Source organism: Lonchura striata, chromosome 1 (assembly GCF_046129695.1).
Source record: "Lonchura striata isolate bLonStr1 chromosome 1, bLonStr1.mat, whole genome shotgun sequence".
Taxonomy (NCBI): domain Eukaryota; kingdom Metazoa; phylum Chordata; class Aves; order Passeriformes; family Estrildidae; genus Lonchura; species Lonchura striata.
Window position 1 is genome coordinate 20,790,696 of NC_134603.1, and position 128,718 is coordinate 20,919,413.

Genomic DNA, 128,718 nt, shown 5'->3' on the forward strand with positions numbered 1-128,718 from the left:
AAGGAAAATTAAGATAATCCTCTTTTAGAAAAGTTAGTTATTCTCCTGTGGTAAGCCACTACCTCAGCCTTGTGGAAGCACCTGGTGATGATGGTAAATAACTAAATGCATTCCTATTTATTTGAGGAATTCTATTAAATTATGAATTTCATGGTTCTCTGCTCTGGCATGGTTTGTGTCCCAACATGAGTGACAACATTTAAGTGTCATTGAAGTGCAAACCTTAAGTGTCATTAATTTGCAAACCTGAATATACTCAGAAATTGGGAAGTTTAGCTCTCTGCCTCACCTGCAAAAAGGGAATATTCTAGCCCTTGTTTGCTGGCACAATAAATACACACATTGTATGGGATACTGTGCCAGTACACCAACTAGGACATAAGTATAAAAGCTAGGATATATATAAAAGCAAAGAGGTCTCTCAGGAAGATCTATCTTGAGGAGTATCCCAGCTGCTTTTGAGGAGGCATGGGCTCTCAGGCTGAGAACATTCTCTGAATATTTGATTCACCCAGCTGCTCTTTTCAGAAGGAGCAGTTCTGTCGATCACAACACCACTAGAGGGTATCATCTCTTTGTCCATTCGCTCTACCCATGACATCATTCAGCTTCACTCTGCCCCTGCTGTGTGCTGTGGCTGCACTGTGCTACACTTGTGCAAGCAGAGCAGCCTGACTCAGCTGGCTCCAGAGGAGAGAGCAGCAGCTGGGAGGGCACCAAGTGTTTGCTCTTTGTACACCTGATGGTTGAGACCAAGACATGAGCCTGAAGCTGCTGTGTCTGACCACAGCTGGATCACTCATACAATCCCAGTGCACCCACTGATTGGTTGGGTTCACATTTGGCAGCACCTTTGTTTCATGTTCTGTGTGTGATTCACCATAAAGATAGGGAAAAACCCCACAAATTTAAATAGCTTAGCAAAACAGTGATTTGCAGAGAGCTCCAGGTAAGAACTGCAGCTTGAGGAGGTTGGAGATGTCACAGTGTGGAAATGAAGCCCTTGGGATTCAGTTAGATGAAGACATGTAACCCTATCTATGGCCCACCACAGTCCATGGGGATCTAAGAACAGAGTTCAGCTGCTCAGCCAGAGGGGATTCAGGCAGACATGCAAAGCATTTAGTGATACAGGTAGGATCCAGATGGAAATGGGCCTCCCACTGGCCCCATGTCTTACCTATCATCCTATCTTTGATGATCTCAAAGGCCTTTTCTAACCTGAACAATTTTGTGATTCTACCTGCAGATCTCAGCTGCCTTGTGGAGTCTGCCATGGCACTGGCCACCCCTGCTCCCACAGCACTAACAAACTGCTGCTCAGGCTGTCTAGGGTGAGAGCTGAGCCAGCCAGCTTACAGGCACACAGCACCACTTTTGCTGTTTAGAGATGAATTTCACACTTTGGTGAAGCTGCCTTCTGTTTGCTAACCCTGCTCCTCCCATTCTTTTGCAGGAAATGCTCACATCCTGGTTTTCTTGCCATGCCATGCAAAAAGGTTGGCTACTTCAAAATGCATCGCTTTGAGATATTGTCCTTGGCCAATATTTGCTTAAGATAAGACAAGGTGTTCATAATTATATCAAAAAAAGGGTTCTGTATAGCAGCTGATTCACTTCCAGAGGTGGTTGTGAAATTCACAACTATCTTCTGAAACTTGAATTTCATTGTTGAGGAGGACCACTTGTGGGTATGTTGCTTTTGGTTTTTTCGGTTGTTCTTTGTGTGTTTCGGGGATTTTTTGGAGAGAGTTTTTCTGGGTTTAATTTTTGGTTAGTTTTATTTTTACCTTTTTTTTTTCATTTTAATTAGGAAATAATTCAAGAGGAACAATGTATCCACATAGTTATTTTTTAAAAAATGGATTTTGTATTATTATTCTTGTTTGACTATTACACTTCTTGGGGTCAGCTGCATGAGAGCCAATGAGAGATGCAAAGGCCAGAATTAGGACCCTGAACTGTCCTCCAGCAAAGCAGAACAAAAGGAAAATTATAGGTTTGATTTAGTATTGAGTGCAATCCAAGTCTGACAGAAACAAGTGGCACGAGATCATTAACTGAAATGGGGATGGTATATAACCTGCTCATTTTAGTTCCAAGTTTTGAAGCTCTGAAGTTTGAAGTGTTTGAATAAAAAAATGTACTTTTTTATTACAACAGCTTTTTTTCACAGAAATAAAAGAGAACGCTTATCTGTCTTAAGCAATACCTTTTAATAAAGCCAACTGCAATATTTTAAAAATTCAAACCTGATTTTTAAGAATTGGAAGTGGGGTTTTTTTAAAGAATGTAAAGTTATTTTTACCTAATCATTGTATTAATATATTTTCCACTAGAAAATATACTAAAATTATTTGATTTACAGCACTAACCACAGTAATTTTTAGAAAAATATTAAGATGCAGGTACCATAATCCATTCTGGTATCAGCTGGGACAATTCTTCCTAAATAGTTTAATTATCAATTTTCTACTGAGTTTGGTCCCACTCAAAAACACTGAGTATTAGGTTTGAAACCATTATTTGTAGTACTAATGACTGTCACAGCAGTCACAGTGTTGAACATGTGACAGCAAATACCTACTTAGCATCTACAAAAAATACACCCAATCCCTTGAGTGTGTTGGTGTTTCAAGACGGCTTTAGTGCTGCCCTCTCAGAGACACAATTCCACAATTTAGTTCTTTCATCCATCTTCATTCATCTACAGTGCCACTGGACCACCTCAAATCTTTAGAGGAGGAAAAAGTCCTTTGCAAAAGCGTCAGCCAAAGCTCTCTCTGCCAAAGCTGGGCAAAGAAGTTTTTCTAAACCACAGCATTTCCACAAGGTGACAATCCCAGGTGGAAACCAGAGGAAAACTGGATTAAAAGCACCTCTAGCTGGTAACAAAGTTGCTCATAGATATGTACTCACAAGCATTTTCTAAATTCTTATGAAAATTTAGCCACTACAGGTGTGTCACACATTTTTAGAAACTAACCATTTTGGACAGTTTAAGTGAAGAATTCTTATTACACCAGTTTGGTATTCGGGAAGAAACTTGCTATTTCTATTTTATTCTGATGAAGTAAAATTGATAGAAGCTTTATTCTTCAAAGTTATGTACCCCAGTTAAAAATATAATTGATTTACTATTTAGCACAAAATTGTTAATCATTATTCATTTCAGATTTTGTTGCCATCAGGAATTAAAATCTGCTGTTTTACAGTTTCTCTGCAAGTGCAGACAGAGACCCTTATAACACTCTGCTGACACAATAGCTTCACTGGTGCAGAGCCAGGATCCACCAGCACAGCAATGGTGTCAGAACTAATCCTTGTCAGATGGGGAAATACACTCAGCACGTGCTATAGTGGCATGTTAAGGCAGACCCTGCCACTTCACACCAGGCTCTGTGCAGGTAACAGCAGTAGCAGAGTAACAGCATCCCACTGTTCACTATTTTAAGTGGAAAATTATCTGCTGGGGAAAGAAAGAACCAAAAATACTTATTAGTTTACAGCAAATGACAGTAAGGAATTCCTACAGGCTGGGGCTCTGCATGGCAGACATTCCTCTCTGTGCACAGTAATCTGTGCATCATGGTCTGAAAAAGTACATTTAAATTCGTCCTTACAGTATCTCTAAAGGTGCTGAGCACTTCTAAGCCATCTGAATGCCCAGTGTTTCAGTGACAGGCTAACAAAGCCTCTGTGGTGCCATAGTGGCACCAACACCTCTCCCACACAGTCCCAGAAGCAATACAGGCCTGTCACCTGGGGATGAACTCTCTCTGCCTGCATATGATGTGTATTTCCTATTGCACTCATCTAAGCTCATGGTGCTTGTTTGGGTTTTTTTCTGACAGCTATTTAACTTTGAATTAAGTTGAAAGAGCACTGACATAGGTAATTGATCCACAGTTTCACAAGGGTTAATCGGAATTTTATGGATAGTTCGACTCCAGTAGCTGGTGAAAACAGTGTATTTTCATCTTGATTACTTGCTGTACCATTAGTAGCTGAAAATCCATATGTAATTTTGTATTTCCAGACCCTTAATCAGTGGAGCATAATGAGCAGATTGGCCAAATAATCAACCTATCCTTTGCTTCACAATACTTTGGGGCATTGATGATGGCTGCAGCATGATGGGCTTCAAATCACACACTCCAGAGCCTGGTCCAGGTTGGATAAGCCCTTATGAGCAGGTTGCAAATCTCTTGTAACAACACACAACACAGTCAACAAATACATTGTGAAATATAACCAATTCTGAAACAGTACTGACCAAGAAAACAGTTTTAGTAATGACTACAAGCTTTCACAAGGGTGAATGTGGCAAGGTAAGCTGTTGTTTAGCTATGGGAGATAAAGAGAAAAAACCATCTAAATTTAGGGAAACTAAGTGGGAACTGAAGGTACTAAACACTTCTAAGAAAACTAGGCTGTTGAGAAGAGAGGAAAAATATCACTTAGCAACATGGAAACATTCAAAAATGCAGCCTGTGGTACTGTAGCAGTTTATAAATACAAGAGGAACAAAAAAGGGAAGAGTAGAAGAGTGTAAAGAAGTAGGGAAAAAAGGGGAAATGGGAAAGTTGGGGTTGCAGAAGGACAGAGAATTGAGAGATTCTTAAGTAAGGAACATGCAATGACCTGCAACAGAGTAATGTAACCAAGGTGATGTGTCAGAGCAGGAATGGAAAGCTAGCAGGGCTGAGGCTCTGCTCATGGCTGCTCTGCTATGGGAAAGCAAGGCCTTACCAAATGAGATTGTCCCATGTAACCCAGAGTGACACTTCTTACAGCTGCTTTCTCCATCGTGTTTACAGGTGAAGTTTGGTTGAAAACAGTTTTTCTATTTCCTCTTAGCCAAAGGAGGTAACCAGGACATGGGAAAACAGGTGGGGTTCAGCTAGACCAGCTGGCAGATCTGCTTTGGACTGATGCTGTTGCTCACACAAGGCAGAGAATGGCAAAACAAATACGTGCAAGATAAAGTAACTGTGTCATGATTCCCACATGTCCTCAGACACCAGGAATTCCTCCTGAAGATTCTGAAAGGAAAAGGCAAACTTCTGCCAGGCTCTACTAGAAGTTATCAAAGCCCTGCATTCTGAGTATTCGATTTAAAAATTTAAGTTTGTTGTGGAAAGAAAACGTAGTAGCTCAGGAACTACAGGAATATTTTCACACATCAAAAAACTCACAAATCTATTTTAAAAAATATTTAAAGGCCTGTATTAAAGTTCTACAGCCATCAGCTGCAGGATCTCCCCTGTTGCCACAGGTGTGGAACAGGGCTGAACATTGCAAAAGGAGATGGTACAGAAGCTGAGGACTTTTTCTTTGATGGAAAATACATGTGATCCTTCAAATTCCTTCATTTAATACTTGGTAAAATAAACAGTACTAGTAAAATGTGTAGTTAAAGAATCTACTTTTAAAATATTGAAATCTCATAATGTACCTTAAATTAGACATATACCATTTTAAGCAGCAATTCTGAGTCCCTCAGAATTCTCTTTAATATTGGGACATGCTAATTGCTTCAGGCTCTTCAGCAAGAAGCTGGATATTTTCTTGGCACCACATAAACCTTTAGGGAGCATGGGGAAGCAAAACATAGTAATTATGGACAATATTAAAAGCTTCCTTGGTACTATGAGACCACAAGACTATTCAAAGACCAAACACTTCAGTTCAAACTCAAATAATTCAGCAAAGGTTTCGTGAGAGCTTTACCCCGCAGTTATTTGCGAGCAGCTCGAGGTTGCTCTCTAGAGGTGGAAAATACAGATTTCACTTCTGCAGAGGTTGCAACCAAAACAATTCGTCAAGGACACGTGACAGCACACACCTGGACAGAGTTAGACAGGAGAGATCCTTGGTGAGCATACAGGACAAAAGCTAAACTTATTACATTTTCAGAAAAGTGATAGTGAGGCCAAAACCAAGCGATCAGTCCTACGATGGTGTGCACACACAGTGCTCTTTGTAACTTTTTAGCATGACAATGTTGTCATCTGTTCAAAACTGGCTCTCCACCATCTCCTTTTGCCTAATGTAGTTTCCTCTGTAATTTTCTCATTGGCTCTGTCACTGTCCAAAAGCGTCCACACAGCCACAGTTCCCCAGGTCCCACCAACCACCATCTCACCCAGTGTCTCAGGGAAATACAGCATTGCAACAACCTACTTACAGACTTCCTAGAACCTCATGAAAACCACATTCTACTCAGTGAAGCTGCAGGAATACAAATATTGCACTCGTATTTCCCCAGAGCCTACAAAACATGAAGCACAAACCCCAGACGTCTGCAAGAGGAAACATTCATGATTTAGTCTATTCATGATTCTTGCCATTAATACCACAATAGTGAGTGACAGAGTTCATTCATTTATACTGAAGCAACATGAACCAATCCCAGGCAGGGATCCTATCCCCATGAAGTGAAGCGTGACACCTTTGCTTCTGACTCATCTCACCAATTGTGCTCTTAAAAGATATTTAAGTCAGTATAAGATAAACTATATCTAAACTATTATCTGCCTGGAAACAAATACTAAGCTGCTGGCAAATATTAGAGTCTTTCACTCTAAGAATCCAGTCCTGGTTGGGCGCAAGACAAACATTGCAATTGTTGACATAAGTGATGGAGCACAATTCAAACATCCCTTCTGCAGTGGGAATTCTGCTAGAAAACCACAATTAAAGTATAAAGATATCTGGGAAGAAGTTACTTTATACTTCTCAGAAACCAGTCACTGCCTGAACTATAGCTAATAGTTCAGCAGATCATAGATACATCTATCTTTCAGAAAGGTTTCAAAATCATCAACATCTTTATGAAAACTGAATTAATATAGAGGTTTAAATGCTAAGCATTTCAGACTCTTATATATTAAAAAGAAACCAAAACAAAAGATCCCACATCAGCTGGTCACTGTGCATTGCTATATCCAAGAGCTATATTCCTTACAACAAAAATAGCCCCCGAAAACAAGTGCTTGAACACTGCAGAGGACTCCAGAACCCTCTGCTCAAGAAAATAATTAGTCTCAAGAGCACCCTATCAATGTTTATGCATACTGATGGGAGGGTGTAAAGAGTGAGCCTGACTTCTCAGTGGTGCCCAGAGACACATCTTATCCTGTCTAAACAGAACAGTTTTACTACCTGGATGTTTGAACACCAAGGAAGATTGCACTGAGAGGGTTGTGGAGTATCCAGTCTTGAAGATTTTCAGCCTTTTACTGGACACAGTACTGAGCAATCTGTTCTTCCTGACCTTGCATGAGGAGGGAGGACTAGATGATGGTCTTCACTGCCAAGCTGTGGTGCATCTCCTTAGTGCTGAGGTGAAGGGACTAACCACCCTCCTCAACCCATTGGCAGTGCTCTTCCTCAGGTGTGCTTTGGCCTTCTCCACTGCAAGTGCACATTGCTGCCTCATGCTCAGCTTTTCCAAATGGAGCCCTGGGTCTTTTTGCTGCAAAAATGCTTCCCAGCCAGTTGGCTACCAGTGTGTACTGGTATGTGGCAATCTGGTATTCTTTCCAGATGTGGGACTTGACATTTCCCGCTGCTGAACTTCATAAAGTTCCAATGTTCTGCAGTATATTGAGTGCCTCTGAACATGGACCATTTGGCATATGAGCCTCCCAGTTTTGTGTCACCAGCAAGCCTGATGAAGGTGCACTGACCCATCATCCAGGTCACTAATAAAAATGTATAAAAATACTGGCCCCAGTATTGAACCCTGGGATTTACCAGAAGTAGCTAGTGGCTTCTGCATGGATTTTGTGTCACTGATTACAAACCTTTGGCCCCACAAATTCACCTACTTTTCAGTACACCTCACCATGCATTTAACCTACTCCAGTGTACTCCATCAGATTGCCATGATGCTACAGGAGACAGCATCAAGGGCCAAGATACACATCTACTGCTCTGCTCTCATCCACTGATCCAATCATCTCATTGCAGAAGTCCATCAGGTCAGTAAGGCACAAATCCAGGCTGACTACCCTTAATCACCTTCCTGTCTTTGACATAGTTTGCTCCTTCATCCTTCCCAGAGATCGAGGTCAAGCTGCCCAGACCTCATCAGTAGATCTGGGTCAGCAGCTCCCCAGATCTTCTTCCAGATCTTCTTGCCCTTCTTCAAGACAGAGTGATGCTTGTTTTCTTCCAACAACAAATTTGTCATGTTTCATTTTCCTTAGAGTTCACTGAAATCCTCTCCTGCTCTGACCTCAGCTACTGTGCTGCTCCCCCACATCCCTTCCTATTCAATAAGGAGTTAATAAGTCAGCTTAACTGCCCCTCCTACAAGCTCCTGGCTACCACATTCCTACTGCCTCTCCCCAGTTCTCTGCTCATTCTTCTTCCCAGTCCTGGTGGTCCTGGTGATCATTGCTTTGTCACAGTTTCATTATTAAGTGTTATTTCTGAGCTTTCAAATGGCATTCATCAGCATTTCAAGATCTATGTTAATTTTACTAAAAGACTAGTGTACTGCTATTTTAGATACTTCAGCTGCGCAGCAGCTATCTCCCCTACTCAGACTTTGATTACAGACATGTAAATTGCAACAATCCAGTTATGTCTACTTTGCCTATTAAGACATAAATCATCTGTTGTTACTTAATTATAAGAAAAATAACACTCACATACTCCTCACATTACAGAGTATACTATGTTTTTCATTTCTTCCACAAATTACTCTCTGACCTAATGACTTGCCATGCTTCTTGGAAACAAAATTAAAAATTTCCATTTCTACACAGTTTTAACTTTGTTTCAGTTGCCAGAAATCTTTGAAGAACAGAAATACAATAAATTGTAAAATTATTTGGGTTTAGTTCTAGCTTTTCCCTATAAATAAAATCTGACTAACTAATCTGACTCTCAGCTCCTGTATCCAAAGTATCTCTCTTCATCACTAGAAAGGCCCAACAATATACAGACATCAGTTATCCCAGGCTGGTTACTAATATTTAATACTGTGCAATTTTCCCTTATTTTAAACAGCAATTTTGAGTCTACTCAGCCACAGGTAATGTCAGACCAGATACATCACTGAAAGGAAATGCACTGCAGGTTATTTATTTCCCTATAGCCCACAGAGGGGACCACAGCGGAGCAGGAATTGTCCTGCAGCCTAATCAGAGGTCTGTACCAGAGCACTTTCCACACTGCAGCCTCTGGAGGACCCAAATCAGACCAGGGGGACAAGCCCTGAAGGAAATGTGACACACAGAGGATCGATGCTAGACTAGACTTACTCTGATGGATGACAACCTGTGGAAGAAGCCAAGCTGGAGCAGGGGAAACATGTTGGGGAGAAGCTAAAGCAGAGAGGAATTATTATGAACATATGATCATAACCTCTATTCTTCATCCCTCTAAGCTGCTGGACAGAAGGACAGAGGTTAAAAGTGAAGGAGTTAAGCTGAGCCTCAGGAAAAAAAAATGGGATAAGGTATTTCACTTTCTATCTGCTTCTCACAAACCAAATCTTCTTGAACTGGCAATAAACTTCTGCAACTCCAACTCTCCCATCTTACCCAAGCCTAGCCTGTTTTGTCTGTGACAGTAACTGGTAAGCAATCTCTACCTCTTTATCTCAACTCAGGAGCTTTAGCACCCTGTTTTCTCCCCTGTCCCATCAAGTAGGAGTAGTGAGAGAGCAGCTGGTGGGTAACTGGCCATCAGCTAAGGTCAACCCACCACAGCCTCCAACGAGCATTTCCCACATTCAAGCTTGCATCCTTTGCCTCTCCTTATTGCCATGTACCTCTGAGAAGTGCTCAGGCATATCAGAAGGCTCCATCTTCTGCGTATCCTCTGTTCAGGCAGTTGGAAATATCACTAAAATCTGCTCTTTGCTTTTCCCATCTCTTCTCCAACATGGAGAAACATGATTCTCCCAGTCAGTATCACATGTTCCACCTTCCTTACAAGCTTGGCTAGCTTCCACTGGACTTTCTCCATTGTGGTACTCCATTTTCTTGCATTATAGAGCCCAGACATGACTTTACACGTGCCAAATACTGGGGAAGGATGGCTACCCACCTGCTAGCAGCCATTCCAGGAGATGGCTGGCCACAAGCACAACTAGCTTCCCATGAGCAATCCCAGCTCCTTCTCTGCAGTGTCGCTTTCTGGCTAGTCCATGCCCAGCCCAGACTGGGGCAGAAGAGTTATTCATCTCCCACCACTGGACTTGGCAATTCTCTTTGCTGCAGTCCATGCAGGGCCTGTCAGCCCATTTCTCCAGCATTTCCACATCTCTCTGTCTTTCAGCATATTGACTGCTTCCCTCACCTTGGATGGTGCTGTCATTCTGTTGTCCACCTGCCCGTTGCTTCCATTCATTCCAGAAGGATCTAAGGCTGATTGAGCAGGGACCAGTATCTTGAAGAGGGTGAAATACACAGCAAAGCATTTCATACAGCACTTACTGGAAACCTAAGCCCTTACCTGCACTTGTTTGCAGAACAGCTTTGAAAACAAAATCAAAAGAGAACTAAGGTGAAGGACAAAGACAATAGTTCAGCCTGATTCCTCCTGTGATTAGAGAGGCAGGACAAAAAACCCTCTTTACCTTTAAGCAGTGTATGTGTTACAGTGGGCTCAGAGCCAAGATGACAACCTTTGTGAGAAGCAGTAACAAAAGCCAGTGTAAGAGGCAGAGCTGGGTGATAAAAGGGAAAACCTCTTCCACTTGGGTACACTTTTAACAACCTGGACAACACAACAAACAGCTGTTATCTTCTGTAAAGAAACAAGAAGTGGAAAAAGCAGAAATGTGACCACAACGGGACACCTATCTCACTATTTCCCTTTTTGGCTATAAAAATAGGAAAAAAGCAAATCTAAATTTACACAGCAAATATTTTCATAGATGTCAAACTCTCTCATAATTAGAGATAACAATGTAGGTTTACAAAGTTAGCCAATTCCTCTAAGGTCCTGCTGGGTTATGATTAGAAATCCCACAGCTGAAAGCTCTATAGTGCTTGGAGCTCTGGTATTTTCAGTTAGGGAGAGAAAAGAATACAGTGGTTACAGTACTTCAGATATTAATTTTGATAAATCAGAACTCCTCCAGTCTCACTCTTGATTCAAGTCAGTTTTAAACAATACTGCAGCTTTTACTTCATATTTAGCTACTCAGACAGGTAGAATACTTGTAATAGCTGCTACCAAAATAAACAGCTCCTCTCTACCCACATTAGAAGGAAGCCATCATATTCCCTGTGTGGTAGAACAGACTTTGCAAAAAAAAAAAAAATGAGCATCTAATAGTACAGTATTCAAAGCCACAAAATAGTCTCAAGCTTCAACTGACTGAAAAGAAAGAAGAATTATTAAAATCCCAGCTCAGCCTAGCTTGTTATTATCCCAGTTTGCCATCATCTTCCCAGTAATTGTCTCATATATTTTCCTTAGAGTCACAAAGATATAAATATGAAAAACATTCATACATATGTGTGGTGGCCAAACAACATACTTGAGAGTTTCTGCAAAAAGCAAAATCAGTTCCTGCATCTCTTAAAACTACTTGTGCTGAAGCCAATTGCATTTCTGTACCAGTGTGTGCAGGATGCAGCACTATTAAAGATAGACACGAGTATCTGCAATTTTATGTGGTACAAGAAAGTGACACATTTGCACAGGTATGTTTATTTTCCCTGTGTTTACAGTGCATCAATTGTAATTTTAAACCATTCAGAAAGCACGATTTCATACCAATTTTACATACTTTACATCACAGTTCAACAACGTTAACACAGTTGTATCTACTAAATCAAATGAACAAAATGGCCATTAACATTTACACTAGTCTTCTGTAAACAAGTTTTTTTATAAACAACAGTAAATGGAATTAACACAGACCACCTTAGGAAAGAGGGATAAGCTTTTCCTTAAATAAATCACTCTGTTTATAAATACTTCAATTCTCTCAATATACATTTACAGACATAGTTGATTAAAAGCTGGTTACCTACACTGCTCTTTAAAAAGAAAATGTCTAGAGATGGACCACGGTGTGTTCAATTCACCTAACATAAGAAGCAAGCATATGATTAGAATGTTAAAAGTATTACTATACTTCAACCTCACTTCTGCTTGTTTACACCAACACTGAGAAGATTGTCATGTTAGGGAACTTTTACTTGAATTCCAGCAAATTACAATCAATCTTGTAGTACACATATGGGTAGTACTCCTGCTGGCTGAGGTTTAAACCTGGAATATCCATAGTTGCCTGCAAATAAAGTTTGGAAACCAGTTATACTCTTACAATTCAGACTCCTATTAAGAAGTAGATGAAATATCCATATGTGTTAGAAGCAAATAGGCCAGGTAAGACTTCAAGCTTTAATTTTCACATTCAAGTGACTGTTTAAATAACAGGTAAAGTTAGAACTTTGACAAAGGATTAATGCATTTTTCAAAAGTAAATACAAAGTGCTTTTTCAAAAACTAAGTAGTTCTGTATCAGTATTTCACATCCATTGCTATAGTAAACACATCATGACTACTACATCTAAACACTGTCAGTTTCTGATGAGAATGTTATAGGGTGCTGAATGATCCAGGACGCTACAAAAGTTCAGCATCTTTAATTTTCACCTAAATTGTCTCACATCCTCTTTCCACAAAAAGGCCTGGAAATACATTACATTCAATATAACATTAAGAATCTTTTCTAATTCAGCTAAACTCATGGTATCTTCAGTTAACCTTTAACTATGAACATGACTGCTTTTCAATACAAAACAAATTAGTAGAATAAGCCTACCAATAAACCAGATTTTACACATGAAAATGAGACCTCTACAGATGAAAAGGCTGACTCCAATTTGACAATGATTCAGCCTTCTTCAAGAGAGGACTACTATGCTAACTTGCAGTCTATCTTTCCATCAGTAGTAGGAAAAAATGCAGAAACAAGAAATTACATGTGACTTTTAAACCAGACAGCTCTTCAAATATATTGGTTGCAACTTTAAATACCATCTGCCTTGCAAAAGTGTAAAACAGAAGCAGCATTTTTTTAAGGAGACAAAATTCTCTGTACTGTGAGAAAATGAATATGGAGAAATATAGCTTTTTAATTATGCCAACAGACCTTGTTTAAACATACTAGTAGCAGTTAAAAAGTACTTACATCAATGATAGCTGCTGCACTGCTGTCAAGATGTTTGTATAAGTCATACAGAACTTCCCTCAGTTTCTTCATTGTTTTCTTATTAGGCTGAAGCAGCATTGCCTGGAAGTTAACTGGCAAACCATACCTGAGGAAGTCAAGTAGAAAACCATGAAAATGCTGAAATAAACCTTCTTTCATAATTCAAAGCAGAATTTTATTTTGAGAAAGAATCCTATTGCTGAAGAGGAAATTCTGCTAACTTCCATTTTTGCAAAACCATTATTTGTCCACAATTCATAAGGCATCAAAAAAGTAGAACTTCCAAATTTAAAATAACAAAAGAGAAGCCTAAATATTTTTTAAATAATTTTAAATCTTGAGTATTTAGCATAATTCTCAATGTTACCTGAATACAGACAACATTTTGAACATTTCATTAGTTTACTTTGCTTATGACACTTGGTGAACAATGAACTTAATCCTCCTTTCTAGGAGTGTGGAAACAGCTGCCAACATTCCAGTCAGGTTCAGCTTTCTTCTTTACTCAAGTTTTGTCTTCACAACAAGGCCATAGCAGCAAGAATGCAAGTTCATGTGATTTGTTTTCTTTTTCTCCTCTGCTTTTCTCCATTATGACAACTGGAGAAAAAGGCTAAAGACACTTTGCCCTTTACTGACCAAAGTAGGTACGTATTCAACTACAAAAAATTAAGGTATTTTTTTGCAGATCAACTACAGCTGTTTTTGACTAGTAACAACACTTGTGGATAGTATGAACAAAAAAAGGCAGATGAATTTTCTAGTTAGAATATTGAATGGTTTAATACTGAAAAATTTAGAGTAAAAAGGCAAGTATTGAAGAAAAAGTATAGATTTCATGATGCCAAACTATGTTAAAGAAAGCCCAAATAGTTTTTATTCTGAACAATTCAAATTTGCCATTTAAATATAAGATGTAGTTGTTGTTACAAGCAGCTCATAAAGTAACCTAAAAATCAGCAAATATGTCTCCCTGCTACCTACCCAGTATCTGTAACTCCTAAAGCAATAGTGAAAAGACTATCCAAGGGGAAATACACAATTATCTTCCTCAAATATTTCACAACTGGCAACAAGAGCTATTGCCACCAGCTATTCAACTACCCTACTTTTTGCTTCCTACTTCCAAGAAGAGTAGAATTCACATGCTTCAGTTTGGTAAACACAAACTAGATGTAAATTCTTACCAAGTCTAGAAAGAAAATCACTATTCAAATCTGCCTCATTACCTTAAAACAGATTCAACAAAAACACGTAATGCTTTCACATGAATCCATGCGATGAAAGCTTCACTGAAATTAACTTTCAGCCACCGAACCAGAGGCCCCTGTGAAAGAAAAGAGGGAGAAAAAAAAGCTATTCAAACATCAGAAAAAGACTCAGCCGATTATGCATGTTTGAACAGCTACTCAATATCTGTATCATGATAATAAAAGACAAGTTAAAAGACAGAGTTCACTATAGACATAATGGTTTAAGAGTGTTTTGATACAAAGTAAAGAGATATTTAATGAGACTTCCCATTGTCCCTTCAAGTCCCCATCTCAGTTGTCATGATCTAACTATATTAAAGATCCTTTTAGTAATACCTGATTATGTAATTCAAACACTTGTCCATTTTCAAACTTCAAACATTATCAGCTGCAATACCAGCCCTTAGTTCAATGCAGCGAGGAGCATTTGTGCTGTAGGAAATTCAATTATCCCAGAGTAGATTAGCTGGGTGACAGGATGGCTACATCATGTCATCCTTACAATGCTTTCTCTGAATCACAACTTCATGAAATTTTTATGTAGCAATAACAAGTCTTAGATGTCTCACATTTCTGTAATGACCAGTTTATTAAGACTTACAAACTGTTTCTTCTTGTCAGTTGACAGTCTATTCATTTCTTCTTTATCAGCTTTCATCTCTTCTTCATTGTACTGGAAGTCACGGACCATAAATCTGCATTTGGAAGTGAATAAAATCAAGTGCCTGCCTAGAGATCCTTCAGAGCATGAGACAGAATGCACACAAAATAAACCTTACTTATATTCTCTGGCTTTGTGCTTGAAGTCATCCACTGCCTTCCTGAACAAGGTGACATTACAAAGGTAGCTGTCTTGGTCCTCAAAGAGTACACTAGACAGAAAGAAAACAAACCAAATATCAGAATTAACCAGGTTCAAGTCAGCATAGATCAGTCACACAGTACCACATGTTGTACTTTATTGCTACAAGGCAAGACATAAATGTAGAAAATTATACAAGATTTAGTTCCCAAATTAAGCACTTCATACAGAACGTAACTGACTGCTCTTAATTACTCCCTTCATAAATGATAGCAGCTTATAGTTCACATTCAGAGACTTCATCACGCAAAACCACTTCATACGATATTTGTTCAAATTAAAACTTAATTAACGAAAAAAGCAACTGAAGCTGGTTTAGTACTGAAACATCTGGACTACAGATTTATTAGAAATTTGTGTTATAAAGAAGAATGAAATGGATATAAAAAAGTACACAAATGAAAAAGATACAGGTTGGCAAAACAAAATATTTCTTAGGCTGCAAAGATGATCCCTAGATTTACTATTTTATAATTAAAAATAATATTGCTTATTTTGAGGCTTTACCTTAGGAAAAGCAAAAGCTTGAATGGATTTAGACTGCTCCTCAATGTCATACTATCTTCAACACAAGCATTATCCAACAGTTTAACAAATTAATTGCCTTTTCTTAAACTAGCCCTAGGCCATGGCTTCCCAATAATTAAATAAGAACTACTAGCAGGTCTTCTAAATGTGAAGCTATCCAGAGCAAGTTCAGATTTTTTAACTGGTACAGAACCAGTAATATCAGATTTGCCTGATCAAATCCTCAGTCTGTCAGTTAAAATTAACCAAAAATTGATGCTTTGTGCTACACATGGACTTTATCTTCAGTGTGGTTGCAAGGTTGTTAAAGTGGTTTAATCTCGCCCACCACCGCACCTAGCACCAGCTTGATACCAGGGACCCAAAGAGACAATCTACCTTTCTTTGTACACAACAGAAGCATTTCCACTTCCAGTTGTCCATTCCTTTGGAATTTTTTTAGGAGTTCATACAACTTGTTTCAAGTCCTATGAATACAGCCCTAAAGCTTACAGGCCAGCAGCCATCATTTTTGCTTATCTCCACAATACTCCAGCTAGAGGATGAATATATCTGACCAAAACTAGATTAATTTTTCAATCCTCTTACTCTTCTCACATAAGTTTGATAACTTCGTTAACCCTAGAGTTCATTTTAATATTTCCTCAATTATTGGATCAGATTTGATCAGATAAAGCTAGACAAGTTTTTCACCATTTTTTAAAATTCAAAGTCTTTCTAGATAAAGAACACTCCTGAAACACAGCACATGCAAATATAATACTTAGCATTTAACAACTTACTTGCTGGAACGTGGTACAACCATCTCTGCTAGTGTTTCATACTGCTTAACCCAGTCATTGTAATTTAGCCTAGAGAATACACAGGTTATTGTTAGACTTTAAATCAGAGATTAATGGATCAGGTTTTTTTTCAAAGGGGAAAACAATCATCACATTTTCCATCTCAGGTGTAGGTTGTCAGAAATACGCAAGACTCAAGAAACACCCAGTTCTCATGCTGTTTTTATAATTACTGATAAATAAACTACTGTGACTGCAAAAGTAACATCTTTTCAGTTTTCATATCAGTTTATAAGTGCAACATTTTTTAAATCAAAGAACTATGAAATTAAATCATCATTAAGTACAGCTCTCAGGACACCAAATGGAATTTACTGTCAAGGTTAATCAGAAACTCCTGATGCAACTCTGCTCTTTTGAGAAGAGGAATACTTCTTCCACAATTATAAACAGGTCCCCTAGAGTCCTACACTTGCCTGAAGGACTGAATTTTGGAAGCCTGCCTTTCTGTAGTTAGTTGTGAAGAGGTTCCATCCATTCAACAGCAAAAACAAGATAAAGAAAAATAACAACTGAGATATTCTAACCACCTGCTTTCTGCTAAAGCCACCACAAAACTGTTTTTCCTTCACCAGAATTTGACATGTGACAGAGTCTAATGGCTCCTGTGGTAAAGAGAGCCAGTGGGCTTTTAATAAATTAGAAGCTCTCTTTGCTTGTAGCTCTAGTCAAGGGCCATTTTTCCAGTTTTGAGGGCATCTGTATCACCACTTTCTTTGGCCAGGGGAAAACATAAGGTTTCTGTTATTCAAACATTTCAAATAAGAACAGCCTGTTCCCCCAGCAAGCCTTTGACAGGACATAAGCAGGGTTCCAACGGCACAGACTTAGTTAGGCAAAAAAAAAAAAAAAAAGGTCAGTGTTCAGGCAATCTAAAGACGTGCAGTGCAAAGCAGTAGAGTTCACTCACTTAGTGGTGAAAGTTGGCATAGTTGTAACCAGGATAATCTAATGATTAAGCTTTTTAATGTAAAATAAGTCATGTTTTTACTCAACACTTATTTTCCTAAGGACACCATCTGGAACATGACTAGTCATAGCAAACACTGGATAAGAGACATAAATCTAATTTTCAGTTTAAGAAATTCATGAGCAGTCCTTATAAGAAGTTTTTGTGAACAAAGGAACACAGGCACAGACACTCACTTATCTTTCCTGAGCATTAACAGTTCTGTTTGCTCATCCAGGAAAGCCCCAAGTAAATTCAGATGTCATTCTTACAGTATTATAGAGTTGTGAGATCTATTATTTGATTTATATTTCTTATTGTATTCTGCTCTTACAATGAATAAACTTACTTCGGCACAATCACTAATAATGTGACCAAATATTCTGAATCAAGTACAAAGTCCTCTTTCTTTACAATATCAGCAAGACTTCTGGTTAGCAAGCTTCCCCTGCAGAGAAACAAAGACAGCCAGAACAATTATGTGTTTAAGAATTGAATTCGTCTGGGTAACACTTTCCAGTGCTTGATAATATAGCAGTCTCAAAAATACATTTTACCTACACAATTGCTATTAGCAGAGCAAACAAAATGCCCTTGTATTCATTTTATATCTCACTGTCCAAAGCCACAAACATTTTTATCAGTAGCTCCACTGCTGTGCGTCATTTCCATATTCCAAATACGTCACACGCTTAAGTGGCCAACTTGTCTTTTAAAAAGTTATTTAAAATTGCAAGAACCATTAAAACCATTAAAACTGTGGATTGTAGCACACAGAGCCTCAGAGTTCTAACTAATGTAGTCCAGATCTACCTGCAGAACATTAGTAAAAACTTAAAGCAGTGTATTTCCTTGTATTCATAAAAGACCAAGAACGCACAGAGGTTTAATGGCGTTCAGCTGACAAACTGCCACAGCTCAGACCAGAACTTATGTCTCACTCCTTGAACAGCTTGTCACGTACTGTCATTGGCATGACCCATGGCTCTGAATTAGCCTGCAGGCTTGTGCCATTCACCGTAATGGCAGGGTTCAGGCACATTAATCAACCACATTTGCACAGAAGAACTACTGTACTGCAACCATACTTCATAGAATCATCACATGTACGTGACAAGACAACACACAGTCCTTGTTTAATTTATTATCTGTGTGTACACAACAGCTGTCTCTGCTGGTAAATTCTGAGGGAAGAAAACCAGGTAAGATGATGTGAAAGAAAGACTTTCTTATTTAGACAAGATACGTAAGTAGCAGCATTACCACTAACAGCAAGCTCCTCTCAGAAGTTCCAGAATTTTATGCTATTTGTACATGCTTTTGTGATGTCTTAATTGCTTTTCAGCCACAGGTAAGTTAACACCAACCAGACAGCTGGTAATAAATGCTCTTTTATAACAGTTGCTCTTCAAGACTGATAAAACACTTCAAAAATACATTAAGCTTAGAGCCTGTATCACTCCACATTTTCTTAAGTTTTCATTATTAAAAAACGTTCCTGCACTACATTAGCAAAAAATAATACAACTTACGCATTCTTTCTTTCCAAATTCTGAAGATTCCCTTTCAGATTATTGTATGCCGAGGCTCTTGCTTTTAGATCATTGTCAATCTGGTTTACTCCCTTAAAAACAAAAAGAAAAGGAACTGTGTCTAAAGAACTAGAATAGAACTTATGTTCAGCTTGCCACTGACGCTCAAGTAATCCTGGAGGATGGATTTGAGAAGGATGGCTTAATTAGCATGATTACCAAAAATGATTCATCCCAGCTAGACAACTTGGCAGCAAGTGGAAGAATACAAAACAAATGAAGCACTTTAGTACATGTTAAACTGCCAACCATACTCATATTGGTGTGTACCCTATCCAAGGAAGTGTTTTAAATCAGCCCACTCAGTAACAGCTGGGCAAGTGCAAGAACATGGCACTGTTGGTCTGGGATTATAATGCTGCCTACTGCCTCCTTCACTGCAGTAAGGAGGTACAAGCATGAAAAAATTCCCAGGGAAAAGTTTCTGAACACCGTCAAGGGACTCTCCCTTCATACAGACTTAGACCACTGACAAAACATTTTGTTTGCATAAAATACTTCAGCTTGGAGATCCAGATATGATTTTGTTTCCATAAAATAAATCTCTCTTAAAAGCAAGATCACTTAATTAAATTGTGACCTTGTTCATGATAACACCTAAATTGGCTTGTCTGTAGCAGGAAGTCATCAAAAGCCTGAATAATCTGTAAGTTTCATGTAGCAACACATTAACAGCTTGCACCTTTACAGATTAGAGAAATCCTTTAGACAAAGTACTCTGAAAATGACAAAATTAACCAGATGAGTACTTAAGGCTATTTAAATCCTTTGACTGATACAACCTTTAGCAAAGCAACATGCAGAACATTTCAGCAGGTGTCACACAAGGCATGTATCTTTATGAAAACTTTTTAATACTACAAGAAGTAACACCAGAACCGTTTTTTTTTCTACATCTAGAGGACAGCATAAGGGGAAAATGAATCAGAAGATATTAAACTAGTATCTTTGTGCATTTCAGCCCTTCCCCAGACTGACAACCTTTTCCAAGGATCAAAACTTTCAACAACAGTATAACTATGCATTAATGACAAAACCCAAAAACCTTCAATATCAAATACTGCCTTGACAAACAAGTTCCATTCAGCATTTTCTACTTAACAATACTCTAATTGCTCTCATTTGTAGAGTCAGTAGTGTTTTAAAAGATGACTGCTTAGACAAAAACCTGTTACTGCTGCGCTGAAGTTTATTGTAAAGACAACCAGCTTTGCTTCCTACTGAATGTTAGAGAATATAGAACCACAAACCTCAATGCCACAAAAGAGCTCTTGAAAATAAATTTTTGTAAAATCATCAAATTAAGCAATAATACAAGCTTCCTTTTGCAAATAGAATTGGTGAATAACTCAAAAAGGTCATTGCAAAAGGAGGCAGATTCACAGTATTGCTAAGGAAAGTGCCAGTCTAACATAGTGAGCCTATTTCTACACAGAAGAATCACAGATATTTAAACCACTTAGGTAGTCATTGGCAATACAAGAGTGTCTTGCAGCCACACAACTGAGCTGTTGCACTTCAACAACTGAGCCGTTGCACTTCAACAACTGAGCTGTTGTACTTCAATGCTGCTGAGAAGGTTGGACTAGGGTACTAAAAATATTGAAGTTGTCTCCTTGAATAAGTTTGATCACTAATTTCAAATTCAAAGAGTGACTCAATTAAGTGACAGCTCTCAAGCTCTCACATAGCACAGATGCCATCTCTAAAGTGTTCTGTATTGACACTGGGGCTCACAAAACTTCTGGAAGTTAAAAGCTGACAAAACCTGATGGATAGTTTCAGCAGATATTTTATTTTAAATGTTTCTGACACTGCTGTAATTTCCTCTCAACTGACAAACACCCCAGTGCGATTGCCATTACTCATTTTGACAGTCATCAAAACCTCCTGCCTGAGTGAGTGAGGATAATATAAAACTATACAGGAAAAGTAGTAATTCATTATTTGACAAACTTTTCAAATTATTTAACATCAACCTGTCAAGAGGCTTCGCAGATTTTAATTAATGTTGCTCTATCAATTTTCCTCTATCTTCACTTTGGCATGTGATTACATGAAGATTTCATCTTTGTCAGGCCTCTTTCTGCCTTGGGACAAAACTGTTTCAAGTCCTGTGATATGATCTCCTTGGGGTCATTTCTATAGGAACATAAGGCATCCTCAGTCATCTTCCTTCTCTACTTTATGGACACACATCTATGGCTCACAGTTGAAAATATTTTATAATCTATTTGAAATCAGATTTAGGACACAGGTGTCCTAAAGCTATGCCTATAGAATACAAGCACAGCTAAACATGAAGCAAAATGAAAACCCCCAACAGGATGTCTCAGATAAAGTAGATAAAGAATGTACGACAGTTAAAGTTCAGGTTCTAGAACTTTGCTGAAGCAAATTATTTATCTAGCAGTCTCTGGGACACAGAATAACATGCACTGAATATTTCAAAATTTTCCATAAAGGGCGTATCTCTTCATGTCCTATGTCTCTTTATCAACAAATTTATCTTCTGCAAAAACAAGTGCTGTACTATAACAGCTGTAAAAAGTTCAGTGCTTCATTTTGGTACCTTCTTCTGAAAAAGCAAATACTATGTGCTAGTGTCAGATATTAAGATTATTATTTTATATCTGTGAAATATTTTTAATGTGCAAATTTTCAGAGCCATAAGACAGCCAGTCATCCTTTAACAAAAGGCCACACTGCAGGTGTTTACCAATAACACTTACTAAATGTAATTTGTGAAATAAATTCAAGATGAAGCAATAGTCCTAAAGAAAATATCAAAAATGAAAGCACTAATTGCATTCCCAGTCAGCTTTGTAGCACATATTAAGATTATGTAATCTCTGCAAAAAAATTAATGTAATAGTTTCAGGAATCTGCAGCTACAGCAAAGCACAAGTCTGTCAGCATTTACCCCCATCCCAACCCCATTGTAGTCCCTACACATCCACCACCAAAGACTGTCTCTATAGGTACACAGAACAGCCTGTTCTTTTTGCAAAGTTATGTTTTCCAGTTAGTAACACAGGCAGTTCCAAGAGCCAGTCTGCAGATTACAGAGAACAGGGAGGGGAAAAAACAGCCTGAAGAGGCTGGGAAGATCTTAAAGCAAGGGTTGTCTACAGAGAACTCTCTTACTGTCTAAATCAGCCAGTCACTGCTGAGGACCCTGTATAGGCTCACAAGCAAGTAAAATGTAAATTAAACCCTCCATGTATTTCACTTTGCCAAAGTAAAGATGAGAAAAATGCATGACAACTCTCAAATGAGCTTTACATCTAACAATGAAGGCTTATTTCTCTCCTCACAACTGAGTGCCACAGCTTTCAGAATGTAAGTAAGTTTCCTGGTTCACTGCTAACAGCCCACAAAGTTTGAGAACATCAGACAAACAATATGCTAGTACAACAAAACTGAAATGTATACATAATTTCCTAGCTATTTGTTAGCTCAGTGATCCTAGGAAACAAAAATCAGCAAAGACATCATGACAGCCTTCAGGGAGCACTCTCCAAATTCTAGCCACATCCTAATGTATTTCTTTGGTTACTAACAGTATTGTTAGCTGACTAAAACAGACAAATTGCTTTGAGAGCAAGTTCTATGCATAAATATCTCAAGTTCAAATAGGGAAGTTTTATAAAACAAGTTACCTTACCTTTGCAATAATTTCTGAAATATTCTTCAAGGATTGCTTGATAGGGTATTTGGCCATATCCCATTGGAACCTTGTTATATAGGTGACCAAGTCAACTAGAATTTTAAAGAACTTTGTTAAGATAGACAATAAAAAAACTACTGCACTATATTCTATGTAGAACTGCTCTAACAGAAAAGAACTGTAACAGACTGGATCTTCCCATGTGTGGACCCTGTTGCTTAAGAAATTTGCAAATAAACAAGTTGTAAATTATCCATGAACTCTGCATTTGAATATTGCTTTCATCACCTCTGTAGACCGTAAATGACATTTACTACCAAGTCAATGTCAAGTGGAGAACTACAGACAAGAGCAACTACTTTTTCTTCTGTGTGATAAAGGGGTGGGAGAAGGGAAGGTTATGATGGCAAAAAAGGCAGTAATGACCATGTGGCTCCCCAAGTGACAGGTTTGTACAGCTATCTACAAAAGACACTACTCCAAGCCTTATCCACTCACACTGGCCTCTCTTGCATCAATTCAAGTTGTGATACTTCTATTAAACGCCTCTGAAAATAAAATATTTGTTCAGAGAAAAGTGCAGTTCTTTACAGAAAGAAGATGCACACTGGCACCCCAAGTCCTTCTCAGCAGGGCTGCTCTTGATCCGTTCACGTGCCACCTCTATTGACACTGAGGGTTGCCCTGACCCAGGTGCAGCCCCTTGCACTTGGCTTCCTTGTACCTCAGTAAGTTTCAGGACCATTGCCTTCCCTTCTACAGTTTTAGAATACATTAGGATATCATGGTTAACATGTTACCTCCATTGGCCAGAAGATTCTCCTGAACTTTATCTTTACTGTCTTCTAGCACATCAGCCATATATTGGGCCACCTTCTTTACAACACTGAAAATTGGAACATAAAGATAAAATTAAAAAAAAAAAAAAACCCCAACAATCAAAACCCCAAACTTGCCATTTGAGAAATACCATTCATAAAACTGATTTTAAATTGCCTGAGATTGGATCAAAAGTGACTGGATCAAACAAAGATGATGACTGCCCCATATCCATACTTTCTGAGAGCACAAGCTAGGCTCAATATCTGAAGGAGACCAAATTCTCAGTATTCTACAACTTTATTTAAAATCTCTACTGCTGCTACCAGTTCTCAACAAGGTAAAGTTAGCTCCCTCACATTGGTGTTGACTTCAAGAGTAATGTCACTATATTGCAAAATTTTTAAGTCTGTTGTACTTCCAAAATTCTAACCCCTTTCTAGAAACAGGTAGAGAGGTAGAAGTCAACAGTAATACAAACTAAACACTAGGTAACCCTGACAATGCAATCTGACTCTCAAGACCTGCCTCCATAAGTGAAAAGACATATATATTATTCCCGTGTGCCAAGCCAAATAGTTTCCTTTTCTATTTAAAAATGTCTGCTTAAGATTTCTCTCCTTGAAACAGAAGATGGCTCCATGAGTTCTGGTCTAAAATTTTGCTACTTTTGCTCAAAATAACTCTTAAAAAGTTGTTAGTTTCTTCAAAATGTATAGGTTTTGATTTTAATATTAATACTGCTAAGTATTTCTATAGATTAGGAAACTAGATGGTTACATTCTCAAAGTGTGTAAACAGTATTGCTACTGAAAGAACAAGCTTTTACTTAATTTCATCACCACTTCCTCTATCTGTCTGGGCCAATTCTTAACAATTCTCCAGGACCCAGCAGCACACAGCACTACTGTAGGGAGGACCATCATTCATCAATGCATAATGTTCCACTATTCCATAAGAAGTTCAGATTATTTTTCTTTTTTCAGGAAAAGATACTGTGAAAACCAGCATCTTAGCTTTCTTAAATCTGAGCTTGCTGACTGCCTGCAGAAGGTCACTGTGATACAAAAAAAATGCTGAAAATAACCTGTGTATTATTAGGACTCAGCAAACCATCACATCATTATTCCAATATTTTGCATCCTAGTAAAAATGAACTGTTACCTCTCCACAAACGCATCCAGTTTAGCCAGTTCATCTGACAAACCAACCAAAACATCCAGTGTACCAACCTAGATGCAAAGATCAAAATGCATTAGCAGATTTATATAAAAAGAGAAAGATAAAACCAGCTAACAGTAAAAACTACATCTCTCAACAAATATCTCTGCAGAACTACATAAAATACTGGACTCTTAAGATTTCAGACATCTTGATTTACCAAAGCCACACTCTGTTTCACTTGTTAGATGCCATGTCCCCCTTGAAGTAACACAGGATCAGATCTAACTCACAAGCTTGGTGTTCAGCTTCAGTTCTGCAATCCAGCTATTCACAGCATGTTAAAACAATGTCTACACTGTGAATTGGCTGCATTTTCCACAAGGCAGTAGCTTCAGTGTTTAATTCACTACTTTAGATCAAATCTGAAATTTCACTCATCAGGAATCTCAGCACTGGAGGCAACCTGCATATTGAAAACTTTGACAGTACAAGAGTACTACAGCAGTAAGATCAACAATAGTCTAGACTTTTTTGCATCTTGGGTAATAACATATCTAGCTTGTCTACAAGCTTTTGCTCTTCCCTTCTCTAGAAAACATTTTCTTCCCTAATCTCATGTATCTAGAGTACACATTCTCACTGAAATATTACAGTGAGATTCATATTCATATTTATATGAATAAATATTTCATTTATTAATATAATTGAATCTTCTGTCTAGCCAAGATGCTATTAACACTTAGCGTATTTGTAGCCTAGCACCTATTTTCCATATATCTGACTACTCAAATTCACATTAGTCCTTTTCTGTTTAGCTTTGAAGCAGAAAGGCACAGAATTACTTAAGAAACATCACACCAAATGACTTTCCATGCCCCACCTTCTTGTGGGCCACAAGCAGAATAAGGAAGGTCATTTTTACTACTCATACATAAGCCTCAGGACAAGCAAGTCCTTAAGCAATAATACTGCTGTTCAGTGGAGACTAAACCACTGTTTAAGTGAGTTTTAACTAAAGGATCTCACTGCTTAAACAGTTTCACCAGGTCTGCAGAATCCAGACTATTTCCCACTGTATATAAGGTAAATTCAGCTTCTGCTCCTTTCAGGAAGCTGAGTAGAAGCAAAACAAATTGTTTCTAACCCTGATAGACCCCAGCAGTTTTCAGCAATAACTCCTCTAAATGCTGCAGGCACCCTACAGTTTGAAAGCCATCCTGACTCACATCCAAGGATATCCTGAGAGGAGACACACATTTGTTCTAGTCCCTATTCTAACTCAGGACAGTCCAAATGTGAATACAAGTTATGGCAGTTTGAAAATCTTAAAAGGCACACTGAAGCACTCTGTGCCTTGGGCTCATTCCTTAGCAGAGACAGGGAAAAGGCATTATGCTACCTGAACTTGATCCACTCTGTAGACAAAGACTGATGACATTTTTCTCTTCAATTTTGTAAGCTCTGATGGCTTTCACTACATTAAACTGAGAATTGAGCAAATTCTTGTTCAAGAAACATTCAGGCTTCAGGAAAGACCTTTTCTAAATTAATACACTGGCTCATAACTTTTCCATATCCTGATGATTGTATTAAACCAAGACTACTTTCAAATTTTGCTACTGTTTGCTTCTCACTGAATAGTTCAAACAGGTTTTTTTCCATTTTCCACAACACACTGGCAGGTCACACTGGAATGCTCAGTCAGAGATAAACTATTGCTCTAATAGAAGAATGCTACTTCTGGATGGACAAAAGGTGGAGCAGCTCTTTAATCAACTCCTGTATTTTAATTTGAACCTTATCACTGTATCTCACACAAAGAAAAGGAGCAGACAATTCAGAAGGGGAAAAAATTAAAATACTTTTTAAAACAGGCAAAACAAAACAGTCAGAGGAAACTCTCAATAATCAGATCACAAGTTCCTATTTTTCTTCTCCAAGTAACTGCTACTACCATGAGATCAAGACTATCATCCTCAGAAAAACTGCTTTATTTGCTGAAAGAACACAGGTTGATAACTCTTGAAAACTTACAGAGTGAACAACTAACTTAGAAGTTCAGAAAAAAAGATAACCCTTGTCTGAATTATTTCTTAGATCCACACATACACATCAAGAGAAGTCAGCTGTTCTCTCTAAAACATCTGCAGGCTTTAGTCTAGAGAAACAAAGATGGTGCAAAACAAACACACTTCTTAGGACACGATATGGGCTTTACTTACCTTCAAGTCTGGAATATTGAACTTTGAATTAGTGGAAAGATTGTTATGTTTTGTAGTTGCTGCATGTAGCTTCTCCCATGTCTGTTGACAGGTCTTTTCCCCAGGAGCAGAAATCAGCCAAAACTCTGTCATTTTTGTGCCTTTATCTTGATAGTTGTTGATTCCGAGGGTAAAGGCAAGATGCTAGCAGAAGGGAAGCCAGGGAAAGAAGGGAAAAAAACCTTCCATTAATACAGCAGTCAGCTTTGTCTGAAGAAAAACATCTCATTCCATATTACTAAAGTGCAGTTCCAGTCACTCTAGGAGATTTTACCAGTAGTATCATGCAGTTACAAATTTATTTTTCCTATCTTCTAAATCACATTTACACAGTTGGAAAATATTTTTACACTGCCTATCCTGTATGTTAAAAAGGGCTGAGTTTGCAACATTAGCACCTTTCAACTGCAATTTCATAGAAAGATAACAAGCAAACAATCTTAACTGAAAAGAAATCAAATCAAACAGGACCCACAATGTATTTTCACAGCTATACACATTTTCCAGCATCTGTACAACAGACAACTTTTTCTGAAAACATCATAAAAAATAAGAACAACCAAACAAATTTCAACTCTGACATCTCTTTTCAGATTAGGACAGTGTTTTAAAGTAAGTAAATGCCTAAATTAATTTAAATGCAGTGAAATCTAGTTTATTCTTTCAAGTAAAGAAGCTTCTCCTGGCAGCTAAAAATTTCAACAAAAAGGAGAATACTTTCTAGTCTTGATATCTCTGTTATCACTGCAGACCATCAATAAGATTACACATACTGGCATTAGTCAAGAAAGTGTTGGCACTAAATACAAATTATGTTGGTTTGCTTTGCAGACAAGCTCAGGAAGTTAAGAGTATACATGTTCTTTTGTCACTAAGAAGCAGAAACAGCTCATTGACAGTTATTGGATGCTTTTAATAAGGGAATGAATAACAGAATCAAAGTGTACCTTGACAGAATCTAAATGTCAATTTTGATATCTGCAATGTCTTCTGTAGCAGCTTTGAATGAGTAGAGACTAACCTACATTTCATGAGCACAGACTACAGCACTCAATTTTTTGAGGGAGAACAAATCAAATGTATTTATTAGAACTAGTATTTGGTAGCAAACTTTGCTCAAAACAACACACACAGGTCCTTCATCTGTGTATTCATTCTAGGGGTAACAAGTTATCAAGGGTGCTGAAATTCCAGGTAAGATATAGACCTGCCTGCTGCTTCTTTTGCTCAGCTACTCAGGAAGCCCGAAGCTGAAGTTTACCAGCCATTAATTAAATCACTATCATGAAGCACAGCCTGGCATAGCAGCCATCCATCCCCCTGCACTTAAGGGGCCTCGTTTCCAGCAGCAGATGATGGCCCCAGCTCCTGAGGCCCTTGACAGCACACAGTGACACCTGGCACTGCACCACCAGGCACAGCACAGCAGTGCCACAAACCCAAAGGCAGACAGTGCCCAAGCAGGTACAGGTAGCTGAGAAATCAGGATATTTACAAGACCAGACACACAACATCAGTTATCACCATGCTACAGGGCTTCTTTTTTTAGCACCAACTGCAGTATCTCATGTAACAGGTCTCCACAGGGATGATTACAGATGATTTGGAACAAAACTACTTTTCCTCTTATTCAGACTACTATGATGCATTATCTTCCTTAATGCGTGCCAGACTTGCACAAGAGAGGTTTTCCTACACTCCACTGAACTCTGGCCCTATAAAAGGCACAGCCAAGGTTACAGTAAACTTCACCTATGCAGGGAGACACCACTACAGCTGACACACACTCTCAAAGTGTTGAAGCTTTAAATTGTTTTTGTCTGGATTTGACTAGACTGGGACTAGAAATAGTTGTGGAATAAATGTGGATAAACAAACTAAGGGGCCACAGCAGCAACTTGTAAATATCCAAGTAAAAGATAGAAAAGCATTAACACAGAAATCCAGAATCCTACTCAGAAAGACATAGGGAACATTGCATTCTCATCTTTTCCACAAACATCAATACCCTCTAAAGAATATTTATAAAGTTTCCAGAAATGGCAAAGAAGAAACAGTTGTAGCTCCCAGGAATCATTAAGTCACTGGACTTCCCTTCCTCCCACACCATTTTTTTGTCTGTATGGTTGGTTTCTCTGAAGCTCTGTTCCATTTCTAATAGTCATGGGAAGGAAGATGATTTCCCATTTCAGGTAAAATGGACGTATTATGAAATACACACAAGGGAACAAAAAGCTTAGTAGAAGAGTTTTAAGTGTTTTTTACATGAGGGGCCTTGAAACCAGAACAATGGAGAATACCAAACAAGAAGTGAAGAAAGGAGAAGTGCTACAGAAAAACAGATACAAATGCTGGTCAGACAAAAAATACATACAGACCGATTGCAAAATGAAAGCCAAGCAAATGAAAGAAAAGTACCACAGGATAAAGCAGGAAATAGCAAGTGTTCAAAATAAAACTCGCAATAAGCAGTAAGAATGGGTAGCTTATTCACCCAACGTACCTCTATGACCAGGACATTTTTGTAAAGTACATTGGTTCATCCCTATGTTACTAGGGAAAGGGATTTCCAAAGAAAAATCTTTCATGCAGTATACTACAATGTAAAATAAAACTTATGAACAAGTGTTTTTAGTGTTGTACCCCAGAAAAAGAAACAGCAACGTTGAAACAGAACCTCAACTACAGCACTGCTTTAAAAAAAAACAAAACAGAAAAACCCAAAAAAAAACCCAAAAAACAGGGCATGGGGCAGGGGACAATTGCTTCTATTTAGCTCAATAGGAAATCTCAATTTACTGATGCGGCTCAGCACTAAGTCCCTAGAGTGCCACTTCTTCAAGCTCGCTTCCAGAAACCACTTCTGCTGCTTGGCCGCCACGTTCCCTAGGCAGAAGCGGCCACAGCGAGGCAGCCGGGGAGATTGCGCCGTGGGAGTCCCCACGCTTGTGCGGAGGCGGCCTGGGGCTGGCGGCGGGAGCGGGGCCGCTGCCCCCGCTGCCCTCGGAGCCGCCGGCCCGGCTCACAGATCGGATGGCGTCAGCTCCCGCAGCCCGGCAGCCGCCGGCTCGGGCTCCCCGGGCCGCGCTGCCCTTCGCCCTCCCCGAGGGGAGCCCCCCGCAGCGGCGGAGCGGGGTCCGGCGGCCCCGAGGCCCGGCGCAGCCCCCGGAGCCGCGGTACCGCCGGGCCCGGCCGGCGCTGCCCTTCGCGCCAGGCCCTGCGCAGCCCGGCGCCGGGCGAGGCCGTGCGCCGGGAGAGGCCGGGGCGCCGCGGCAGCCGCTCGGGGCAGCCCGGACGCTCGTCCTGCCTTGCTTCCATCCCTCGTTCGGCCCGGCCCTGCCCGCCCCGCCCGCTGCCGGCCCGGGCCCGCCGTTACCGTCACTGCTCCATCCCCGGCGCCGCCGCCCGCTCAGCCGCCGCCGGGTCACGTGACCCGCGGTCAGCTGACGCCGCCGCAGCGCCGGGCGCGCGGGGCGGGAGGCGGCGCCGCGCCGCGGCTGCGCAGTGACCGCCGGGGGCGCTGCGGCCGCGGGTTCGGGGCCGCCCCCGCGCGCCCCGCTGGCGGCGCTCGCCCGCGCACCGCTATCGCCACGGGCACCCACTGACTGCCTCAGGGCCCGGGCACCTTCCGATTCATCTGGGCACATTAGGGAGCTGGCGTGAAAACCACATCTAGCTCGGGGCGGCCAAGAAGGCTTTGTACGATTCTGCCCTTCGGACAGAGAGGATGGTCGGGTTTGAAAGAGGGTGTGTTTTGTTCTTGCTGCGGCCAGTAGATTCGCCTCAAATTACAGAAATACAGGGTCAAGGAAGCATTTAGACTGGAAAAGAACTGTAGGGTCATCGAATCCCCCGCGCCGAACAGCACGATGTAAACCAGACTGCCGCTGAGTGCCGCATCGTGTGGATGGCGACCCCACCACCTCCCTGGACACGGCAATCCACTGCAGTGCTTAATCACTCCTCCAGCGAAAAGTTCCTCCTGAGGGCCAACCTAAACCTCTGCCCTGGCACAGTTCGAGGCCATGTCCTCTTATTCTACTGCCTGTCCCCTGGAGAAGAGCCCGACCCCCGGCTCAGCCTCCTCTCGGGGCTCTGCAGGGAGCGGGGCGGTCCCGGCCGAGCCTCCTTTGCTCCAGGCTGAGCACCCCCAGCCCCACCAGCCGCTCCTGCAGGACTTGTGCTCCGACCCTTCACGGCTCCCTGGCCTTCTCTGGACTGCTCCAGCTCCTGAATGCCCTTCCTGAACGGAGGGGCCCGGAACTGAGCCCAGCACTCGAGATGTGTCCTCAGGAGTGCCCAGTAGAGGGGCAAAGATCAGCTCTGGGAAGCCGCGCAGTGCTGGCAAACAGAGCGTACTTCAGGGGTCACAGACACGGGAACGTGTGCTGAAATGCTTTACTGCTGTCAGTCTGCAGTGAAGGGCTTGAGAAAAGAGGAGGCTTGCATGCAGGTGACAGTGGGAAAACATGCACTTGAGAAGAAACTGTCGCTGTTTTATTTTGGCACCTAACCCCATTTGTCTTAGCTCAGAGTAGAAGTGCTGAGTGAAAGAGAGCAGATTGTAAATTGCTCTATTGCTAGCTAAGTTGTGTGAAACTGCCTGTCATTGTAATTCACAACATTATCTGAAGAAAGCAGAAACTGTACACAAAAGAAACTATTTCGGTTTGCTGGTTTTAGGGAAACAAATAGTTTGTTCCTATTTTTCTTCCTTTATTTTTTTCTTTTTTTTCCAAATAAGCAAGAGTTGGAATCATTATATAGCTGTGGGTGGCTTGTGAGGAACTGCAGCAGAGAGAAGGCACACATGTGACCAGAGATATCAGAAAGATGACTTCACACAGTTCCAACCCAGTGAAGGATGCAGCTTTGTGACTCTGGGAGCAACTTCAGGCATCTAGTCCTGTGCTCTTCTGCCTTTAAGTATTTAAAGGTGCAGAAGCTCCAAACTGTGCTTAGTCAAAGTGTGAATGTTGTTAAACAAGACCTGATCTGACAGATCAGTTTTCCTTCAGCCATTTATGTTGTCCTTCAACCACAAGAGGCTGCTGAAAATGTTCCCATTGTCAAACTGCCCACAGCCCTTTAAAATGCTTTTACATGCTCCCACTGGTACAACTTTTCTAGAGAGGCTTTTCTCATATGAATATAAAAAGACTTACCCTAAACTAACCCAGTAAAATAGAAACTTGCCTATCTTAAAAGTGGGAAAACTTATTTTTAAATCTCAAACTAACAATTGCAGCAAGAATAATTTCTTAACGGATGCATTATTGAGTTTTCAATGAAAAATCCTATAAAAGTTCATAATAGGCACATTTTCGCATTAGTGTTGCAAGCCATTTCCTCAAAATGTGGCAATATATGCCATATGCAAACACTAACCAGCAAATGAGAGACATTATCTGTGTTATTTTTGGAACAAGATAAGATTTTTTTGAGTGATTCGCAGCTCCAAGCTATCAGACGGAAACTTGGCATCAACCTCTATAAATAGAGTGGTTAGTAAATGATACTCAAAGCCTTTAAAAGACGAATAGCAAGCATTTCTAACCTGCAAAATGACAACATGCTTGTAAAACTAAAGGAGGGGATTCTGAAGATGAGGACTTATGATCTGCTACTTAAAGTCCACTGCCTAATGTGGTTGGTTTTATAATGATATTTGCCTTTTGATTAACTGATATCAATGAGATACAAGGCAAGGCCGTAAGCAATCTATAATTCTTCACTAGAAGACAAAAAAAAAAAAAAAAGTGATTAGCACAAAATCAAACAACCAGGATATTAGTGCCCGTGGAATAAATGAATAAATGCACAGTACCATATTGCAGTGAGCTGCAATATGGTTATTAAGTGAGCTACTGGTGAGACGCCCAAGCCAGATGTGCAATCATTATAAATGCTATTAGGGAGAAATCTGTAAATAGTAGCATTTAAAACCACAGCTGCTACAATAGACATGGCTATATGGTAGGTTAAACAGATATGTTCAATAATATTTTTATAATACTTCCCTGTACTATTACACCATCTACTCTGACAGGGATATTTGTATGAAGAGTCTGAAAAAAAATAGTACTTTTTTTTTTTTTTTATATCTTGAGAAATCTATTTGTTAAAATTTCATTCAGGGAGGAGGGAACTGTTGTGTGTCATTTTGACTTCAATTATGTTCTGTTGTAATTTTTGAAAAATAATTATATCTTTAAATATTTGCATAGATGTTTTGTTCTATAATAAAAACATATGCCAAAAATTACTGTGGGTCAAGTCTCTGTGTAGGCCTGTATTCAGCTTTGAATATCTGAATGACTCATTTTTGTTGAATGCGCAGGCTCAACACAGATTGACTTGAGTGTGCACTGGGCTGCACAGAAATATTTGAGATAAATCTACTTAGGATTGAAAAAGCTTACCTGTGAGTTAGCAAGAAATGATGGGGGCAGGGCTGCCCTTAGACATGATCTTTTACCAGCTCCATGAAGTGTTTGCTCTTTTTGACCTCTAGAGTGAAAATTAGAGCACATGAGATAGGTGATGAAAGTAGCTGCTGCTGTTTGAAATCCTGGTGATGAAAGTAACCCTACTTGGGTTTAGGAGGGTCCCACAGGATTTATATGGCCCCAAGCATGTGTGCTGCACCAGGCAGCTATGGGGAGTCCCCAGTGAGGGAACCCGTGGCAGCTGTGCAGGAGCCTTGGCCAAAAAGCCAATTGCAGGCTGCTCCAGGAGCCGTCCAAGGGCTCTGTCCTGCAGAAACCCTCTCAGCTGTGAGTCAGGACTGACATTCCACATTCCCTCGCAGCAACAGATGGCTCCAGAATGAACGTGGTGAAAAGATTTTAGCTTTTCATTCTCATGTGATGGGTCTTGACATCTCTGGTCATTTTCGAGGGAAATACAGATTTTATTTGAATTCTGATTATTCACCCATTCTAAATTTATTTGATTTTTAGCCAAATTTTCTCCAATAATTATTGTAGAGCTGTGTGTTCTTCTTTGATATGTGGACATATACAACAGAGACCATCAGAGATGGTACAGATTTCCCTTGCTTTTTGGTGTCCTCTGAGGCTTCTCCAATATTATACTAAGAAAAGCTGACAAACTGACTTGCTGAAGACAATGGGAATATTATAATCTGTTTTAACATGATCATAATTTTTATTATTATTCTTATTAATATGTCAGTGGGATTATTTTTTATTCTGGTAATAGAGGTAGTAAAATAAGGATTCTATACAATTTGCAGGACTAAAGCCCTAAAAATGCAAAGTTATAATTTTAAAGCTGAAAAAATATATGTAGAACAAAAGATAGGGAAGAATAATATTGCTGTACTTATATCCCAGTACCATGTTGTGCAGTATTCACATATCTGAAAAATAAATACAATTAGGTAAGGTCATAATGTTCTGTGTAATACAGGTAAACTGCAATATAAGACCCCATCCTGCAGCTTCCATCAGTTTGGCTGATATGAGAATGAGATAAAAAATACTTTTGTTTTCCAAAAACTATTCAAAGAAAGCAGAGAAAAAAAATTATATTAATTTGTTATTTTTTTTTCTTGGAGGTGCTCTTTTGAAAGCATTTTAATAAAAAATACCTATCAAAGGACACTGCACTTTAATCCTTCCTGATGTTGTCTGGGAGACACAAGCCTTAAGATTGAACTGTAAGTCTTTGAAAAAAGATGTTTGCAAACTGTAGAAATTTTTCTTTCTTCAGGTAAGCTTTGTGCCAGAGACAGAATATCACTTCCCTAGCTGCTTCTGTGTTTTAAAATTTCATCCCTGTCTTTCAGCTTCAGTTCAAGTACTTGAGGCAGATAATAAATAAGAATTTTACCAAGTTTTTTAAATTCCTAAATTGCCATTACCACAATTGACATTGAAGTCACCATTTATATGTATTTATGCATACGAGCATTTAATTATTCTATACAATGTGGGCAGCATGTTAGGACAGGTGCAGAAAGATTTAAACCATCGTGCCTGAAAAGCTGTGGGGCAGGCTGTACTCTGATAGAGTTGAAATCCATGTCCCAATCAAGCTGAGGGAAGCTACAAACAGCATTTGTGATCCCAGTTCATGCTCCACATAGGCAGCACTGACCACTACCTCCTTCATTCCAAACAGGACATGTCAGAGTGCAGGACATCCCTCTGGCTACCCTGGCTGTCTCCAGACCCTGGCAGGGGACTCAGAGACCCTGGCATGAAGTTAAAAACATCTGTGGCTTCGATTTTAGCCTGTGGAAAAAACTGCCAACTTTGTATGAGGAATTACAAGCCACAAGGGTTTGAGTAGTGAGGTAGTTGACTTAACACAGGGTGAAAAAGTAGAATTTTGGGGTTCTTAGAATGGGGTTCAAAAGGGACAAGATGGAGGGATTTGGGTGTGTCCTAGCCTTCTTCTCGTTCTTTTTGTCCTCCATGTCTTGGTGTGATGGTGACACTTTTCTATTTGTTTAAGGTAGAGATACACTGTCCAACAGAGATGATAGGTATTGGTATAACATTGTAAACTTAGTATGCATAGTTTTGAGTATAAAATGTAAATGCTGTCAGAGGCAGCACACAGAATGCCATGGCCAGCCTGCTAGACAGACCTCAGCAGGCCAGAGAAAGAATGTTATAGATAAGGAAAAATAAACAACCTTAAGAAGCTAATCCTAAGAATTTCAGACTCCTTCTTTGGCTGCATAAGCTAAGAAACAAGGACTTTTACAATCTTGGGGTCCTCCCAACACCCAGACCCCGAGAAGGACAGAGTTCTCAAATACTCTACTGTTATTTGGGAGAGTACCTGTTTATGGAAGGGGGCACTGGGAAGCTGAGTATTGCCATAGATCTGTGTTTCAGAGCCTCTCACTTAGAGTTCTGGTGTAGAGACAAGCTGATGGGGGCTTCTTGTGGGGTTCCTAACTCCAGGCTTGCATTTCTCAGAAGGGGCTGGGAAGGCTGTAGCCCTGTACAGTGTGCAACATTTGGGGACACGTTCAGCTCCATGGCTGCAGAGCGCTTCCATCCTCACCCTGCTGCATCCAGATCTCATGTTAGTCCCATCCTCAAATAGTCCAAAGTCAGGCAGTTCCCTCTTTGTCCAATACACCTATATCTGCAGCAGAGCCAAGCCAGCTGGGCTCAGGCAGCAGAACTTTGCAGGATGCACAGCAAAGCAGAGCACACTGTACAGTGGAAGAAATCTCAAAATCCAGAGGCATCTGTCAGCAGAATGGTTGGATGCTTTGGGAACTGGGTGAGAAGCCATGAGATGTTGGGACACCAGTGGTGCCAGGTAGCACTTCACTGGAGTTAAATTCCTGAACTCTTCTGTGAACCTACACTGAATTACAATTACATTTAGGCAATTTAATTATCATAGAGTAGTATTTAAATGAGTTATATGGCTGTATATTCTGAAAAATGGAAACCCTATATAATCACATCAGTAATAGCAGTAATGGGTTGGCAATTTATGTTTTATGACAGATTCAGAAGATACGAGTGACAATAAAGTACCAACTGTTATAACTTGCCACCCAGCTCTAGAAGGACTCATTCAGCCTAGCAGGATGTATGTCCCTTATGCCTTTGTAGATGACACATTAGAACACAGAAGTTGCTCACTAAAGAAGACACAATACAGACTACCACCACAGTAGTTTTGACAGGAAAAGCAAAATCCCTGTATCACTACCGTATAACTGTCCTAGACAGTTTTCCCTAAAAATTATTTTTTAAAAACCAATTTGAGTAATTCATTGTATTCTCATAAATTCTCAGTTTCCTCTCATTTAAATACTTTGGCTATAATCCTGGCCAAATATTTTCCTCATCACAGCATTATGTTAGAAAATGTTTTAGGGCATATTTTGATAATTAACTGCTTGATATGATATTGCAAAGGCAGCTTATAATGTTATCATCTCCCTTCTGCGTTCTTGTCTGCTGGTCCTGCCCCATATAACCTCCCCTATTGCCCAGCAGGAGCAATCTGCAACCACATAGTGGACTCATGTGGCTGGAATCACAAACCTTTTTCCATCCCCTTGGTTATTTTTCAGTAGAATCAGTTCTTTAACCTAATCTACTCAGTAGTTGTAATTGTGCCAATGCTTGAAGGACAGAGCTGGTGGGAGAGCAAGAGGCTGATTGTGCAGCACTTCCTCTGAATCTTGTCATCACATAAATAAAATTACGTATTTATATGATGTTATATGTTTCTTTTGCTAACTACAACAATAACATCTCCTACATACAGAATTAATCACGTAAATTTTGTCTTTACTTCAAATTTCTGATAGAGGGCAATGTTGGAACAGCTTATCTACTGTCCTTGTTTTTCAGTCTATAAACGATGGTATGTCTGGCTCTTCACAGACGTGCAGCAGAGCTAATAATTCACTCAAGGTTCCTGGGAGCTGAAGTCTCATTTTGTCACACATACCTCCAAGGCAACCACATGGACTTTGTGACACTTATCAATGCCAGTTTATTTTTAATTTGCCAAAAGGGCGGTGATTTACCTGCTGGTAAATTTAGATCTTTGAATATACTCCCCATTTCTTTACCAAAATGAAATGATCTCACAGGAGGCAGTGAAGTTTATGGTAGCACTTACTCCTTATTTATGAGGATATGTGATCACCAGCAGTGGCATTTTGGATATTTTGAGTCTATTCTACAAGTGTATCCCAAAGTTCAGACAAGGAGTACATTTTATTCTGTCTGACACCTGGAATGAAGAAACACAATAAACATTTTTGAGTTAATTCCGTCATATCCCTTTTATCTTTTTGCCTTTTGTTTTTTTCTGGAGCTAAAAATGTTGAAAGTCTCTCTCTTTAGCAGGTTCTTCTGGAGTTGGGCTAAATAACATACTGAATTCTTCCATGTCAAATTCCTTTCAATCACATTTGTTCTGCTTGGGTGGATCAATAATGAGATCAACAATATTTCAATTAAACAATGAAGATAGACAGGAACTTGCACTGAATTCCCTGGATTTGGAAAATACAATGTGAAACAGCACCTTCTTAAGATGAGGCGTGCATTGAGAACAAAAGGGATAGCTGGAAGAGCTGCTGACACTTGTTTCATGTATTTGAGACAGCAGTAAGATATGGAGACACCTTTTCTTGCCTAAAGCACAACTTGGATGGCAAAACCCCAAATTTTGTAGAGTTCCAAGTTTCATGTAAGGTAATGCCTAACACATTGCAGGTGAGAAAGGACATGTAAAAGTGTGAATAATAATAAATTACAACAACAGCAATGATGGCTCTTCAACACTACTTTCATTCTTAAATCTCAAATATATATCTCTCATATATTTTTATTTTATGCATGAGGAGAATGAAGCATTGGGAAGGGATCTGACTTGCTCCCATTCAAGCAGTGTTTGAGTGAACATTGAGCCCCTAGCACATGGTCAGAATGGTCCCACTGTGGAAACTGCTACCTTCTCCAGGCTGTCTTCTCTCATCAACAGCAGAAATCTAGATTTGTATTTGAGAATGCACCTCTACTAATAGGACTGCTGGTTCTTACCATGCAAAGGCTGACTGAAAAGATGCACTTCCCAGTAAGGAAAATGAGCACAGGAGAGTTTCAAAAAGGACTGCAGAAGCTGAAATGCTGCAGTTCAACTTGGGATCATTATATTTGAAACCAACTTTCTAAATGCTGTATTTTACCTATGTTTCAGGTAAAAATGTATTTAGGAAGGTCATAATTGCCAAAGGAAAGAAATTATCTTCTCTGGCTATGACAGAGGGGAAGGTCATCTAGCTGGACAGCAATAAACGAAAATCTTATTACTCACATTATATATATATATATATTTTTATATATATATATATATATATATATATATATATATATATATATATATATATATATATATATTTAAAGAGATATTTTGGCAGACAATGCTTCTGGCAATGCAGAGCATATGCTGCTCACAAAAGTGCTCGGGGGATCACTTCCCTTCCTGTGCAACTGAATATGATCCCTATGCTAACTTCAGCTACTGCTTTGGTTTATAACTATTACTGGGATAGTAACTACTTTTTTTTTCTTACTTTAAGTGTGTTTTTCATGTTTTATTTCTTCTTTGAGCAAGTTAACTTCTTCACTCTCATGTTCTTTTCTTCCCAGTGTGCTTTTCTTATATGTCCATTCTTCTTCAACGTTTTGCACACTGATCCCCTCCACAAACCCTCCAGGGCAGTGTACTCCAAGTGAGGGACCACTATGATTGCTGTGATGTGGTAGCCATGATTTGGAGTTTCTGTCACCCCTCTTCTTTAATAACAACAGCTCCTGGGATATTTTGGCCCAGAGGCTTGCGGGTTTCCAGGCTACTGTAAGCAAGAGTTTATTCTGATCTGATCTTCTAGTTGCACCACTGGGGTTTGAGGTATTGTTAATACCTGGAATTATGCTATAGTCATGAGGACACAGTGCATTGGGAAAGCCTGGATGTGTCTTTAATGCATGCCCAGACAAAATGCTGCAGTTATGAGACCCACATGTAGCAGCGCAGCTCTGCAGGATGGAGCAGGCTGCTCAAAGAAGTTGTGGATGCCCTCTTCCCGAAAGTGTTCAAAACTAGGCTGCATGGGGCTTTGAACAACCTGGTTGAGTGAAAGGTGTCTCTGCCTATGGCACGGGGTTGAAACTAGGTGATCATTATTGTCCCTTCTAACCCAAATCATCCTGTGATTCTCTGATTCCATTTATATCTCCATGGTGAAGTAGATCTCGTGTCTGTGTGAAGGATACACAGCTGAGCAAGGGCTGGCTGGCAGAAAGAGTAGATGCCATTTCTGTGCTTCATTGCTCTGCATCAAAATAGTGATAGTAATGTACAATCTGCAGCATGTCAGCTACAAAAACTACAAAATAAGTAATTTTTTAAAACCCCTTATAATTACATTTTATTGATATTTACTCCTTTCTGATGTCACCAACAATCCCCACCTTTGAGTTTTTTCTACACAGCCCATGATTTTTACCTTTAAATGAACATGCAGGAACTGGGCAAAAACCAGTGTAATATTGTATGCTCTTCCAGTCCCTATTGCAAGCATTGTAACACTGCCTCTGTCTCACTACATTTGCAGAGACCTTTTGCCTTGGTATCTTGCACATCCCATTGGTCTTAATGGCACACAGCCAGTCTGATGGATTAATCCAGACTGTGACGACTGATAAGAGCTGGTGATTGCAGCAAACCCAGGGTATTGGAGATCTTGATATGTCCTTTGCTGAGCTGGAGATGTGCACAGACTGCTGGATATTTCTGCTAGTATGATTATATTTTAAATTTGACTTCTGAGTACTCAAAGTAGGCTATTTTTACAGAGTTATATATATTTAAATAGGTTTCTTTAAAGTGCCCTTTATGGAAAGGAAGTGTGCAGGGCTAATTATGGTTGAGCACTAGCCTCATGTATCCAAGGCCATAACATACCTGTAATCTAACCCATGTACCGGATTTTTAAGGACAGCAAACACAGGCTCCTGGGAGCTTCCACCTCCCATCCAATCACTAGGTAGTTAATTTTCCAGATTTTACATTTCTGTCATTTTCATTTTCAAATCCTTAATGAATTTATACAAGACATATAATACACAAATGGGTGAAATACTCCTTAAAAGAAAAGCCACTGCCACCAAGGCCTCTAATTATTACAAAGTCATGCTGTTTTTAATGCAACACTCATGTGTATGTCACACCAGCTGTTTTGCTGGATTAGCCACATGACTCACATAGTATTTATATTCTGTTCCTGACAGAATTCAGCAGAGGAAGAGGCAAGAAATATTCTAATCATGTTTAGGTGAGGATTGGGATAAACTATGATTGATTTCAAAATTTCAATGTGTTGCAACTCTGAACACTGGTGTTGGTGTTCATGCCCTTACTAACTCCTATGGAGTCCTAGCCATTGGTAATATCGATCAGCTGGAGTCCCACAGTTGAAGTGTCTGTCATGAGAAAGAACCTAACTTCATGTCACTCCTAAATGAGTCACATTTTGATTTCTTCAACTCTCCATTTCTCCTTTTATCAGGAGAGAGAATAGAAATCCACACTACAAATTTTTTGTATTGTCATTATCTGATGCATTTCTGTTACTCATGTTTCTGTGCTTAAGCAGACTTTTCCATCTTCAGGCTTATCCACTCTAGAAATAAGCTGTTGTTAAGGAAGTTAGAGTGTGAAACTGAAGGTCAATATTATTTTGCACAAACTTTTTGTGCAGTTACCCCTTCTCTGCACTTGGAGAACTTTAAAAAATATGTTCCAGATTGCTTCTACTGCATACTGAGAGCATGTTGTGAAGGTGCCAGCTTACTCCCCACAGCTCAGATCCTTTCCCTCTATACCTCAACAAGCAGGGCAGATGTGCTGAGCCAGGTGCAATGCACAGCAATACCATCTGGGCAGGACAGCCGTGTCCCCTGGCAAGCTCCACTTCTACCCCTGTGCAAGCAGCCTCTCCGGAAGCTTGCTGATGACCTCCCCCAAAGCCTCCTTTAAGCCCCTCTGACTCTATTGTTCCTGAAATAGGGTGAAATGCTGTCATTGTGTGCACAGACATGGATGGACTTAGTGTAAAGGAAAGGGCAGAGAGGCTTGTAGGTAAATAACTTGGCTGCAATTTCACAAATTCTGCATAATAAGGAATATTAAAGTAATTTTAAAAAGAAGTAGAAAAAAAATATCAGAGTTTTAAAAAAGGGGAAGAAGAAATGTCCCTCCATTTTTCATGTCTGCATTCACTGTGCAGTCACAAATGTTTTAGCACTCTGATTCAAGGAGAATTTTGTCATATGGGTGAGTTTGGAGGTAATCTTGGTATAATTCTTTAGCTTTTAGAGCAATAGGATGCCCCAGGTGGAGCTCTATAGAGCTGTCAGTTTTATTTGAGTGGGTTTTTTTTCCTTTTTTTTTTTTTTTAATTTATTTTTATTTACAGAATATCTGAACATTTGAGCTACAAGAGCAATGTAAAAATAATTTATTTCTGTAAGGACTTTTCCCTTAAAGGCAAAGGAAAAGCTCACAGCATAAAAGGTCCCCCAGGCTCTGTGGAGGGCTGGCAGGAGTTTCTGAGTGAAGGCCAAAAATATGTTCTTGCAGCAGTGTTTCCAAACTGATGGCACTACAACAGAGGCAGCTCCACCAGAGACGAAGCAAGCAAACCCACGCTTTGGCAGGATGGGAAGTTCTGCCTGCCTAGATGTAAGGGTAGCTGTCATCTTTTCAGTTTTATTTGTCTTTGCCTAAGGCACTGGGAGGAATTATGTTCATATGGTAAATAAAAATAGTCCAGGTAAAAATATCCTGGGTCTTTATCCTCTCACTTTTATCTTTCCCAAGAGTTATCTGCATCACTTGGGAAAGCTGACACTCTCTGAACACAGCACAAGCCCTATATAGTGTTGGGTGCTGTGACTAATTACTGGGTAGTTACAAGTGCTGAAAAGAGCAAAGAAGAAGACAGACCCCCTGAACTTTCCACTGCTTTTTTCTTGCTTTAGCTGCCATGGGCTTAGCACTCCTTTCAGCTGGGGCCAAGAAGAGGTTTCAAATGACTGGTGCAAATGGACTAAAATTTCAGGGTAGCTACATGCCTGGGAGGACATTCTCTTCTACCTAGCTAATTCCCAAAATATAATCAGCAGGCATCGGCTGAGCTGAGGGAGCCTCTCACTTGTACAGTGCTTTACTCTGCTGGTTGACCTAGTTGCTGATGCAGGGAGTTATACACAATGCCAAGCCTGTTAAGTGACTGCAGATTTCTTTGCACAAACAAGCAAACAAGAAATTGAAGAAAAGCTTCAGCAATGCTGATAAGCTTGTAGGGGCACTTAGGGCTTGTTTGTTTGGTTTGGGATTCAGTTTGGCCTTTCTTTGAACTCAGCTAAAATGGAAAGCTGTAGTAAGCTTCAGTGCAGCACATGAGACCAGAGGAGGCCAGAGGTGGCCACAGCTCCCTGGCCATTTGGGGCTTGCAATAGCATACACAGCATCAGTCCTGCTCTGTATGCCATGCTCCCCAACGTCCTGGAAGTGTTTGCTCTGTCATGCTGGTGTCGAAGAGATAAAAGGAAAGATTGAAACCATCTGTGCTATTACACACCCTATTCAAAGGTGTCTCAGGGCTTCTGCAGATGAGCAGCGCCAGTGACGTTTCCATGCCTGCTTACCCATGATTATCATATCACTGAAATTAAAGAGACTTTGAGGAACTTCCAAGGAACCTGAATTGCAGTGGAAAAGTGTGCAGCAATTTGTGCACAGTAGCTTGGTAAGGACTACATCATCCTTAAGGATCATTTAACTGCTGCTCTAAATCCTAAAATCACACAAATACAGAAATGCAAATATAGTTGGTACTAGCCACATATATATTTATTTATATATTTTTTATATACATAATAGATGTATTTATTTATATATATATATTTCTTTTATAAATTTATATATTTTTTAAAATATTTAAATGCCATGTATATGTTCTGGGGTAGCTGTTAAAAATAATTGCAGTCATTTTAGAAAATTTTTTTTAGTAATAAACTTTGTTTTTAGTAGCAGGCATTTAGTACCATGAAGTGTAGTAGATTATGGTAATACATGATGAGGTGGAGAAGTGAGGCTTGCTCCTGTAGGAAGCCCTTATCCCTGTAACACAGATATTCAGGAACTATTTTTATGTTCTACTTTGAAAGACTATTTGTGAACACTTTAAGAACTGAAGACAGGATTTATGATGTACAGAGATAAGACAGTTCTTTGCTTGGTGGTATTGTTGCTCAAAGAACCAGACACTTTACTGGGTCATTTGTTCCTCTGACCTTTTTCAGAATATTTTCATCAGGTATTTTTCTTATTTTTAATACGTCTTCAAGCAGGGAGAACTGACCTTATAATTTTGTTTTATTAAAAAGAAGGACCATGAATTTTCCTTCTCATTTTAACTGTATCTATGTAGAAGACTACAACTCGTGGATAACATTCAAGGCTGTGATGCTTTAGATGTGTAACTGCAATAAGCTGGAGGTAAATGATGCTGATCTGCATATAAAATATTCTCTTAATGGAAAAGCATACAAAGGTAGACAGATCCTGAAGTCACAACTACATTTTTAGGATCCTAATGACAATCAGACTCTTTCAGCAACATTTTCGTGAGACATGAATGGTCGAGAAACAATTCTTCCTGCTAAAGATGAAACTGTGGAAAGAATCTTCTCATCACCAGCAGCACAAAGGACCCCCCCCAGAACTGCTTTTCATTTATAACATATTACACTGCATAAACATTAATGGGTCACATGTGCTAGAGCCAAACCTTCTGAACCAGATCCAGCAGCCGCAGGCGTTACCATGGTAGTGTCTCCACCAGCTTCTAAGCAGTCTTCTTGAGCAGCTCCACCATGCTGGCTCTTGTTCAGAGCCTGAGGCCTAAACTCAGTTCCAAAGACCTTCTTTTCCTACACAGCTAATTACTGTCCTCTCATACCCTTGCACAATTGCACAACCACAGCTAAGGTTTGCACTCTCCTTGACAGTGCTGTCAACAAAAGGTCTCTTTGCACAGGTTTTGGGCTGAATGTTCAGAGATCTGCACTGCAGCAAGGTCCCCAGGGATGTGGTCACAGTCCCAGGCCTGACAGCGAGCAAGAACACTTTGTACAATGCTTTTAGATAGATGGTTTATATTTTAGTCTGCCCTTTGGCAGGAGATGGATTGAATAATCTTCTTGAGTCACTCCCAACTCAGAATACTGTATGATTCTAAGTTTCTAGTGTTTTCTACCTTTCCCACTTCTTGATATGCGACTACAAGAACGTTAGCACAACTGTTTGGTGAAAACTTTTGAGATCACTAACTGCAAGAAATAAGAATAGAAGAGGACTTCGCTTTCTTAGCTTTTAATTAAACACAAAAAACCAAATAATATTGCTAATTTACTATGCAATAAAAGTATCATCTGTTGGAGAAGGACAAACAAAGAAGTTAATATGCAAGCTCAAGCTGTCCTTCAGTGTGTGTTACTATGGCTAGTAGAATTTTTACAATCTGCTTCCCGTGCTATTGTCACTTTATCCTGCCATATAAGTCTTACTGAGCTAAAAGTGTTAGTAACTGATCAATGGCCTGCTACAGCCTGGATGTGAGCTGCCATTTGCTGGATGAACACAATGTGCCAGGAGCAGCAGCAGGCCAAGGGCTGGCAGCAGGAAGAGGTGTCCCTCCATCTGTAAAGGAAATCCTTAGTCATAAATGAATCAAACCAGAGCTATTACACTATCTTATGGAATGTTTTTAGAAGGGCATTTATTCTAATATATTGTGAACTTGGAAATCTCTTTTTCTCTCCTCCCACTCCCTGAAGATATGTATTAAAATATTAAAAAAAAAAAAAGTGGCTGCTTGTACTTTTTGATTTCCAGAGTTAATTTCTAAAGCAGAGTGATTCTTTTTACTGCAAGGTCTAACTAGAGGGTACAGAACTCTGCACCTCTAGTAATGAAAGAGGCACTGTTTTATGCATGGGAGAAAGCAACTGCAAGGTTTAGGTTTCTTCCTAACATTTCAGTAGCTGCATTACAAAAGACCATCACTTATGCTGTCCATCTATTTCCATAGTCTAAACATCACCAAAGCATGTAGACTACATGAATCTGGACCTAACAGTGTCAGAGAAGCTCCTTTATCTCACTTTTTGCAATGCATAAGAAAAGCCCAGTCATGGTAAAATGCTCATTGCTGCAAATTACATTTTAAGCACAATTGACATTCTAGGCTCAAACCTGGAAAAAAATTCAAGGAAGGATTCTTGTTCAGGGGTTCTTTGAGTCAATTCTTTGTGCATCATTGTAGCCATTAAGTCCTTAGTATGGGTCTTGTATATGTATGAAATTGTGATTACCCTATCGTGAACCAAAGTATTGTTTTCACACAACATAGAGGATTGAGATTATATTGATTATCACACTGGTACGGATTGTGGGTAACAATTAAGTAGCTTTTATTAAACAAATAATTTCAGGAAACAGGTAATAGGTCACTGAACTTACCAAAATGAGTTATTTCTTTGGGATTAATTTGAAACCTGATGGCTTGCAAGACATGAAGCTGAAAAATAAGACAAATGTATCTGTAACTAAGACCACATATCTGAAGCATAGATTGACGTTGAGCTACTATTATATCTGCAGTTTTTATGCCAAGTTTAAGGGATGTGTGGCCTTCTGGACCAAATCCTATTTTATCCTGTCTAAAGCTTCTGTAAAATTACTCTGCTGAATTTGGGTAACTAGGATCACCTATGCCTGAGTATGATTTTTTTTTTTTTTAATGTTTCTTTTACTTTAGGATCACAGGTATTCCCACTAAGTGTATTTGCAAACTTTCCTGGCTGATATTTTTCTCCCAGTGAGCTGTAATTCTCACCTAGCTGAAGGGACAGATCTGTGTTTTCAGAGGTCTGGACAGCTTATATCCCATGTTTAGGGCTTCTTAACTTAAATCATTGAAAAAGAGAAATTTAAATGTTTCTAGTGTCATCACATCCAACTGTAATTTCAGGTTGACTTTGATCTTTCTCAGACTCCCAAAATACAATGTATTGGATTGAAACTTGGTGTACTTCTTCCCAAAGAGTCTCCCTGGTGATGAGAAGATATGAATGCTAAAATAAATAAAATAAAATAAATGCTAAGGCATTTTCTGCTTCATATTTTCTCCCCTAAAATACTGCATATAATTTGGCTGATTTTGCAGTTACTGCAGTGGATACTAAACACTGGGAGATGGGGATGTATTACTATTTAAATAATGTTATTTCTTATAGTGTACCAACATATCAACCTTCAAGCATATTCCTGACAAGGAGCCTCTGTAACTAGCAGCTCCTCATCTCACAGCTTAGTTGCTTCAGTTGGTGCTGTGACTGCCATTACAGTGACATTTTCAGAGCATCAGTCAAGCACATTAATGCAGCTTTAATTACTGATACAGTTACTCTACCAGTATATAAGCCTCACTGTACCAGCCAGTTAATTCTTTGTGGGCATTTATGTTTATGAATTAACCCACAGCCCAAAATCACTTACCCTTTAATAAAGTTTGTTGTTTTATCTGTCTGTATCATGCCCTATAAAAGCCTTTCAAAATTTATTCCTCATAGGTTTAGAAGTCATCACTTCCACTATATTATTAAGAAAACCTGAACTTCTTATCTGAGGTTTGGATTGAATTTTTCATTTTTATCTTCCCCTGCAGCTTCTTTGGAATATCAGGTCACTGATCTGCCTATAAACCCCAAGCACTTAAATAGTACTTTGGGCAGTTTTCTACTTAAGGGCATGATTTCAGATTGCTTGCTATGATAGCCATGCAGTACCAGTTGTTATCTGGCATGGGTAAGTATTTAACTTTGTATTTTCATTGGAATCACACTCAGTTCATGAGTACTGGAAGTTTAACATGTCATTTGTATTCTCTGTGGTATTTTGAAAAATATCAGCTTAATCATTCTGATACAAGGAAAATAGGTGCCTCCCAAATTTGTCTCCAGTTTTCATCCTCTTAGGGCATGCAAACTATGTGAAAACTTCATTCTGGCTTGGCACAAAAGCAGTTCCATGTAGAGCTGAACATTAGTGAAAACTAATTACACCATCCTCCGCTTCCCAGCAGTGAAAGAAAAGAGGAGTTATCAGAGGAGGACGAGCCAAGAGAATGACCTGGTTTTCCAACACTGTGCACAGAGAGACATAAGCCGTGGCTGATGAGGAATGCTAATGGTATCATGCAGCTGGCATCCTGTGCTAAAGCAAGCAGCCGCAGTGACAGCTTGGTCTGCCATCAGAGGAAATCAGCACCCGTCTTGCAGGAAGCAGAGCTGCCTGCTGTCTCATCAGTGCCCTGAGGGATTTCACTGCAGCTCTTTATTATTACCTTTATTTTATACTTCACTCATGGGGTCATTAAGCATGCCATGCGAACACATGATTTATATCTCCCCTATGGGGCTCTGGTGCGTGGTACTGGTACATGAACTTCATGGCTTTGTGGTGTCATTGTCCCATGGAAACTCATCTAAGGTGTCATAGGAAGAGACAATTTGCCCCATGGACACCAGCAGTAACCCTTTCTGCTTCCCATGATTTGTGCAGAAATCCTATCTCACCTCATCTCATCCTTGTCTCCCTCCTCCTCCACAGCCCCGGGTGCCCTCCATATCTCCTAACGCCCTTTGCCCCCAGTAGCCTGCCAAAGACTGGGCAGGGAGAAGACAGTGTATGCTGTCTTCAAGCCAGTGCTGTTTGGCTAGACAGAGCAGATGATTACTGAGCTCCTGCTGATACCTCATCTCAGTGCAAGCAGCCACTCAGCTGCAGAAAAGAAATTATAAGCAGAATGTATTTACTCAGTGCCCACTCCCCAAAGAAGAGGACTCTATTTGCTAAATAAATCCTTTTTACTTGGAAGAAAAAGGTGAAGACAAAAACTGAAGACAAAACCTTCTACAGGTGGTCATTTTAATATGATTCCCTAGAAAAAGATGGGTGCTACTCTAGAAAAATGCAGAGACTTTGTAGTGCTAAAATCACAGAGCTGTATCTGACCAGAGCTGAGTGGAAGGCATAGCAAGTATGATGGACTGCCTTTGCTGCAATGATGTACTGCTACTATCACTGTCTGCAGCTTTCCTCAAACTGAAAAAGAAGCAGCTCTCTGCCACTTTCTGCTATTCCTGTTGGAAAACCAAAGTTTAGAAGGTACGTATCATCTGTCAAAAATCTTTATGAATCTTGCTAAGATAAATGTGGGGGCAATGAATACATACTGTGGAATGTAGAGGTAAACAGAGCTTGCAGCTTCAGGCAGCCCTGGGCCAGTCATGCCAAATTTGTGGAGGTCTCTTTTATCTAGACGGAGATCCTCAAGGGAAATGTTATCCCAGGCAAAATGTTGGCAGGAGACAGGATGTCATATGGATGATGGGAATATACTTTTGATCAGAATTTAGAGACCAGACAGTTTACAGAGAAAATAATGAGGCAGAGCCTTAAAGTAAAGGCTACCAAACACAGTAGTGTATCAGCTGTAGTCCTGCAAGTGGAATTTCCCAAGTCAAATCTCCCTGTTGCAACTGTTTTTATTCAGGATTAACAGATTTATGAAGACATTGTATGGACAAAAAATTGGAAGGATGATTTGAATATCTAGGGCACTTCTTTTTTCTTCTAAGGAAAAATGCCAAGATGCCCTTTTTCATTTCTATGTAATCCTTGGCAGAATGGGCAATCCATGGTTGCTAATTCTTAAGATTTTACTGAGACTAGTATGATATTTGTGATGTTTTTAAGTGTTCATCATGAAACATTGGTATATTTTCTAAGTTTCCCTTCATCCCCAGTGTCAACTCTTCCTATTATCTTCAGGGGGATTGAACTGTTGAGAAGAATAACCCCTGCACACAAGAAGCAAGAAGACATGCAGCTCAGAAAATGGGAGAAGGTACTAGAGTGAGAAAAATCTCTGAGGAATTAGATAAATCGAAGGAAGAACATTAAGGAAATAGCAGAAGAGTGTAAGATTTAGGGATGTGCCTGGAGGGGCTGCAGTCAGGTGTGGGTGAAAGGAAGGGAGGAAGAACAGGGAGAGCAGGAGGTGTTTTGGAGGGGGCAGACAAGTGTGTGCAGAGGGACGGGGGCAGAGCAACTTGGTGTAGGCCTGGCTTGCTGTTATTAAGGAAACCACAGAAATAGGAATTAATTGTCCATTTCTGTAACCTCTCATGTTATAGAAGTGTTTTCTCTAAAAACAATGAGAATTTGCTGCCTGCATTTTTTTTTAAACTTTGAATAATATAAATCAAGATGGGACAGACTTGCCTTTTGATGATAGGAGAAAATTTGGATATAAGTGTGCCATGGTTTGACACTGGCCAAATGCCAGGCACCCATGAAAGCTGCTCACTCACCCTCCCCTGCTACAGCTGGACAGAGGAGAGGAAAATTTAACAGAGGGTTCATGAGTTGAGATAAGGACCAGGAGAAAACACACCAAGAGCAAAACAGGCTCACCATAGAGATACAGCCTGAGTTTATTACTAACAAAATCAGAGGAGGATAATGACAAGTAAAACATGCCCTTAAAAACACCTTTTCTTCCCCCAACACCTCCCTCCTTCCCATCGATGGTGCAGGGAGACAGGGCGTGGGGGTTTTAATCAGTTCATCACCTGAGGTTTTCTTCCACTCCTCAGGGAGACAAGTTGTTCCCCTGTGAGACCATGGGGGCTCTTTCCACAGGAGACAGTTCTCTGTGAACCTCTCCAACGTGGATCCACTCTCATGAACCGCAGTCCTTCCAAAACTGCTGCAACATGAGTCCCAATTTCCCACACATAGTCCTCCCAAAATTTCTATGGTGTTGGTCACTCTTCTTTGGGGTGCAGTCCTCCAATGACAGGCTGCTCCAACATGGAAGCAAGTGCCCTCTGTCTCTGGGTGTCCCATTGGATCACAGGCAGAAGTGCATCAGGCATCCACCTGCTCTGGCACCTCCCCCAGGAGCTGCGGGTGGATCTCTGCATCCCTCGTGGATACCCACGAGCTGCAGAGGCACAGCTGCTTCACCATGGTTATCACCATGGACTGCAGAGGAATCTCAGCTCTGGCACCTGAAGCACCTCCTCCCACTCTTTCTCCACTGACCTCAGGGTCTCCATGTTGTTTCTCTCACATGTTCTCACCTCCTCCCCTTCTCTGGCTGGAATTAGAAGTGCACCTCACACCTTTGTTTGGATTTCTTCTTAAATCTATTATCACAGAGGAGTTACCATCATCTCTACTTGGCCCAGCCTCAGCCAGCACATGACCATCTTCAGAGCCATCAGGGATTGGCTCTGCTGGACATGGTGGAAGCTTCCAGCATCTTCTCAAAAAAGCCATCTCTGTGGTCCCCCTGCTACCAAAAACCAGGCCATGCAAAACCAACGCGTAGTGAAAAATTAGGAAATTACTTTTGTCTTCTGAAGTACTACACTCTCTTTGTTAATTTTTCAATTATCATGGTAAGCTCATAATAAATTTCTGGAGGGAAAAAAAAGTAATAATTTTCTTGTTAACAATTAGAAGATGCATTATGTTAAAAATGCCATAAGAACATTTAAATTTTAATATTTTCCTTAAGATTAAATATCCATTAAGTGACTGCAAATCACTAAGAGGCAGCATAATTATTTTTTTATTTGTGCAATTTTGAGAAATATATATAGAACTCTTCCAATTTAAGGTTTTGTAACTTGAGCAATGGCAAGGATTTATTAAATGAAACTCATTCATAGAATAACTTTTTTCTAGCCTTTAGTATCTAATTTTGAAACTTATCCGTTTGCTACAGTTTAATATACATTAGATTTGTTAAATGCAAGAGTATAACCATTAGGTTTGGATAATAAATGGTCTGTTGTAAGACATAATTTAGCATATCATCAAAGCAAATAGTAGAACTAATTGCATTCCATTTATCATTAACCGTGTCAAATCTGGTGTGATATTTAAAAGCAAACTTTGTCTGAGAATTAAATGGAAGTCATTGACATTGATTACACTTATGATTGTGTTTACATGTAGTAAAACCTCAGGAACACACTCTGTAGTTATTATTATAATCATTCATTTAACTCCGCTGCTATCACAGAAAATGGTAAGCATGCCTTTGGTATATCACAACAAACCTAAGCCCAAAGCCCTGCTCCATAACTAACAACATATTGGGATGTTCTAAGTAAAGGGCCACCTGGGAGATGGTAACCTTAAATACACACTGCTTTGGGCATTTTTTCCCATGATGGATGACATGGGTGCAGCCACCTCTCCTTCCAGCTCCTGTAGCAACTGAGCTGACGATCCAGTTCAGCCATGGGACTACAGCAGTTTCCCAGATGATGTGCTGGGTCCCTGCCCCTCATTTCCCATCAGGAGAAAAGAGAGGAAACAAATTCTAAATCATGCAGGAATATTATACATTACAAGAAAGTTGATGGTGGCTTTGTTTGTTTGTTTTAATTTCAAGATGGAACAGCAAGTATCTGTCCCTTTGGAAAGCTGTATCTAATAAAAAGAAGCAAATCCCAGTGTAAGAGCACCAGGCAAAGCTAATGACCCAAGTCCAGTTTAGATGGTATTTTTCATGAGCAGATGCAGAGTTAAATATGCAGGAAGCAGCCACTGGTACCAGTAATAGCTCCTTAAATCGGACCATCTCCTGCTCCTTGCAGCAGCTGAGCTTGCAGGGGCTGTCCCTTGGCCTGGGAGCTCTCTGCAGGGAGGTAAACAACAGAGACATGGCAGAACACTATGGCAGGGAGAGGACCAGGACCCCTGAGGACTGGTCAGCGCTGAAAGTTCAGCTCAGCTCAGCTCAGCAGCTATGTGCCCTTTGGTCTTCCTGCTCTGCAGCCACCCAGTGGGGCCCTGGCTACAGCAGGGGGCTTCCTGGCTGGCATTACCCCATTGTCCTGTACAATATCCTCCTTGGGTCTTGCCCTGGGGTTTGGGAGATGTTAAAAATAGGTGAGAACTTCTGGCTTTGCATTTACATCTTCTGGTGTGAGTGTGCACAAAAGGCTGCTCACTCTTGCTTATGAAACATGGCAGGACAGAAGGCATCAAACACAAGACACTGTCCCAAGCTTGTCTGGTGCTCACTTCAAGTTTTCACTTGCATTTCTATCTGGTCAGATTTGGAAGGCACTGAGTAATTTGACCAGCTGCAAGGAAACTGAATGTAACAAAAATAACCCAGCACTGTTTGCCTTGCTTTGCTAACTTTCCTGTTGCTTCTGCAAATCTGGCTGGAAATAGCAAAGCCAGGGGATAGCACTGACACAGTATCCTGAGCAGATGATATCCATAGGTACTGTTTCACCTCCAACAATGTATCTGAGCCAGGACATATTTCCACATTTTTGAGCCAAGGAGTCCTAAACAAGATCAGGGATCTTAATGGCAATAAAATTAAAAAGGGGTTTCCTTCCTTGTTGTGATCCTTGTTTTTGAGGATTACAAAAAGACTGAGGCTGAGAAAACAAATTGCAAACTACAAATCTAAGCATTAAGGCCCAGGACTTAGACAGAAAGAGTAGAAGGTACACGGACACAATTTCTTGAGGTGAAGATCAAATTTGGTTGAGTACAATTAGGGACTCAAAAGCATGTTGACAAACAACTTGTTTGAAGACCCTAAGTACCAGCAGCATCATTCCTGCAGTACTCTGACAACCAAATGGACATGACAACACCCTGTCCTTCCTGTATGTAGGTGACACAGATGTGACAGATCCTTCTGTTATCTCTGAACTGTGTTAAAGAGGTAACCATTTCATGCTGGTCACTATTGCCAACCTATCATCTGTGGTTTTTCCGGTTTTTTATATGGAAGAAAAAATAATAATTTTTTTAAGCCTTCAATTTCTAAGGGAAAAGTGTATATGTTACAGAAAATTCAAATGCAGAGGGAAGTGAATAGTTCTACATGCTGCTCATCTTCTTCCTGCTAACAAAAACTCAAAGCATGCAAGCAAAGTAAACAAGATTTGCAGGACTTACATTAAATGGATCAATTTTGCTTTTCAAATGTGTTGTTACTTGCTTTTAAAGTAGCAAAGGAGTTCACTAGAGTTTTGTGTAAGAATCCTGCTCCTTTCATGCTACTAGGAAAGGCCTCAGCCTTGACTTGTGGTTCTCTCAACCCCAAAATGTGTGAGACAACATTGTCAGTGAGAGAAAATGCAGGCACACATTTGGAGGCATCTCCAATGGCACTGGACTGCAATCTCAAGAGACCACTTCCCTTCTTGCTGCTCTTGGATAACAAGGGGCAGATCATCACCACCTCTCAGAGCTGGGAGGGTGATGAAAGACATTGACAAGTAGAAAGTACTTCTCCAGGAGTTAGCTGGAAGTCTTTATTTTGAAGACTGTGAGTCTTCACTCTTGACAAAATGCCCTAGCAGCCTGGGGAAGCTCAGCAAACCTGAAAGCTATCAGGGTATGCTGTTACTAGAAATCATGAGACAAACATGTGCATGCTCAGAAAGCTGAAACGTGACTGTCAAGAACAACTAGCAAAACAAGCAGCCTGAAAAAACACTTAATCATTGCATAAAGCTAGGATCACATTTGCGGAAGACTACTTATTCAAGAAGTACAGGGCTGAGAATAAACATCTGGGAACAAAAACTTCTTGCAAATGCAACCAATGACAACAGAGAGAGTATTCATTCCAAAAAAAGTTAATAAGAATTTCCCCATTCAGTAAACATCAGTCACAGCACATGATATGCATACTTTTGACCTCCTTGCATGGTACACAGACCACTTCATCCTGCTTTAGTGTTTGGATGTTGTGTTTTAAAGTCGATTTATTGCTGCTGACCAGTCCACTCTTCTGGGAACCAGTGCCTCCTGTTTATCCACACAGGGGAACTCCATGCCACTTCTCCAATTCTGAGATATTTGCAATGAAAAATGATAAATTCCACAGAGGCATAACCTTTGGTCTCCAGCTGACCCTTCAGGTATTAGTGATGATCCATTGCACCTGGGTAACAGGAACTGGAATGAGCGTGATTAATGCACAGCTCAAAATCTATCACACAATGAACCCAATGAACCCAAGTAATTTCTAACCTGATCTCGACTTGGCAGATTTCCTACAGTAAAAAGTCCATATCATGTTGCAGATACTTAAAACTTTCAAGTTTTCTTTACCAGTTAATGTGGAGTAGGCATGCAGATGGCTAGACTCTCAAGTAATGCTCATAGCTGAATATTCTCTTAAATAGCTCTCATTTAGTAGCCTGGATTGTGCTGGTTTTGGCCAGGGTAGAGTTAGTTTTCTTCACCAGGGTTGGTACAGGGCTATTATTTGGATTTTTGCTGGACACATGGCTTCAAATATTGTGATGTTTTTGTTGTTCCTGGGCAGTGCTTACAATAGAGCCAAGGGCTTTTCTGCTTTTCTTGCTGCCAAATTGGCAGGGAGGCTGGGGGTGCACGGGAGATTGAGAGAAGACACAGCCAGGACAGGTGATCCAAACTGACCAAAGGAATAGTCCAGACCACAGGACATCATTCTCAGTAAAAAAAAATGGGGGGAAGAAAGAGGGAGGGGGCACATTCGGAGTGACAGCATTTGTTTTCCCAAGTAACTATTAGATCTGATGAAGCCTTGCTGTCCTGGACATGGCTGAACACCTGCCTGCCCCTGGGAAGCAGAGATTCATTTTTTTGTTGTTGTTTTGCTTTGCTTGTGTGAGTGGTTTTGCTTTACCTAGTAAACTGTCTTTATCTTAACCCAGGAGTTCTCCGGCTTTTACCCTTCTGATTCTCTCCGAGTTCCACTGGTGAGGGAGTAAGTAGTGATGTAATACTTGGTTGCTGGCTGGCTCTTTTCTCTTGGTTTCTGCCCATCCAGTCTAGATTTTTTGGAGCTGACATTGTTCCAGCATTGAACTGCAATCAACTTACGGTAAAACACTGAATACTTCTAAACCGAGACTGACTTTTCTTTTGCTCTTTCCCTCTTTTCCTCTGACTTTGTAAAACAACCCAAATTTAATTTCAATTACTTGTGATGTCTTTATGTAGTGCTTTGAGCTGATGTTTCCATTAACTTTGTGTAAACTACTTGGTTTGAGATCTATTCTGTAACTATACTCAATAGAAATGAAACTCTTCTGAAACAAACAGAAAGGTGGAACCCTATTTTTGCCCCAGTTGTCTTGATCCAGAAAAACAGTCAGTAAATATAAGTGAAAGGTGACTGCCTCTGTGAGTTAAGGCAGAGATGTCTTTCCTCCCATCACCTCTGAGCTTTTAATAATTATGAATCTTCTTCCAGCTGGTAATGAGCATTTCCGTCAACTGGCTGGAACAGTGATAGCTCCAAAGAATGCAGCCATAAAACATGTCTGAAGATCAGAGTATCAATTGATACTACTACTACAAGGTCCTATTTATACAGGTTATTTTACTAAAAAGAGGGACTACTGAAGTTCTGTGTCATTGTGGGTATGAGGGATCCAGAGCTATCAGACTTCTTTTTCTTTTTCTTGTACCTCTTCCCTTTGCACAGGCGTTCCTGCCCTGAACAACTCAGACAAAAATGCACTTTGGACTAATTCTTTCCTCCCACCCCAAGAGCTGAGTGCTCCAGCTGGATGGCTACAGATTTTTAACTATACCCAGTGTCAACTATACCAAGTGCTAGTACATGTAAAAGGAGATGGAACAGGGAACAGACTCTCAAGTCCAAGCATTCAGAAATTGAAGCAACCTTTTACCTAGTTTGGAAGGTGGATCATTATTTGTATTTGTCTTCTGTTGCACTGAGTTTGCAATAGCTAGGAACATTTTCTTTTCAATGGAAGATGAAATTCCTGCATAATCACGTAATTCCTGCACCTGAGGCTTTAAGAAAAAACACTGACCGCTGCAGAAGTTGGCAGCAGTGGGGGAAGAGGAAGAGGAGATGGAGGAGGAAATAATCTCATTCTCTCACTGCAGGAGTGGAACCTGACCCTGCTGCTGATGAGTGGCGATAGAGGGTGCATCCGAGAGCGAGAGGAAATGGGAGAACCAGAGGAGAAAAGAGCCGTTAGGAAGACATCCTTAAGAGAAGGAAATACTTGGGATTAGCAGGGAAGGTCATCAGGCTGTGCAGCCCTCAGACATCTGTCCAAACCAGTCTGGAACTCCTGGCCACTGGGTTGCCTCATTAGTGAGTATTTTTTGCACTCCAAAAGATGAGCTGGGGAAGGATGTCTTTCCTGCTCCAGTTTATCTGTGTCATAGGGATAACACCTGATTTTGCGATTTTGTCTATATCCAACTGTGAGCCGTACTGAAAAGAAAGTGTGGAGGCAAAAAAAAACCCCAAAATGGTAGAAGTGCCTCACAGTTGGAAGTAAAGGGAACTCAGAGCTGGAGATGCATTTTGTGCTTTGTTCACTTTCTCTCTTTGGAGCAGAAAACGTAAAGTTTTACTCTACTAATCTATAAAATCGGATATGGAGCCACACAATGTTAGGAATACAAGTATTAAAACTGAGTGCAGAGAAATGAGGCAGAAGGAAATTTCATGTAAGCTTTTTTTTATATTTTGCTTCTCCAGACAAAACAGAACTGCTAAAATAAATATATATATTGAGCTGTGACATCAGTTTTCTAGTTCTGCATTAATATCACCTGTGGTAGCTGCAACACTGTATAAAGCATTTATCCATGACTTTTTTCTCATTTTTTATGAAGTGACTACACAGTTCAGTCTTGTACTCTCCCTAATAGTGTGCCACTCTTCTTCTTCCAGTAGATTTGAGAGAATGAAGTTTATGTTTCTGTTTTCAAGTGTTGCTTCCTTCGCAAGCAGGAAATCCTCCCTCCCTCCTTCCATGCATTTTTAAAATAGTTGATAGATCCCCCAATTAATTGCATATCAAACTGAAGTTCTTTTTCCAGTCCTACGTGACTACACACTCCTCTTAAATAGTCCATCTGTTTTCTTATTCCCGATAAGAATATTAAAAATATTCCCTACCTACCAAAACAAAAACTCTCCTGGGAATATGAATGTGGGAGTAACATGCCAGTGAGATCACTGATATATCACTGGGATATCGTTGAGTATTACCAACAGGAGACCTCTAATAACATCTATAAAAAACGTAGTAACATCTCCAAACTAGTCAAGTCCTTTTCCTAGTTTATATCCCTTCCAAAGATGTGTTTTGAAAAATCTACCTTCTTAATGAATACAGATTTCTGGGTTGCTCTTCTGTATATCACTTTATATCACTGTATATCACCTTATAACCTTTGTCCTCCCCTCTATCCCTTCCTCCTTTCTTTGCCTGTTAATAATTCACAATTACTGTATCATACCCAAGCTCTGCCCAAATTTCTTTTCCTATCTCTCTATAGCTTTTCCTGGTTTGTTTGTCTGTTTGTTGGTTGGTTTGGTTTTGTTTTTTAATATAATCTGATGCCTCCTCCCACACTTGCATTCTGGAATGGGAACTCAGAATACAAGTAAGTCACTGATGAAGGGTGTAATACAGAACACCCCCGAAAAAAAAAAAAAAGCATTCTACACTGTAAAGCTGAATTTTTGGTCTTCAATACAGGGTTTGTTGCAAGTGTATGTAAGAGGTTTTCTGACTTACTGCTTTTACTAACTTCATCTATAACCTACTAGTACTTTTATCACAAAAAAGGAGACATGATAATGAGACTGCATATATTTCTCAGTTCGCTTCCTCCTCATTTAAAATTATTTGCAAAAGAGAACATGGTAACAGATGAAAAGAGTAAACAAACTCCATCTCTGTGTGCTGTGGAACCTCAGTCCCATTTTTTTTCTGAAGATATGACAGGTGTGTGTCTATTCACTCATTTTCTAAATCTCTGTGCTATACAACTAAACAAACCCAAATTTGCTTTGGAAAAAAAATGCAAACTGTACTAACATACCTTTTAAAAAGAAAATAAATGTACATTGAGAGGAAGAAGTACATTCTGGAGCAAGTATATCTTTTGGTGGGTTTCAGTGAACAGCATACCTACATATTTTAGTGACTGGAAAGAACTGCGATTGCTGGAGTGAATTTTTTTAAAAGCAGCCCCTGTGCGGTTTAGTAAAATTGACATGGCAGAGCCAGGCTGGTAGATCAGGGTTCATCCACAGCTCCACTATGAAACAGTTTTGTGACTTTTAACTGAGGCACCTCATCTCTGGGTGGCTCTTTCCTATTTGCAGCTGAGCAACACTCCCTCATAAGGGCGTTAAGAAAGAACTAAAGGTTTTGAGGTGTGCTGAAGATGTTCCAGAGCTTCAGTGAAACTCTATGTCAATTATATGGGTCAGCTAAAGCTTTCTATTAATGTGTTTACTTACAGGATTCTTGAAGGCCTGAAATTGCTGGGAGACAGGCTGCTAACTACGCAGTGTAATTCGTTTCCTCTGGCGAGCATTCTGAGCAGCTTATCGATGCCCAGGGAATCAGGGCGATCTGTCAGGCTGTTGTTAACTCTGTGAATGAGGCCTCTGGCTGATCGTTGAACCCTGGGCTCTTTTTCCACCTGCTCAAAGCCGTAGAGACAGAGAATAGGTCTCGGGTTAGTGGAAGCCATGACAGAAGCAGAGATCCCAGATGCCGTGTGAAGACACGTATGGTAACCACCTGCCCGGGATCCCGGGGGGGATGCTGACGGTGTCCCTGCCCCGGCTTGTGTCAGGAGCTAACCAAAGACTTGATCGCTCCTGCAGCACTCTCGGTCCAGCCAGGGTGGGCGGGCGGCCCGCCGGGCACACACGCCGGTCGGCCGGGCACACACGCCGGTCCTGCCGGGCACACACGCCGGCCCCGCCGGGCACACACGCCGGCCCCGCCGGGCACACACGCCGGTCCTGCCGGGCACACACGCCGGTCGGCCGGGCACACACGCCGGTCCCGCCGGGCACACACGCCGGTCCCGCCGGGCACACACGCCGGTCGGCCGGGCACACACGCCGGTCCCGCCGGGCACACACGCCGGTCCCGCCGGGCACACACGCCGGTCGGCCGGGCACACACGCCGGTCCCGCCGGGCACACACGCCGGTCGGCCGGGCACACACGCCGGTCCCGCCGGGCACACACGCCGGTCCCGCCGGGCACACACGCCGGTCCCGCCGGGCACACACGCCGGTCGGCCGGGCACACACGCCGGCCGGCCGGGCACACACGCCGGTCGGCCGGGCACACACGCCGGTCGGCCGGGCACACACGCCGGTCCCGCCGGGCACACACGCCGGTCCCGCCGGGCACACACGCCGGTCCCGCCGGGCACACACGCCGGCCGGCCGGGCACACACGCCGGTCGGCCGGGCACACACGCCGGTCGTACCGCCCCGGCCCAGCGCGCCCCGGCCGCCGCGGCGGGGGAAGGCGGTGAGTCCCGCCCCCGGTGCGGTGACGGCGGCCCGGGTGCCGCCCCGCCCGCCCGCTCTTATAAAAACGCTGCCGGTGCCTTCCCCTTCTTCTCGCCCCGTGTCTCCGCTCGCTCGGTCGCAGCTTACCGGCCGCGCTCCCGTCTCCGCCCGCCGCTGCCGCAGCCCCCGGCCCGCTCCGGCTCTGTCTCTCTTCGCCTGTGCCCTCCGGTCCCAGCGCTGCGCTGCGCTTTCCCCGCCGGCCGCCCCCGCAGCCTATGGCCCTGGAAGGCGCCGCTGCCGCCGCCTGTATTTCTGCTGTAGGTTCCCACATCCCTCTTTAAAAATTCCGCCTAAAAAGAGAAGACGATTTACCAAATCTTTCGGGCCGTTATCTCACGTGAGTACCGGAGCGGGAGTCCTGGCTCCCTCGCCGCCCGAGGGGGAGGTGGTGGGAGTGAGGGAGGGAAGCCGTGCCGACGCCCACCCCGAGCTCCGAACCGGGCCGGAGCGTCCGTGGTCACCGGCGGCGGGCGGTAGCGTTAGCGACTTCCCTCTGCCCGGGGCCTCGGGCAGTGCAGGGAGGGACGGGGAGCGGTGGTCGTGGTGGCCGGGAAGGGCGGAGGGGCAGCCGGCGGGCAGTACCGTGGCGGTGCCGGCCGGGGAGGTTTGGGGATGGTGCCGGTTCCTCCCGCTGCCCTTTCTCCACCCGGCGGCGTGGGGCGAGACCGGCTGCCACCGGCAGCGGCAGATGGAGAGCGGCGGAACGAGTCAGAGCCGGAGCTGCCCCTTTGCCCCGGCGCGCCGGGCGGCGCGGGGCCGCAGTGCAGGGGCCGAGCGGGCGGGCGGCGGGACCCCGCAGCCGGGAGGGCGGCGGCGGCGGCGGGCGGAGGGTCAGCGGCCGCCGCGCTAACATGGCGGACAGCGCTGCGTGCGAGCGGCGGCGGGGCGGGAGCGGGGGCCGGGCACCGGGGTGAACGCTGCGGCGGTGCCGCCGGTCCCCTTCTCCCGCAGTCCTCGGGACGCGGAAGGGCGGCGGGGCCGCCGGCTCCGCGGGCAGCGGGGGCTCGGCGGCCGCCCTAACATGGCGGATTCCCGCGGAGGGGGGCTGTACGGTGTCTTCCCCCTCGCAGCCGGGGCAGTGCCCGCGGCTGGAGACCCGCGCCCACCGGGCGCTGCTGCCTCTCGCAGGGCGCCTCTGGCTGGGAGCGGGGGCCGAGGGCAGTCCTCGCCTGGATCCCGCAGAGCGAGGGGCTGCCCAGTGCCCCGGGCTGGCAGCACGGGCTGCGGTGCGGCTGCTGCAGGGTCCCTTTACACGTGTGACCCACACGCGTGAGCTCCCCCGGGGCCAGCCGTGTGTGACAGGTTTCAGCGCTGGGCAGCCTGATGGGAGCAGAGGCAGAAGCGCTGGTGGCATGGCCGCGGCGTCTCCTCGCCTTCTTCTCAGGGGCCATGTTGTGCTTCTGTGAGCGTGATTATCCATCCGGGCTCCTGCTGCCGTGCTCCACTTTTCCCCCCTCACCTGAGCTGCGCCTGCCCGAGGCCTCCTCGCCTGTCCCCCTCGGCGTGGTCAGCAAGGGCCGCGCCGAGCAGCAGCGTGGCAGCGCCGGCTGTCAGCGCAACGCACGAGCGCAGGGCATTGCACAAGTGACGCTTTCCGGGACTGCCTTCACGCAGAAGGGCCGTGGGGTCACCGGCATGTGGGAAGGGAGCCCTTCCCTCCCGTTAGCAGTCCCCTCCCTCTGCCCGGAGAGACGCTCTCTGGTCATCTCACAGGTGCACCCTGAACCCTTCCCCTTGGTCAGACCCTTAGTGTAGCAGTAGCAGGATTGGTGCCCCTGGTCCTTTTGGAGGTCTCTTGGTTGAGCTCAACCTTCTTGGGCCGCTGGTGTGCTAGTGGATTTTGGAAAGCCTGGGGAAGAGATTCTGGTTCCTGCTCAGCTGCCAGCTGAATTTGTGTGTGTAAAGTGTGTGCAGCCGAATGTTGGGGTATCTGGAGTGTGTGTGTTGGCTGCAGTGCCGTTCCCCGTTTGGTAGGAGGTCAGCAGAGTTGTAGTGGTGAGAGATCAGTAGAGGTATCTGTTCCTGATGGTAGGGGAGCTGAAGGCACGGTGAGCAAGCGGGCTCATGTGTGCACAAGTGGGACAGTGCAAGTGCAGGATCGTGGTGCGGCTGAAGAGGATGCTGTTATGGCTGAGTACCGGACAGCACTGCAGATCTTTTCCAGTCATCAGTCTGAGCCCATGAATATGCCTCTGTGTGCTGGAGGTTACCTGGTTGTGATGAAGTGGGAAGAAAGTGAGCTTAAACCTTTTGAGCCTTTCTGAAGTGCATCTCCTGCAGTAAAAAATCCTGCACAGCTGCCTAGTGCCTGTAGGCACGAGAAGCACTGCGTTTCAGAAATGTGCAGCAGTCTCCAGTGACTAACCAGGATACAATTGTGTAGTCCCAGTCGGTTATAGCCGCCCTGAATAAAAACACGGTGTGAAGGCCAATAAAACAGCGTAGAAATGCCTACCATCTAGTCAGATGCGTGATCGAGTCTCTTGTGTGCGAGAGGGTTGGGGGGTAATTCTGCCCTACTTCTTCTGCCCTCCCCAGCTGCTGGATTTTTGTCTCTAAAGACACTGCACTTGCCCATTATTCTTCCTTGGATAAACGTGGGAGGCAGTGGTGCTGGGGGGGAGGTGGGTGTTGTGAATAATGGTGATGGTAGGAGGGGTTTGTTCCAGTCTGGACTGGTCCAGTCTAGTTCTTTCCTTCCTGTCACCGTGTGAACAATGCTGCTGCTGCTGTGGCTGATGCCTGTGACAAGGCAGCCCCTTCCCCGTGTGCCTCTGGCTGTGGTGAGCTCCCTTCTCTGCCTCCTGCAGGCCAAGACCCCCGGCAGCCAGCCGGCCTGCTCTCCCCATCCCTCCTGCTGGGCACTGAGCTCCAGGGAAAGGCTGTTAAACCCCAGAAAAAGGAGGGTCTTTGGGAGGGGGAGGGTGTTTGGTGGTGAGCAGCTGTGGGAATGTTTCTCCTGTGGGCACAGTTTTACTGGAGGCAAGAGGCAGGATTAGTGCCTTTCAGCACTGCAGCCGGCCCCTGGACCTGCAGGTCCTGCCTCTCACTGCTCCCTGGAAGGCTGCTGCAGGTGTGTGATTGCAGCAGTGCTGCTGGAAATCATTCCATCTCTCCAAATTAAAGGGGAGACAGAGTACTCTGGAAGAGACTTAAGACTATCCCTTCCTAAAAGCGAGGCTTAATTGTGTAGTGCACTAATTTAGGTATAATGGTAAATGTCAGCTCTAGATGCTGTTGATGTGGCATAGGAGCAAGAGTGTGGTTCATGGGAGAACTCCTCAGGGATCTGTACTTCCTTCAGGACCTGCTCCCCCTCAGGGACCCCAGGCCACAGTGTCCTCTCTCTGCTCTGGAAGAGGCTTGCTGTAACTCAAAAATACCTAGCCTTTCTGTGAACCATAGTAACTTTGGTGCCTTTGAGTCTGTCACTCAGTGTAAATGTGCAAGGTCATTTTAATTTTATATTTTTATGGTTTAGTTAATGGATATTTTAGCTTAAGCCACTAGAGACTGTCTTCTCAGAAACAGATGCAGTGGATTTTTTTAAGAAAATGGATTGATCCTTGGTTTTGTAGGCCTGTTGGCATCACACATGGGGAGATGAGGAGGGGGGCCAGTGAACTGGGAAAAGCTCAGCCCTGCTGGGCACTTACAGGGCTTGCTGCAGGGATGCAGGTGTTCTGACAAAACTATGTGCTGTGGACAGCTGGGGGATGATTTAAGTCCTCAGGTGAGTTGTGACTACTGTTTGAGTTGTTGTCAAACTTCAGGAACCTGCTGGTAGAGTATACCAATAGATGATAAATACATGCATATCGGTGTCACTTGAATATTAAAAGGCAGAGCTACCTTGCTGACTATTCCCACAAGTCAAAGCTTACTGCTTAGCAAAGAATGCTCTTATACCTACTTTAAAACCCTTAAACAAAGAACGCTTCATTGTGGTTCATAACACACACTATTTCTGTAAAACTGGGTTTGTCCATATGGGTTATGGACATCTAATACGCTTCTACTTAAAGTGGTAGACCAGCTCTGCCACTCAACAGCAAAATCCCTTTCTGCTTGTTGAAGTAGACTAAAATGATTGCAATTGGAAAGGCTGGAATTGTTACATTTTCCTCTGAATGTTTAGAAGTGGCAAAGCTGCACAAAAAGAGCCGTCAGACTATTTTGTATGTTTGTGTATATCCTTTACATAAATAATTCTCATTTAAAAGAAGTTCTGAAAGACAGTTACAACTTGGCACAGCTCAAAGTTTTCTGTTGCTACAGAAAACTGTTGGGTTTCATTACTGCTCCACAGGAATTTTCACTGTAAACTTTCCTCCTTGGGACATGGGAGAATATTTATTGGCATAATATTGCAGGTGATATTTGACTGAAGCGCATTGCATTTTAAGTTTTGCGTTGAAGGTCATGTGCTCTACCTAGAAGCACTTGCGTTTAATGACTTGTTTGGCTAAGTTTGGAAGGTAAACTTAATTCCTATCACTGGAGAATTTGTATGAATTCTTGAGTATAATCAGAACAGCAGCAGGAAGTAGGGTAACTACAAGTTAATTTTAAATGTTGGCAACACCTTCCTTTTGTTAAACTGTTATGTGCAAAACTGTTACTGACTTGCTTTAGTAAAAGAAAAGGATATGGTTAAATATAATATATATGCACTAATTCTAGCTGGCAAAATTCCATAATATCTCAATTTTGAAGCATTGAGGTTGTTTTTAATGTTGCATGCTAGTAAAGGCTAATTTATGTGGTAAAGCTACAGGAATTGCTCTGTGGGAGTTGCTGTGAAACAGTTACCCTCAAGTTGCATTACCTCTGTGTGTTATGCAGTACTTTATGGAGTGTACTAGTTTATTTTCCAATAGCAAGAATAAGTGGAAAAGTACATTTCAGGTGTTTGGCTAACATGGCTGTGAAGATGATCTTTTGTGTTGGATGATTCCCAGAAATCAGGCTTTTGTAGTCAGCCCATGTAGTATTACTTCTATAATGAAAGTATCAAAAGTTTATTTTCACAATAGGTTGGTATGTTCTATGTTCCATGCCATGTATTGCAGCAAATTTGTAGAAACTTTGTATGTTGGGTTTACACATGACCATTTTGGGTATTTAATTCCATGAAAATTATTATTGCTTTTAGGAGGAATAACTTCTCAACAGGCCTAATAAATGTTTCCTTGACTGCTTTTACACTCATTGTTCTGGTTTGTGTGATTGCTTTACCTTGAGTAAGCTAGCCTTGTACTTCAAAATGCTGCTTTGGTGATATGTGTAATAGCCTTTAAGGGCCAGCTGAAATGTTTCCTCATTCCTGAAGGCAAGCATAAGTTTCTTTGTTTTTACTGTCTTGCTCATTTCTGGATTTGTCTGTGTGGTGTTCAGTTTCACTATATAAAGCACTATTTTTCACCCACATAGCTTTTTCACCCACATGCCGTGTTCATTCACATCAGAGGGAGAAGGAACGTGGCAAGGGAATTCTAAAATAGAAAGGAAGTAGGGAGGGGAAGAATGCAGTGGTTACAGGGTTAAAAACACTTCTGGGAGAGTAATCCAGTATTAAGACATACTACCCTACAGCAGGATCATGTAGAGCTCTTTGCCATTAGTTTTGAAAATCTTCTCATTCAGACTGTGGAAGATAGGTAGAACAAGCAGTTTCATGTGTTTTAGCAGGTCTTTGTACATCTGTCTTGTTCTGGCTCAGAGTGTATATTAGCTCTTGAAAACTGTGTGTTTGACATGATTATAAACATTCATGGTGGGGTGTTGCAAGCCTTCTTAAAAGCACTACTGAAAAGGCATTTGTTACATGTTTTATGATAAAGCTTTTATTCTGTTCTGGCTATGAGATACATTTTTGTGTGCATTTTTCTCCCTACAGGGCAAAATCTCTGATCAAGTTTACAACTATCCAGAAGGCTTAGGAGAAGTGCTTTATAGAGAGCAGTTCGACTTCAACGCTGAGCCACCTTGGGAACCTAGCTGATGATAGTAGGGTTCCATCTCCTAACTTGTCCATGTAAGTCTCTCTTCATCTGTATGCAGGAGGATAACCCCTTGCAAAAATACAGCTTTTTTTTTTTTTGATAAGCAAGGTAACTGTCTGGATGTAGATTAACAAAATTACATAGGACTTTCATTCAGGATGTCAGGGGGGACTAAACGAAACATTTTACTCACCTAACACCTTTCTTGGTCAATTATCTAATGAAATTCTGCAGTAAACTTGGTAAATAAAGCTACTTTTCTAAATTGGAGGTGTTGGCTACAGAAATCCTGAAATAAAATGCTGTAATTTCAGTCTCTCAATGATAATTCTGAAGTCAGGAATTGGATGGCATGACTGTTATATCAACTCATGATTTGCTGAGTACTCTATAGAGTAGTTTATACTGAAAGAGTTAGGATTTGCTATTGTAAACAGTAACTAAGGCTGATCATGAAGGGTGTGCCTTCCCAAATGCCTGCCTCCATTATTTGTTAATTACTATTCGTTTCCACAAATAGTTGTAGTGGGATTACAGTAGAATGTGGAATTTAATATTGGATGGAAAATGTTACCAATTATAAATGCCTTTATATTTTGAAGTGGCAAGTAGGTGTTAAAGAGAAACAAGACCATGATAGTGGAAAACAAATGAATGCATTTAGCTGATCTTAAGGAGCACAGAAAACTGAAATGTACGTGGTTATCATGTTTTGTTAAGTTAAAATAGTTTTATGTGGTTTTTAACAATAGTCTTAACTCAGATATTACAAATGCATTTAAGCTGCCTTTATACAGTATTTGTACAGTATTACTTTTTTCCTGTCTAGCTGAAGGCGTTTTTGTTTGGCTTAGCACCTATAAATTATGGAATGCTTTTTAATGTAGAACTTGCAAATGGTTAAGTACATATCACTGAGCCAGGTACTTTTTAAAGACCACAAAGATTCCAAATGCCAGTTGTGTTATTATGCATCCTAATAAGGTACTTTATGTAGATAAACTCATTATTTGAAAATACCACAATTGCTGAGGCATAGGAGGAGCTTGGTTTATCCTGACTTCTGGCTATATCTCCAGAGGTTATGTTCTTTTTGTTTTGTTTGAAACTTACTGAAGTAACTGCATATATCTGGTTCTTTGTAGTTGAATGCTGTAGTCAAATGAATTCAGTTAATACTGAGAATTTTCTGAATATCACAGTATGTTTAAGGTGTGGTTTTTATAAGCAAAGTAGCTGAGAAAATTGCTTCTTCTGTTCAGTTTAAGTTTTGGTTTGCTCTTGTATGTGACTAGAACTCTTGTGTGACATTTTGAACTTGAACAGGAATAAAGTAAAGTAGTAGAAAACTAGGAAAGGCAGAAGAATTGTTAGAAAGGAGTAAATAAAGTATACAATCTTAAGGTACTGTACATGCATCTTAATTTCTAAAACTGTTCTGAAGATAATTTTGGCTGTGACAGAAGTTGTTACTCTTGAGGTGAAGGCTGTTCGGGTACCTTCTTTGAGATATTCGTTCTCTGACTGGTAGATCCTGTGCTGTGACAGATGATGCAAAGTGCAGGTTGCCCTAGAATGGAAATGCCACTGGATTTGCTTCATTTGCAGCTGAATGTTCAGATAATGTGTATTTATTTTGAGATTGGATCTATTACATGTTCAGCAATAATGTACTGTACACAAATAGAAGTAATTCAGTATTAAATCTAGTGGTGATGTACGTAACAGTGGTGTTTGCCAGGAAATCTGTACCTGTTTTGGTGTGCTCAAGCACAAGTCATTGCCTCAAATGCAGCTAAGACTCAAGTTAGAGGGCTAATTGGCACTTTAAGTAGTATTCAACTTGCAAAGCAATTTAATGGGAAAGAGGTCAAGTGAGAACTTAAATATAACTGTAGTGTTATGTGTTAATGTTCCAGTGGAACTAAAATAAAAAAAAAATCTTCTGTCTGAGGTGTGCTTACAGTTCCATTAAACTCACTTCCTTTTAATGATTTTCTCTATCTCACTTTGCCCTTGTGTTACACTGGCAGGGGAAGACTTGGGGTTTAGTTCTGTCTGCTCTTCAAGCTCTCGCTCCCTGAGCAGTCTGGAACTGTGGCCTGAAGTCTTGCTCCTTTAAAATCTCTTCTATTTATTGCCCCACCTGTTTGGTCAGAAGTGATGGGAACCAGCAATGGAAGTCTGATGTATTAACAAGCCCTATCTATGCCAAGTGGAAGCAGGAGCTATCTGGACTGGCTAACTTTGAAAGCCTTCATGACTTAGTGTAGATGGAGCTGGAGGCAGTTGGGGAACAGGAGGGCTGAGAGTTGGGAGTTGTAGGGGGCAGTGGGAAGACCAAATACTAACACTGACTGAGCAAGTAAGGAGATAGAATAGGGAAGTGACTGCTTGCACTGTTGCAAAAGAGAAGTGCTGGTCTGCTACCACGGAAGTATATGTACACTTAGAATAGTAACCATTCTTTTGTAAGCTTTGCGAGCTTATTGGGTCTGAATAATGTATTCAAACTTCAAGAATGCAGGAGGAGGCTTTTGTTCCAGTACAAGATGCTGGATGGGACATTGTTTCTACAGTATCTATCCCAGTTGGTTGCTTCAGCAGAATTGTTCTTTCTGCATTGCTCACTTTAACTGTGTGGAATGCTGTTGAGAGAATAGAGTAGACTGCGAATGACCTAAGGTGTACAGGTACCCTACTTACAGCCTTCAGTGGATTTGTACTGAAGGTAGCTTCAGTAATGCAAAAAAAAACAACTGTTTCAGCACTTCCATCAGCTGCTTAGGGGCTTCATTCAGCTAACTGAATGACAGTGATGCAAGTTGGTGAAATGGTGTCTTGGATTTTTTTTAAAAGATATTCCCATTATAAATAGGTATTCCTTGCACTGAAAGCAGAGGACTCATGTAGAGTGAGTGTATATATATATATATACTTTTCTAGTAAGATTGTTCTGTACTGAATTGCCAGTGTCAGTGACAAAATGTTTCTTTTTTGATTTGTTACCCCTGAAGAACCAGTATTGGAAGGAATGAGAGAATATTGTGGTTTTAGCCCTTAATGATTTTTGCATCAGCATAATTGTTATAGGTCATAAATACTTTTGATTAATAAGATGTGGTTGAAAGGCATTATTTGGAGCCCATTTCACTTGCAGAGTCTTTTTTTGCAGAGGAAGTTTTTATTGAAAGACCTAAACCTATAGGTGTCTGGGGTTTTTTAAAGTTCTTTTCTTAGGCTAAACAATACATAGTTTGAACAATGTAAAGAAAAAATATTAAAATTGCCTGTGTTATGGATGCTTACATGTGACAAGCATGTGTTTAGACTCTCTGTTCAGAGAATTTTAATTTTCTTTTATTCCTACTGTCTGCGGTAATTGCAGTGTTTAAATAGGTACACTTTTATCTTATAGTTCTTCATCTGGGAAGTCACTGTGTTAAAGAGCCCGAGGATGTAATGCTTACTTCAAAGAAAGCAATTACATGCCTATGTAGAAGTCTCATACCACTTGACAGCTTTTGTTTGACTTAAAGTATATGTCCTGGAGCATTGTGCAGACTAACATTTCAGGTGTGAAAATGGGTGGTGTTACCACACCAAGTCTGTCAAATAATGACTTGCAGCAAGTCAGCATTTCCAGCAAGGAGTGAACTCTGTACTCTAATGAATTCTGACTCATCTTACAGACATCAAAAAAAGTCCTAAACAATCCTTTAGATTTCCTTCTGCAAATTTTATCACTGACTCTCCTCCTCCTCTCAGGAGGGAACCAGTCAGGACAGAATAAGGTGATAGCAGAGTCCCAAATCCTACGGTAAATAACCCCTTAAAGAAATGTTTCTCTAGCTACTGTCTTGTAGTGATGCTGTAGCAGTGCTTCTAGGAATTTGTTTTCTTTGTACAATATTATTCCTATCAAGACTGAAGAGATACAATTTATTCAAAAAAGAGGAAATTGGACAGTAGTCAAACAACTGTTAGCACATTCTTTCTACTAGATTAATTTTGTTAAGTGGAAAAGCTTCCATGTCTTGGATGTGCTTAGAAAAAGCAATTACTGTTCAGCAGCCTGGGAGACATTATATCAGGTTGTTTATGGTTTGTTGCAATTTATGTATTGAATCTGTACTAGCATATATTCCTTTTTGTCCTGCCTCTTGACCATAAGATGCTTTTTGATGAATGAGCAGGAGACAGGTCTTGTTTAGGAAATAATCTTAATCAAAACTAACTTACTAGATAATTGTTCTTTTTGTTGGTGGTGGCTTTGGGTGTTGGTGGTAGAGTCCTACCCCCATGCTTTACTTGAACTGAGTCTCCCCAAAATTAAAAGGGCAGCTTTTGAAGGAAAGTATTCTTCTACACCATCTCTCTGAAAGCTAGACAACCACAGTCATTAACTATGGAAAAAAAGCCATTTTCTTTTAAGTGTGCTAAACATGTACCTTAAATCTACTCCACTGTAACTCAGATGAACATCCACTCTCAAAGAGGAAAAGTGTGCAGTTGGTTAGATTGAGCTGCTTTGTTTGAAATACAAGGTCCAAGCAATTAGCTATGTGTGTCTGAGTCTAAAAATCATTCAGGGCTGTGACTGGTTCCAGTGGGTGTGCTGAGACCTTCCAGTATGGTAGATCTGGGGTGAAAGGGACTCTTGACTGTGCAAGCTTTAGAGTGTAGGAAGTGGCTTCTAGCATGAAAAAAAACCCACCTCAACCAAAATTTAAAAATCTAGCTAAGTAGTACCCTTGTATATACAGTAATTCCTTAAAAAAATGTTCAGTTAAATGCTGATGCCAGCATTTCTGGCGGGGAAAAGATAACTCAGCCTTTTTGGTCCTCTGCCTCTGAAAGCCATGGATATTTTATGAAGATGACTGTGGTGTTCATCTTTGTTGGACTGATTCTAAGGCAAACTTAGTTTGCAAGCTTCTTTTGTTCTGTGGTGGTATTTTTAAGGAGTTTTAGCTATTAGTCTCGTACTGAGATATGACTAACTGAAGACTTTCCTGCTTATTATAGTCTACCACCTAGTCATTGTTTTTATAACTCATTAAAACCCTACATCAATGTGATAATTATCTTGCTCTTCTGTGATTGTTTTGGATGTTCAGGATTCCCTTAAATAATCATAGGACTCATTATATATGTGTGAGACAACTCTTTCTTACCTGAGGTACTTGTCTTTATCATTCAGCTTATGAACAGAATGAAATATTCGTGCTGCCACTGAGTTAGTTCACCTGGCAGTAAATTCTTCTTGTAACATAGAGGGCACGTTTGAGTTGTGCAGGAAGCATATAAAAAACCTGCTGGCTCCTTTCTGATTTTTTGGCATAATGACAAGCAGGAGCAACTGCTGCTTAGTTTTGCTACTATTAAACCACAGCAAAGTAACTTTTTTCATATTGTGGATAACATTAACTAAACCTATGTTGCAAATTGTGGTGGGTTTTTTTGGGGTTTGTTGGTTGGTGGGTTTTTTGGTTTTGTTGGGTTTTTTTTGTTTTTTGTTTGTTTGATTGGTTTAGGGTTTTTTTTGCTGTAGGAAGGTGGTGGATGAAACATAAGACTGAGTTAATACCATGGTTCTCTGATGATTGAAGCCAAAATTATCTTAATTTTTATAGTCCTAATGAAGTATTTTTGGCTTTCAGCTGTAATGTTTGTGGTTTCTATAAATACTTTTAATTAGAAAAACAATTCTACTCTTGAAAATCTAAGTGCAGGTGGGTTTAGAAAACACTGTCACCTTTTTTTACAACTACTGTGCAACTTCTGTTGAGAGATTTAAAAAATGTCTTAGGCCTTCGTTTAGAGAAGGAATCTAGTTAGCTAGCTGGTTTTGATCAATCTTGTGTTAGTCATAAAGATGACAGTGGAAACAAAAATGTGGTCAGTGGGTTGATGTAAGCTAATAAGCTGCTTTTAAACAAGAGCCACAACTCTAATGGAATGTGAGCAGCAGATTGTTCTATTCATCAAGTAAAGCAAATGAAGGTATAGAGTCAGCTGTTGGTAATTTTCTGCTATCTGCTGATTTTTACTTGTGATTAAATAGTCAGTCTGCATTCTAAGATTATATTTAACAGTGATTTCAGTGTTTGGACTTTGATTTAGATTGTCTTTTGGAAAACACTGTGTAAGCTACTAAGCTAATTTGCAGTGAAGATCTGAGGATAAGCAAAATGCAAATAAAGTTAGACTGTAACTATTACTTTATTTTAATAACAGTTCTACATGCTAAGATTATCACTTTTAAAATTACTTCTAGCCTAGTGGCTTCTTGTTATTAATCTCTCTTTTAAGTATTGTAGGAAATATTATGAACAGAGCAACAAAATAAACGTCTAATAAATACAATGGGTAAATGCAGTGGTTATAAATAAGCATCAAAAAACTAGAATGTTAACACAAATATCACTGCTAACATTTAATCAATAAGCTACAAGTTTTCTGTAACAAATTCAGAAATGTTCTATTACAGGCAGTCTTCCAGTTGCACACTCAAATGCTAGCATTGCTTAAGATGCTGTACTTGAGAAGAACTGAGCTGAGACATTTGTACAAATATGCTGCACTTGGCAGTGTTTTCATAGTGTGCAGATCAGTGTGATACAGTCTGGAATTCTTCTCAGGAACAGCCGTGCATCAGTTGTTTCTGGAAGTTAGTATCAGGTTTAAAGTACCCAGATTCTGTTTTATTCTTGGCTTCAGTAGAATTGTTCTGTTTATATCTCTGACAAATTTAGAGTGAGCAGAGTAAAACATCTTGGTCTTTTTAGAGGGTGTATTACTGTTTGTAGGACATCAGGTGTAGAAAGTTGATATTTAAATAGCTGCATGGTATGCTTTGTGCCTCTTTTTCCATTGACACATGTTTTCTTTGTGCAGTTTGTTGCATAATTTAAGGACCCGGATATAAGGCTTGGAAGCCCATCCCTTGTGTTTCTTGGTTTATGACTGTCGGCTTTGTGGAATACGGCTGAGATGAAAGGATTTCTTGAGGATGCAAATTACTCCATTGGTCTGTTGGATGAAGGAGCAACTCTTGCAGATGTTATTGACAACTGTATTTACGAACATACTCATGTAAGTTTGCTTCCCAGATCTTGATTTAGTTTCCTAAATCTTCAAACTAGGTCAAAGTATTTTAGAACTGATGAGCTGACAGCAACAGAGAAACAGTCCTCACTCATCTTATAAAGTAGTTTCCTCTTCTAATTCTGCTTCTTTGCTGTTTTCTTGCTTTGAGCAGAATTCTGTTGGGGAAACTTGGGCATCAGCTCTTATTGCCCTGAGTGTGACTAGCAAGAAAGTAGTTTGGCTGATGTAATTTAATACAGGTTCCCATCTCATTGTTTCAAGAGATTTTATTAGCAGTGGGGTTTAGATCAAGCACCTGAAATTATGCAAGTGGATATATTCAGTTAGAACCTTTTTGTTCTTTCCCTGAAAATATGGCAGAGTTCTGGCAAATGCGTATGCTGAGCCAGTTTAAAGCCATGTTTAAATTTTCTGTGGGCCATCATAGTTAATATTCATACATCTTCCTGTTACCCTTCTCCCCACTGGAAACTGGTACACAAGCATATCTTGAGGTGCTATCTTTCAAGACAAACTGGTGTAAAAGCTACTGAAGTTCAGCAGCCAACTGGAGAGAAAGCTGAATAATGCTGTGTATACAATAGTAATTTTTTGAAAAAGGTTTCACTTATTTCTTAGGAGGCAGGAAGATGTACCTTTTGTTCTGCAGACAAAGTTGTAGAAATAGCAAACTTCTAAAAAAAGGTTCATTAAGCAAATCCTGTGTTCTTCATATGCCATACCTGTGAGTTGCTCACTCCCTTGGCTTATCAGAGCTAATATTCATGTGCAAGTGGTCAACTGTAGTACAGCAAATAGCTAAATTCCACGGCCTTCTGAACTCAGGTGTAGGATTCCCAAATCCTGATTCCTAATATTCTTTTTCTGTCTAGCAAATAAATAGGTAAACTACTGGCAACATGTCATGTCTCCAACCACTGGCTGGCTCACAGAGGATAGCTGCCTCCTGCTGCTTTCATTTACTCCTTTAGCTCAAGGGGTAGAGGTCTGTGCCATGGATCTAAAGCTCCAGATCCCATTCCTGCTGGTGACCCGTACAGGGGGTCAGTATGCTTCCACCCGATGGAATTTCTATTTGTGTTTTTTAAACAGAAATAAAGACTTTGTATAAAATAAACCACGACATTTAGAGTTTCAAAAAGTCAAGTGCTAGAATTAACATTTGATGTAGTGTCTCAGTTCAGATCCATCATATATAATTGTGATGGTCACAGTAGGTCATTCACCTACAGTAGTTTTATTGAGTGCACATTATGAACAAATCTAGAATGATCTGTTTGCATTTTGATCCACTACACCTGCATCATGACCTGATAGTGAGAAACACTATGTTATAACAGATGTGCAGAGGGAACTTAACAGTTCCAGAAAAGTCAGTGCATTTTTTTAAAGATTATGTACTTGATTCTGTACCTTTAACATGGAGTTTAGTTCTTAAAATTCCTTTTGAACTTCATTCTTCACAGGATGTGAAGAACAGTCTCAAACTTGACTTCCTGAACTAAAATACCATAAGACAAATTTTCACTAAAACAAGCTGTTAGCTGGAGGTTAAAATAATGTTAGTGCATAAGATTTTATTCCTTGTAGAATAAGATATAAATTACATTGAGACTGTGGAAGCTCTCATCCCAGTGGATTTTCTTTCTATAAATAGATGCAGACTTATGAAAATAAAAACTTGAAAGAAATGTGTAATTTATTCTGTATTTTTTGATAAAATCAGCATTTGGCATTTAAGTAGAATCTTTTATTCAGAAATCTCAGAATATTGTCAATAGCATTCATAATATCTCTGAAGTGGTAGGTATTCCCTTTGGTTTTTTTTAAGCTAGTTCAAATTGCTAGGTGAACAGAAAAACATTATTCAAGGTCAAATCTAAAAGTTAAGAGTAGGTTAAAAAAGGTACATAACTCTTTAAGACTTTGGGTTGTTTGTCTTGACAGCAAACCTACAATTTCAGACATTTTATTTTCCTATTCTTCCTTTTGCAGACTGGAAAAAAGGCATTTTATGTTGGAGATCTTGGAAAGCTTGTAAGGAATAACATGCAATGGCAGAATGTGATGGCACCAATAAAGCCATTTTATCCTGTAAAATGCAATTCTACTCCAGGTGTACTCGAAATTCTGGGAACCCTTGGTGTTGGTTTTGCATGTTCCAGTAAAGTAAGTTTTTCTTGCCTGTGTGCCTGTTTTTCTTTCATATGTCTGCTGGCTTAAATTAATCTCTTTGGTGTTAAGTGCCATGATTATAAATAAAATTTGAACTGTGAACTCATTTGTAACTGGCTGTTGAAAATCTGTACTTCTGCCCTAGAAGCAGTAGATAGTTTTCTCTTTAATGTGGTAGTAGAGCACATCTAATAAAAATTAAAGGAAAGATGGTATGGTGCACTTTGTCAAACTCTGGTATGCTCCTGTTTTTCAGGCTGAAATGGCTTTGGTACAAGACCTGGGTATTTCTCCTGAAAACATCATATACACAAATCCTTGCAAGCAAGCCTCTCAGATCAAGTATGCAGCAAAAGCTGGGATAAACATCATGACTTGTGACAATGATATTGAGCTGAAGAAAATTTCACGTAACCATCCAAATGCCAAGTAAGTGTCAAAATTCTAGTTTTGCTTTTAGTGTGGGGGAAACGTTTTGCTTGTATTCTGGGTGGTTTGACTTGCAAGCAAAGCACATGGCTTCTTTAGTACAAATCACTTGTATCTTCTGTCTCCTTTGAAAGCAGCTTTTTTCCATCTTTTCCTAGAAGTCTCTGCTTCCTAAAATGGCCCTTGGTTTGGGAGAAAGTGATTTTTTTAGGGCAATCTTCATGTAAAGGTTTCAGTGATTAAAGCTCAGAAGTCTAGTATTTCATCATCTGCAAATAACATCTTCCTCCTGCTCTGTTTTGGCTTCAGTGTTATCTTCCAGGGAGTTCTGTTTGGATATTAGGGCTCTGGCTAAAGTCAGGGCTGAGCTACCAGCAAGTGATTGTGTGCATTGGATCCCACTTGGGGTTTGGGCACACTCTGCAGGTCTATTAAATACACCTACAGGTATTTCCACACAAATAAAACAGAGAGAAATTTTTTCATCACTTTGGTATTAGCTCAGCTGCTCTCTGTAGAAAAGTGATCAAAGCTGATAATCTGGCCGTTAAATACAGCAACTATATTGCTGGCAATGTATAATGGTCTCTTGGACTGGGAGGCACTCCTGTCATTTAACATCACATCACTCACATATGAATGCTTTAGCTTTGGGCCATGCCTTTAAGAAATATGGAACCAGAGTCTATGTGAATGTTACAGTGCTTTGCAGTGATTAAATATATAGCTTTCCATAAATGTCATTGGAGAAACTGAATTCCTGATATCCTTAACAAATTCCTTGGTTCTCAGTAGTCATTATTAAAGTATTGTGTCTTCTCCCAGAACTGTGGCTTTTGCTTTTGGTGTTTTTTTCGGGAGGTGGTGGTATTTGAGAGGTTTTTTTTTTGTTTGTTCAAGACTACAAGATTTAATATTGCTGTTGCTGGTGATGACACTTCCATCTTCATGGAAGTCTGTGCTTTGCATACTGGAGAGAAATTTCTGTGGAAAAATATTTTGTATTATAAATAAACTTCTCTGAAACTGCTGGCTCTGGTATACTTAATGGATTTGCTAGCCTTGTCAATGCTAAAGCTGACTGTTAAATCATTAGTGTTTTACCAGTTATTCACTGTGACTGTAGAGTTTTGTTAGTTTTTGTTGATTTATTTCCATGATTCTAACAATGTCTTAGATTTCTGTAAGGTCAGATTTAGGGGTTTTGCTTGGAAAATATCTTTATTCACTTAAAATGCTGCTATAACAATTTCTCAATAAATTTAACACTGGATGTCTTTAAGGAGGGGTTTTGACTAATCTTAATATGAGGTTACAAATGATAGTATGGATTTGAATTTTTCTGTTACATTTTAAAGAGTTTGACTTGTAACAATTTTTTGCTACAGTTAGCACATTTTTCCAAATGCTTCACAAAATATTGTCTGACTACAGATTTTTTTTGAACAGAATTTTCTGTTCTAGTAGAGAAGCAGGAAATTAAATGCTCATCAGTTTCTCAAGACGAAGTGATATAAATTAACAAGGATTGCAGGGCAACCTGTTTGAGAACTTAGGACTCTTTACAAAATGCATGTTAAACACACCATGAAACATTTGGAAAGTACCTGTAGAAGTCATGGGAGATATTAGGCCAGCTGTAGTGGCTAGACTGAGTCCTGTTTGTTGCTTGTCTTGTAAAGAGCTGTTTTACTCTGTGTGCAGAGTTTCCTCCATTCAATTTACACTCCCCGTCCTGGTTAACTGCAATGTGCTCTGTCCAGTCTGCATGTATGTCATGGCACCACTTCTGTTTAGTTTACAGCAAAACTAATTAATTGATCTTGTGGGAGTGTGACTTTCTCAGTGAACAGCAGTTTGATTTTGGGAGGTTTGGGGGTATGTCTCTAGAGGTTTGGATATGACCCCTTTGACATAGAAAACGGTCAGCATTGGCACTGCAGTTTGCCAGACCTACCCAAAATGAGGCTTTGACCAGACAGAAGAAGATGTCCCATTGCATAAGAATGTAAGAAATGGTACTTTCTGCCTCTCTGCTCTACAGTGTCCTGGAAAGAGGGGCAGGGAATGGACTGAGTCCATGTGCTCAGCCAGAAGGGGAGGTTATGTGATATGGCCAGGGTGTGCTTTCAGCCTGGTGTTCTCCAGATGCTGAGTTTAACTAAATCTGATACATGTCTGACTGAAGGGGAACCTCTGGGCTGGGGAGGAGTACAGAGATGGGAAAAATCGTATTAGTCTTACTGATTTTATGAGGAACTACACTTTAGTAGAAGGTAACGTTATTTTTTATTACAGCACTCAACAGACTCTTGCTGCTGCAAGAGTCTTACTTGCTGCATTTCGAAATCCCTTGTCCTTGTTGGCTCCATGTTTTAGCCCCTAATTGCTAGTTTTTTCTCTGTACAGGATTGTTATTATTAGGTTGCCTTGATTCATCCATCGATGGAGCTGGAGTACTGACAACATAATCAACACACTTCTGACAACCTTCAGGCTTCACATGTGCTGATGATGTAAACCAACTGCCCAAATCATCTTCCCCTTCTCTTAGGCTCTTACTGCACATTGCCACAGAAGACATTACTGCTGGTGAGGAGATGAATATGAAGTTTGGCACCACCCTGAAGAACTGTAGGCACCTTATGGAATGTGCTAAGGAGCTGGGAGTCCAAATAGTTGGTGTCAAGTGAGTAACTTCATTGTCCTCTGCTGGCTGAGCAGATATTTGTATGATGTACTTAAGATGTAAAATAGAAAAGAATTTTTCCCTGGTGACACTGTTTTGCAGAGTTTAAAAAAAAAAGAATCAACAAAAACCCTAGACAAACAATATCACATCAGTTTAGAATCATGATCTTTTGCTCTTGCAAGCACAAACTAGTATGCAACAAAGTAACTATTACAGACATCAAAACAATATGAAATGAAGTATCATAAATCCTTCTGTCAGCATGAAAACTAAGTTTAGAAGCCTCTCCTATTCTCTTAACTGTACTCTTGAACTTCTGTGGTAACTCAATTTGTATTTTTCCAGCAATAAACATTATAACAGTAGTGCTAGTGCAGCATGGAATAGGTTGGATACTTTGAACAAGATGAACGTGGGGTCAGATTTTGTGTTAGAACCTTGAGAGTTAAGGTTCTGTTACACGCTTTGATCATATAAAGACAAAATACTCAGATAAGTTTTTGACTTGCAAGTGGCAGGAATGAATCCTAGAGTTCTAAGCTTGTACAAATGATCTCTGGTATTTGAATTGGGAACTTGATGGATTACTGTATCTAAAAAAAATGTATGCATGAAGTCTGGCCTGTCTACTGTCAGCTACAAATCTATTGCACACTCATGACTGTTTTAGGAAAGCAACCAAACAAATAAATGGGTCATCAAGACTATAAAAAAAATGTTAAGACCGATTTTGATTATTTAATCCACAAATGTTTTGATGTATATCTGTTCGAAATGGATAAAGTTTGTTAAAGCATAAAGTACAATTGTCTTAAAAATTAGATACTACTGAAAAGAGCATTCCTCGTGATATAATTTCTTAACCAACTTTTATAAAAATCACATGGGTCTTCTGCATTATTTTTATTTAATTTTAAAATCGACATGTGGATTCATGCAAATAAGTTTGAAAGTGACCTTTGCCTCAAAATGGCATTCCTTAAATTAGCAGACTTGGAGTAGAGAACACTGTGGCTCAGGTGTGTGTGTGGTCTGTCTAGAACCTGTAGACCATACTCCTTGAGGAAACCCATAGGAATGCTGACACTTGTTTTAGCTCCTCAGTGCATATGGCAGTACTTGAATCTTTTGAACAAGGAACAAGAGGGCATTCAGGAGCTTGTGGTAGGCATCAGTACTTCTCTGCAGCTTTGGCACCTACTGAAGAACAACTTTTAACCACTTTGATAGTGAAGACTGAAAAATTCAGTAAATCTGTTTCTCAAAGATGAGGGTATTGTGGGACATTCTTAGGATTAAGATGAAGGCAACTCTCAAGTACAAATTCAGTGAAATAGAAGGCAGTGGTGGTGGTCTGAGCTTCTTTGCACAGCTTCTGTATTATCATTTAAGCTTGTTTTGAGACACTTGGAAATGAATTGCTTCTGTTGCTGTTTCATATAGCGAAACAATTTGCTTGGTCTGAAAGCTGCATGGTTCAGCGTATTTACTGTGTTTTTATTTCTTTCAGATTTCATGTTTCAGGCTCTTGCAAGGATCTGCAAACATACATTCATGCTCTATCTGATGCTCGGTGTGTGTTTGATATGGCTGTAAGTAGATCTATACACACATGCAATTACTACAGTAGAGGATCCATTCTGTTCCAGTCATACTAACAAACCAACTACATTCTTTCCAAAAGAAATCATTGGAGATGGAACTTTTAGTAAGGGACTAAATACTCCTTTGTGATATGTGGTAGAGGTAAAACCAACTTTGTCCTAATTATGGTAATGAATACTGTCCCACTGATAGGCAGTGGCCTTACATGCTATTTAAATTAGTTTCCCACTTTGGGTCAAAGCTTTTTGATATTCAAATGTCAGTCCTGTAAATACACAACTGGTGCCTTTAGGTTACATTGAAATTGAACAATTGTATGCTGGCATCTGTTGTGGAATGAGGAGTTTGTAAACTAAACAGAGAAGACTGCAGGTCTTTTTACTCTTATTGCTGCAGTGCCTTAGCCTGTGGCTGGTAACATGGGGGCAGTAAAATTGAGAATCTTGCTGATCTTTGTGCAAATCTGTTGTAGTGGTCTTGTCACAAAATTAGTGAAATCCTAAAACTGCCTTTTGTCAGATTACACCACCTGTTCAGCAAACACTGTCTGAATATAACAAAAGCCATTTGATATTGCTGTGGGAATTGCAGAGAATTGTGTAACCAGCCTCTATTGACATCCCAATGCTTTGGTAATAGATTTAATGGAGCTATGCCCTTACTCCCTCATTAGATATACTCAGTTAAATAGTTTCAAAAGCTTAAATACACATAAAACAACCACAGTAAGGAGCAATATAATATTTTTGCATTTACTGTTGTTCATGTACTTACCTTTTGCCTATGCATTTTAGGAAGAATTTGGCTTTAAGATGAACATGTTGGATATTGGTGGGGGCTTCACAGGTTCAGAACTTCAGCTGGAAGAGGTATGCAATGTGTTGGAAGTTGACACTCTTACTTTTGAAGAAGTTGAAGTGTTTAGCCTTCAAACTGCAGCTTGAATTGATAGCTGAGGCATAGTTCCATGTTAGACTGTGACTCAAGATCTCACTAGTTGGGTTTGTATTCTTGATGATGGATAGTGTAATCTGTTCTTAGAGGTGATCATGACTTCATTTTAATCCCATTCATCCTGAGTGAATGCTTATTTAAGTGTGTTAGAGATTAAATTGCTATCTGAAGCAGCCCTAGTAGTAATAATTCAAGGTTTTTCTTGATTGTTGCTGTCCAGCTGGTGACTCTTGCATGGTTTGTGCCAGGGTGCCTTAGCAGGCTTTGGATCATAAACCCTGTTGCTACTGGATGAAAATTTCCAGTATTTTGCTTTGGAACTGAAGGCTAAAGGTCTTGATTTGGCTGGCCTCTGATTTGGTATAAATGCCATCTTTAGTATGAAGTGGACATAAAACAGGATACCCAGTTTACACTGTTATGTTGTCTGAAACATAGACTCTGTGAATTCATGACAGTGAAAGTGATGTATGAGGAATTACTAACAGCAATCAGGGCTTTTCTCTCAATTCTAATGGTTCTGTTGCTTGTCCAAAATATCTGTTAATCTTCAAATATCTGTCCTAAGATACAAACATTAGTATTAAATCATTCTGTGAATATGATACTATTCAAAACTGATAACAAAAAGGCCCTTTGCCCATCCTTGTGAGTTCACATGTCATTTTACATTACCTGTTGTGCTGGATGGGCACTGAAGTTACTGGTGCAATCACGAGTGTACCACAGCTTGAACTTTGGTTGTGAAAAGAGACTGTGTAGTACTCAGACTCATGGTTCTCAATCTTCAGTGTTTAGCCAAAGGACCAGTTTTCTTACATGTTTTTTATAAATTGTGGCCCTCTGGTAAAGGCTTTTCTCAGAGAGTGGAGGACCAGAGTAAGCATTTGGTGTGCTGACTAGACTTGTTGCTGTCTGGAAGTGTGTGTGTGATACATCTGTAAGCGAAGTTCATTGGCCTTACCTCTGACTTCAATTTCCTAGGTTAATCATGTCATCAGGCCATTGCTGGATGTCTACTTTCCTAAGGAATCTGGTATTAATGTGATTGCAGAGCCTGGGTGTTACTATGTTTCATCCGCATTTACACTGGCAGTGAACGTCATTGCAAAGAAGACTGTTGAGTATGATAAACTTCTTCCTTCTGGAGGTAAGGGTAATTTGTTTTCTGTGTTATCAATCGGTACAGGTAACTGCCCACTATTAGTTGGGATTGATTAGTTTGTTAATCTATTTAGTACATCCCCTAATTCTTGCACTGTAATATACCTTCTGGATTCTGACCATATGTTATCTGTGTGTCTCACTGTTATTTTTATGTGGCGCTTCTTGTATCCTTACTAGGTTAAACCTATATTGGGTGTATCACAGATGGTGTGTTAGAAGGTTCTGGATTAGAACATAAAAAATCATGTCACAGAGCAAGCTACTTCCCTGCTTCTCTGGATTTATATTCTTAGCAGTGGTTATTACTGAAAGTATTAATTTTACTAAGCCTCACACTTACTGTTATAACTGAATTTATAATCTGGTCTCATACAGATTACTCTGCTTGTAATTCTCTTATTCCAGTATATATGGAACTCCCTTATCAGGAGAAAGCAGCTGACTTAAGTTAGATTGCAAAAAGGCTACTTATGACAAAACATGCATGCAAGACAACTTCTTTTTTTTACTTCCAGTGGAGCAAACCAGGAATGATGATGAACCAGTATTTACATATTACATAAATGATGGTGTTTATGGTTCTTTTGCAAGTAAATTGTCTGAGAAACTGAATACTATCCCAGAGGTTCACAAGGTGAGTCCTATATTCTTCAGAAAATTCTTAAGAAATTTTCTGAAGAAATTTCTTAAGAATATCCTTAAGAAAATTTTCTTATTCAATAAACTGAAGCCTGAATTGCCTCAATCATTTCCCTCTAGAAATACAAGGAAGATGAGCCTCTGTTTGCAAGCAGCCTTTGGGGTCCATCCTGTGATGAGCTTGATCAAATTGTGGAAAACTGTCTTCTTCCCGAGTTGAGCGTTGGAGATTGGCTGATCTTTGACAATATGGGTTCTGGTACCTTAGGTGAACAGTCTACCTTTAACGACTATCAGAGGCCACTGATTTACTACATGATGTCTTTCAGTGACTGGTAAGAAAACTATCTTGGTAGTGGCAAGGTTGCTTTTGCTTCCTTCACAAGTGTACACTTACATTCAGTGGCAAGTAGAGGAAAATGCTGAGTGCAAGAATGTACCTTTTTAGTTTCTAGAATTTTCTTTGTCTCTTGTCTGACTGCTGAAACTAAACCGAGATCTGTGATAAAATGCCTACTTTGCTTTAGGGCTGACAAAGGAAAGCAAAATACCTGACTGATCTCACCTGTGAGTTCAGTCGTAGTTGTAAAGTTTTGTACTGGCTTAACAAAAGCTGTTTAATATCAACCTTTGAGCTTTCCTAACACATGTAACTGCAGCTTGTGTGCAGTGTTGGCACCACCATAAGCAGGAAGGGCGGTGATGTTCTTGTGGTGATGGAGAGTGTGGCAACCCATTCCTGCCCCGGGCAGGCAGGGCCTTGTGCTCCCACCCCTGGCGAGTGGCAGCATTTCTGTGTGTGCCAGGCGCTGGCACAGCTGCGCTCCCTTCCGCTGAGTCAGGGCCGAGCCGTGCGGGGGCAGTTGGCTTCAAATGCTCTGTGGAGGCTGGCTTCTGAAGGGAAATTGAACCTGAAAACGTGCTATTACATCTCTTGACCTTTTCTGCTGCAGGGATGAGATGCAAGATGCTGGAATTGCTTCAGACACATTGATGAAGAACTTCTTCTTTGTGCCTTCGTGCATTCAGCTGAGCCCGGAAGAACGCTTTTCCACTGCAGCTTAAACAGGCATTAACGCTTCATTTAGACCTGCAATTGCAAGTCTGTAGTTTGTCTGGTCAACATTCCAATGTGGAAGAAATGGAACAATCTTGAATTCAATTACTTATCTTCAAAACTTGAAAAAATAGTAATGGGGACCAGGCAAAACAAGCTACAGCTACAATTCAGTGGGGGGTGGGAGGGTTAGATAATGGTGTCCAAATTTAAAGTCAAGTTCATTCAACCCCTGAGCGTTAAATATGCAACAAAATGGATGACTTAGTGGAGATGGAAACCCATCACTTGGGTTCTTCAACAGTTTACATACAAGTACACAGTTTTTATACTAAGGATTCCTGTTAGAAAAGTCTTGTAAAGTTATTGTCTTTCGCCCAGATATATCAGATGTCAGTGGGAGACCAGTGTGACTTCATTAGATGTTTCAGTGTATTTAGAATGTGTAAATTTGTGCTTTGAACTGTAGTTTAATAAATGTAAAATTGCATCATAGTATTTGTTGTATTTGACCCATGATGTATCCCTTGTATGACTGCAATAAAACTTTGTGTAGATTTTACTGTTTTCCAGGCTAACTTTGGGAGGAGCTAGGCAGATAGCTACAAAGTAGATGTATATGTAATTGATTTGAGAAGCTTTCTTTTCTCATGCCCATTGGTTCAGCTTTGTGTTAAACAGTAAAACTTCTAAGGTTGATCAATCTGTATGAAGTGCAAGTCATGTAAGTTCCTGGAAGACTAAAAGGCAATTTGTGGTGTTTTTAGAGCATGACCTTAGATTCAGTTCTTCACACCAAAACCTGCACTAGGCATGGGTGTGCACGGAGAGGTTGTCCCAGCTCGTGTGCATGCAGTGCCCTGAGGCAGCATGGGTTAGTCCAATTCTGCATGTTGTCACAGAACCTTTGGCTCCTTTTTTAATAGTGTTTATTTGAAAAGTCTTTAACTTTCAACTTTAGCTAGTTCTGTATAGTGCTGACTCTAGGGTAGGGCTGCACAAGACTACAGAAACCTCAAATGCTCTCTTGCACTGGACTTCATTTAGCTGTATCCATAATGTAAAGGGTAAATCAGACTGCTGCAAGTATATGTGCATTGAGTAATGAACTGCCTGAACTGGTCAGAGAATTTCTTTATTGTGTTACTGAAGCCTCTCGATTTCTTCCAGGTCCTTTGCTTACTTTCTCACTTGCACTTACCCTACTTGAAAACTGGGGAAAGGAGGAGAAGGAGGTTTTAGGGTTTTGAAATGATGCACTGAGGTCTAGATACTACAGATAAAAGGGACTTTTTAAACGCTTTTATTGGAGGTAAAATTTATACCCTTTAGCTGCAAGTGTACTTCACATGAGTGCCAGCTAGTAGGAAATTTTATTTGCTGATTCTGTAAAGCCAAGATTTTATGAAACTTCACAAACTTTTGCTTGAAAGTAAATTCTCAGTTTGTATTTGTCAGAACAGTTTTACAGGCCAGTTAGGAGATACAAAATGGCTTGTGCTTTGGAGATGCAGTCTAAGAAATACTTACTACTGTAATTAAATGTACAAGTGCAAAGGGAGTAAATTAAAGGGGTAAACTTGTGTTTTGGTTTGGTTTTGGTTTTCTGTTCGTTTTTGTTTTTTTTTTAACCTGAAGTTACTAGTTGACCCATGTCAAGCAGTGATAAGCTCTTCAGTTTACCTGTTGAGGTCTTTATAGACAGACTGCTGTGTGGTTTTTGACTTCATGCAACTACAGTTGCCTAAGGTTAGATAATCCAACAGGATTCTGTCATACAGTCTTTAAAAGTTGTTTTATGTCAATTTACAGATAAGTAGAAAACAATTTTTCTATAAATGCAGCAGTGGTCAGAGGAGAAATACTTGCTGTACTTGAAGACAGTGTGTCATTAAAGCCAACCTGGAGTCTGAACAGTATGTATTTCAGTTTGATTTGCTGTGTGCTACTGTTTGTTGTAACTGCAGTTCAGAACTTTTACACAATATGAAAGATGGATGATTTCTTTAGAGTACTTGGAAGTGATGTAACCGTGTTGTGCTCGCTAGGCAGCTGCAGCACCTCTTGCTTGCTGAGGCTGTGGCAGGAGCAGGGGTGTCTGACACAGACCTGCAGGTGGTGCTTCACCGTGTGCTGTGATGGTGTGCATGGCAAACAGCCCCGCCTGCTTTGGCCTGAATGCTTCCCTGATCCAGCCCTGCAGCCGGCTTTCCATTCCATAAGGAAGATCCAGGGCTGTGGGCCCAGACAAGGCTGTGGTACTGGTGTTGCCAGTTACTTCTTAGGAACGGGAGAAAATGGTTCCAACTTTTTGTGTGCCTAAGCAGCTGCGCAACTGGCTTACATTGGATCAGAATAAAAGTGGGTGCCCTGGATCCACCACTGGATATTTTGCTGCTTCCTATGTACTCTTGTTTCTGCTCTTTTTGCGGAGGGTGGAGGTGGGGAAGGGTGTGTGGAGTTGTCTATGTCTCAGGTTTGAACCCTTGGGGTTTTTTTAATTAAAACTGAAACACCTAAAACCAAACTAAAACAAAAAAAAAAAAGAAACCTGTCCCAAAAAAAACTTGGGCTAGAAAACAGCTTTTAATCCTTGATAGCCAGGCAGCTGCCTTTGTTGTGGTCCAGACTGATCTTGCTGAACCAGGAGTGTACCTTGTGAGTCTCCTTTTCTGTGAGGAGAGGAGGGGCAATGCTGTTGGGGCTTTGCTAAGGCCTTGGGCAACAGGAAAGTAAGTGCAGCCCTAAGAAGCAGCCTGGAGGCCAGCAAAGGTGGCAGTGGCTGCCCATAGGAAGGGCTCAGTGGGTGCTGGCAGTACCAGCTGACTGCTGTAAGGAGAAGGAACAGGGTATGTACCAAAGATGGCTTAACTGGCCCTGACCATAACTGAAGGAGAAAATATCTGTGACTGCCACATATACTGCAGGAGGGTGGCAGATACTACACACCTAATGTTTCCTTTTGCTGGAGGTACTGCACTGACTGTAACTTGCTCCTTTTCTGAGCTCTTATTTCATCTCTTTATTAAAATTTGAAGTAAGTAGTAGCAAATAATTCACCAATTTACTGTGAGCTATTGCTTTACCATGTGACAGTCACTACTTGTGCATCAAGTACTTGCCCTGAGTTTTAGGGAGAAGCTCCATTGCTGGGGGCAGCGGGGATGTCTGTGGCACTGGCAGAGGCTGCAAAGAGAAGGCAAGTGAAGGTCTCTAACCCAGGACTCCAGGCCATTCTTTAAGGGCTGATCCCTCCACAGACTTGGGAAGGGTGGGGACCCTTCCTATTACAGTCTCATGCTTGGAGTAACACTTATATTCACTTTATTTGCAAACTTTTTCCCCTGCTATTTTAATCTATTTTCAACTGCACAATCTTGGAGCTGAATTAGGGGCATTAACAGGATTACCCTCTTAGCTTCGTCCTGTGAGTTAATTGTGTTTGTCAGCCTGAGTTTGGATGTGGCAGCAGGGATTCCCTGCTGCTCCCCCTGTGTTCAACCAGCTGCTTACCATAAGTTCTGTTAAATATGATCCTTTATTTTAATGTTCTCTTGAAATGCTGCAGTGGGCAGCAGTGCAGAGCCCAATCTGTCACACGTACATCGTGTTCTGTCCTACTGTGCCATGTCAATATGGGGCAACTCCGTTCTATCAGTCAAACAGGGGAGAGAATTCAGGCCCAAGAATTTGCATTTAGATCCTGATTGAATATTTTTCTCAACTGTCCACTCTCTGAATTCCCTCCTTCATACCCTTAAACAAACCACTTAGCTATGTGCGTCAGCAGTTTATTGCACCTTTCCCATGGAACTCCCCGGGGTGAAGGTGAGGAAGCAGAGAGGAGCTGTGCGCTACAGGTCACTTGTCAGTCGCTTGCTGCAGGCGGGGATGGCCGAGGGATGTTCAAGGCAGCGGTGCTGGGCTCCGCGGTGGACATCCTCCTCCCAGTACCTCCCCTTTGGAGCACGGCAATACCCGGCGAGCCCAGAGCGAGTATTGCCGTTCGGGGCTGCCAGCCCCTCTCCTTTCCCAGGCGGCCGCTGGAGCCGGGGCGCGGGAGCTGCGGCCGGCAGGGAGCTCCAGCGCCCGCCGGGAGCCGGGGCGGCGGGAGCGGCCGTGCCCCGCTCCGGCCCGGGCCGTGCCCCGCTCCGGCCCGGGCCGTGCCCCGCCGCTCCGCGTCCCGGGCCGTGCCCCGCTCCGGCCCGGGCCGTGCCCCGCTCCGGCCCGGGCCGTGCCCCGCCGCTCCGCGTCCCGGGCCGTGCCCCGCCGCTCCGCGTCCCGGGCCGCCGGGGACCGCCCGCTCCCAGCCGCGTCTCGCTCTGCGCGCTCCCGGGGAAAGCCGTCCGGATGCGCGAGGCAGTGCCGCGGCTGCCCGGACAGGCTGTCGGGATCCTGTCCCAGCCCCGACGGGACAAAGCCCTGGCAGCCTGGTCGGACATCAAGGCTGAACCTGCCCAGAGCCAGCAGCTGAACCTAAGCCCTCCCTGGCCTTCTTCCCCACAGAATTGCCCGGTGAGTCCGTGACACCGGATCACAAACCCCCTTTCCAATTTGTGCTGCACCACCGCCCTGCTGAGCACTGCCGGCACACACGGCTGGAGCTGTGGGTAGGGCTGGCTGGAAAACCCATTCTTTTGAGCTGTCTGAGGATCCAAAGCCTTTCTGTTTCATGTGAGAATGGGGACTCACCTACCCACACTAGTGCCAGATAGAGGAGAAAGGGGGAAGACAATCCAGGACACAGGACCAGGGAACACTGTCTGCCATACACATATGAATATTCCCATTAAAAGTTGCAATTTCGACAAATTACTACTCCTTTCCAACAACGAACACCTGAACAGCAAGTTCCCAGCCCACCTTAGGTTTTAAGGTGCATGGTCCTGGGATATCTGCCTTGCAGAGAAGGATGAGGAGCAGACACCCCCTTCCCCAGCTGGGCTTGACAGAGGCGCTGGCCCCGGTTCCCGCGGTCCCTGCACGGCTCCAAAGCCGGTGCTCAAGGCCTGTGCGTCAGCAGGGCTGGAGACATGCCCCATGTTATTCCCGCAGGACAGGGATTAGCCCCGCCAGCCACCGCACCCGGCGTCCCTGCCGCTGCACCCCGTCCATGGGCTGCACCGAGCGGAGTGACTGCGGCTGGGGATGGGGACAAGGCGGGAAGGCAGCCCTCAGCACTGGAGAGTTGGCACGGTTTGTTCCCTGCCGGAGAGGGGTGACAGCGGCGGCAGCGGCCACGCCGACTGAAGGCTGCATCCCCACCCCTGCGCTCCCCTGGGCTCAGGTTTCCTTTCTCCCCACCGCCGCCGCTGCCAGACCCAGCCTGCCCACGTGGCAGGCACGGGCTCCTGTGGAGCCGTCAGTCAGTCCGTCCGTGCTGCCGAGCCAGCGGCAGCTGGGCCTCACCTCCCTTAACCCCGCCAGCCGAAGTCAATTCAGATGAAATTTTCCACTTGAGAATCATGCGAGACCAGAATAGCTTTCCAGGGTATTCTTTTTTTTTTTTTTTTTTTTTTTTTTTCCTGCTAGCTAGAGGAAGGCCAGGCAATGCTTTTCAATGTTTGCTTTTAAAACACCCTCCAGACGGCTGTAGGAAGCCTCTATTGCATGGGCAGCCCCACAAGGAGGATCACTCAGCCTCCAGCGTGCCAGGCTGCGGCCGCTGGCTCAGCTTGGGACCATCGAGCCGAGTCCCACGGAGCCACAGTGCATTTTTCCACGGTGCTGCTGCAGCGGCTGTGGGGTTCCTGTGAGATCCTGCAAGAGGCTGGGTAAGTGGGGAATGGACAAGTGGGGGAAAGGCAGAAACAGAAAGGGCATTCCCAGCTTCTGCTCAGGCCCCAAAGTGCTATTTGTTTGGTGGCTTGTGAGCAAAAAAACAATCCACAAAGCAAAGCTGGTTTAGCTTAGCACATTTAGCATGCTGTGCTTCTGCTTCTGCCAAATGCATTTTGCAATCTCCCTGGAGCAGGGCTCTCCCATTGCTGGTGCTGCCAAAGGGCTGGAGCCGCTCTCCAGCGGCAGCAGGCACCCACAGCCCCAGCCCCACTGCACCCATGGCATGCACCCACCCACACCCACCTCCATGGGCCACTGCTGCTCTGCCTGCATGGCTGACATGCCGCTGCTCTCCCGAGCCTAAGGCCCTGGAGGATGCCACCTGCTTGGGCATTTCTGTGGGGTTCTGCCATCAAAGTCAAGATAAGGGGGAGTCACCTGTACCCTGGCAATGAAATGGCAGGCACATAAAGCCCACAGCAGCCCACTGCTCACACACAGACCTGGCTCCAGACCTTGGGGCTCTGGATGACATTTTGGTGCCTCTCACCTGGCTGCAGGCATGTAGAGCTGGGGCTCCAGGCACTAGCTTGGTACAGCATACACTGCTGCTGGCCCAAGCAGTCTCTAGCAACTACTCCCTGCTCAGAGCAGGGAGTTTCTTTGACATTAAACATATTAAACCAGCAGACTGGTTATATTGGATGCACCTTGAGGAGGATGAGTCCTGCCCCAGTGCAAAACCCTGCAGGACACCAGAATTAGAGAAGTTTCAGAGGAGAGATCTCCATCTCACGTGCCAAGTGCCCTATCATGCACTCACGCAGGACTAAAGCACTCGGGATGAGATGGTGGTGCAGAAATGCAGACAACCTGCATGCCACACCAGGACCAGCACAAGCAATGTGCCTGGCTGCCAAGGCACTGGCATCCTCTATACCTGCCGGCCAGAGCCTTGCACCTGCCAGGACAGGGCAGGAGACCACTCTGGATGTGACACAGCTGGCAGGGAGAGGAGAGGAGAGAGGGGATGTGGTGCCAATGCACACCCTGTCACACCACAGCCCGCTGCCCTCAGCAGCACTGGGTTTCCTAGGAGCTGGTGCAGGTTCCCTGTGCCACAGACTGAGCCTGTCTGCCCAACATGCTGCTCTCGGCTTGGAGAGGGTGCAGCTAGGCTTGCTCCACCTGCCTATTTCCATATGATCACATTTTCTTTCTACCTGTGACTTTCTATTGCCTCTCCAGGGACTACTAACAATCCCCCAAACTCAGACTGATGTTGTCCCTTCAAGCTTCTGGGATTTGTCTCATACTGCAGCAATTTCACCTTAAAACATGTTGTCTTGTAAGCTTCTATTTACACACTGTGCATGTTTTACATACACAGCATGCTGGGCTTTCTGCAGCGTGTCCCCAGGATATTCAATAAACCAAAAGTTGTTTCTTTACCCAGTACAGTTCCCAGTTTCCCACATAAATGAGATCTAAGGTGATTTGTTTCATTTTTAATTCCAAATGAATGATTGCAAGTCTCAGCAGCAAGGTTTCAGATAAGGTGCAATGGAAAGGTGGAGCTGAGGACATGCAACATAACATATAAAGCATCATGGTCTGGAATAAGCTACACTCAAACCAGCTGAAGGCCCTGACAGCTAGTCAGAAGGCATTGTTTCAGCATTAAGTAGATTGCTTTTTTTTTTTCCAAAGAAAATCAATTTCTACACTAGGCTCCCTTGCCCAGTTGAGCAAACTGATAAAAGCAAGAAGCAGAACTGTAATGCTCCAGATGGAAGCACAGTGTTTGGCTTGGTATCTAGTCTATAATTCACACAGAGTGTCTGTACTGTCTACAAATGGCAGGACTGGATCAGTAGAGACAGCTTATTAAATGATTATAGCTCCTTTGGACATTTTAAAATCAGTGATCATGGGATTTCACTACAGATCTCCAAAAGCTCCTCTGGGATGGTTCACAGGCTGTCCTGTGCCCATGGAAAAACAGCAAAGGAGGAGAATGACATGGTAGTATGCCTGTCCTGCTGTTAAGGAAGTTTCTCTGTCCATTTGGGAGCCACTCTGGGAGTCTCACTCACATGACCCCAAACTGGGCACTTGGAACTGACAGGTGCCCCACTTGACTCCATACACGCAGCACTCAGTCGTTGTCCCCACCTTGGCTTTCCCATAGCAGAATTTCAAACATCTGACTCCTTTAAGTATTTTGATTGTGGTACAGGAACAACAGCTTGAGCGGATACCTCTGGGGAGGGAACCCCACCAAAGAGATCCCCCATGTTTCATACCTTCACAGTCTATGCACCTGCTCTTCACATGCCTTGCACACATCTGAGTCCAGTGATGATATTTGGTCTCAGTAGTGCTGTTCATCGGGCCCTGTGCAGTCTCTGGGTGACCGTCCGCTCCCCAGCTGGGTCCCCATGCAGGCAAAGGGTCAGCATCCATTCATGGCTCATTGCCTGCAAGCACCTTATCCCCCCAAGGCATCATGTGCAGCCTGCACACCCAGCTACTGGCACTCAGTGTGTTCCTCATGCCTCTCCCAAGCTGGCATGAGTTGTAGATGAGCAACCGAAGGATGATGGATGCAGTCATGAGCTGTCACTCCCTGCATGTGCTGTAGGTGCTTTCGGCCCTCTCACCTGGAGCAGAGAGGAGCTGCTGGCCACTCCTCATGCCCCTGGCAGAACATAGGGCTGCTCTCGCTGCAGGCACTGAGGGAACAGGGCCCTGGGGATGGGGCTGATGCCTCCAGCCTGCTTTGTGGCCACTCCTGTTCAACCAGAGTCCAACCAGAGTGTGTCTGCCAGTGTGCAAAGGAGGCACATCCTGAGGCTGGCCAAGCAAGCCCTGTGGAGGGGATTACACTCATGGCAGGGACCACAGACATCAGGGACAGCCAGAAGATCCCCTCCTGAGTGTCACTGGCTCCACCTGCCAGACTGCAATAAAAAAACCATAAAAGGACTGCAGGAGAAGGAGCTGGTGCTCCATGGGAGTTCTAAGCCCTTTTGGTCACAGGGACAGCTGGAGGGCATGTGGTTCTTCTAGGGCTCGGAGTCTTAACTGTCAGCTCTCATTCTTGGAGCTGCAGAGGAAATGGTGGGGAAGCACCTTTGATAAACTGCTGGGGACAAGTGAGTATTTTCTTTAACAAAACATCTGCAGCATTTCCAGCACTTGCAAGCAACCCAGAATCTGAGGTCCATGGCATTTCAACATGTACAGGTAAGGCAAAGTAATGTTTAAAAACTGATCTAAAACTATTGAGTTGCATCTCCTTTTGTGTGTGCCTAAAGCACAGCCAGCCCCATGCTTACTCTGAGAATAAGCAAATTCTCAAGTTTTGTTTATGTCAACATGTTACTCCCAATAAAATCCTCTCCTTGCTGAGAGTGAAAGAGGAAAATGTTGCTCTGAACTAGAAGTCAAACCCAACAGACTGCCACTCAAAAGATTGGCAACGAGATCCAGGTCAGGTCTGGGGATGGGCTGGTTGTCCCCACACTTGGGTTTGCTCCAGCACTCCGCAGTGCACCAACTCATTTCCATCATCCAGGCAGCTCAGAAAGGCAACACTCACCCTGTGCAGCCTGAGACCGTGGTGGGTAGCTCAGCTGACAGTGCAAGAAGCCTGGTGCCCACTGCCCACAGCCGTTTCCACTGCTCCCCCCAGGAGCGACCCGGGGTTTTACTGGCAGCAGAGCAGCTGAGAAGGCACTGGGATACATGGAACACCCTGCGGCTGAGGCTCCTCCGGGGCTTTAAGCAGCGCCTTGCCAGATATGGAGAGTGGCGCAACCAGCCGCCTTGGGAAGCAGCACCGAGACAGGCTGTGCTTTCCTCTTCCTGCCCGGACAGAACCGCCTGTGCAACATGAGAGCTTCCCGCTCGGCGCACATGTAAACAGAGCCCGCAGCCTTTCACCTACTCCGCGCTGTTTACAGACCGCGCTGCTCGCCCTCTTCCCACCGCTGCACTGCAGCTCCTGCGTGCGCGGGTGTTGCACTTGGCGGGGCCATATGGTGTTCTCCTGACATACATCTGAGGCCAGATACGTACTGTACTGACGAGAGATTTAAGATGAGAAAACCTTTCCAGGACATTTAAGCTGTGCAAATAATGATAATAAAAGGCCTTTATAGATGTGTAGGCTTAGTCCAGACAAACCCTTTGCTACTCTGCTCAGTACAAAATATAAACAGACTGTGATTTAAGAGCTTCCTTAGTAAACAAAGCAGCAAATTAGTAAAAGAAACTAATGTGTCTAGAAGAATAAATGCTTCTTAAAATTCTACTTTTCATTCCATGGCAGCAAGAAAAGAGCACTTAGAAATTATTTTAATATGGAAAAGGTCTTACTCTAATATACTAAGATAAGCAAAGAATTATGGCTAAGATTTTCAAATCTACCTAAGGGGTTCAAGTCTCCAATTAAAACAAACAAAGTGAGTACCCAAATCCGTTAAGCAGCCTTGAAAATCATCCTATCTGTGTGCACAGTTCCATGCATATCAAAATATATAGAGCTTCATGAGTAAAGATCTAGCATAGACCAAAGTCAGCATTTCAAGGCATTCTGAGAATATAAATACATAAAAATGAACTCTGGAGAGTTGGGGTATTTGAAAGAGTGCTCTGTTGGGTGATCTAATGATCTAATACGATCTAATCAATACTCATTGTTTATTTAACAAGAGTAAATTTGATCCAAAAGTTTCTAAAACCTTAAGCTCTCCAACATCCAGTGTCAGTGGGATTATCAAAGGGCATTCACCCAGAGTTGCCAAATAGCTCTTCAGTAACCAAACAGACCCACACACCACTTGAATTTGGTTTGGTCAGACATCGTGCCAATAATAGTCATCCCAAAGAGAGGAGAGGGGTCAGTGCATATAGGCCCACTCGTAGATCTGCACCTAAAAACATGTCTTCACTGCATCATCTGTGTCATCCTAATTTGGATCCAAAAAGCTTCCTTCAGCATGGGTTGCTATGCTGTGTTTCTTTAATTTAGGAAATGCTTTCCAGACATGGTTTTATTTCACATACGTGTACTTTAGTGTCTCAGCTTTGCCTTCCATGGGTGTGCTAACCAGGATGATACAGAACTGATTTCTCTATGACAGCAACTTCTCCAGTTGCTCTTAAATGACATCTGAGCTTTTAATTAACTGACCATAAGGAAACAGACCCAAACTGTGACAGGCTGACAATATGTGACAATGCAGCTCACACAGGACACAAAACACTGGGGTGGAGGAGAAGGAGGTGTCACACCAGCTTTAGGAGTTCCCAGGACTTCACCAGAAGCAGGAAGTCTTGGGAACCTGAAGCGCAAACAGCAGGCAAAGCTTTCTGGAGAATTCTTATGGATATTACATGTTCCAGATAAATTACAGCTTAGATCATTCACTGTCCCATTAGACTGACCTGGACTTGAGGTTAACATCAAAGCTTCCTGAGGACAAAGAAACCCAAAGGGCTTCCACCTTCCTTCTTTTATTTTGTACTCATGTTCCAGTACTGGTCTCAGACAGTGCTCACTGATTGTGAGCAGGACCCCTGAGAGTGGAATCCACCACCGGTGCATCCAAGTTTGTGCAGTTGAAGGCTGGACACATATGCAGAATAAAAGTATGAAAAATGTGACCCACTTTATCTGACAAAGCCTTTTGCAGGCACAAGAAGCCCCTGACCCTCATTTGCTGCTTCCTCTTCCACCCACACCCACATTGATGCTGGAAATGCCATTTTTTGGGGGGGGCTCTGAAGACAGTTCCTGATGAGTGCATGACCCTGACTACACAGAGCAGGATGTAACAGTTTTCTGATAGCTACAACTGTTCTAGCTGCAAAACAAACACATGTACACACACAGACATTACAACATCAGTGGGATGTTTTACATCTGGTGCCATCAAATATACGACGGTCTTCAGGACCATCTTGAAAACTTCTCAAAACTAAGGCATCTTTAAACTAGCAAAAGCATCTTGTTAGCTTCTTGAAACTAACAACTAGATGCAAGCTTTCTTCTGGTAGACACCTCTTTCCCATTGCCTATTAGTCCTTGCTCTAAACAGTTCATTGCACTGGCATCAAGAGTGCAGAATCACACTCTCTTTATTTCTGTCCAATATCTGCATTTTCAGTCCCTAAAAAAGGGAGATGAGACAGTATTTTGCAAGAATCATTTTGTGCTTCCACTACTGCAAACCAGTAACTTTTCAACAGCACCTGTGAAAAGGCTTCCTGAAAGCTTGTGATGGAAATGAACACATTAGTCCATTTTCAGCCAATCCTCTTTTTATAGAAATAGAGCTTACCTGCAAAACCCACCTTAGCTAACTCAGAAACAGGAAGATACTAGAAAAATGCTGAAAGAAAAAAAAAAAAAAAAAACAAAAAACATTTTACAAAACCAAATGTTCCTGGAAGTAGTAAGAAATTAATGTCAATTCTCTCCTGGGAAAATGGAGCTAGTTACACACAGGCTGTCTCCTGACTTAAAATTATTTTTCAATACAAGATATATTTGTGAAAACTAAACTGAAAACCAAAGGGATCACAAAACGTTTTATGTCAGTCCTTCAGCTTCACTCAAAGAGACAGAGCCAGGAGCCAAAGAAGAGATTCAAGATGGACAAGCATGTTCCTGAAAAACCTGGAGGAGCAGAGCCACTGCCCCTCAGCAGAGAAAACCTGCAGTTGACAGCTGCCATGCTGTGCAGCACATCCAGGGGGAATGGGGCAAAATGGAGGCTTCTGGAGCAGGATAAAGGTAACCAAGTTTTCCCTGAGGCAGCTGCTCTGTGAGAGCCTGGTTCACTACAGGGTCTGAAACTCTATGTGCCCTGTCTCAATAGCTACGTCATACCTACTTTCCTGCTTCCTTGGTGCCCTTGCAAGTCACTCAGCCTTTTCACCTTCTCTAAATTTGAGTGCCCATCACAGTGTCTCCTCTCTTCCCTCAGTTTTTCCCCAGGTCTCTTGGCAGCAAAGGGTAGTGTGTGCTATGTTCGAGCTGCAGACATGTGTGTGAACACCTGCATGCCAACAGCCAGCAAACAGCCTGAAACCTTTCCTGCTGTACCCCCATGGGACTCTGCTCTGCCCAGCTGATGGTTCTTGTGGGCACTTGTGGTGGGATCCACCTCACCTCACCTGCTTTGTAGAGTCACCTACTGTGGTTGCTGCCCAGGTTTCCATTATCATCAGGGAGATGGAGTCAACAGAGCCCAGAATGTAGTTCATTCCACATCAGGGAAAAACATAACTTGCTTGAACCCAGTGGTTTATATTTATTAGCACTTCACTGATGATAAAAAGAGCTATAAAACCAGATGCTTGTCTTATAAACACCTAATCTTAAATGAACTCAACCCATAGTGACTCTGGGTACATTTATATACACTTTCTTCTTGAAACCCAAGAACAACTGTGGGCCCAGGGTCAAAATCCAACACTGCAAACTGGCTCAGTTTCTTGCTGCTGACAACAAAGATCCTTTGGAGTAGATGATTTGCACCTACAGAGAAGATGAAGTGTTGCAGTGTGGTTTAATTTAGTCAGTTGGTTTTATCAATGTTAGTTAGCCTTTATGCTCCCCCATTTGTCCCCCTGTTACATTATCATAGGTTGTCGTATCCCTCTCTGGTTTATCCCCATTGGGCAAGACAGGTTTGCACCCCTGTCTGCCCACCCCTTATTTAAGTTGCTGTAATCATTGATTTCTTTGGCATTTTTCACTGCATCCACCCAGAGGGCACCTTTCTTGCCCCACCTGGGGAAATCAAAGGACTCTTTGGGCTCGCAGACAAGTGTCCTTCTCTCATCCCTTCACCTCCTCTCAGCGTGCAGAGTTGCCCAAGCTGCACCCACGAGCAGCAGCAGCACCATCGGGGCAGACGATTCTCCCTGAGGTGCCACTCATGGGGTGGCCTCACGCGGGCGGTGCCGGCCAGACCCTTCCACCCACCCGGGGCCGGGCAGGAACCACCGCAGGGCAACGCCAGCACAGGGCTCACCTGCTCACCCACAGGCCTCCTTGGCTTCCTGTGCCTGAGTACTCCCCATGCTCAGAGCCTTCCATGGCTCTTTTGCAACAGACCCATGCCTACATATCTACATCCTTTCAGACACTGACCTTGTCCACCTCTTCCCCACCTCCCTTCCCTTCTTCCCCTCGTGGAGAGAAGATTTTGGACCAGGGCAACAGCAGTCATAGGCAGGCTCAGATTGACGAGGTCTTTAGAAGGCTGCCTGCCAACCCTTTAATGCCAACACATCACTCACAGGCCCTGCAGAGTTGTGGGTACCATAACAAGCTACATGGGTTCAGTCTGCACCACAGATCCAGCTGGAAAAATGTATCTTCTCCACTATAGGCAAGACATTGCCCTCTTCTAGAAAAGGGACACTGTCCATCATTCCATGACCTAATCATTCCATTAGGTCAGGATGCCACTGTGCATGTCACCTCAAACAAGGCTCATACTGTCCCTCTTCTTACTTTTTGTTGTGGTTTAGCCTCAGCTGACAACTAAAAACTATGTAGCTGTTTGCTCACTGCTCCCCCCACTCCATGGGATGAGGAGAAGAATTGGAAAAAAAGGTAAAACCCATTAGTTGAGATAACAACAGTTTAATAATTGAAAATAATAATAAATCATATTACTATAATGAAAAAGGAGGGAACAAAAAGAGCTGTAAATAAACCCAAGAAAGACAAATGATGCATACATAGTGCAACTGCTTACCACCCTTGTCCAATACCCATTCCATCCCTGGGCAGTGAATGGCAGCTTCCAGACAATTCCCCACAGTTTATGTACCAAACATGGTATTCTATGGTATGGAATATCCCATGGCCAGTTCGGGTCAGCTGTCCTGGCTGTGCTCCCTACTGCTTCTTGTGCAACTCCTCATTAGCAGAACACAGAAAGCTGAAAAAACCTTGATTTTTGGCAAGCCCAACTAGCAACAACTAAACCATTGGTGTGTTATCAACATTGTTCTTATCCTAAATTGATAACATAGGATTGTGCCAGCTCTTGGGAATAAAATTAATGGTATACCAGCCAAAACCAGGATACTGTGGCTCCCACAGAGTGAATGTCTGTAGGACCAAGGATGAGCTGTGGGACAGAAGTGACTCTCCAGCAGTGAGCTGCAAGACCAAAGTGTGTATGTCCCATGCAGAGCTGCAGGAATGAAGTGTGTGTCCCCAAAATTGAGCTGCAAGAGCAAAGTGAGACACACTAAGGAGAATTCAGGGAGCAGATGGATGCTGGCAGCCTGCTGCCATGCAGGGTTTGGTATGCAGGCAGATACACACACTGTGCATAACCTGCACAATCTCCAGCTACACCTGGGATCTTGCAAAGACTGATGAAAATCTTTGGGCAAGTTTTTCTGGTCATGAGGGTAACTCCACCGACAAAGGTTCCCTCCCTGTAGTCTCTGACAAAGCCAACACCATCCCTGCACGCTGTGCATTTGGAGAATAAAGAGAAATCTATCTCCTTGCAGCCCCACAAGCCAGTCTGAGCTCACAGTGGAGATACTTGCACTGAGGAACACCAAAGCTGGCTTTCACCAAGGATCTTGTTTTAAAGATTTAAAGTAGATTTGTTTAATCCTTATATTGCTGCTAAGAGACTATGTGAGCAGCAAAAGTGTGGCTCTTATGATGTCTCTTGATGTCTCTTGCTTTGATCTCCACAGGTCTCACAAGTGTGCCCCTTGCCTTAATTCCTGTGAAATCTTAAGAAAAATAAGGAAACCAATTACTAATATTAAGTGGGTGGCTTAACAGCTTGTCAGTGCTGTGTTTTGTACCATGATGCCAAGGGTGTGGTATGTGAGCCAGGAATTTGGCAAGAGACAGCAGCAGGACATGGGAGAGCTCAAGGCCTGCTGACACATACAGAAGGAGTGTATCGGCTGCAGGGAGCCAAACTGGATGCAGTTTAGTCTGTATCAGATGAAGGACATGCTACCTGTCCTTTTTCACTTTTTCCTATCTAGAGAATGTTTGTTTGTCTGAACATAAACTAAGAGGTACACAGTGGGTTCAGGCATTACATTAATAAATTAACACTATGGGAGCTATTAATATCTCTATCTCATTTGTCATATGAAGATTAGTTCAAAATTAGTCAATAGTCCAAAAATAATTAAAGGTAGATTTAAAGAAAAGAAAATCCTTAGATCCCATGACTTCTATCAAAATACATGTCATGGCTAAAACCCTGCCAGCAATCACACAGCCACTTGCATATTGTCTGGCAGTGGGATGGGAAGAGAATCAGAAAAGTGAGAAAATTCAGGGACTGAGATAAAGACAGTCTAATAGGAACACAAACAAAGCAAACAAGGAATTTGGAATTCATTCACTCCTCCCCATGGACAGCCAGGTGTTTAGCTATCCTCAGGAAAGCAGGGCTGCATCACATGTAATGGTGACTTGAGAAGACAAACATCATTGCTCCAAACATCCTCCCTTTCCTTCTTCTTCCCCCAGGTTTATATGGTGAGCATGATGCCATGTGGTGTGGTATATGCCTCTGGGATATATAGCTGCCGTCAGCTATCCTAGCTCCTTGTGCTCCTCCAGCCTCCTCACTGGGGGGATAGGTGAGAAGCTGAAAAGGCCTTGACTCTGTATTAGTGCTGCTCAGTGACAATGAAAACATTCCTCTGTTACCAATCCTGTTTTCAGGACAAATCCCAAACATAGACCCAAACCTGCTACGATGAAGAAAATTAACTCTACTGCAGCCAATGCCAGCACCTTCTCCATCCCTTATTCCATACCATTTATGTCATGCTCAGGTTCCACATGGTGCGGGGACCTGAGCACGACATTCTATGGTCTAGAATATTCCTCTGGCCAGTTTGGTTCAGCTGTCCTGGCCATGCTCCCTCCAGGCTCCTGTGCAGCTCCTTGCAGGCAGAGCATGGGAAACTGAAAAGTCCTTGACTTAGGTGAAGCACTACTTGGCAACAACTAAAACATCAGCATGTTATCCATGTTATTCTCTACTGAATCCATAACACAGCACTGTACCAGCTACTGGGAAGAAAATTAACTCTATACCAGCCAAACCAGGACAATACCTATAGTGAGAGATATGGCAATGCTGTTACCTGTGTTAGGAGGAAAGGCAAAGAGTCCCTGCTGGCTTTTATAGTGCTATGTCCCATACCACCACCACCTCATTTCTTCATACCTTTATAATGGTAATTTAGGATTTTGCCCATCAGATCATTTTCAAATGCAGTAGCCTTAGGTCACAGTGTAACAAGCAAATTCTGTTTTGGCAGGAAACGGACACAAATGTGTTTCTAACACTTCCATTGGGAAAAACATTTATTTGATCATAGCAGGAACAGGTGGCTTTGTTAGCTACACAAGCTCATCCTACAACATTTACAGGCTGTCTGCTTCTCATTTTATTGTTTGACAGTTCAGCTTCTAAGTATCTGATTTTGATAGCAGAAATTCAAATTGATCAGTTAAGTTTTATACTGAATAGTAAAATCAATCATGACGCTGAGAAAACTCAAAATATATAATATATTAAATATACCTTTCCAAGTGGTGGAATACATAGACCTGTATGTTATCCTCTCAAGCAGAAAACATTCCCTCTTGTGTTTTCTGATTTTTTCCAGGCTCTGTCGGGAAAAAAAAAGCAATGTGTCACTTTGCCACGTTCTTCCACAGATCTCTAAAGGTACCTATTTGTTGTGAAATGACAAACTCCTTGTGACACAGCAGTGTTGATACTTTCACTGGAGGTATCAACAAACCCACCAGCATTGCACAAATGAAGAAAGATCACACAAGATACTAAACAAAAATAAACACATGGTCAGACCATGGGAAGCTAAATAGGAAGAACTGAAGGAATCAACAAATCATTCCAATATTAATTCCTGAATGCCACTGCGTTCCCAGGATTTACTGGGTCAGACACTAAGTGAGTATGTGACTTGGCTGGTTTGAGCTGACCAGACACCTGCTTTGGTGGACCTTTCAAAAAGACAGATGGAAGCAGGGCTGTAGCTGTATAGGACCAACTGTCCCACATAGTGTCCTCAGGAGAAACACAACCACAGGACCCAAGGAAAGTTCTTGTTGGCATACAGCCTAATCCTGCACTGAAACAGTTGAGTGTAAAACCTCTCACAATTTTTAGTATGTATTGAAGCAAACATTTACTTACCTGGGTTCTTTCTGTGCTGACTGAAATAGCCATCTATCCTACAGTCTTATTACTCATCTAAAGTAAAAAATACCCCTTGATGTCCTGTCATGAGAAGTAGAAAATTTGTAGGTAGAAATCAAAGAGTTTAGGATAAAGTAACTTAAAACACCTTCTTAATTTTGCATGCCAAAGCCAAGATAAGCCACAGATAACAAAGCTGTTTTTCTTAAGTGAGGGGTGAAATTCAGGAGACTTTGGTTTCACCTGACTTAGCCTCAGCCCCTAGACCAGTTACAAAGCTGACCAGTAAATTACTAGCTGTGTTCCCAATTCTCTTCTCTACCTTATTGTCCCAATCACATGACAACTTAGCTTTTCAAACAGAAAAATAAGGTACTCCATCCCTGAAAGTGTTCACAGCCAGGCTGGATGGGGCTTTGAGCAATCTGGTCTAGTGGAAGGTGTCCCTGCCTGTGGCAGGGAAGTTGGAACCAGATGATCTTTAAGGTCCCTTTCAATTCAAACTATTCTATGACAGGCAGGATGGACAAGTGGGTCTTTTTGACATTTAAACTTAAGATACAGTGTAAGAACAACCAGCAAGTGCTTAACAGTCAAAATACTAAACATCTTTCTAAAGAAATACACATTTCCTCCTGGGTGGCATAAAACCACATCCCCAGCGTCTCTGGGAAACTGAATGGAAAATACTTGTGAATTGACAGTGATTCTTTAGCTGCTTCCAGTGCTGCCAGAGAGCACCTTCACTGGAAACAGCTCACTTGCCAAAAAGAAGTTTCTCTCACCTGCCCTTTGGCTTCGCTAGGGATGTTTGAGGTTTCCCTGACCCCATGAAGCAGTTTGCTATGGCAGCAGTGCAAACATCAACACTGCCGACAGCCTCTGAAGCCTTCCATGGAGCAGGCACAGCAGGACTGGAACTGCAGTAACTCAGGCACAGCCATAAATGCTCCAGACAAAGGGCCATGAGCAATAACCTGTAAAATGCATGTACACAGAAACCAGGGTGAGTATCACGTAGAGCTGGGAGGAACATGGCACTGCCAGGTGAACAGGATTTGCTCCATCTGGCAATCAGACTGGTAAAACAAAATAAAACCCATAAACTGAAATCTTAATGACAAGTTCTGTTTTTCAATTGGTACTCCAATAAGTAATTGAAGAACCAGGATGATGCAGATTTTTCTTAAGGTTATGTGAGGAAAATGGGGCATGAAGAAGAAGGAAAAAGGAGGCGAAAAAAGCACCAAGCTGTCTTGTTGCTGACTGCATGCTCCCTCTCCCCAGTTATCTGATATCTCAAGCTTGGCAACTGCTGTCATTAGCAGCAGAGATACTCTTCTAATTCAATAACTGAACGGGAGCAGTAGAAGGACAGGGAAAAAGAACAGCCCCACACTGTAAAACCCTCTCATGCCCTGGACTTGCTGTCTGCTGCCTCCGGCCCTCCTTCCGCCCCCTCCCCGTTCTTCATTTGCTCCCTTCCTTCCGTCCTTCCTCTCATGTTCCCCAGCTGCCATTTCAGAGCTGCATTTCCCTGGCCCACCCCCTCAGCCTCAGCTGCTTTCAGACACCCACTGCATCGTTCTGCATATGAAAATGAGCTGTCACATTTTCCAGCCTCTGAAGCAAGAGATTATTTTTGGGAGAGGTGGTTTTGACAGCTCTGCTCTGTAATTCAAAGACAGAGCACAGAGCAGGGGGAGAAGATACAGCAGATGAACACGCACACAAAGCTCCTGACTCTGCATTTAGAAGGGACCGGAGATCTCTGGGGGGACACAAAGCTCCTGTGGACTGTGGGAGTCAAGGAACAGATATGTCTCCTCACTTTTGACCGCTGCTCTTTCCTGAGCCAAGGCCAGCTGCTACCAACACGGCTACAGGACATACCATTGAGATGACAGTCAAGCCTGCTTGTGGAGGACAGGCACAGCAAACCCTCTCTCCACCAAGTCCTTCACCCCACCTGCATCCCAATCCCCCACACCACCAGGCAGTCTCTTTTTCAGAGCCCATACTCCCTGCTAAACCCAGAACTCGTCTGAAGATCTGGCCTAAAGGAGGGGAAGTGTAACAGGTTTTTGATCTACCAGTCCAACACCAGTATTTCTGTGTATTTTGACTGGAGCTGGTCAGTGCACAACACAAAACTTGCAGGGCTCTGTACTTGGATGGCAACAGCAACAGACAAGCATTGACATGGTGGGAACAAAGCCCAAGGGTGAGAAGAGACTCTCACACAGGAGAATGGGCAAGAGGCTTCCTGAGTAACCAGACAAGCAGACTGAAAAGAGGCGTGGCTGCAGAGGGCTGCTCTGGAAATTAAAGTTGAAACAAGCTGGTTTGAAGAAGCGAAGAGGGCAGTTGGGGAGGCAGGGCTGGAGGTGTCAGTGGAGGAGGAATACATTAGGGAGGATCCAGAAATGGTGGAGGAGCCAGCAGGATCTGAATGGCTATACATGATGCAGAGCAGGCTCTGGCAAGTGCAGGTTACTGGGAATGGCCACAGGGAGAGGCTTTCATGGAGCAAAAGCAGTATGGAAATCATGGAAAGGAAGGGGCATTAAGAGGTACTAAGAAACATGGTATGTGCCGGGGCACATGAGATTGGCAGCTGAGACAGGCAAGCCGAGAGGAGCTGTGGAGAATCGCTGCTAAAAGGGGTGCCAAGGGCAGCGAGGGTGATCCTGCAGCAACCACAGCAACAAAGAACTGAAATGGCCTACTGGGAAGCCAAGAGGAGGATGGGCAAGGAGGTAAAGCAAGGACAGAGGAGAGAGAAGTAAGAGTGGGAAGAGAACAAAACAGAACAGACCACCTGGAGCATGAGCTGCCATGCAAGTCAGCCCTTTATTTTCTTATAGTCACACCATAGCAGAGTTGAGAAGTACCTGTCAGTGTTGGATCATAACTTACTTCATGTCACATAAATTAAGCGATATGGCCAAAACTTCAAAGTATTTACAAAGATGAAAGTCACCCTTATGACAAATCTGAAATGCACATGATCAAGCTTAAACATCACTATGCTAATTTCACCTTTTCATTTTATATGAAAATAATTGTATTCCCTCCAAAGAACACCTTACTTATAGAAGATTACTGTGGAATCATTGTAACTTCTTCCAACAGTCCAGCACACACCTTCAGCATGTTGCCATAGCAAACAAACTAAAAATGGCAACAGTATTATCATGTTACAGATATTCTGTTCATGTTGGAAATTGGATTTTTAACAATAAAGTTCTTACTGTATCAGTGAAATATTTGAATATATGCATTACATACAAGTAAGGGTGAAAAAGTGACAATTTTCTGCTGAATGTACAGAAAAACTATTCGTTTTGTGAGTGAATTTATCATGTTGGCTGGTGCAACTTTTACAGATTTAGTTTTAGTGGCAATAATTTGTTTCAAATGAGATTTCAGAATGTTTTACATAAAACCACTTAAAATCACAAAAACTATGACAGAACTTGCCATAAACAGCAAGCACAGAATTTCACCAATATCTACTGAGTATTTGTTACACAACCTTTCTTTCAGCCAGGGCAGATGCACTTGTGAGGCAGGAGCTCTCTCCCCAGCTGCACCTTGGGTGACAGTAGCACTTCTGGCAAAGGACAGAATGTTCTGGGAGCCAAGCAACCATTTTATCAACATTTTTTCCCTGTTCATTTCAGTGTGAAACACACAGTAAACACACTTTCTCATTTCTCCACCCAGAGATGGATCCAGTGGAGCAATTTGTAAACAACTGTTTGCTACTAGTAGTGAAAGGAGTTTGGATCATCCTGAAGTGAATGCTCTTTAGGGAATTCCCCCTAGATAAGACAGTCAAGCCAATCTGTTTCCCTGCAGACATTGCAGGGATCTTAAAATTCTGTCAGAAACTCAGGCAGATACCCTGCTGCAGACCCAAAACAGAAGATGGAGATGCAGTTTCTCTCTATGGCACGTTTTCATACAGGTGCCAATTGTAGCAGCTGTAGGAGCATGGAGAAAGGGATTCCATCACTGGCAGCCTGGTGCAAGGGGCATGGTAGGACAGCACATCCCATCAGATCTGTCTGATGGGATACTACTGGGTACGCAGTAGTACTACTGAGAAGCCAAATAACAGGGATTCCATCTGTATAATGTATTAGCTGAAATACTGGAATTAAAGCAATATTTTAAAAAAAGTCTTCCTGGGAATAAAATTACCACTCTTTTGTCAATACATGTCTGTGAAATTATTACTACTTTAAATCACATACATCTGTTGTCATGTTTTGCAATGTTTATATCCTTTTTCTATCTTCAGGCTGAAGAAACTGCTCATTTCTTGCATGTTGGTTTGGGTTTTTTGTTGGTTTTTTGTTTTTGTTTATTTTTTTCCTTTTCTTTTCTTTTCTTTTCTCTTTCAGGCATAACTAAACTCTCTGGGACAGGTGTTTCTTGTTTATTTGCTTACCAGCAAGGTCCAGGAACACATCACTTGCTTCCAGAGCCCATCTGCCAATTGGGATTGGCTGACATGGGGAAGAACTAAGAAGAATGAAAGAATAAGACCATGACACCATTGAAAAGAGGAAGGACAGGAAGAATGACATAATCACAGAACAATTAGGTTTGAGAAGGTATCTGAGACCTTTGACTGAACACCATCATGCCAATTGACCAGGGCACTGAGTACCACCTCCAGTCTTTCCTTAAACACTCCCAGGCATGATGACTCCAGGACCTCCCTGGGCAGCCCATTTCAGTGCCTTTATGTGAAGAAATTCCTCCTAATGTTCAACCCAAACTGCCCCTGAGGCAGCTTGAGGCTGTCTTCTCATCCTGCCTGGGAAAAGAGCTCAACCCCCACCTGGCTACAACCTCTCATCAGGGAGTTACAGAGTGATAAGGTCACCCCCGAGCCTCCTTTTCTCCAGACTAAGCACTCCAAGTTCCCTCAGCTGCTCCTCACAAGGCTGGTGCTCCAGACTGCACAGCAGCTCAGTTGTCCTTCTCTGGACTCTCTCCGGCACCTCCATGTCCTTCTTGAACTGAGGGGCCCAGAACTGGACACCACTCAAGGTGTGGCCTCACCAGTGCTGAGTACATGGGGAGGGCCACTGCCCTGGTCCTGCTGGCCACACTATTGCTGATACAGGCCAGGATGCCATTGGCCTTCTTGGCCACCTGGGCACACACTGGATGATGTTCAGTAGCTGTTGAGCAGCACCCACAGGTGCTTTTCTTCTAAGCAGCTTTCCAGACACTCTACCCACAGCAGGTAGTACTGCATGAGGTTATATGGACAAAGCATAGGACTGAGCAATTCTCCTTATTGAACCTCCTACCGCTGGCTTTGGGCCATTGATCCACCTTGTTCAGATCCCTCTGCACAGAATTCCTACCCCACAGCAGACTGACACTCACACCCAACTTGGTGCCATCCACAAATTTACTGGATCCCCTCATCCAGATCATCAATGAAGACATGAGACAGGACTGAGCCCAACACTCATCCCTGGGGACACCACTGGTGACTGGATGCCATTCACCACCACTCTCTGGGCTGGGCCATCCAGCCAGTTTTCAACCCAGTGAAGAGCTTGTCCCTCCAAGTCACAGGCTGCCAGCTTTTTCAGGAGTATGCTGTGGGACATGGAGTCAAAAGCTTTCCTGAAACCCAGGTAGACTACATCCACAACCTTCCCCTCATCTGCTAGGCAGATCACCTGAACGTAAAATGACAATCAGGTTGGAAAGGCAGGACCTGGCTTTCCTAAACCATCCTGGCTGGAACATCCCATGATTGTCTTGTGCGTCACGTGATTGCACTCAAGATTATCTGGTTCATAACCTTGCTGGGCACTGAGGTTAGGGTGACAGGCCTGTAATTCTCTGGGTCCACCTTCTGGCCCGTCTTGTGGCTGGGTGTCACACTGGCCAGCTTCCAGTCATGTGGGACCTCCCTGGTTAGCCAGGACTGATGATAAATGATGAAGAGGGGCTTGGCAAGCTCTTCAACCAGCTCCCTCATCACCCTAGGACGAGTTCAATCCAGTCCCATGGACTTGTAAGCATCTAAGTGGCACAGCAGGTTACTAATTGCTTCCTCCTGGACTACAGGGTGTCCATCCCTGTCTACCAGCTCAGGAGGCCCATTGTCCTGAGAATAACTGGTCTTACTATGAAAGACCGAGGAAAAAGTGTTAGGAAAAAAAAATAAATAAAGGAAAATGCTCTGACCAAAGATGCTGGACTGCTTAGGAGGAGGAGGGGAAATCTCTTAAGTGAGGCTAAATAAGCAGGAGGAAAGAAACTGAACCATAACGAAGCATCAATGGCATTTCTAGAGCGCAACACCAGTCACAGCTGCAGCCTGGCCTGGATCTGGCCTCTCAGGTCGTGACACACACAGCCTTCCAACTTTCGTTACAACTTTCTGACGGGAAAAGGAGCCCGCCTTAAACCCTGCGTGGAGCAGCCCGGATCACACGGCTCTCGCCCTCCTGGCGCGCCGCAGCCGCGGGGTGACGCGACTAGCAGCGACCCCGCTAAGCCGCAGCTGTTCCCGAGCCGGCCGGGCGGCAGCAGCCGGCGAGCGGGCGAGGCAGCCGCGGCCAGGCCGAGCCCCGCGGGGCCGAGCCGCCTGGGGTCTCCTCAGACTGCGGTCTCACTCGGATCTCTGCCAGCAACAGCGCCCTGCGCTGACACGGACAGCGCCGGGCGTCCCGGGGCAGACTGGGGTGGTCCCGGCCTCCCCCACCCCGAGGGCGCTGCCAGGACACAGCAGCGGGTCCGCCGGGCGCGCCCAGCCACGGCGATGGCCCAGACAGGCCCGAGGAGGTCGGAACGACCGCGCCGCTCTCTCCCTCTCCCCCCGCCCGCGGCCCCACTTCACCTCAGCCCGGTGGGGAGCGGGGACAGCACCGGGGAGGCAGCTCCCTCCCCCGCCGTGTGACCTCATGCAGGAGGAAGCGCCGAGCCGCCCCCGCCGCTCCCACACGGATGCCGGGGAGGGAAGGGAAGGGCACGGCAGGGGGCGGGGGCGGCCGCCCTGACTCAGCCGCCGGCGGGGACACGCCGCGCTGACACTCCGGCCACGCCGCCGCGCGGCCGCCGATCACGCGCGGCTGCCGGGCGCCCATTGGCCGCCGCCCCACACACCTTTGCCCGCGATTGGCCGGCGGGCGGCCGAGGGCCCCGCCCACCCCCCCGCGCGCGGGCCCGGGGGCGCTGCCGCCCGAGTGGGGAGCGGCGAACAAAAAGAGGAAAACCGGGAGAGCGGCGGCACCTCGGGGCAGGCTCGGCTCCTCCGGTGAGCGAACCGGGCATCCCGGGGGGTCGGGGCGGCTGGGGCGGAGGGAGTCCCCGGGGGTGGTGCGGCATGGGGATCCCCGGGGCACGTGCGGGGGCGACCCTCGATAGGAGGGACCGCGGGCGGGAGGTTGGCTGGCGTGGCGGCTGAAGGAGTTGAGCCGCGGCGGAGGACCGGAGGTGCTGGGGTGGGCTGTAGGAGCGCCGCCCGCGTGGAGAGCTCTTCGCGGGGCAAGCCGGCGAGGGAAGCCTCGGCAGTGAGAGAAGCCGCCGAAAACCTGTTGGCAGCGCCGGCCCGGCGCCGTGCAGCCTCGTGCCTGCGTTCCCGACCGGGCGCGGGCGCTGGTCTCGGCGACTGCATGTGCCAGGTGGCAGCGGAGAGGGAGGAGAAAGCCGGGGGGATCCCGGCGCCACGCGGGGTGGGCGGCGCGGCGGCAGGGAAGCGGAACGGTGCCGCGGGACGAGCCGGCCGGCCGTCTCCCCCTTAACCCGCTTCCCGCAGGGTCGCCGCTTCGCTTCGCTTCCCTTCCCCCGCGCCGGGTGTGGCGGCGCTGACCCCAGCCCGGCCGCCGCCCGCTGTGGCGGCTCCTCCCGCCCGGCCGCTTCCCCGCCCGCCCTCACAGCCGGCCGCCGCCGCGCGCCGGAGGCGGGGGCGCCGCGCGGGGGAACTGGGGGAAAGGTCGGCGCGCGGCGGCGCCGCATCACGCTTTGTTCAGGCGCCCCGCCCCGGGCCGCGCCCTGCTCGGTGCGGGCCAATGGGCGCCCGGCGCGGCTCGGAGGGAGCCAATAAGGGAGGGCGGGGGCGGCGCGCGCGGAGGCGGCCGGCGGGGTGCGCTGAGGTGAGGGTGGCGCGCGCCCAATGTCGGGGGCGGGGCCCGGGCCTGAGCCCCGCCCACAGCCCCGCGCGAGGGCCGGGCGGGGAGCGCGCTGCGGGGAGCGCGCTGCGGGGAGCGCGCTGCGGGGAGCTCGGTTCCACGAGCAGCTGGTTTCCCTTGCCTGTGCGAGAGTGTGACAGAGATCCTTCGAGTACTTTACAGAACATTTTTTGATGCTAATACCTTCCGAAGAAAATATGAATCAGCACCAGTGTGGCCAAAATAAGCACAATCCTGTGGGCTGTGTGCTTCCAAAGCAAAAATAGAAGGAGGGTGGGATGGTGGAGGAAGTTTTGATTTAATTTTTTGGGGGGTGTGAAGATTTTTCTTAAGTTCTCAGAGATAGTTCATGTAGTGTGGAATAACTTTAACATACTTAACATCCAGAGTAGTTCTTTTGTCTCAAGCAATTATATAATTTTCATCTGATGGCCAGATGTCCTCGCTAACAACTTCATGAAAATATTAGATAAATAAGAAAGAAGGCAGGAAAATACAGGTACATGAAGTGTCTTTATCTTGCACAGGTTGCCTTGCTTGTTTTTAGCAATGCCTTCTTACAAGCAGCTGCAAAATACTCAAACTTAGCATCAGGTTTAAAGTTTCCTTTTTTCTCTAACCAAAACAGGAGTAAGAAATGGAGATGATGACTGAAAAACAGAGAGATATGAGGTATTTCTGGAACAATACCCCTGAAAAAAGCGATTATGAGGCTGTAGAAGCCCTTATTTCTATGAGTTGCAGCTGGAAACCAGACCTCAAGAAACATGGAGAAATGAGACCCATAACTCCTGCATCTGACATATCAGAAGAAAGTGATGAGGCTTTGCTTCCTGGAGCAGCGGACTTTAACGCAATACCAGCATTAGTAAGTTTTCCAGTTTGTGTGTGTGTGCTTGTTTTTAACAATGTGGTGATGTCCTGTTAGTGTCTCCCTCTTACTGTGTCTCTCTGTCCTGCGCAGTGCCTGACCCCTCCCTACAGCCCTTCGGACTTGGAGATGTCGCAGGTGATCCATCCCCTCAGCAAGGCGCTGCCCGAGGCTTCCAAGCCTCCTCTGGCCACACCTCAGAGAGAAGCAGAGAGGTCTCCAACAGCCAGGCCTCTAAAAGCTCGAGTGACAAGTGTTATCCGCCACACGGCCGATGCCCAGCTCTGTGATCACAAAACCTTCCCTGTGAGAACAGCCAGTGTGCTCAAATACCAGGACAGTGCTTGGAGGGAAGCAAACTGGAAACAGGATGCCAAAGAAGAGCACTCCATGTGCTCCACCGTGGCACCAAGTGGAGCCAGTGCTGAGACCAGCGAACTGTCAGTGGCAGAAGGAAGAACTGCAGAGCCAGCTGTTGGTCCCATGCCCTTGACAGAGCCCTCGGTGAGCAAGGAGGAGCCTGTCCCTGAACCAGCAGAGCAGCCTGCGGTGGCAGCACCGCTGTCCCCCGCCCCAGGCAGCGGAGCTCCCCCTGTGCCAGTGATTTGCCAGATGGTCCCGCTGCCCACAAACAACAATGTTGTGACGGCCGTGGTGCCCAGCACCGCGCCGAGCCAGCAGCCGGCTCTCTGTCAGCCCATGGTCTTCATGGGCACCCAGGTTCCCAAAGGTGCCCTCATGTTTGTTGTGCCCCAGCCAGTTGTGCAGGGCTCAAAGGCTCCCATTGTTAGTCCAAATGGCACGAGACTGTCTCCCATTGCGCCTGCTCCTGGCTTTGTACCTTCTACAGCAAAAACCACTCCTCAGGCTGATTCTTCAAGAATAAGAAGTCACATTTGCGGCTACCCAGGATGTGGGAAAACGTACTTCAAGAGCTCCCATTTGAAGGCTCATGTCAGAACACACACAGGTTGGTTAGTGCTGCTGCATGTTAAAATCTGGTGTAGAAAACTGTGGTTGTATATACAGCTTGTTATAGTTGTAGCGATTACTGGATCTGTTTATTGAACAAACTGTGGGCCAGCAATGAAATACTATTTTTGCCAGCATGCATTATAATGCTGCCTAATCTCTGACGGGAAGTCTCCCCGAGGGGAAGTTGACTCTGCACTTTGTTCGTGCTGGACTCGCTGCGTGTCAGAAGGTGTTCAGTAATGCATCTGTGGAAGCAAGGCCTTGCCCAACATGGAGCATGCTTTCCAGAGCTAAAGATTCCTTATTAGGCTTCTCCTCAGGAATGCCTTTGCCAGAAGTGGGTAAAACTTGGAGATTGTTTTATTAGAGGATGTGAGAATCCACTCCAAACTATTCCTGTCTTGGTTATTCTAGAGTAACTTCTCCAGCCTCAGCCCTTAAATGCAGTAGCAGAAAGAGTTCCATGTATTTTCACACAGGCTCACAGTGCACTACTGGAGATCAGTTACATAAAACATCATTGCAGGCTGTGCTTCAGAGGGGAATTTTAGGCATGCTGAGTCATCATTATGCGCAGTTTACGTGGAGTTGAGTGTTAAAATCGGCAGTCTTGAGATGTGAAAAGCATTTCAAACAATTTGGTTCCAGAGGATTTTTAACCTTTAACCCTTACCCATACTACTTAGCCTTGGAGACAGTGAGTCTGCATGTTTAAATATTACATTAAAGATAAACAATGTTCCACATTTTGTGTGTGTATAATGCTTACGTAGATTTTTGGCTTAACTGCCTTAATAGAAAGTTTCCTGCCAATCAAGTGAAATACTGCCAGTGAAGGCAGCGGTGTTTATTGCTCAGTACTCACTGGGTTTTTCCCTTTGTAATTCCTTTCCCTCTAGGAGAAAAGCCGTTCAGTTGCAGTTGGAAAGGCTGTGAGAGGAGGTTTGCACGGTCTGATGAACTGTCCCGGCACCGCAGGACGCACACCGGGGAGAAGAAGTTTGCCTGCCCCATGTGCGAGCGGCGGTTCATGCGGAGCGACCACCTCACGAAGCACGCACGTTGCCACTTTTCGGCAAAGAAATTACCGAACTGGCAAATGGAAGTGAGCAAGCTCAGTGATGTTGCCGTGCCACCAACGTCTGCAACCGCCCAGTGACAGGACTTGATCTGAAGACAGTGGAATTAACTGTTGCTGGGATAGGCTGGCTGGAAAAAAGCTTTTTCTCCCGGTCTGTGGTTCTCCCACACTGGCTGCTGACAGCAGTACAGAGAGGCAAAGGCAGCCTGCAGTCAGTCACAAAAAATGTTGCTGTGGCTGACTGGAATAGCAGGTGTCTTTTGCACTGGTGAGGAGAGAAAGAAGGGGAAGGCTCTAGAGCAGAGCAGCCACATTGTGCCAGTTTTGAATTTTGCAAATCACTTGTGTATGTTCTAGTTCCAGTCCCATGCAAGTGTTTCTGAGGGTTTGCTGCTCATGCCTGACGCCAGCTCCAGTTTTAGCTGTCAGTTGTCCATCTTCAGTAGGCGCAGACAAGGACAGCGGCAATGTACGGGCACGGGCTTGAAAGCCTAGAACCCACCTGCATAAAATAATCTATATCTGTTTTGCTATTTCTGCCACCTTTGCTTGGTAGGAGTCCTTCTCCTAACAGTTCTCCAGCCCCATCATAATCGATGATTCGGTGCCAGACTCCTGGAGATTTTAGACATCTCCTTCTGCATGGGGTGGTTAACAAACCCAGCTTTACACTGCTGTGTCCAGAGGGGCTTGGGATGGGCATGCAGGGGCAATGCATGGGCAGCCAAAGGGCAGGAACATTGCGGAATCCTTAATAGCTTTGTAATGTTTTCTCAGCTGCTTTGGCAAATTTTGCGATTGTAACAGCTGGTTATACCCTGGCATCGCATGATGCTTCTGCTTTTGTGTTGCTTGTGGTTTCCTTTCCACCTTCTCACTGTGCTTGTCATAAGTGGATAACGGGGCACCTTGAAGACAAACTTGGTAACCATAAACTACTCTGGTTGATTAAAGAAGAAAACCAAGAATCTTAGATTTCTTGATTGTGTTATTCTTTGAAAGGTGGTTTATGCTAAAATTGAAATGGATATATTATATAATGTATTAAATTAGAAAGTTGTGATTCAAAGAGGAAAACAAGGCATCAAAGACACCGGCTAGAATTTAAACCAGCTTTTGTGACAATGCATCAATTCTCACTGTATTTTATCATGTTATGTTGAGGACACATATCAGAAAGTGAATGGTTTGACAATAGTGTATTAGATTTGCTTTTTGTGACTACTTTAAAGATTTGCACATTTCTTAAGTTGTACTTTATACTTTGTTTACAATAAACCAATTTTCTTTAATATTGACTTTTTTTTTAAATTCATAGTGGAACTTACGCATTTGCAAGGAAAAATAACCTCAAAATAAAATTGTCCTGACCAATGGAACACTATCTCTTCATTTTTAATATTTTTAAAGCACTATAAAGCCCACAGGAATGGAATTGCAGGTCTGTGGTTACTACTCTGCATCTCTGTTTTGGGTTTTTTGTCCCAGCTTTTCATCCCCCAGCTTTTCTTCAGCACCCAAAGCTAATCATGCCTGTGTGAGCTGTTGTGACTCTGGTGAAAAGTATTTCCTTTATGTTGGTGATTGCACTGCCTTCCCCAGGAAGGAACCTGGTCGTGTTCCTGACGGCCCGGCTGTGGGGCAGAGGTGGTGGCTGCTCCCCGGTGTGGGATTGGGTCCCTTGTGGCCCTCCCCAGGGCCAGCGGGCGTGTGGTGCTGGCCCCGAGATGGGTCCAGGCTGGGGCTTTGCCTGCCCTGTTAAAGGTGTTGCTGCAGGAGTTCCCTGCCAGGAGGAGAGCAGGGAACTGGAGTTCTCTCATCTCAGGGCAGAGGGAGGCTGGGCAGTCTGCCTTCTCTGTCTGCTGCCCCTGCGTGCCAGCAGTGGCCATTGGCACTGCTCATGTGGGCTCTTCTGCATCCTGCTCAGATCCCCACATACAGGGATCCCCAGATTTCACAATCACACGGATGCTGACTCAATGCCCTTCCCTGCTGTGGGTTTGGGGCAGAGGCACTCCTTACCTTATCCTGTGTGACACAGGGCCCTGCATAGGGAGCATCTGAGTCATTGCCTTTCTTGTTCCAGGTGGGATATGCCATCATAGCCCAATGCAAAAGAGAGGCTCCTTCCCCAGAAATAGGAGATGTGAGTCCCATTCCACCATCTTGCTTCATGGTATTTCTCATTTCGTGGCCATGAGATAAAATATTTTAACAGCTCTGGGTCTGAGACCTTTCCACATTTGCAAGTAGCCAGTGGATTGGAATGAGGTCCCCTCACCAGCTGTGCCTGACACGCTGATCCTTGAAAGCCATTTTCTGCTGCAGCCCTGCAGAAGACGGAGCATAGAGAACGTGCCACCTCCCCACTGCTATTCTGCCCATGCCATGGCCCTGTCCCTCTCCTCAGCAGTGCATGCAGTGGGCTTTGAAGCCCTTCTCTCTAAGCATGGAGCTGAACTTAAATCTGACTTTCCAGGCAAGCACTCTCATGCTGCCATGCAATAAGAGAGGAAGAAAATGTGTTTCCATGCTGTGATCTTGGTGCCTGTGTTTTCTGAAGTAAAAGCAGCTGCTGGTGCTTTTTGAGTAGCAATGCATTCTGGAGGTATGCAGGGGCTGTGCCCTGGGACCACCCACTGGCTGCACTGCTGGGAGGCTGCTGTTTCTGGCATGCTGTGAGCTAAATAAAATACAGCTTCTCCCTCTACATACAGAACTTACCAGCAAGAAGTGCACTTCTGGCTGCTTCTAGCTGAAGACAGAATCATAGTTGTGAATTTACCTCATGGCATTTTTACAGCTTAACTATGAAAGCCAGCTGGAAATTACATCAGCTATTTTGGGGTTTAATCCAAGGCTAACCTGAAAAATGTAGTTGAAAGGGCATTATTAGACACCTTTTCAATGCTAACTTTATTGTGCAATCAAATTTGGCTGCATAGTAGGAAGATTGATTTTTATGAATTTTCTACACATCGCTGTAAATAATTAGAACCTACTTATTCCTGTATGTAAAACAAAGGCACACCTCATATTTTTTTTCCTGTTTGGGTTCAGTGATGAAGCCAAACAGAAATGCAAACCAAGACGCTCTCAGAAACGCCCACAATTAGTACTTGGATGCCAACACTGGCTGGCGCTGGCTGTGGCAGGGCTTGCTAGGGTGGCCACAGCTGTCATTTGCTGTGCAGACACCAGGTTCTGGGGAGTTAATTCAAGGGGATCCAAGATAGAAGATTTGGAAGTATCTGTAAACCCTTCAGCTTGCTGCTTAGCACTGCACTCTGAAGTGATGCACACACATAAAAGTTGATGCTGCAGTGCTGACATGGATTACAGGAGCTGAAGTGAGACACATTCCGTGTCTCAGCTTGCAGTAGGGAAGATTAGTGGGGGCATCACAACAAATTGTCCTGGGCAAGTATGGAGCTAGCCCCTGTGTCCAAAGGAAAGCAATACAACCCCACTCTCGGTGTGCCTCCCCTGCTGAGTGTGCCTTCTCTGAGGCTGCCTGCCTGCCCTGTGTGTAGCACAGGCAGCTCATTCCGGCCATAGGACAGCATCGGCAGCATAGGTTAGAGGGCTCGAGGTCTGCTTATCCCACCCAAACGGATCAGCACTAGGGAACTGCAGTGCTAGGGCACCCTGCATATGTCCTGAGCACTCTGTGTGTGTTCAGGGATTTTAATCTCCAGAGAGGATGGAAAGAAGGCTGGAAAAAGCAAGCATTTTTCCTTGTGGTTTGGAAAATAATTATTTCCATTACAACAGGAGTATTTGTGGGAGACTTAGATGCTCATTGAGTGAACTAGTATGTATTTTAAAAGAAGAAGGGTCCTGAGCTGGGTCAGCTTGTCTGGACCCCCAAATGCTGCTGAGACAAGAACAAGGGCAGCTTGTCTACCCATCCTTCCTGGTCAGTGTGGCTTTCTGGGGATTTTCCTTCTGAGTTTTACCATTCAGGAGCACTATTTCAAGCCACCTTTTACTAACCAGTCCTGTCATCCTGGCACAGGGTGTCTTCAGTCTCTGTGCCAGGGTGGGTGGCACAGTGCAGATGTGGCTTATGCCCAAAGAGCTGAGAGGCAAGACTTTATCACCAGCTGGCCTGAGACTTGCGTGCCACATGCAGCGACATCAGGTATTCCCTTGGCAGTTCCCCACTTTTACTGTAAATGGATGATTCATTTGTCTGCTTTGGCAACAAACTTGGATAACCAAGGAAACAATCTGTTAGAAAAGCTGGAGCACAAAATCAGGTCAAGAGAAATGATGAATGAATATGTGCATTATGGGCTCAAGCTTTTAGTTCTGTATCACATATTTTCTGCAGGAAACTTTGCTTCTCCTGGAACATGTAATCAGGGGGTGTAATATTCAGAATATAGAATAGAACAATTGGGTTTGGGTCTTATGATGTAATTTAACATGTCACACAGAGCTTCCATGTGTAGGAATATGAGGTTCTGGAATGCTTTCTGTTGTGCCCAAAAGAAAATGTGATACTTTGGCAGTAAGAGAACAAGAGCAAAACACATCTTCAGCTATCTTGTTATATTAATGAGAAGACAGGAGATAAACTTGCTAACCCACTTCCTGTGATGTGATATAAATCAGGCAATCATCATATAAAATGCATTAAATAATTCAGAAGCTTTTTTAGGATAACACAGTTTAGATTAAACTTCATACTTGATTGTGTAGTCTACTCTGAAAGTTATAGTTGTCTAGGAATAAAAATTCTGTTGTTACCATGACTTCAGCTACTCAGAAGGTTTTGGTAGATGTCAAGGTACTTGCATGGCAACAACCTCCAAAAAAAATGGACACAGCTGTGGTGGGAGTCCCTGCACTAACAGCTGTGGAGAGGCACAAGCACACCCTGCCTCAGTTAAATATTCCCCAGCGTTTCAGCAAAACTTAAGTGGTTTTGAATAACTAGGATATACAGAGTCTCCTCTCTGCTCACCTCATCTCCTGACTGCTTCCAACACATGCAAGAGGATCTGACATTTGTCAAGTCTACCTTAAAAAAAAAAAAAAAAACCAACAAAACTCTTTGCAAACTGTGCTGAATTCCATACAATTGTCTTTGTTCAAAGGTGAAGGCTGAAGATCTTCTCGGGGATAGCCAGGAAACTGGCATGGGGTACTTATTGTGAGCAACAACCTCAGCCAGTTAAATCCCTTCTGCTTGGGAAACAGAGCCTTTAATGTTTAATTGCCTGGCAGTCACTTGGAAAGAGCAACCCTCACCTCCCCTAAATCAAAAGAGAGAGTATTGCATGTAACCTGACTGGAATTAAAGAAAAACAGGATACAGAGAGTACCTTAATGGCCTAAAATATAGGGTTATCAAAACCTTAATGAAACTCCCATCCAGCAAACAATAAAGCAAGTCCCTTGATCACCCGTCAGCTGTGATGTAACATTGCTGGTCACTGCACAGCAGAGGAGCAGCTGCTAAATAAAAAGGCATTTAGGAGCCACAGCATAACAAGAGGACAGAGCAGCCATCTTCAAACAAACTGTGCAATCAGTTCAATGAAGACAGAACTCTTGATCAGCTGTAATCAGTATTCCTCAGGTAATCCTGATTGAGGCAGTAGGGGCTGCAAATGCAGAAGTGAGGGCTAGGAAAACCAAAGGGATTGCCCTGTTTGCAGCTGAGTGTGTTGCGCTGCTGCTGCCATCTGGTTGCTATGCAGGTTTAAGGAGCAGTTGCCTCTAATGCTCTTGGTTGAGCATAAGTGGTTTTACTTTCTTTTCTTATCCCCACCCTTACCTGCCCTCACAGCGCCATGCAGGTGCTCTGAGATGTCAGGATTCCTCCTTCCTGGTGATGAGGGTGCCTACCTGCAAGTGGCTGCATGCTGTGCTAGGAAGAGGGGCTCCCCCTATCCTTGGGCTGTGGGGCACCTTGCCAGGAACTCCCACCACAGGGATTAGGTTTCCCACTGGTACCACATTCCTTCCACCAGCAGGTGACAGTCACCCTGTCACCCCACCTTCTGGCATCACTCTGCTCCTGGTTCCTCACCAGCTTCTGCAGCCCAGAGCAGAGCCTGGGGAATGGGAAACCAGAAGCAGCCCTGTGGCACGGCAGCCTTTGCTGGGGGTACTGGAGCAGCTTGAACATCTCATTGATGCTGCTGGCTGCATCCCTCGCTGGCCCTGACTCATGGGCTTACCTTCCCTTCCAGCACCCACCGAACCCCCAGCCTGCCTTGGCAGCAGTCCAAAACTGGGACTCACACCTCCATGTGCTTCTGCTAGGAACCATGCTGGGAAAGAGTCATGCAATTTTTTTAAAATAAATGGAAAACTGTGGCATCCCTGTGAAATTCTCAATGCAGTACATGAGTCAAAAATGCCAGTCATTGAACTAAGGAAGAGAAAGAAATTGTTACTATCTGGAAATACCCAGAGGGAATCCAGGCAGGCAGAAAGGAGGATCACGTACAGACTGGCTGTCCTGGATAGTATTGCTCTGGCTTGCACTGATTCATCTTAGCATGAACCTCCCAGCCATGGGACAGCAGGAATTATTTCAGGTCTTTCAGCATGAAGTGGTCAGCTGTTAATCTGCAGCTGGGGGAATTTTTTTTTTTTTTTTTTTTTAAAGCAAGAGATGCTTAAATGCCCTTTTCAATGCCCTATTTAAGTGAAGCAACAAGTATGATGAGTCGATGATGAGTCACCAGGCCAGGAAAAAAGCTGTAGGAAAGCTGGACTATTTATAAAATGTAAAAGAAAGAAAGGAAATATATTCTAGATGCAGTTAGATCTGGGCGGTGATTCCAACTTCTCTTGCGGGATAGCAATATTCCCAGGCGCCAGACGGCGAACCTCCCGGAGGCGGGGAAGCGCTGGCAGGGCGCACAGGGATTTTCGGAGAGCATTCACCGGCGCGGCAGGGAGCGGGGCGCTCCGCAGAGCTGCCGCCTGTGGCGGGACAGCTCCGCACGCCCCTCCGAGGGCACGGCCGGGCAGCGCGGACCCACGGCCGGGCAGCGGGGGCTGCGTCTGCCGGGGCGGCTCCCGGCGAGCGCAGCCCGGGACACGCGTGTGTCACTGCCCGGTACCCCCGTGAGTCCCCGTCCGGGACACGCGTGTGTCATTGCCCGGTACCCCCGTGTGTCACCGCCCGGGACACGCGTGTGTCATTGCCCGGTACCCCCGTGAGTCCCCGCCCGGGACACGCGTGTGTCATTGCCCGGTACCCCCGTGAGTCCCCGCCCGGGACACGGGTGTGTCATTGCCCGGTACCCCCGTGTGTCACTGCCCGGTACCCCCGTGTGTCACTGCCCGGTACCGCCGTGTGAGTCCCCGCCCGGTACCCCCGTGTGTCACTGCCCGTTACCCCCGTGAGTCCCCGCCCGGTACCCCCGTGTGTCACTGCCCGGTACCCCCGTGAGTCCCCGCCCGGTACCCCCGTGTGTCACTGCCCGGTACCCCCGTGTGAGTCCCCTCCCGGTACTCCCGTGTGTCCCCGCCCGGTACCTCCGTGTGAATCCCGCCCGGTACCTCCGTGTGAATCCCCGCCCGGTACCCCCGTGTGAATCCCCGCCCGGTACCCCCGTGTTAGTCCCCGCCCGGTACCCCCGTGAGTCCCCGCCCGGTACCCCGTGTTAGTCCCCGCCCGGTACCCCCGTGAGCCCCCGCCCGGTACTCCCGTGTGAGTCCCCGCCCGGTACCCCGTGTGAGTCCCCGCCCGGTACCCCCGTGTGTCCCCGCCCGGTACCCCCGTGTGTCACTGCCCGGTACCCCCGTGTGTCCCCGCCCGGTACCCCCGTGTGTCCCTGCCCGGTACCCCCGTGTGAGTCCCCGCCCGGTACCCCCGTGAGTCCCTGCCCGGTACCCCCGTGTGAGCCCCCGCCCGGTACCCCCGTGTGTCACTGCCCGGTATCCCCGTGTGTCCCCGCCCGGTACCCCCGTGTGAGTCCCCGCCCGGTACCCCCGTGTGTCACTGCCCGGTACCCCGTTGAGTCCCCGCCGCGGCCGCACAGGCGCCGCGCTCCGCTGGAGCGGTGGAGGAGGAGGGTGGAAGTGATTCCTCCTCCTTTTCTTCCTCCTCGTCTTCCTCCTCCTCGTCCTCCGCCGAGGCGCCGCAGGTCCCTGTGGCTCGGCTCCTCAGCTCGCACCACCGTACCGCAGGGAGGGATGCGGAGCTGCCGCGGAAAGCAAACACGAACAAAAGAGCTCTTTGGCAGTAATTGTGCCGTGTTGGCACGGCTGGCAAGGGCATTAGTGCGTGTGCAAGCCGGCCTGGGGGATCCCACGGATGGGAGATACCGCTGCCTGACAGGAGGCTGGGCAGAGGAAGGCAACGGGAGCTTCACCTCCTGCAAGCACCGCCCGAGCTGACGCCAAGGGCACGAGCAAGCAACGTGGCATGGCCTCCTCGCACAGCAGATATTTGTGTGTAATATACATATTGCACTTAAATTCTGGGTAGTTGTAACTGCTCTGGTATACAGCTGGGCAGGATTGGAGGGAAGGACCCATTGGCAGGAGGCAAAGATCATCTGAGAGCTTGGAAGTCCCACTTGCAGAACAAGATCAGTACCTGTGGGAAGGGGTTGGACTGCATGAATACCTCATGCTTTGGGTGCAGAGGGGTCCTCAGCACAGGTCGGTCTGGTGACTGACACAACTTTGTCCTCACACCCCTGCCCTACGCTCACGCCATCTCTACTTCTGGCACTGTGTCAAAATCCAAAAGCCTGTCACAAAACCGTGTCATGGCACGGTCAAACAGGTGCTTAAACAGGACAGGGGGACTAGAAGGTGATGAGCTTTCTTTATCACTTTAGGCACGGATTATGTGCTGGTGGCTTGACCCAGTATTCACAGTTCTGATCCAAGACATGGCTTAGTGCTGGTGTTCAGCACGTCCCAGTTTGTGGAACACCTGCCCACCTAATGAGATTAATATCTTTAGGAGTTTATTTAGGCTCTAGTTTCATAAAGCACTGGATCTGGGGAAGAAGGAGGACAGATCCTGAGTGTTTAGGTGACAGTGTCTCTTGACTGAGTGTACTCAAGGTGAAAATATGGTCAGTACTATTTGCACACCACTTCAGGATTTGAATGGGCAGCAGCAGTCTGGTGAGTAGTGTGAGCTGCATGGCAGCTCCTCACCTGGTGCATCTTTAAAGAAACCACCCAGATCAGCATGTTTCTAAAGGGAAATCAAAGTGATGCCTTATTGGGGAAAGTTAGTTTTGTTAAGAAAACAAAAAACCAAACCAAAACAAAAAATATAGTTAAGAAAGGTGTCTGCCTTTGTTAGCCACAGCTTTTAAGGAACAAAAAGAGGAGCCCAATTTACCTGCAGTATGTACTTACAGTATTTTTGGTGTTAGTAGGTAGCAAGAAAAAACAAAGAAATGTGTTTCTGTGAGGCTATTTCAGTGCCTTTTACTACCACTATCAATAGAAGCTTTGCAACAAAGGATTAACAGATTAAATTTTTCAGTGCTGCTTCTGGGGAGGAGCAGAATTCCTCAGCAGCATGACAGTGTTGTCTTGGGTTCATCATGTCATGTCCAAAAACCACAGACCCTGCCTCCTGAAAGAACTTCAGCCTCTGTTGAAGACCATTTCAACACTAAAGCAAACTTTTAATTGACCTGAAATATGTTGTTTTCTTAAATCACTTCAATAAAAGATATTTTTTATTACTTACTCCCACAGTAAGGAACTGATCTGCCTTATTTCTGCATGTTGCTAATGTTGGTTGGCTCAAATAGGCTGTAAATAAACAATTTCTTTTGCTTGCATTGTTACATCATGTAGTCTGTGTTGGCTTGGAGCTCTTGGGAAGGCACTGCCTTACTCCACAGAGGCTCAGCAGGGCTTGCAGCATCTGGCAGCTTCAAAGCAGGTTTTAGATGTTACAATATCTGCTGCTTCAGTTTAGTGCCAGGTGGGACAGCCGGAGGTGTCTGCAGGCTGGAGACATCACTCAGTGTCAGTATTTGGGTGTCTATATCTGGTTCTGGGTGACTTTCTCCTGGACTCTCACCTTCCTGTCTGGAGCTCCGAGCCTTTGGTAGTTAGTCTGTGAAAACTTTGCTTCTTGTCTTACTGCACCTGCTCTGGTTGTGTTGGACAGGAGTCAGCAGGGCCAAGCATCACTTGGGCTCAAGGGCAAAGGGTGCTTTTCTTTCCCCTTCTTTTTCCTCTGCTGGGTGTTGATCGACTGGGGAAAGGGAGGTGCACTTTGCCCTCCCATTGTGAGCCTCTGCATTAGTACAGACGGTATTGGTACCTCAGATGTGGGGCTTGGGGAGGAGGAGAAAACCAGGCAGCAAGAGCAGAGGTTTGGGGCCACCCCCGCACCAGGAGCCACAGCTGAGGCCTCGCCACTGCTGAGTGTGATTAATGCCCGTGTAACAGGAGCACTTTGCAACCCTGAGTTCTGATTGCAGCGTCATTTCAGGGCTGCGTTTGACATCACAAGACTCTCTCTAAGTGTCACCGAAGTCAAATAAATTGTTGCTGTTAATTAACCCTTTTGCCTTTTGGCCTGTTTTTTCCCCTGGTACTTTTTGTTTGCATGCTGATGTTGTCCTTTCTGTTTTCCTTGCTGCTGCCTGCTTTTTTCTCTCTTTAATGTATATTGAGTAAATTTAATTTCCTATCCTCTCCACAGCTGATTTGCCACCATTGTAATTTGTCCTCAGCTTTGTGGGTTCACAAGTGGAAGTGGGATGTTTTGATATGCTGGGATGGATTTTAAGGTTTTGACAAACACTGATATTTCCCATGGCAACAAGCTCCATACAATACTCAGTACAAACCTTGCTCTTGCAGAAACAAATGCAGTTCTGCAGTGTCAACTGCTTTCTGTTTAATTGCAGATGAGATATGAAATGGGGTTCTGTGGCTCAGGTAGGATGGGGGAAGCCCCAGGGATATGCTGGATACAAGAAAATTAACTACACAAATTTACTGGATGTGACTTGAAACTCTGCAAAAGGAAGAGTCTTTGGCTTTTGCTAGGTCAGTAGTTGGTGCAAAAACTCTTCCGAAAGTCCCCCTTGCTCTGGCACCCTTCTGGGTCTCTCAGACAGCAGGCACTGCTGCCCCCAAAGCACATGCCAGAGTGTTCCAGATCCAGGCACTTGCTGCCTGGCTTGTTGACACGTACTGACCACTCGTCTGACAAGGCATTTCCAAGGCAGCCCAGGATGTGCCAGCTGGGCTTACCCAGCTGCTGCCCGCCTCTCTGGCCTTGGTTTGCCTCCTGGCTGGCCAGGCTTGGGAATTCCACTATGCCATGCTTTTTCTTTTGCATCCAATTTCTAAGGACATCTAGGAAAACCCTCCTGATCCTGAGGCCACAAGAAGAAAATTCAATTCATGGTGGAGCTCCTTTAAGCTCTCCCTCTTTGTACTACCAGCATATCAGAGCCAGGACTGAACTACCTTGTGTTTCAGAGAGAAACATAGAGAAGTGTGTGTGTGTGTGTGTGTGTGTACCCACTTTTTTTTTTTCTAAGACTGTCCAAAATTGTTTATTCCTGACATTGTATTCTGAGCCAGTACTTGCACAGCTGCTTGCTGAGATGTTCCTGAAAGGTACAGCTTTCCTGCATGACAGTGTAGGACACATCATGTGTCTTCTAAGGCCTCATAAACCTGCCTGAGCAGGGGGAGCATGTCACAGGGACTGCCAAGGCTTGAGCAACAGGGGAGGCCTCCTGGAAGGAGGCAGCAGTCAGGGAAAGGCAGAAGGACCACTTTGACCATGTGTTGCACTGGGGGGGTGGCGGCTGCACACAGCAGCCCCAGCCCAGCCCAGCCCAGCCCCAGACCCAGCCCAGCCCAGCACAGCACAGCCCAGCCCCAGCCCCAGCCCAGCCCAGCCCAGCCCAGCCCAGCCCCAGCCCAGCACAGCACAGCCCAGCCCCGCCCCAGCCCCAGCCCAGCCCAGCCCAGCCCAGCCCAGTCCAGCCCAGCCCAGTCCCAGCCCAGCCCAGCCCAGCCCAGCCCAGCCCAGCCCAGTCCCAGCCCAGCCCAGTCCCAGCCCAGCCCAGTCCCAGCCCAGCCCAGCCCAGCCCAGCACAGCACAGCCCAGCCCCAGCCCAGCCCAGCCCAGTCCCAGCTGTGCAGCAAGTGGACCTGCAGGAGGAGGAGGTCACAGGGATGTTGGGGGTGCCAGGGCTGTGGTTGTGCTACAGGAGGTTTCCTGCCCCAAACCTGTAGAAGACTGAAGAGTGAGAGGCTGGGGTGGGAATTGCAATAGGTCCCTGAAGGAGCACAGGGTAGGGCAGGGTGTCTCCTGGCATGCTGGTAGTTTGGAGCTGTGGCTCATGGGGTTCAAAAATATGCTACCCTAGGACTATCTATGCAAAGCCTAAACATGGTAAAAATTTAGTTGTAGCTCAGCTTCCCTCTCAAACTAGGGCATTATTTTTTGAGCTTCCCCCAAAAAAAAAAAAAAAAAAAAAAAAAAAGCCCAAGTTATGTTTTCCTTTTGCTGTTTTCTTCCCATTCTTAAGTGCAGCGTGTTGGCGTTGCTCACACATTCCTCCTTGAGTCAGACCCGTGGGGAGAGAGCAGCGAGGGCCAGGCCAGGGCGAGGGCTGCAGGATCTCCAGCTTGGCAGCCCCGAGGTCCAGCTGCCGTGTCCATGTCCAGCACAGGCCAAGGCCAGTGCCACTGCAGGGTGGCAGTTCAGTGCCACCCATCCCTGCTCCTGCCTGTCACACACTCGGGAATGACGTGTCGGGAGCAATCACTAGGGGCTGTTTTTATTGTAGCCGTTCTTCCTTTTTCCCCTTTCAGAGTTTTGAAATCAAGGGCGTGAACTCTTCCAGCAGGGATCTGAGACCCTTTGACAGGAACATTGCATGTCCCTGGCACAGGGAACGATGGGGAAGAAGGGCTGAATGTGCCTGTCAAGAAGGCAGTGGAGACCAGCAAAAGTTTTTCTGCTGTCCCTGAGCTGGGAAAGCTGTTGCCTGTGGCTCCTGTAACATCACCTGCAACCTCCTTTGAGGCAAGACCTGCAGGACCTGCAGAACCTGCAGCTGGGAGTTTCATTTGGCAATGTCTTCTATATTTTGTTTTCTTTTTTCCCATCCTGAGGTAATTTATTTCCCCTTCCTCCAGGCAGTCCTAAAATTAAGCAAAAAGGGGCTGCGAGGGGTTTTGTAGCGCGCAACGTCCATGCAAACAGGTGACAGTCTGTGCTGCAAAGGCTTTGCTCCCCATCCCTGCTGGATCTGCCTGTGCCTGCGTGTCAGTCCCCAGAGCCACCGTGCTGAGACAGAGCAGCTTTGGCACATCCTGCTCAGACAGGGCCTCCCCGGAGCTCAGAACTCCTCCCGGAGACTGAGCAGGGATGAAGGCAGCCACCCCTCCCCTTCTGTTTGCCATGTGATGGCCCGTTTTGCAATTCAGGAGAAAAACAGAGAAAAACTGCATCTATTAATTTTTATTTTGAAATTGGAACGGCAGCTTGCAGTTCTCAGCAGATTGGGCTGATCTGATTAAATTCTAAGTGGTTCCTATACTGATGGCAGCACTTCAGGTAACTCAGTAACAAGCCAAAAAAATACTGCTTTACTGAGAAATATAGGAGGTTTATTTTTCAGTCCCTGTAGCTGCTTTAAGATTTTTCTTTTTTTAAACAAACAAGCCAAAGAAATACAAATCCCACCCCCATTTTCTGAATCTGAATATACTGATTTGGAAATGAAGCCATAAACTATGAAGTCCCCCATCCCAAGATGGTGTCTGGGACATGGACACAGCATTTTGGAGAGAAGGTCACTATGTTTCATTAAATGGGTTTTTCATTAGTCAAAGCTGACAAAAGGCATCCAGCCTGATTCTTATCACTCCCCTGGTGTTTCCAAGGGCATTTAGGGGATCATAAATACAATAAGGCCTTTAGGGAAGTTTGTAACAAAGTAAGTTTCTAAGCTACGGTTGACCCCCAGAGGTATGAAGAGCACTGGTAACTATATGGAAACCTGATTTTAGGAAGTTAGTTCTCTAGTAAAGTCTGTGCTAGTGAAAGATAGAAACAGAACTTCAGACAACGACACTGTTCTCCCTGCCATTGCACTGTTGAAAAGGTTATGTGTAGTGGATATAATTCACGCTATTTCTAGTATGATATATGTGATATTGAATATTTGTTGGAGTATACACCTTTGTATTAGGAGTCGTCCCCCTCCCCCCCAGGCAAAACCTGGTGTATGTTGAAACCCAATTTACAAGTAAAAGGATGTGTCTCTCTGGAGGTATCTGAAGCAATAGGGGGATGCCCAGGCGCTGATCATCTTGTGAAAGACCCGAGATGGATATAATGGAAATCCTCAGGCAGATACATGTGAATGCAGGGTTCCATAAATTTCATCAAGGGATTCACCAACTTGTTCTACCTCTCCTAAGAAAAGAAATCTCATCAAACTCTGGGACTCTGAATAGAAGAAAGGACTGATGGCCGAAACCTGGCCTCAGGTGGAATTTTTCCTATAAAAACCGCTTGTGCCAGGATGGAGGTGTGTGGGCATAGGGGAAAACCTCTGCTGAGGCTGAGTCCTTGTTGCACACCCAGCGCCGACCCTGGGCTCGGCACTCTTCTTTCCTTGTGGCTAACTAGATAGAATCTGATTGCAAAATAAATGTTTTAATTTTTATTTTTATTTTTAATTTGGGTGGATCAATTTTCATTTATAACAAGAAATTTAAGCCAGCATAGCAAGAGGGTGTTCAGCAAGTGGTGCCACCTGTGAGGACGTGGGTTCCTCCAGAGCAACAGCACAGCACGAGCTGCCCCAGTCCCAGTGTACAGCCCAGGTCACTCCACCTGCTGTTTGCAGCTGCTGGTGCTGAGCCTGAAGATGCTGAGGTAGTAGCACAGCTTGCCCAGAGACATTGTGGATGCTCCACTACTGGAAGTGTTCAAGGCCATGTGGGACAGGGCCCTGAGCAACCTGGTCTAGGGTGGCATTACTGCCCAGGGCAGTAAGGTTGGGACCAGAGGAACTTAAAGGTCCCTCTTCCCCAAACCATTCTATGAGTTTTCAGCAGGACCTGGTGTGGGGACATGGTGGCCCCAGTGTCAGGCACTTAGGATCTGAGCTGGCTGGGCTAGGTCAGTGGTGAGCAGCATGGGGAACAGTCACATCCTGCCCAGGGAGAGAGCCTGGGACATTCCTCTGTGCCTGCCTGGACTCCAGCCCATGGATTGCATTGCCCAGGTAAATGCCAGAGCTGCTGGAGCAGCAGTGAGGAGGACAAGCTTGCTCTCTCCTGACACTGGTCACTGCATCCCTGGAAAGGTCAGCTTTGGATGGTGGGAGTGAATGCAGCTCCTCAGCCACAACACCCACCTGAGCATCTGGTGGAGATGCTCCTAAAGGGCAAACACAGGAGAGATGCTTACTCAAGGCTGCAGTCAGGAAGACTTTGCCCATTCCCTGCTGTGGGCTTTTCTTGCCCAGCTCTGCCTTTCCTGCCATGGAAGAGAATTGATCTAGGCTTGC

The 128,718-nt window shown here is 43.7% G+C and overlaps 3 protein-coding genes and 2 long non-coding RNA genes across 7 annotated transcripts; 2 read left to right on the forward strand and 3 right to left on the reverse strand.

Annotated features, from left to right (window-relative positions):
- Positions 1–11,662: 11,662 nt before the first annotated feature.
- Positions 11,663–30,611, reverse strand: ATP6V1C1 (ATPase H+ transporting V1 subunit C1). Its single transcript, XM_021549587.2, has 13 exons — positions 30,512–30,611; positions 27,097–27,279; positions 24,875–24,942; positions 23,692–23,777; positions 22,889–22,983; positions 19,162–19,253; positions 17,979–18,077; positions 16,621–16,689; positions 15,228–15,320; positions 15,050–15,143; positions 14,425–14,522; positions 13,175–13,301; positions 11,663–12,268 (listed from the first exon to the last, which is right to left on the reverse strand). Exons 2-13 carry the CDS (start codon positions 27,226–27,228, stop codon positions 12,173–12,175), a joined length of 1,149 nt encoding a protein of 382 aa, XP_021405262.1. The 5' UTR covers positions 27,229–27,279; positions 30,512–30,611; the 3' UTR covers positions 11,663–12,172.
- Positions 30,612–50,267: 19,656 nt separating this feature from the next.
- Positions 50,268–60,387, reverse strand: LOC110481127 (uncharacterized). The gene is made up of 3 exons (XR_002467208.3): positions 60,313–60,387; positions 59,150–59,334; positions 50,268–54,796 (listed from the first exon to the last, which is right to left on the reverse strand). It is a non-coding gene; the product is annotated as an uncharacterized LOC110481127 (long non-coding RNA).
- Positions 60,264–86,448, forward strand: AZIN1 (antizyme inhibitor 1). The gene is made up of 12 exons (XM_021549589.2): positions 60,264–60,562; positions 66,125–66,262; positions 73,131–73,328; positions 75,339–75,512; positions 75,775–75,947; positions 78,502–78,636; positions 80,150–80,231; positions 81,039–81,113; positions 82,183–82,348; positions 82,881–82,999; positions 83,125–83,339; positions 83,958–86,448. The coding sequence occupies exons 3-12, from the start codon at positions 73,227–73,229 to the stop codon at positions 84,067–84,069; spliced, it is 1,353 nt and encodes a 450-aa protein (XP_021405264.1). The 5' UTR covers positions 60,264–60,562; positions 66,125–66,262; positions 73,131–73,226; the 3' UTR covers positions 84,070–86,448.
- A 12,645-nt stretch (positions 86,449–99,093) lies between these two features.
- LOC110481126 (uncharacterized) lies at positions 99,094–109,182 on the reverse strand. 3 transcript variants are annotated; one of them, XR_013340533.1, is made up of 5 exons: positions 108,986–109,182; positions 106,562–106,635; positions 102,888–103,079; positions 101,461–101,548; positions 99,094–99,103 (listed from the first exon to the last, which is right to left on the reverse strand). It is a non-coding gene; the product is annotated as an uncharacterized LOC110481126 (long non-coding RNA). The 3 variants fall into 3 exon arrangements; XR_002467205.2 differs by lacking the exon at positions 99,094–99,103 and having other exon boundaries at positions 101,211–101,548; XR_002467206.3 differs by lacking the exons at positions 99,094–99,103; positions 106,562–106,635 and having other exon boundaries at positions 101,211–101,548.
- Positions 109,183–109,288: 106 nt separating this feature from the next.
- On the forward strand, positions 109,289–114,582 carry KLF10 (KLF transcription factor 10). Its single transcript, XM_021549588.2, has 4 exons — positions 109,289–109,402; positions 110,905–111,144; positions 111,241–112,117; positions 113,022–114,582. Exons 2-4 carry the CDS (start codon positions 110,914–110,916, stop codon positions 113,279–113,281), a joined length of 1,368 nt encoding a protein of 455 aa, XP_021405263.2. The 5' UTR covers positions 109,289–109,402; positions 110,905–110,913; the 3' UTR covers positions 113,282–114,582.
- The last annotated feature ends 14,136 nt before the right edge of the window (positions 114,583–128,718 follow it).

What these genes read in the sequence shown, in the direction of transcription:
- ATP6V1C1 (XM_021549587.2), bottom strand. Translation starts at nt 27,228, where the DNA reads ATGACAGAGTTTTGGCTGATTTCTGCTCCTGGGGAAAAGACCTGTCAA. An exon ending in CTGGATGCGTTTGTGGAGAG is followed by an intron (nt 23,778 to 24,874) that starts GTAACAGTTCAT and finishes TCCAATTTTCAG; the next exon opens with TGTTGTAAAGAAGGTGGCCC. An exon ending in GAATCTTCTGGCCAATGGAG is followed by an intron (nt 22,984 to 23,691) that starts GTAACATGTTAA and finishes TTAAAATTCTAG; the next exon opens with TTGACTTGGTCACCTATATA.
- AZIN1 (XM_021549589.2), top strand. Translation starts at nt 73,227, where the DNA reads ATGAAAGGATTTCTTGAGGATGCAAATTACTCCATTGGTCTGTTGGAT. An exon ending in GGTGTGTGTTTGATATGGCT is followed by an intron (nt 80,232 to 81,038) that starts GTAAGTAGATCT and finishes TATGCATTTTAG; the next exon opens with GAAGAATTTGGCTTTAAGAT. An exon ending in CAGAACTTCAGCTGGAAGAG is followed by an intron (nt 81,114 to 82,182) that starts GTATGCAATGTG and finishes TCAATTTCCTAG; the next exon opens with GTTAATCATGTCATCAGGCC.
- KLF10 (XM_021549588.2), top strand. Translation starts at nt 110,914, where the DNA reads ATGGAGATGATGACTGAAAAACAGAGAGATATGAGGTATTTCTGGAAC. An exon ending in TTAACGCAATACCAGCATTA is followed by an intron (nt 111,145 to 111,240) that starts GTAAGTTTTCCA and finishes TGTCCTGCGCAG; the next exon opens with TGCCTGACCCCTCCCTACAG. An exon ending in TCATGTCAGAACACACACAG is followed by an intron (nt 112,118 to 113,021) that starts GTTGGTTAGTGC and finishes CTTTCCCTCTAG; the next exon opens with GAGAAAAGCCGTTCAGTTGC.